Below are 144179 nucleotides of genomic sequence, written 5' to 3'. Positions count from 1 at the left end.
CCTGTATTTAGCATATGGCAGGAACAATTCAGTCGTGAATACCCTAGCGCAGTGCAACGACAATGTTGGTACTTTGATCAGTCGTGTGCTGTATGGTTCAAGTGGCTCTGAGTACTATGGGACTTAACTTCTGAGGTCATCAGTCCCCTAGAACTTAGAACTACATAAAACTTACTAATCTAAGGACATCACACACATCCGTGTCCGATGCAGGATTTGAACCTGCGACCGCTGCGGTAGCGCGGTTCCAGACTGAAGCGTCCAGAGCTGCTCGGCCACTCCGGTCGGCATGTGCTGTAAGTCTTGCAAAGTAGAAATGTGGATACCAAGAGACATTATTCGCCTAAACAATTCTCTTAGAATATTACAGACCGTTTGTGGTTCATCTGGAAACTGGGTTGTAAACAACGCGAGATCTGAGAGGCCAGTCAATGAAACAGGAGACAGTACATGTCAGCTAATGGTTTCTTCTCTCGCTGGACGTCCACATGTCCGTAGTTGCTGAGTATTCACCTTCTGTTACATGATCAATTACCTCAGGCATAATTGTATGTCGTAGGCTTTTAACACTTTCTGCCATTTACGACCACACAGTTGTGGGGTGAGATATAATGGCCTTTGCGGTGTCAACTAAAGTCTGATCAAGATCCCTAAGACCTTTCTCATAGTTCCATATGACCTTACGTCTCGTGCACACGTAGCAACGCAATTATCGACAGTTTTCTCCTGAGCTGGTTTAGGAACTCGTTTCTAGTTTACATAAGACCTTTGTTTATTAGATACGCATGGATGGCGAGAAATGTACGACGTGCCACTTGACCTTTCAGCATGAGAGTAAATTTCACAATACGGCGAACAGCAAAGAAAATGAACGCTTTTCCTAACGCCATCCACAATAGACTTTAACAATGTCCAAAGTGTACTTTTAAAATTTGCTCCAGGCTGTGTGGTTCTCTACTCACCAGTGTTTAGTTTTTCTTTTACTTCCCTTTTTCTTCACATGTGTTCCTTGTTCTGCAAACCACGTTTAGTTTACCGCTCTCATATTGTGTGCTTCCTAAAAAATGAAGAGATCCCATCAATCCAATAAACACTTCTCTACTCACCGCTCGTAGCCCGAAGCTTGCAACTGCGGTCAGTGCTACCAACAGTTCGTAGGTAGCACACCAGTGCCTGCTCACCGCACTGGTGCATTGACGTCACGTTGTTGTCATGCCTCGTGTAAGGAGGAGAAATGCGTACCATCACGTTTCCGACTTCGATAAAGGTAGAATTGTAGCCTATTGCGATTGCGGTTTATCGTATCGCGACATTGCTGCTCGCGTTGGTCGAGATCCAATGACTGTAAGCAGAGTATGGAATCAGTGGGCTCAGGAGGGTAATACGCAACGCCGTGCTTGATTCCAACGACCTCGTATCCCTAGCACTCGAGATGACAGGCATCTTATCTACTTCGCTGTAACCGATCGAGCAGCCACGTCTCGATCCCCGAATCAACAGATGGGGACGTTTGCAAGACAACAACCATCTGCACGAACAGTTCGAAGACGTTTGCAGCAGCATGGACTATCAGCTCGGAGACCATGGCTGCAGTTTCCCTTGACGTTGCATTACAGACAGTAGCGCCTGCCATGGTGTACTCAACGACGAACCTGAGTGCACGAATGGCAAAACATCATTTTTTCGGACGAATCCATGTTCTGTTTACAGCATCGTGATGGTCGCATCTGTGTTTGGCGACATCGCTGTGAACGCACATTGGAGGTGTGTATTCGTCATCGGTATACTGGTGTATCACCCGGCGTGATGGTATGGGATGCCATTGGTTACACATCTCGGTCACCACATATTCGCACTTCGAACAATGGACTTTACATTTCAGAAGTGTTAAGACCCGTGGCTCTACCCTTCTTTCCTTCTCTGCAAAACCTTCCATTCCAGCAGGATAATGCACGACCGCATGTTGCAGGACCTGTACGGGCCGTTCTGGATACAGAAAATGTTCGACTGCTGCCCTGGCCAGCACATCATGCAGATCTCTCACCAACTGAAAGCGTCTGGTCAGTGGTGGCCGAGCAACAAGTGGCTCATCATAATACGCTAGTCACTACTCTTGATTAGCTGTGGTATAGTGTTGAAGCTGCATAGGCAGCTGTACCTGTACACGCTATCCAAGCTCTGCTTGACTCAAAACCCAGGCGTATCAAGGCCGTAATTACGGCCAGAGGTGGTTGTTCCGGGTACTGATTTCTCAGGATCTATAAACCCAAATTTCCTGAATATGTAATCACATGTCAGGTCTAGTATAATATGTTTGTGCAATGAAACACGTTTATCATCTGCATTTCTTCTTGGTGCAGCAATTTTAATGGCCAGTAGTGTATCTTGTTAGCTCTTAAGAACCATGAATATATTTAAGTGAAATTAAATTAACAACTTCCAGATGTATAAACTTAACAAACAAAACATATCTCTTTGTATAATGTCTTTATCAGCTTTGAGTTCAGAAATTCGTGAATGAAATGCAAAACTGCTGACGTGGAACCCCTCCGCCATTGGTGTGATCCAAATACAGATTAGCAATTTATCAGATGTTTTATGGTGCCTCAACGAAAATGCAGTCTTTCAGAAACGAAGTCCGATAGTCCATAAACTGTACACCATAATGCAACTGACCGATCGCGTTATGCACTTGCCTTATGAAATATACATTGGAGGAAAATCTGTAACTTTGCGTTTCTCTCGAACACAAACCTGGAGTAATAGGTAATCACAACAGGAATCAACAAGCACTGCGCGGTTAATTTCGATAGACATTACTGAGCTGAATCCCTGCTGCTAAGTGGTAGGTGATCAGAACTATTTTCTTTACATTCTATATCATCCTTACACCTTCACAAGCAGGCAGGGTAACAGTTACAGATCAAAGCTTCCACTCGCTCATACACCTACCAGAGAGGTTGTTGCTGTTGTTGGATGGGGGCCACTTATAATGTGGTCACTCCATATGTGTTTGCAGATTAACATCATACCAGAGACATTTCTGTTTACAACAACAAAACATACTACAACCGCTACTTCAGTTCGCTGCATCGGCGAATAGTGTGAGCTAGTTAGCTTTTCTCATACGCGAATTAGCAGCACCGTTAATTTAGAGTAATATAGAAACGTCTATTGCCATGTCAACAGCCGAGGATGCTGAATCACACGAGCTCTACCTTACTCATGAGTTCTCCCAGGAAAGAACTTGGAAAGTTATGGAACAGAAACCTACCCTTCCCTCCCATCTCGTTCCCCAATGTTGTTGCTGTGGTCTTCAGTCTGATGACTGGTTTGATGCAGCTGCCCAAACTAGTCTATTCTGTGCAAGCCTCTTCAGCGCTGCACAGCTAACGCAATGTGCATCAGTATGAACTTGCTAACTGTATTCAAGACTTCGTCACCCTCTACAATTTTAACACCCCCCCCCCTCCCCAACACCCACGTATACACACATCTCTCCATTACAAAACTGACAAGTCCTTGATGCCTTAGGATTTGCCAATGAGACGAAGTTGTGCCATAAAATTCTTGTTTTTCTCAGTTCGAATCAGTATCTTCTTATCAGTTATTCGATCTGCAGTGCCACCGCTATTTTTCGGCGCTACTGATTAAAATTGTTACATTGCCATGGCTGTTGCAAAACATCTTTAGAGTAGGCCAGCTCAGCGCCGACCAAACACCATTACGTCAGATGCAGCAAGGCCACTGGCAGATTCCCACATTGTGCTCCAGGAAAATGGCTGGCACCGCCATAACGACGACACAGCAGAAAGGCGTTGGTAGGCCTGTAACTGCACATCCAATCAGCAGACGTCTTATCGTCTACATGGCTGCAAGCTGTGATTTGCAAAGCAAGAACGCTCTGTCCCAACATAAATTACCATTCTTTTCAGTCAAAGTTGTCTCAACCTGGTACCTACTATTTAAGAGGAGAGGTGTTGCAGCTCCACTAGGCGTTATGAGGCTAGAAGCTGCCACCATGGGATTTGGCATCCACTAACTATGGGCCCCTGTTGCTGGTATTAAGAACTGTGCTGTGAGTTTAACATCTTACAGCCTGTGGGCCAACTACCAGGTGCATCCAGCCTTCGTCCATTGAAAACAGTCGTATGAGGCCATGAAAACCTGTTGCGTCAGTTCTTTAACACTCGCTGTCTTCAGCACACGCTATGGAGGACGTTGCACCACAGAAAGTTCTAGTTTGTTCTTCAGTAAAATGTATGACTAATAGTAAAATTTTTATGAGCAGCCATGGATCATCATCCCGACAACAATCCACCACCCCAACTCAAACCTCCACGTGTAGAGGTCATCCATACTGGACCTCCACATTTTGATGTCAGAAGTTTGTGTTGTGACTAAATTTCAGTGACAGGTGAACCTTACCAGCAACTCTCCCTGGAGACGATGACTGTCGACTACCTCAGGGTTGCAGTTTCGTCGACACACAACAGCGTCGAGTCAGTGCACCAATAAGCAGCTTTTCTGTTCTGTTTCCATGTGTGACATGTGTCAGGTAAACTCAAACTGTGTTCTGAGGATGTGTAAATATGTACGTTATTTTTGCCTATCATAAATGAGTGTGGCTCATTGACTGGAAGTGTATAAGGTGTTAACTATGCGTAGATTCTTACAGGAGGAAGATTAGTTTTGCCGAGAAGTCGTCGTTTTAGGTAGTTTTCGCCGTTTTTAATGGGCAATCTATTTCATTTTGAGCAATAAATATGGCTCACTGTGTTTAACGGCGTAAAGTAGTAGTCATAACCTGCCCCTAAAATGGGAAGTTAAGTTACAGTAAGTGTTACGATAGAATTAGATTAAGTGTCCTTGTAGTCATACTGTTTTGTTGTCCTCGTTATTTGTTTGCATAATTGCCGGGGGATACCCTGGCGGAGAGGTTGCGAATTTTTGCAGCCTTGACCAGATAAGCAGGGAAGTGCATGTGCCGATGATTTTTGTGTCTTGCAGAGTGCAACTGCCGACAGTAATTTTGCTGTAGATACTTAGGGGGTGACACAGAATTCTATCAATAAGACTGCTGTGCAATCCCAGGGCTAGACTCATCAAGCATCATGCCGAGACTGACTTTCGATGACGTGCCGTGAAACTCATGGGGATAATGTTCAAGCTGGCAGAAGCTGTCACCAGTGAAATATTGTCGCTAGGTTCGTATGTCATGATAGGACAAATCCGGGCATAATCACTAAGCCTTAATTAGCATGATATAGTGCCACAAGGCACTGGGATTTTGCTTTAGGTGAACGAAGATTTTGCTGACTTATACGATTCTGGACTTCGCCTCCGGGTAGAGAATAGTCGTTTAGTACGCAGCGTTAAGTGATTGAGAGCACTTCTCCTGTCTATACTCACGTTGAGACGGTATCTGAATTCCATCCTTGTGGCTGGGAGTTCGCATTTCTTGTCTGTAGAATACAGAGAGGAGAAGCTAGTATTAGATTATTCTAGTCAGAGGACCGCCTTCTGCCGTCCTAGTGTTTAATGAGTTTTTATTTTGTGGCTGGAGTTCTTCCATCGTCGCAGACGTGTACGAGATCCATAAATCCGACGCACGGGACGCAGTACATTCGGTGATATTGGTAATTTCTTCAGCTTATTTGGGCTATAAAGCTGAACAGCTGAGATCACGTAAGTTTCATTTCCGCTAAGGTTGCACACCACGGTAGATCATCTTTTAAAGTAGTGTCTTCTGGTGTTTGGGACGTAGATGATATCAGTCACCTCGTGTTATTTACATTAGATCACGTAGCCACAAAATCGGCCCATCTGTGCAGTGGATCAATAATATTAGTCAGGAAATTCATTTGTATCTCTTTATGTCCATTGCACATCGACATATAAACATTTGTAATATTTAAAGGGGTTTTAATCTCCAATAAATCTATAAGCAGAATCAACATTGTAATTTATATGTTAAAGAGCAAGAAGGAGGAAATAATATCACCATTAATAGATCCTAAGATCTGCTTCAGGGGGGAGTCAGACAGGGCCAAATCTTTATATATGCGTTCAGTATTTTCCACTGCGCACATTCATTTTTACACCCGCCTGACGGAGTATGTTGGAAACGATACAAATACCTTCCAGAAATACTTCCTAACACTTAAATTTATATTCGAATTAGGAAATCCCTCTTACTCAGTAATACTTTTCTTGCTATAGTCGCCGGCCGGAGTGGCTGTGCGGTTCTAGGCGCTGCAGTCTGCAGCCGAGCGACCACTACAGTCGAAGGTTCGAATCCTGCCTCGGGCATAGATGTGTGTGATGTCCTTAGGTTAGTTAGGTGTAATTAGTTCTAAGTTCTAGGTGACTGATGACCTCAGAAGTTAAGTCGCATAGTACTCACAGCCATTTGAACTATTTTTGCTATTTAGTCATCATTTTGTATCCTCTCTACTTCGGCCATCATCAGTTAATCCGCTGGTACTGCTAGGTTCAATTCGAATAGGTTACATTACCTTTCATTTAGTTCCATTGAGGGTTATCTTTTAATCCCTTTCCATTCAACTGTTTTTCCAAGTTCTTTGCAGTCTCTGACAGAATTACAGTATCACTGGTAAACTTGAAAATGTTTATTGCATCTCCCTCATATTTAATTCTGTCTACAAATTTATCCTTGTATGTTTTACTGCCTGTTCTATGTAGATGTTGAATGATATGTAGGGTACCGGAATGTCACACTCCCATCTTCAATTTGCACAACTGGAAATCCAGGAGATGGCGTAGCAGAATTTTTGTGCTTCAAACATGATTTGTTCTTTGATGGGGTAGGGCTATGAAATACATGTCCAGCCTCATTACTCCTCTCTTCTTTTTACCTGGGGATTGCAAAATTTACCTTTCAGTGCATATACGGCAAAAATTCAAACTTTTATTTAGGATAACTTGGGTTCCGAAGGATTCACATGTTACCAATTGTGGAGGAACATGTAGGATTGAGCGTCTCTCCTATTTCCGAACATTAATTGCTGTTTTTGTAACTTCTTGATGTGCAGAGTACGTCTGAACCCACTAGCGAGAACAAAGAGAAAAGACTGTTCGAGATGCAGTAGTAGGAAATGTCGTTAGAGTGTATCGTGGAATTGGAGATGTATGAAGAAAGAAAACTATTGTATCCTTATCACGACTTGACGCCTTCAGATATCATTTTTAAATGACGAATGGTGGCCAGTGGAAAGTTGATACCTCACAGCATCTCTGGACATATTGCTTTTCATCTAAGTATAATTTTAGGCGTTCATGTGAAAGTTCAAATTCAGAAGCTTCTCTGTCCTGGGGTGCCTGACTCAAATCCTTTAACATTGTCATTGTCCATGTCAAAAGAAGGTGCAGTGCACGTGATTTCCCCAGTTTTAGTTCCTTGGACGCCGCTTTGAAGAGCTACAAAAATCCTTATGATTTAAAATTTATAAAATAAACTATTGTGTATAAGAGTTACAGTAATAGAATAGCACACATACCGTGAAATGTTCATACATCAGCGTGATACCAGTTGCTTCATTTCGGGGTATTTCTCCCTTCTCAGAGAGCTTTTCGCACAAAAACGTTCTAACACTGTCAGCTACTTATTCCAGCGACTATCATAAGACTGGCTCATTTATCTAAGAGGAGCATTAAGAAACCACATTTCTTTACGTAAGTGATGCGTTATTTCGCACCAAAAGACCATGAACTTATGGACAATTGACGCATATATACTCCGCATTAAAATTATTTCTTAGCCCTGTATTTAGCATAAGGCAGGAACAACTCAGTGGCGAATATATCGCGCAGTGCAACGTAAGTGTTGGTACCTGGATCAGTCGTGTGCTGCATGTCTTTCAAAGTAGAGTGGTGGATACCAAGAGACATAAATCGTCTAAACAATTCTCTTAGACTGTTATCGCCCGTTTTCGGTTGATCTGGAAACAGAGTTGTAAAAAACTGCGAAGTCTGAGAGTCCAGTCAATGAAACAGGAGACAGTTGATGTCAGATATTTGTTGCTTCTCGCACTGGATGTCCACATGTCTGTAGTTACTGAGTATTCACCACTGTTATATGAGCAATTACCTACGGCATAATTATATGTCGTAGGCTTTTAGCACTTTCTGCCGTGTACCGCGAGACATTTGTGGGGTGAGATATAATGGCCTTTGCAGTGTCAACTAACGTCTGAACAAGATCCATAACACCTTCATCTCATATAGTTCTGTACGACCTTACGTCTCGTGCACACATAGCTACACTTTTATCGACAGTTATCTCCTGAGCAAGTTTAGGAAGTCGTTTTTCGTCCACATAAGACCCTTGTTTGCCAGACACCCATGGATGGGGAGAAATGTGCCAAGTGTCACTTGACCCTTCAGCAGGAGAGTAAATTTGACCGCACAGCGAACAGCAAACAAAACGAACGTTTTTCTTAACGCCATACACAATACGCTATCACATGGTCCAAACTGAACTTTTAAGATTCGCATCAGGATGTGTAGTTCTCTACTCATCAGTCATTAGTTTTTCTTTTACTTCCCTCTTTATTGACATGCGATCCTGCTTCTGCAATCCACTTTAGTTTCCTCGCTCATTTTGTGCATTACGACAAAAATGAGGAAATCCCACCACCCGACTAAACGCTGCTCTACTCACCGCTCGGAGCCCATAGCTCGCAACTGCGGTCAGTACTACCAAGAGCCCGTAGGCCACAGCACGCCAGTGCTTGCGCAAGGCACCGTTGCAGTGACGTCACGGGTTCGGTCAGTGTGGAGCAGTGAGGCCGCAGCCCGTGGGCTGCATCTCCAAGCGCAGCTCTGCTGAGGCCGTGGCATACAGGTTCTTTTGCAACAGCACTGCTCGGCCCTTGGCGTGACGTCAGGGACTCGCTGGGCTCGAGACTGCTGCAGTACAGTGCGGCCTCAGTAGGCGGGCCAGGCCTCTGTGCACGACTCTACACAGTGCGTCTCGTCGGTCCTCGATGCAGCTGAACCGGCAGCGCTAGACAAGGCTCACACAGATGTCATTATGTCATGGCTACGCTCCTGCATGGGCCACCCCTCGATGCCCACCTCTGCTGCAAGCTGCACAACCAGAGCTTGCTCTCAGCCGGTTGCCACCGACCGATTGACATCATACATGCCAACTGCGACCTCACTCCAGAAGTGGCTGCATCAATTCCCATGGGCACACACGTCACTGAACTGCCTTACCCTCCTATCCTCAGAACAATGATACCTCTCAAATTTTAAGTTATTGTATCTTTTATAAATATCCCCTGTGCGACCACTTTTGTAAGTGTCGTAATCAAATGTGTCATAGGCAAATATAAGACAACAAGAAAATTTTTCTTTCTTTATTTTTATGAAATGTGTGTGTACCAGAGGGTCCACAAATGTTAATAAGTACTTGTAATACTTCCTATGATAATAAAGAACAGAGAAGCCTTCACATATTTTCTGTGATCAGCTAGGAGATGTCTTCCTGTTTTTTATTGTCCATTGTTCTTCAGCTTTCGCTATGTAAGCATCTGTCTTGTTAGCTCTTAAGAACCATGAAAATATTTTTATATCTATTTAAATTAATACCTTTCAGATGTAGTAATTTAATAAACAATACATATCTCTTTGTATTAATGTTTTTATCAGCTTTGTGTACAGCTAATCGTGAAGGAAATGCAAAATTGCTAATGTGGACCCTGTCTGCCGTTGGTGTGATCCAAATACTGATTAGCATTTATCAGTTATTTTATGGTGCACCAATGAACCTGCAGTCTTTCAGAAACGAAGTCCGATAGTCAATTAACTACACAGCATAATGCGATTGACCGATAACGTTATGCACTTGCCTTATGAAAATTACGTTGGAGCCACATCTGAAACGTTACATTTCTCTCGAACACCAACCTGGAGTAATAAGAAATCACAAAAGGAATCAACAAGCACTGCTCGGTTAATTTCAAATGACATTAGTGAGCTGACTACCTGCTGGTAAGTGGTAGGTGATCACGACTATTTTCTGCAGATTCTCTTTCTTCCTTCCACCTTCACAAGCAGGCAAGGTAACAGTTACAGTTCAGAACTTCCACTCGCTCATCCACCTCCCAGAGGGGTTGCTGCTATTGTTGCTTATACAGTTGTCGCACCACGTGTGGTTACAATTTAACGTCATACCAGAAACATTTCTGTTTACAGCAACAAAATAATACAAGAACCGCTACCTCAGTTCGTTGAATCGGCCAATAGCGTTAGATAAATAGCTTTTCTCATACAAGAATGAGCAGCGCCGTTAATTTAGAGCAATACAGTAACGTCTTTTGCCATGTCAACAGCCGAGGGTGCTGAATCACACGAGATCCACTTTACTCATGAGTTCTCCCAATAAAGAACTTGCAAAATTGTGGACGAGAAGCCTAGTTCCCCCTCTCGCCCCCTTCCTCAGTGTTGTTGTTGGGGTTTTCAGTCTAAAGACTGGTTTCAAGTTAGTCTATTCTGTGCAAGCCTCTTCAGCGTTTCACAACTAGTGCAATGTGCATCAGTTTGAACCTGCTACCTGTGTTCAAGACTTTGTCTCCCACTACAATTTTAATGCCCCCCTCCCCAACACCCACATATACACACTTCTCTTCATAACCAAATTGACAATTCCTTGGTGCTTCAGGATGTGTCCTGTGAAACGAAGTGGTGTCTTAAGTTTCTTGTTTTCCCCAGTTGACTCAGTATCTTCTTACCAGTTATTCGATCTGCAGCGCCACCACTAATTTTCGGCGCTACTCAGTAAAATGGTGATTATGGTATCGATAGCTACGTGCCACGGCGTACGTGGAAGTTCTTAAGTTGGCACTACGAAAGACACCGACGCCAGCTCCCTCTAGCTAGTGCTGTGGAGGTCTACGAGCTCCGCGACAGATTCTGCCCATTTTGAACAAGAGTAGACGGCCAGGACACCTCGCTTGCTATTGAGACTATGTACGACATACGACGGGTCTAAGGCTTCCCACCTCAGTGCAAAGTTATGTATTCAGTTAATATTGTGATATAGTCAAACCATTTCTAAGGGCAGTGCCGAGAGATTTTCACCTTTTTCTGCTCCTACTCACTTCCTTCATTCGACCAAACTTTCAGTTTACAGGAGCAGACCCACCCACCGCCTTACAGGTGGGATACAAAACCTGGCGACATACTGCGATTAAACTTTTATTTCCGTTTTCTCTAGTTTCCTTCTTTCTTCGGTACTGCTTCAGCTTTTTTGTGATGTCCCCGTGTGGCTGAGTGACTGTCTTTAAGTGTTTTCCACCATTCGCGGTAAGACTTTCATTTGCGTAAGCCATGGCTTCGCACTGGAACAGGCTTCGCTGTCCGATCTTGTACGTTTTTAGGCTCAGCAAATGACGCAGCTGCTTGCTGCCATAAATGGACTGGTCACGCTACAAACTGCAGCTACTTCGGCGCCTCCGACGCCACCGCCTGTACCGACGCCGTGGCCAACGGCGCCGCTATTTCATGCCTTCAATACCTGACGTTGAACGCTGCCGGAATACATCCCACAGCTCGAGGCACACTGCGCAGCTTACAACATACCAGGTACAGAGCAGCTTGCTTTTTTCATTGTCATCGCGGGTGCTGTGTTGTACCATGTGCTCGTGAAATTGTTTCCCACCAATCGCCCAGAAACTAAAACTTGCGACGAAGTAATTGATGCTTTGAATTCCCACTTTCGTGAGTGTGTAAATGTAGTAGCTGCACCCTACGACTTCTTTCGCCTCCGGCGTTGCTCTACTCAGTCGAATAAAGCTTGGTTAACGGACCTTCAGGGACTAACTTCTGATTGTGACTTTAATTACTCCTGTGGACGCTCATATGTGGATATAATGATTAGAGGCGCTATTGCGCAGAATGTGGCGGATCACCACATCCCCCAACAAATCCTCAGATTTAAAAACCCGTCTTTGCAGGAAGTGGACTTGCTAGACAGACAAGATACATTAGACATCGCTACTTCCGCGTTCGACGTGACCCAGGGTGTGTGTACTGTTAGCGCGGCACAACATGTGCCCTCCCGCCCGCCAGCACGGGCAGCAACGCCGCGTCGGTCGCGCGCAAGTAAACAAATTTCACACCAGGTACCGAATAAGAAACTGAAATCATGCCCGAACTGCTTTCGTGCCAACCCACGGGACGGTTGCCCATCCCGCGAAGCACTGTGTTATTTTTGTAATAAGAAAGGACATGCAAGTTGTGTGTAATAAGAGAAACTCTAATTTACCAATTGTCTCCCGTTCGCGTGGCTCACGTAGGCGTCACCGCAACGGCAACCGCCATGAACATGATACACATCACCCTGTGGACGTTAATGCCATTTATTCAAAGCCTTCTGCTTCACGTACTTCGACAGCTCGTCGTGAGAATCAAGTTTTGCCAGACACTTCCTCTCGCATTCAGCGCGATGCGAGGAAACTTTTTGTGACTTTGCTCATTTGTGTTCGTTCTGTTCGCATGCAGCTGGACACTGGTGCGTCAGTTTCTTTACTGAACAAATCGACGTATGACTTGCTTTATTCACTCCCGCTTCATCGTTCACATTCCAGCTGACTGCAGTTATTGGGCAGGAAATCTCAGTGCTTGGCGAGTGTAGCTTGTTAGCCACTCATGGTGCCACGAGCCGTACAGTGTCTTTCCATGTGCTTTGCTGTAATGATACTACGAATATTTTTGGCATGGACGCATTTGAATTTTCTGGCATCACAATTCCGGACAATGTACTTTGCATTAACGCTATTGACCATGCAGACAGTGTTGCCACATTATGCGATGATTTTGCTGAGCTCTTTTCTGATGGCCTTGGTTGTGCCACAGACATTGCAGCACATGTTGTAGTTGAAGACAGTGCCATGCCCATTTTCCGGCGTGAACGGCCGGTACTGCACGCACTGCGTCACGCCGTAGGTTCTGAACTTAAGCATTTGCAAGACATTGGTGTCATTGAACCTGTTTTTGCTTCGCCATGGGCTTCGCCTATAGTGTGTGTGAAGAAACCAAACGGTCGTCTCCGTATTTGTGCTGACTTTAAGTCTACAGTGAATCCCCAGACAGTGGTAACTACATATCCCTTACTGCGTCCTGAAGACATTTTTGATAAGCTTGATGTGGGAAAATTCGTTTCCACGATTGACTTGCGGGACACATACTTTCATATTCCGCTCGACGAACAGTCGTAGCCCTATTTTGTGATCAACACCCACAGTGGATTGTTCAAGTTTCGCCGCCTTCCTTTCGGTTGTGCTTCGGCTCCTGCTATTTTTCAGTCTTATTTGCAGCAGTAGTGGGCCACTGTCCCTGGTTGCTCAAATTATCTGCACGATATAGTGGTATAAGGTCGCACACCTGACGAACATTTGCATAATTTGCGTGCCTTATTTATTGTACTTTTGCAGGCAGGACTAAAGCGTAACAAAGGCAAGTGCATATTTTTTCAAACTGAGATTCAGTATTTAGGACATATGATTAATGAACAGGGTATCCACCCGTCGCCGTCACATCTCAGTGCAATTAGAGACTTGCCAGCACAAAGGAACTTGAAAGAACTTCAGTCTGTGTTGGGCAAAATTTCATATTATATTCGGTTTATACCAAATGCAGCGGTGATTGCAGCACCTTTGCATCGCCTTCGGCGTAAGAATGTTCTTTTGTTTGCTCTTCGGAATGTGAAGCTACTTTCCACAAACTCAAATCTGCTTTCTTGAGTGATCGCTGTTTGATTCCTTTCGATCCCTCCAAACCAGTTGTTTTGGCTGTCGATGCATCTTTTCACAGCATCGTAGCAGTTCTCTTACACCGCATTAAATCTGTCGATCGCCCGATAGCTTTTGCGTCTAAGTTGCTCAATTCTGCCCAGCAAAACAATTCTCAAATCGAGAAAGAAGCTTTAGTTATTGTATATGGTGTGACAAAGTTTCATGATTTTTTGTACGGTCCCAAGTTCTATTTGGTCACCGACCATAAGCCTTTGACGTCGTTGTTCCACCTGTCAAAGCCAGTTCCGGCCCGTACTGCACAAAAGTTGCAACGTTGGTCTTTATTTTTCTCTAACTACAATTATGAAATTTTGTTTCGGCCCACAGCCGAGCATGGCAATGCTGATGCTTTGTCTCGTCTGCCTATCGGTTGTGACAAAATGTTTGATTCTTCAGAATTGTCATGCATGTTTATTGATTCACAAGATAAGGAATTAGCTGACGGTTTTGCAGTGGATTTTCGTCGCATTGCTTCATCGACAGCCGCCGATGTTTCTTTGCAGACTCTTTTGCAGTATATTCGTACTCAATGGCCTCCATCTGCTACGCAGATTCGTGATCCACTTGTTCGACGTTACTTTGGATAACGTCACAATTTGTCTGTGCACCACAGTGTTATCCTGTTATGAACTGACGATGATCAGTCTTGTGTGGTTGTACCTCGTTCGTAGTAGTCGGAAATTCTCCGGTGCTGCACGCTGGTCATTGGGGTATTGTGTGGATGAAGCAATTAGTGCGTCGTCACTGCACTTGGATCGGCATTGATAAACTTATTGAGAATTTTCTTGCTAACTGTCGCTCTTGCGTGGAGCATCAATCTGCTCGCCGCCAGCGCTTCTTTGCGTGGCCGACTCCTACTGCGCCTAGGCAGCGCGTTCATATTGATTTTGCGGGTCCTTTCTGGGACACCCGCTGGTTGGTAGTCATTGATGCATACAGCAACTTTGCTTTGGTTGTACCTATGTCTTCTACTACATCTGCCAGTACTATTCGGGCTTTGACGTCTGTTTCCTGCATTGAGGGCTTTCATGAAGTTATTATCTCCGACAGTGGCCCCCAGTTCGTGTCCTCAGAGTTTGAAGCGTTCTGTGCTGCTAATGGCATTCGCCATTTGACCTCAGCCCCATTCCACTCCCAGTCAAACGGCGAGGCTGAACGCTTTGTGCGTGCGTTTAAGTCACTGATGAGCAAGTTGCACGCCACAGACTCTCACGAGCACACGCTCTGGACTTTCCTTGCTTCATATTGCCCGCAGCCGCTTGGCACCTGTTCCCCAGTGGAAATGCTACATGTCCGCGCCCATCGGTCGCACCTGCAGCTATGCACCTGCCGACGCGCGCTCCCGCTGCTTCGCCTCGTTGTGGGTTGGCGCCGCATGATTTAGTTTTATATGGAATTTCCTTGGCAAGTAGCGCTGAGAGCAGGGACGCATTCTTCGCCAGCTTAGCGGCGGCTTGTTTGTCATTTCTGGTCCCTTCAGCACTGACAAGCGACACCGGAACCAGATCCGTTTTTGCAGTGCTCGGTTTTCAGCTGTTAGTTATTTTCCGGTAGAATTGGAGGCTACCAGGATTCCGCCGCCTCAGTCCACGACTAAACCGACGGCGCCCACGCTGCTCGCGCCCACGCCACGGGCGCGCCTGCCTTCGCCGCCGCCGCCGCGTTCCTCTGCGGTGCCGGAACCGATGGACGCTGAGGCTGCCGTCACGCCGTCACCGCCGTCGCCCATAGAAGTCATGGCTCTGCCTCCTCATCCGAGCATACGCAGTGGCGGTGCGCGGCCTGGGCAGGTTTTCCACGGTGCGATTTCCTCTCCCCCTCGCGAGCAATTCCGGGTCGCGGGTGGACAGCACACCCCGGCAGTTCCGCTGTCCGCTGCACCCCCATGGGTCCCTCCACCCATCATCGGAAGCCATACACAGCGACGGTGTGTAGTTTCAGGGGGGAGGGATGTGGTATCGATAGCTACGATGCCACGGCGTAGGTGAAAATTCTTAAGTTGGTACTACAGCAGACACAGACGACAGCGCCCTCTCGCTGGTGTTGTGGAGGTCTATGAGCTCCGTGAGAGATTCTGCTAATTTTGATCAAGAGCAGACAGCCGGAAGACTTTGCTTGTTATTTAGACTATGTACTACTTATGATGGGTCTAAGGCTTCGCATCTCAGTGGAATGTTATGTATTAAGTTAATACTGTGATATAGTAAAACCATTTCTAATAGCAGTACCGAGAGATTTTTCACCTTTTCCTGCTCCTACTCAATTCCTTCATTCGGCCAACCTTTCACTTTACAGGAGCAGACCCACATGCTGCCTTCCCGGCGGCACAAAAGTCATATTGCCATGGCTGTTGCAAAATACTTTGTTAGTGGGGCAGCTCAGAGCCGACCGAACACCATTACGTCAGATGCAGCAATGCCACTGGCAGATTCCCACATTGTGCTCCAGGAAAGGTGCTGGCACTGCCATAACGAAGACACAGCAGAAAGGAGTTTGTAGGCCACTTACTTCTTATGGTCTACATGACTGCGAGCTGTGATATGCAAAGTAAGAACGCTCTCTCCCAACATAAATTGCAGTAATTTTCAGTCAAAGGTGTTTCAGTCTGGTAGCTACACGAGGAGAGATGTATGCCGATCCTCGAGGCGACATGATGCTACAAGCAGCCACCATGGGTTTGGTATTCGCTAACTGTGGGCCCCTGCTTCTGGTTTTAAGATCAATGCTGTGGCTTAGCATCTTCCAGCCAGTGGACCACCTTCGGGCCAACTACCAGATGCAAACAGCCTTGCGCCATAGAAGGCAGTCGCTTGTGATCATGGCCATGTGTTGCATCAGTTCCTTAACACTCGCTGTCTTCAGCACACGTTATGGAGGATGTTGCACCACAGAATGTTCTAGTTTGTTCTTCAGCAAAAAGTATGACTAGTGGTGAAGTTTTTACGAGCAGCCACCTATCATCATCCCGACAACAGTCCCATCCTCAACTCAGACCTCCACATGTACATCTACATCTACATGGATACTCTGAAAATCACATTTAAGTGCCTGGCGGAGGGTTGATCGAACAACCTTCACAATTCCCTATTATTCCAATTTCGTATAGCGCACGGAAGGAATGGACACCTATATTTTTCCGTACGAGCTATGATTTCCCTTATTTTATGGAGGTGATCTTTCCTCCCTATGTAGGTCGGTGTGAACAATATATTTTCGCATTCGGAGGAGAAATTTGGTGATTGGAACTTTGTGAGAAAATTCCATCGCAACGAAAAACGCCTTTCTTTTAATAATTTCCAGCCCAAATCCTGTATCATTTCTGTGACACTCTCTCCCATATTTCGTGATAAGACAAAACTTGCGGCCTATATTTGAACTCTTTCGTTGTACTCCGTCACTCCTATCTGGTAAGGATCCAACACTGCTCAGCAGTATTCAGAAAGAGGACGGACAAGCATAGTATCCTCTTGTAGCGTGGTCCTCCTTACTACGTTTGTTACATTCTCTAAGTGTCGTGCCAATAAAACGCAGCCTTTCTTTAGCCTTCTCCACAACATTTTCTATGTGCACTTTCCAATTTAAGTTGTTCGTAATTGTTAATACCTAGGTATTTATTTGAATATACGCCTTGTAGATTAGACTGATTTATCGAGCAATCCAAGTTTAAAGAGTTCCTTTTAGCACTCATGTGGATGCCCTAACACTTTTCGTTATTTAGCGTCAACTGCACTTTTCGCACAGTTCAGATATTTTTTCTAAATCGTTTTGGATTTTGTTTTGATCCTCTGATTACTTTATTAGTCGATAAACGACAGCGTCATCTGCAAACAACCGAAGACGGCTGCTCAGATTGTCACCCAAATCGTTTATATAGATAAGTAACAGCGAAGGGCTTATAACAGCAAAGGGCCTGTAACACCACCTTGCGGAACGACTGAAATCACTTCTGAATTACTCGATGACTTTCCATTAATTACTACGAACTGTGATCTCTCTGACAGGAAATCGCAAATCCAGTCACATAACTCAGACGATATTCCATAAGCACGCAATTTCACTACGAGCAGCTTGTGTGGTACAGTGTCAAAAGCCTTCCGGAAATCCAGGAATACGGAATCGATCTGAAATCCCGTGTCTATAGCACTCAGCACTTCGTGTGAATAAAGAGCTAGTTGTGTTACACAGGAACGATGTTTTCTAACCCATGTTGACTGTGTGTCAATAGACCCTTTTCTTCGAGGTAATTCATAATGTTCGAACACAATATATGTTCTAAAATCTTGCTGCATATCGACGTTAGCGATATGGGCCTGTAATTTAGTGGATTACTCCTACTAACTTTCTTGAATATTGGTGTGACCTGTGCAACTTTCCAGTCTTTGGGTACGGATCTTTCGTCAAGCGAACAGTTGTATATGATTGTTAAGTATGGAGCTAATGCATCAGCATACTCGGAAAGGAACCTAATTGGTATACAGTCTGGACCAGAAGACTTGCTGTTATTAAGTGATTTGAGTTGCTTCACTACTTCGAGGATATTTACCTCTACGTTACCCATGTTGGCAGCTGTTCTCGATTCGAATTCTGGAATATTTACTTAGTCTTCTTTTGTGAAGGCATTTCGGAAGGCTGTGTTTAGTAACTCTGCTTCGGCAGCACTGTCTTCGATAGTATCTGCAATGTTATCGCGCAGATAAGGCATTGAATGGTTCTTGCCGTTGACGTACTTCACATACGACCAGAATCTTTTGGATTTTCTGGCAGGTTTCGAGACAAAGTTTCGTTGTGGAAACTGTTGTAGGCATCTCACATTGAACTCCGCGCTAAATTACGAGCTCCTGTAAAGGATCGCCAGTCTTGGGGATTTCGCGTCTATTTAAACTTGGCATGTTTGTTTCGTTGTTCCTGCAACAGTGTTCTAACCTGTTTTGTGTACCAAGGAGGATCAGCTCTGTTGTTTGTTTGTTTGTTTATTTGGTATAAATCTCTCAATTGCTGCCGATCCTATTTTTTTGAAAAGCCACGTTTGGTGCACACCTATATTATTAATTTGGAGTGAGTGTAGACTGTCTCTCAGGAAGGCGTCAAGTGAATTTTTATCTGCTTTTTTAAATAGGTATATTTTTCGCTCAATTTTCGAGGATTTGGAGATTACAATATTCACTCTCACTACGACAACCCAGTGTTCACTAATCTCTATACCGGTTTCTGTGGTCGTTATTAACTCAGGATTATTTGTTGCTAAGAGGTAAACTGTGTTTTCACAACCGTTTACTATTCGTCTGTGCTCATGAAATGCTCGAAATAATATTCAAAGAATGCGTTTGGCAAAATTTCGGATGATATTTTATGCGTACTTCCGGAATTAAACATGTACTTTCGCCAACATATCGAGGGTAAATTAAAGTCACCACCAACTATTATCGTAAGAGTCGGGTACGTGTTTGAAATCAAACTCAAGTTTACTTTGAACATTTCAGCAACTGTATCACCAGAACTGGGAGGGCTGTAAAAGGATCCCATTATTATTTTATTCCGGTTGCCAACAATGACCTCTGCCCATATTAACTCACAGGAAGTATCTACTTCAATTACGCGACAAAATGAACTACTTCTGACAGTAACAACCACGCCACCGCCAACTTTTCGGAACACCATTAGTTTAAAAAATGGCTCTGAGCACTATGGGGCTTAACATCAGAAGACATCAGTCCCCTGGAACTTAAAGCTGCTCAAACCTAACCAACCTAAAGAAATCACACACATCTATGCCCGAGGCAGGATTCGAACCTGCGACAATAGCAGTCTCGCAGTTCCGGACTGAAATGCCTAAAACCGCTGGGCCACCGGGTCCGGCACACCGTTGGGTTCTTCGCAAAAATTTCGGCTGAGCTTATATCCGATTTTAGCCAGCTTTCATTGCCTATAACGGTTTGAGCATCAGTGCTTTTTATTAGTGGTTGGAGCTCTGGTTCGTTCCCAACACAGCTACGACATTTTACAACTGTTATACCAATGATTCCTGCATCTACGTTCTTCCTGTGTTCAGCTTACACCGTTTGTCACTGAAGTGCTTCTTGTGTTTTCACGAGACCCTCTAACCTAAACAACCGTCTAATCCACGCCACACACCCCTTCCACCCGTGTAGCCGCCTCCTTCGTATAGTGGACACCTGGCCTATTCAGTGTAGCCCGAAACCCAACCACCCGTTGGCGCAAGTCGAGGAATCTACAGCCTACAGGCCCGCAGAACCGTTTGAGCCTCTGATTCAGACCAACCACTCGCCTCTGTACCAGAGGTCCGCAATCGGTCCTGTCGACTATGCTGCAAATGGTGAGCTCTGCTATCATCTTGCAAGCAAGACTCCACCCGGTATGCACACGGAGTGCACATTGGATTCCTTACCCTTCTTGTCAGCCAAGTCACTAAGGGGCCCCATAACACGCCTAACGTTGGAGCTCCCAACTACCAATAATCCCACCCTCTGCGATTGCCCGGATCTTGCAGGCTGAGTGGTTTCCTCTGAAACAGGACAGCCGACAACATCCGGCTCAGCGACTGTGTCAGCCACAGACAGCACCGGGAACCCGTTTGTCAGACAAACCGGGGAGGCCTTACGTGCGGCCGCCTGGGAAGTCTTCTGCCGCCTGCTTCGCCCTGGGGCGACCTCTACATTTTGATGTCAGAAGTGTGTGTCACCACCAAATTTCAGTGACAGAGGAACGTTACCAGCCACCCTCCCTGGAGACGATGACTCTCGGCTACCTGAGAGTTGCAGTTCCGTCGACAGACAGCATCAGTATGCAGTGGGTGATAGCACTGACTGTTCTCCTTTTTCCCCTGCGAGTGTCACGTCGAGTCAGTCCACATTTTACCAGCTTTTCAGTTCTGTTTTCATGTGTGACATGTGGCATGTAAACTCAGACTGGGTTCTGAAGATGTGTATATATGAACGCTATTTTTCTCTGTCATCAATGGATGTGGCTCATTGTCTGGAATGGTATGAGGTGTTAACCATGTGAAGCTTCTTAGGAGTGGAAGATGAGTTTTGTTTAGAAGTCGGAGTTTTGTGGTAGTTTACGCCGTTTTGATTGGGGAATGTATTTGATTTCGAGCAATAGATGTGGCTTGCTACGTTTAAGAACGTAAAGTAGTAGTCACGAGTAGCCGCTCAAGCGGAGAAGTTAAGTTACGGTAAGTGTTAGGATAGAATTAGATTAAGTGTTGTAAGGTGGCATGATTTTGAGCCACATTACAACTACCACTCCGGAAAGAAGACCCTTTAATAGTATAAACATCGAGACAGGAAACCATTAACGATACTGACATCGGCTAGGGATCTTAATTTGCAGCAGAATATCTGCACTTTGGGCGATAGTGAAGCTGACAGAGAACGGGAAAATCACAAGCGAGGCAGGCAATGCTGAGAGCTGTAGACAACATCGAAAGTAAGCTCCTGGAAACCCCAGGCGGGTGGATCGCGGCTTAGAGGGAGCCACGTGGGCGAGCACAAGGAGAAGACACAGGGGCTCGCTCACAAAACGCGTGGCGGCGTGTAGGTGGTTTTCCGAACGGCCGTAGCAGAAGCATGATTGCAAATCTGAGATTGGTCGGCGCTCGGAAACGAATGCCTTCCAGCAACATGAATGGCCACACACATTAAAGAGGGGAAGAAAAGAGAACAGGAGCTACGAAAAAGCGTTGCGACTGTGAAACACCTGTTCCTGGGGCGTCGAGGAGAGAGGTTGGTCATGGCGAGGTGTGCGACCACGTTATATGGACAGAGTACTTGTAGCGAGAGCCTGAGGATCGTTTGGTGTTCCACGGCAGCCGTGGAGGTGCCTACGGAAGCTTTTGGTGAGGTAGAATTTATGTTATCTCGCTGAGGCGAGAACCTTTGCAGCGATAAGCGTTGGATCACTGTAGTGGTCATGCATTCGCAACGGCGGTTCGGGAAGTAAAGTAAATTGCAGATCACGTGTCTTTTTCGTTCTATGCTGAGGCTTCACGTTGCTAGTCGTGAGTGTAGTTCTAAATGTAAATGCTAGTGCCATAGCTGATGTCAGTATTCCGCGTTGAATTAACAACAGCGAATATATCAAAGGACAGACGATTACCTACTGTGAATCTACATCTACATCTATACTCCGCGAGCCACCTTACGGTGTGTGGCGGAGGATACTTATTGTACCACTATCTGATCCCCCCTTCCCTGTTCCATTCACGAATTGTGCGTGGAAAGAACGACTGCTTGTAAGTCTCCGTATTTGCTCTAATTTCTCGGATCTTTTCGTTGTGATCATTACGCGAGATATATGTGGGCGGTAGTAATATGTTGCCCATCTCTTCCCGGAATGTGCTCTCTCGTAATTTCGATAATAAACCTCTCCGTATTGCGTAACGCCTTTCTTGAAGTGTCCGCCACTGGAGCTTGTTCAGCATCTCCGTAACGCTCTCGCGCTGACTAAGGTAGAACTAAAATGTTGCTCATACTGTGTAATCTTGTATAGGGTAAATTGCAGAAGAGTAAAGAACGTAACACTACTGAGTGTATCATTTCATAGCTAGTACTTTCCTTTGTCATTTTATTATCTCCTTATTTTGTATTTCATGTTTGCAACCACCTGGTGGAGGCAGTGTTAGTAGGTCAGCACATCTGAATATTTTAGGATATATTGAGGATATGGTTAGAAACCAACCATATTAGCATACGACTACTTGATGTCACATGTAGAGCAAAGGAGAAGCTTACCCTTCTGGACAGCGTATAAGTGTCAGGGCGACTGATTAGCGTTATAAAATCCGCTGTGCAAATTTATTCACTTATACGTTCGGCTCGCAGGCTTACCCATCAGCAGAAAAGAGCAAAACAGACGCGGTAGCAAAATGGTTCAAATGGCTCTGAGCGATATGGGACTTAACATCGGAGGTCATCAGCACCCTAGAACGCAGAACTACTTAAACCTAACTAACCTCAGGACAGCACACACTCCGATGCCCGGGGCAGGATTCGAACCTGCGACCGTAGCGGTCGCGCGGATGCAGACTGAAGCGCCTAGAACCGCTCGGCCACTCTCGCCGGCAGAAGCGGTAGCATAGTGTCCTTGTCGTCGTACTGTTTTGTTCTCCTCGTTTGTTGTTTGCTTAATTAGTGAGGTATACCCTGGCGGAGAGGTTGCGAATTCCTGCAGCCTGGAACAGATGTGGAGGGAAGTGTATGTGCCGATGATTTTTGTGTCTTGCAGAGTGCAAGTGCCGACAGTAATTTTGTTGTAGATATTTAGGAGGTTGCACAGAAAGCTATCAATAAGGTTGATTGTATTGCAGATGTTTTGCGTACTGAAATGGTACAGACGCACTTAGTATTTCCGCAGGACGCAGATTCTGCACCATCTGTGACGGCACTGCCTCCTCAGAACGTGGGAGGGGAAAAAAGAGGAAATGTGTTTGTAAGGTTTATGATCATTCCGACAAGGCTTGTGCCAGTGGGTCAGGAGATTGAGAATAGAAACAGCACTTGCCGTGTAATGCGTGATGCAGGCGAAGGCTGCTGTGCAATCCCTGGGCTAGACTATCTTATCAAGTAGCATGCCGAATCTGACTTTCGATGACGAGCCGTGGAACTCAGGGTGATAAATTTCAAGCTGGGTGGAGCTGTCACCAGTGAAATACACTCGCAAGGTTCGTTTGTCATGAACGACAAAGGCGGGCAAAATCAATAAGGCTTAATTTGCATGATATAGTGCCACAAGGCACTGGGAAGTTGCTTTAGGTGACAGAAGGTGTTTCTAACTTATACTATTCTGGAATTCGCCTCCGGGTAGGGAGTCATCATTGAGTACGCAGCGTTCTGTGATTGAGAGCACTTCTTGTGTTCATACTCACGTTGAGACGTTATCCGATTTCCGTCCTTGTGGAATTCGTGTTTCTTGTCTGTAAAATACAGAGAGGAGAAGATAGTATTAGATTACACTAGTCAAAGTACCGCCTTCTGCCGTCCTAGAGTTGGAACGAGTTTTGTATTTTGTGGTTGGAGTTCTTACATCGTCGCAGACGTGTACGTGAATCATCACTCCGACGCACGGGACGCAGTACATTCGGTGATATTGGTAATTGCTTCGGCTTATTACGGCTATAAAGCTGAACTGCTGTGATCACGTGAGTTTTATTTCCACTGAGGTTGCACACCACTGTAGACCATCTTTGAAAGTAGTGTCTTCTAGTGTTTGGGACATAGATGATATCAATCATCTCGCGTTATTTACACTCCTGGAAATTGAAATAAGAACACCGTGAATTCATTGTCTCAGGAAGGGGAAACTTTATTGACACATTCCTGGGGTCAGATACATCACATGATCACACTGACAGAACCACAGGCACATAGACACAGGCAACAGAGCATGCACAATGTCGGCACTAGTACAGTGTATATCCACCTTTTGCAGCAATGCAGGCTGCTATTCTCCCATGGAGACGATCGTAGAGATGCTGGATGTAGTCCTGTGGAACGGCTTGCCATGCCATTTCCACCTGGCGCCTCAGTTGGACCAGCGTTCGTGCTGGACGTGCAGACCGCGTGAGACGACGCTTCATCCAGTCCCAAACATGCTCAATGGGGGACAGATCCGGAGATCTTGCTGGCCAGGGTAGTTGATTTACACCTTCTAGAGCACGTTGGGTGGCACGGGATACATGCGGACGTGCATTGTCCTGTTGGAACAGCAAGTTCCCTTGCCGGTCTAGGAATGGTAGAACGATGGGTTCGATGACGGTTTGGATGTACCGTGCACTATTCAGTGTCCCCTCGATGATCACCAGTGGTATACGGCCAGTGTAGGAGATCGCTCCCCACACCATGATGCCGGGTGTTGGCCCTGTGTGCCTCGGTCGTATGCAGTCCTGATTGTGGCGCTCACCTGCACGGCGCCAAACACACATACGACCATCATTGGCACCAAGGCAGAAGCGACTCTCATCGCTGAAGACGACACGTCTCCATTCGTCCCTCCATTCACGCCTGTCGCGACACCACTGGAGGCGGGCTGCACGATGTTGGGGCGTGAGCGGAAGACGGCCTAACGGTGTGCGGGACCGTAGCCCAGCTTCATGGAGACGGTTGCGAATGGTCCTCGCCGATACCCCAGGAGCAACAATGTCCCTAATTTGCTGGGAAGTGGCGGTGCGGTCCCCTACGGCACTGCGTAGGATCCTACGGTCTTGGCGTGCTTCCGTGCGTCGCTGCGGTCTGGTCCCAGGTCGACGGGCACGTGCACCTTCCGCCGACCACTGGCGACAACATCGATGTACTGTGGAGACCTCACGCCCCACGTGTTGAGCAATTCGGCGGTACGTCCACCAGGCCTCCCGCATGCCCACTATACGCCCTCGCTCAAAGTCCGTCAACTGCACATACGGTTCACGTCCACGCTGTCGCGGCCTGCTACCAGTGTTAAAGACTGCGATGGAGCTCCGTATGCCACGGCAAACTGGCTGACACTGACGGCGGCGGTGCACAAATGCTGCGCAGCTAGCGCCATTCGACGGCCAACACCGCGGTTCCTGGTGTGTCCGCTGTGCCGTGCGTGTGATCATTGCTTGTACAGCCCTCTCGCAGTGTCCGGAGCAAGTATGGTGGGTCTGACACACCGGTGTCAATGTGTTCTTTTTTCCATATCCAGGAGTGTATATTAGATCGCGTAGTCATAAATAGGGGCAGATTTGGGGCAGTTGATCAATGATATTAGTCAGGAAATTGAATTGTATCATTTTATGTCCATTGCACATATACATATAAACATTTGTAATAAATAAAGGGGTTTTAATCTACAATAAATGTATAAGCAGAAACATTAATGTTTAGTAGTTACTAGTTCCCTTAAACATTCATTTGTTTTTATGTTGTAATTTATATGTTAAAGAGTAAGAAGGAAGAAATAATAGCACCGTTACGAGATCCGAAGATCTTCTTCAGAGGGTAGTCAGAGAGGGCCGAATCTTTATATTTGCGTTCAGTATTTTCCATTGCAGACATTCATATATACACCCGCCTGGAGCTGCATCTTGGAAACCATACAAATACCTTCAATAAATACTTACTAACACTTAAATTTATATTCAATGTTAGCAAAACTCTCTTTTTCATTAATACTTGTCTTGCTGTAGTCAGTCTTCATTTTATATCCTCTCTACTTCAGCCATCATTAATAATTTTGCTGCCCAATAGTCCTTTTAGTGTCTCATTTCGTAACCTGATTCCCTTAAAACTACCTGATTTAACCCTCGCAATACAAAGGTAGAGTACTACCGTTTCAGAATACTGTAATCTAGTCATGTGCATATTATTTTAAAATTTTGAAAAAAATATACTTGTAATTTTCAGTGATTTCTTCTACCAGATTCCGTAGCTGTTTTAATTTTTGAGTAAAACTTAACGCAAAAATTAAACTCTTGTCAGTGGATGTGAGTTTTCAGAGCAGGTGTCATATTCATATTCGAAGTTTAGGACCCTTGTTACTTATAAATATATCTATGAGAAGTATGTTGCGCGTAAAAGACAACGAAAATTAACGAAATCCGTATATCTTTGTATTGGTCATATATTACGCCACCCTATTGTAGTACACGTTATAGAAAATCCGTTGGTACTGCTAGGTTTAATTCGAATACGTTCCATTGCCAATCATTTAGTTCCATTGAGGGATATCTTATAATCTGTTTTCAGGACACTATCAATTCCGTTCAACTGTTATTCCAAGTTCTTCGCTGTCTCTGACAGAATTGCAGTGTCACTGGTAAACTTCAAAATGTTTATTGCTTCTCCCTGATATTTAATTCTGTTTACAAATTTATCCTTGTGTGCTTTACTGCTTGTCCAGTGTAGATGTTGAATGAGATCGACTGGAGGCTACCCGAATGTGTCACTCCCATCTTCAAATTGCACAATTAGAAATCCAGCAGATGGAGTAGCAGAATTTATGTGCTTCAACAAGATTTGGTCATTGATGTGGTGGGGTTGTGAAATACATGTAGCGCCTCATTACTCCTCTCTTCTTTTTACTTGAGGACAGCAGCATTCATATTTCAGTGCATATACGGCAAAAATTCAGGCTGTGATATAGGACAATATGGATTCCCAAGGATTCACATGATACCAGTTGTGGAGCAACATGTAGGAATCGGCGTCTCTCCTAATTCAGAACATAAAATGTTATTTTTCTAGCTCCCGCAAGGGAAAATTACATTGTGATAAGTATTTCTAGATCGAAATGTAAGCCAGTTCCGTTCGAACCCACTAGCGAGAACAAAGAGAAAGGACGGTTGGAGATGCAGTAAATAGAAATGATGTTAGGGTGTATTGTGAGATTGGAGAAGCATGAACTCTTGTATCATATTTATGACTTTACGCCTCTTACCTTCAGATATCATTTTTAAATAACGAATGGTGGCCAAAAGAAAGTTGCCACTTCACAGTATCTCTGGACAAATAGCTTTCAATCTAAGTACAATTTGAGACGTTAATGTAACAGTCCGATTCCAGAAGTTTCTCTGTCCTGGGGCGCCTGATTCAAATGCTTTAACATTGTCATCGTCCAAGTCAATAGAAGGTGCAGTGCAGGTCATTTCCCAAGTTGTAATTCCTTGAACGCCACTTTGAAGAGCTACAAAAACCCTTACGTTTTAAAATCTATAAAGTAAACTATTGTGTATAAGAATTACAGTAATAGAAAAGCATACATACCGTGAAATGTTCATACATCAGCGTGATATCAGTTCCTTCATTTTGGGCTATTTCTCCCTTCTCAAAGAGCTTTTCGCACAAAGACATTCTAACATTGTCACCTGCTTATTCCAGCGAGTATCGTTAGACGGGCTCAGTTATCTATCAAGAGCATTAAGAAGACCGGGTTTCTTTACGTAAGTGACGCGTTCTTTCGCCACAGTCAAAAGACCATGAGCTTATGGGCAATTGACGCATATATACTCCGCATTAAATTTATTTCGTATCCCTGTGTTTAGCATATGGCAGGAACAATTCAATCCTGAATAATCATGCAGTGCAACGACAATGACAAACTTGATCAGCCGTGGGCTGCATGTCTTTCATAGTAGAGTGTTGGATACCAGGAGACATAAGTCGCCTAAACAATTTATTTTATTTATTTAATTTTATTTATTTATTTATTGTTCCGTGGGACCAAATTAAGGAGAAGTCTCCATGGTCATGGAACGAGTCAATACATGAAATTATAACACGATATTAGAAACAGATAAAATGAAATATAAAAAAAAACATATTCAGGTGACAAGTCGTAAGTTTAAATAAAGAAAATCAACAATGTAGAATTGGAATTTGCTTAATTTTTTAGCTCTTCCAGGAGCTCCTCGACAGAATAGGAGTGAGCCATGAGGAAACTCTTCAGTTTACACTTAAAAGAGTTTGGGCTGCTGCTAAGATTTTTGAGTTCTTGTGGTAGCTTATTGAAAATGGATGCAGCAGAATACTGCACTCCTTTCTGCACAAGAGTCAAGGATGTGCATTGCACATGCAGATTGGATTTCTGCCTAGTATTAACTGAGTGAAAGCTGCTAACTCTTGGGAATGGGCTAATATTGCTAACAACAAACGACATTAAAGAAAATATATACTGTGAGGGCAATGTCAGAATTCCCAGACTATTGAATGGGGGTCGACAAGAGGTTCTCGAACTTACACCACATCTAGCTCGAGAAGCCCGTTTTCGAGTCAAAAATACCCTTTTTGAATCTGAAGAATTACCCCAAAAAATAATACCATACGACATAAGCGTATAAAAATATGCGAAGTAGACTACTTTTCATGTTGAACTGTCACTTATTTCAGATACTGTTCTAATGGTAAATAAAGCAGCATTTAGTTTCTGAACATTATCCTGGACATGGGCTTTCCACAACAGCTTACTATCTATCCGAACGCCTAGGAACTTGAACTGTTCCGTCTCGCTTATAATATGCCCATTTTGTCTGATCAAAATATCGGTTCTTGTTGAATTGTGAGTTAGAAACTGCAAAAACCGAGTCTTACTATGATTTAACATCAAATTATTTTCCACAAGCCACGAACTTATTTCACGAACTACATTATTTGATACTGTTTCAATATTACGCACAAGATCCTTCACTATCAAGCTGATGTCATCAGCAAACAGAAATATTTTTGAATCACCTGCAATACTAGAAGGCATATCATTTATATAAATAAGAAACAGCAGTGGCCCCAGCACCGATCCTTGGGGAACGCCCCACTTAACAGTGCCCCATTGGGACTGAACATCACTGCCACTCTCAATATTGCGGAGAATTACCTTCTGCTTTCTGTTCTTAAGGTAAGAGGCGAACCAATTGGAAGCTACTCCCCTTACTCCATAATGGTCCAATTTCTTCAGTAATATTTTGTGGTCAACACAGTCAAAAGCCTTCGTTAAATCAAAGAAAACACCTAGCGTTCGCAACCTTTTATTTAATCCGTCCAAAACCTCACAGAGAAAAGAGAATATAGCATTTTCAGTTGTTAAACCATTTCTAAAACCAAACTGTACATTTGACAGCAAATTATGTGAATTTAAATGCTCCAGTAACCTTGTATATACAACCTTCTCGATAACTTTAGCAAACACCGATGGCATAAAAATAGGTCTAAAATTGTCAACATTATCAATGTCTCCCTTTTTATAAAGTGGCTTCACTACCGAGTACTTTAATTGGTCAGGAAACCGACCACTCCTAAAGGAAAAGTTACAGATATGGCTAAGTATTGGGCTAACGTACAAAGAAAAATACTTCAGTATTCTGCTAGATACCCCGTCATATCCATGAGAGTTCTTAGTCTCTAGTGATTTAATTATTAAGTCAATCTCCCTCTTGTCAGTATCATGGAGGAGCATTTCAGGTAACAGTCACGGAACACATTTTTCTAAGTGCGCTATATGATTCCCTGTTGGGACTAGGTTTCTATTTAGTTCACCTGCTATATTCAGAAAGTGATTTTTAAATACTGTACATAATGTGACTTATCAGTAACATGGACATTCCCACTACGCACTGATTCTATGTCCTCGACCTGTCTCTGCAGACCAGCCACTTCCTTTATGACTGACCATATGGTTTTAATTTTATCCTGAGACTTAGCTATTCTATCTGCATACCACATACTTTTTGCCTTCCTAATAACATTTTTAAGCACCTTACAATACTGTTTGAAATGGGCTACTGCATTTAGATTTTGACTGTTTCTAACGTTTTAATATAATTGCCATTTTGTTCTACAAGAAATTATTATCCCTCTAGTCAGCCACCCAGGCTGCCTGTTTGTGCTAGTACCCTGTTTTGAACGTTCTAACGGAAAGTAACTTTCAAAGAGCACGAGAAAAGTCTTGAGAAAAGCATTATATTCATCAACTATTGTATCATCGCTGTAAACATCTTGACACTCTTGTTCCTTGATAAGGTTTACAAAGGTCTCTACAGCAACTGGATCGGCTTTCCTAAACAGATGATGACTATATTTAACATGTATTGGAGCACAAAAATCTTTTAGAGTTAAAATGTGTGCTTCATGATCTGAAAGGCCATTCACCTTTTTGCTAACAGAATGCCCTTCTAGTAATGAGGAATGAACAAAAATGTTGTTTATGGTTGTTCGACTTTTCCCTTGCGCTCTCGTTGGAAAGAATACGGTTTGCATAAGATTATATGAATTAAGGAGGTCTACCAGCATCCTCTTCATTGCACAATCACTTATACAATTAATACTGAAGTCCAATTCTCTTAGAATGTTACCGCCCATTTTTGCTTCATCTAGAAACTGAGTTGTAAATAAAATGCGAGATCTGAGAGTCAAGTCAATGAATCAGGAGACAGTACATGTCAGATAATTGCTTTTTGTCGAGCTGAATGTCCAGATGTCTGTAGTTGCTGAGTATTCACCTTCTGTTATATGAGCAATTACCTCAGGCATAAATATATGTCGTAGGCTTTAAGCACTTTCTGCCATGTACCGCGTCCCAGTTGTGGGGTGAGACATAATGGCCTTTGCATTGTCGATTAACGTCTGACTAAGATCCATAAGACCTTCACATCTCATAGCTACATATGACCCTACGTCTCGTGCACACTTAGGCACGCATTTATCGAGTTGTCTCGTCAGCTGGTTGAGAAAGTCGTTTCTCGTCCACATTAGACCCTTATTTATTAGACATGCATGGATGGCGAGAAATGTACGAAGTGCCACTTGACCCTTCAGTATGAGACTTAATTTGACAGTACAGCGAACAGCAAAGAAAATGAACACTCTTCCTAATGCTATCCACAATACACTACAACAAGGTCCAAAGTGTACTTTTAAAATTTGCTCCATGCTGTGTGGTTCTCTACTCACCACTGATTAGTTTTTCTTTTGCTTCCCTTTTCCTTGACATGTGCTCCTTCGTCTGCAAACCACGTTTAGCTTTCCGCTCTCATTTTGCGTGTTCGGAAAGAAACGAAGAAATCCCATCACTCCACTAAACACTGCTCTACTCACCGCTCGTAGCCCGTAGCTCGCAACTGCAGTCAGTGCTACCAACAGCCCATAGGCAGCAGCACACCAGTGCTTGCGCAAGGCACTGGTGCAGTGACGTAATGGGCTCGCTGGGTGTGGAGCAGTGAGGCCGCGGCTCGTGGCCTGCGTCCCCATGCGCAACTCTGCTAAGACCATGGCATACAGGTTCTTTCGCAACAGCACTGCTTGGCCCTTGGGATGACGTCAGGGACTCGCTCGGCCCGAGACTGCTGCAGTCCAGTGCGGCCGCAGCTCGCGGGCAGAGCCTCTTCGCACGACTCTCCCAGTGGACATCGATGCGCCTGACCCGCCTGAACCGGCAGCGCTAGGCAAGGCACGCACGGCTGTCATGGCCACGGAACTGGACGGGCCGCGCTTCGATGATCACCTCTGCTGCAAACTGCAGAACCAGACCTCACACTCAGCCGGTTGTCACCGACCGATTGACATCATACAAGCCAACTGCGAAGTTAGTCCAGCAGTGGCTGCATCAATTACCACGGGCAGACACGTCCCTGAACTGACTTAAACCATTATCCTCAGAACACTGATACCTCTCAAATTTAAGTTAGTGTATGTTGTTCAAATATCTCACGTGCTAATCTAAATAATTTGTCAAACTTTTTATGTAAAACATGTCAAATAGTGTATTGTTTTTCTTGTATACACCAATCTTGTAATTTTGTTGTACCCGACTTAAATGAGTACTCATGTATCAGCCAGTATCGTAGTCAAATGTACCGTAGACAAACGTCAGACACCAAGAAGTTTTGCTTTCTTTATATTTATAATATATGTGTTTACCAGAGAGTCCACAAGTGTTAAAAAGTACATGTAATACTTTCTGTGGTGATAAAGTACAGAGAAGCCTTCACATTTTTTAAGTTTCCAACCGTTTTCTCATACACAAACAGCAGTTGACCAGCGTTGCCTGGTGAAACGTGGTTGTGATGTCTCGTGTAAGGAGGAGAAATGCGTACCATCACGTTTCCGACTTCGATAAAGGTAGGATTGTAGCCTATTGCGATTGCGGTTAATCGTATCGCGACACTGCTGCTCGCGTTGGTCGAGAACCCATGATTGTTAGCAGAATATGGAATCGGTGAGTTCATGAGGGTAATACGGAACGCCGTGCTGGATCCCAACGGCCTCGTATCACTAGCAGTCGAGAGGAGAGACATCTTATCCACTTGGCTGTAACAGATCGTGAAGCCACGTCTCGATCCCTGAGTCAACAGATGGGGACGTCTGCAAGACAACAACCATCTTGACGAACAGTTGGACGACGTTTGCAACAGCATGGACCATCAGCTCGGAGATAATGGCTGCAGTTACCCTTGACGCTGGATCACAGACAGGAGCGCCTGCGGTGGTGTACTCAACGACGAACCTGGGTGCACGAATGGGAAAACGTCATTTTTTCGGATGAATCCAGGTTCTGTTTACAGCGTCATGATGGTCGCATCTGTGTTTGGCGACATAGTGGTGAACGCACATTGGAAGCGTGTATTCGTCATCTCCATACTGGCGTATCACCCGGCGTGATGGTATGGGGTGCCATTGGTTACACGTCTCGATCACCTCTTGTTCGCACTTCGAACAGTGGACTTTACATTTCAGATGCGTTACGACCCGTGGCTCTACCCTTCAATCGATCCCTGCGAAACCCTACATTTCAGCAGGATAATGCACGACTGCTTGTTGCCGGACCTGTACGGGCCGTTCTAGATACAGAAAAATTTCGATTTGCTGCCCTGGCCAGCACATCATACAGATCTCTCATCAACTGAATGGTCAATGGTGGCTGAGCAACTGGCTCGTCACAATACGCTAGTCACTACTCTTGATTAACTGTGGTATCGTGTTGAAGCTGCATGGGCAGCTGTACCTGCACACGCCGTTCAAGCTCTGTTTCACTCAATGGCGAGGCGTATCAAGGCCGTAATTACGGCCAGAAGTGGTCGTTCTGGGTACTGATTTCTCAGGATCTATATACCCAAATTGCCTGAAAATGTAATCACATGTCAGTTCTAGTATAATATATTTGTCAAATGAAACACGTTTATCACCCGCATTTCTTCTTCGTGCAACTCTTAAGAACCATGAATATATTTAAGTTTATATTATTAACTTCCCGATGTATTAACTTAACCCACTAAACATATCTCATTGTATAATGTCTTTATCAGCTTTTTCAGCTATTCGTGAAAGAAATGCAAAACTGCTGACGAGGAGCCGGTCCACCATTGGTGTGATCCAAATAATGAATAGCAATTTATCAGATCTTTTATGGTGTACCAAAGAACCTACAGTCTTTCAGAAACGAAGTCCGATACTCAATTAAGTATATAGCATAATTCGATGAACGATCACGTTATGCACTTGACTTATGAAAATTACATTAAGCCACATCAGTAACTTTGCGTTTCTCTCTTACACCAACCTGGAGTAATAGGAAATCACAACAGGAATCAACAAGCACTGCTCGGTTAATTTCGATTGAGATTACTGAGCTGACTACCTGGTGGTAAGTGGTAGGTGATCATGACTATTTTCTTTACATTATCTATCATCCTTCCACCTACGCAAGCAGGTAACGTAACAGTTTCAGCTCAGAACTTCCAGTCGCTCATCCACCTACCAGAGGGGTTGTTGCTGTTGGTGGATTGGGACCACTTATACTGTGGTCACTCCATGTGTGGTTGCAGATTAACGTCATACCAGAGACATTACTGTTTACAACAACAAAATATACAAGAACCGCTAATTCAGTTCGCAGCACCGCCGAATAGTGTGAGCTAAATAGCCTTCCTCATACGGGAATGAGCAGCACCGTTAATTTAAAGTAATAGAGAAACGTCTTTTGCCATGTCTCAGCCGAGGGTGCTGAATCACACGAGATCTGCCTTGCTCATGAGTTCTCCCACGAAACAACTTGCAAATTATGGACCAGAAACCTACCTTTCCCTCCCATCTTTCCCATGTTGTTGGGGTCATCAGTCTGAAGTCTGGTTTGATGCAGCTGCCCAAACTAGTCTATTCTGTGCAAGCATCTTCAACGCTGCACAGCTAACGCAATGTACATCAGTTGGAACCTGCTAACTGTATTCAGGACTTTGTCTCCCTCTACCATTGTAACACCCGCCCCCCCCCCCCCCCACCACTCGCTCTCCAACACCCCATTGTAACACCCGCCCAGCCCCCTCCACCCGCTCTCCAACACCCACATATACACGTATGTCCCCATTACCAAACTGACAAGCCCGTGATGCCTTAGGATATACTCTATGAAACGAAGTTGTGCCAAAAAATTTCTTGTTTTCCTCAGTTTGATTCAGTATCTTCTTATCAGTTATTCGATCTGCAGCGGCACCACTGTTTTTCGGTGCTACTGAGTAAAATTGTGGCATTGCCATGGCTGTTGCAAAAGATCAGCGCTGACCAAACACCATCACGTCAGATGCAGCAATGCCACTGGCAGATTCCCACATTGTGCCCCAGGAATATGGCTGGCACCGCCATAAGGACGACACAGCAGAAAGGCGTTGGTAGGCCAGTAACGACACATGCAATCAGCAGACGTCTTATCCTCTACATGATTGCAATCTGTGATTTGCAAAGCAACTGCGCCCTGTCCCAACATAAATTACCATTATTTTCAGTCAAAGGTGTCTCAGTCTGGTAGGTACTATTTAAGAGGAGAGGTATTGCCGCTCTACGAGGTGACATGAGGCTAGAAGCAGCCACCATGTTACTTGGCATCCACAAACCGTGAGCCCCTGCTGCTGGTTTTAAGATCAGTGCTGTGAGCTTAGCATCTTCCAGCCTGTGGGCCAACTACCATCTGCAACCAGCCTTCGGCCATAGAAGGCAGTCGTTTGAGGCCATGCCAACCTGTTGAGTCCGTCCTTAAAACTCACTGTCTTCAGCACACACTATGGAGGACGTTGCACCACAAAATGTTCTAGTTTGTTCTTCACTAAAATGTATGACTTATAGTGAAGTTTTTATGAGCAGCCACCGAACATCATCCCGACAACAATCCACCACCTCAACTCAGAACTGTACTTGTAGAGGTCGTCCATCCTGCACCTCCACATTTCGATGTCAGAAGTGTGTGTCACGTCTAAATTTCAATGACAGAGGAACCTTACCAGCCACTCTCCCTGGTGACGATTACTCTTAAGTACCTCAGGGTTGCAGTTTCGTCGACACACAGCATCAGAGTGCAGTGGGTGAGTGGACTGACTGTTCTATTTTTTCCCCTGCGACTATCACATCGAGTCATTGCACCTCTTAGCTGCTTTTCAGTTCTGTTTTCATGTGTGACATGTGGCGAGTAAATTGAGACTGTGTTCTGACGATGTGTAAATATGAAAGTTGTTTCTGACTATCATCCATGATTGTGGCTCATTGTCTTTAAGTGTATAAGGTGTTAACCATGCGTAACTTCTTAGGGGGGAAGATGAGTTTTGTCGAGAAGTCGGAGTTTGGCGGTAGATTTCGCCGTTTTTAATATGCAATGTATTTCATTTTAAGCAATAAATGTGGCTCACTACGTGTAATCACGCAAAGTAGTAGTCATGAGTAGCTGCTCAATGGAAGAAGTTATGTTACAGTAAGTGTTAGGGTAGAATTAGATTAAGTGTCCTTGTCGTCATACTGTTTTGTTGTCCTTGTTCTTTGTTCGCATAATTAGTAAGGTATACCCATGCGCAGAGGTTGCGAATTTCGGCAGCCTGAACCAGATGAGGAGATAAGTGCATGTGCCGATGATCTTTGTGTCTTGCAGAGTGCGACTGCAGACAGTAATTTTGTTGCAGATACTTAAGAGGTGACACAGAAAGCTATGAATATCGCTGATTGTATAGCAGATGTTTTGCGTACTGAAATGGTACTGACGCCTTTAGTATTTAAGAAGGCCGCAGATTTGGCACCATCAGTGACGGCACTGCGTCCTCAGAACGTGAGAGGAGAAGAAAGAGGAAATGTGTTTGTAAGGTTTATGATCGGGCCGACCAGGCTTCTGCCAGTGGATCAGGAGATTGACGAAAGTGACAACACTTGCAGTGTAATGCGTGATGCAGGCTAAGGCTGTTGTGCAGTCCCAAGGCTAGGTTATCCCATCAAGCATCACGCCGAAACTGACATTCGATGACGCGCGGTGGAACTCACGGGGATAATGTTCTAGCTGGGGGAAGCTGTCACCAGTGAAATACTGTCGCAAGGGTCGTTTATCATGATATGACAAATACGGGCAAAATCATTAAGCCTTAATTTGCATGATATAGTGCCACAAGACACTAGGAAGTTGCTTTAGGTAACCGAAGGTGTTGCTAACTTATACTATTCTGGACTTCGCCTCCGGGTGGGGAATTGTCGTTAAGTACGCAGCGTTCAGTGATTGAGAGCACTTCTCCTGTCTGTACTCACGCTGAGTTTTTTTATTTAGTGGCTAGAGTTCTTCCATCGTCGCAGCCGTGTACGAGGAACATCACTCCGATGCATGGGACGCAGTACATTCTCTGATATTGCTAATTCCTTCGGCTTATTGGGCTATAAAGCTGAACAGCTGTGATAGTGTAAGTTTCACTTCCACTGAGGTCTCGCACCACTGTAGATCGTCTTTGAAAGTAGTGTCTTCTAGTGTTTGGGACGTAGATGATATCAGTCATCTCGTGTTATTTATATTAGATCACGTGGCCATAAAAAGTGGCACATTTGGGCAGTTTGTTAATAATGTTAGTCAGGATATTCATTTGTATCTCTTTATGTCCATTGCACATCGACATATAAACGTTTTTAATATATAAAGGGGTTTTAATCAACAATAAATGTATAAGCAAAAACAAAATCAATATTTAGTAGTTACTAATTCCCTAAATTTATTTCTATGTTGCAATTTATATGTTAAAGAGAATGACGGAGGAAATAATATCAGCATTAAGAAATCCTAAGATCTGATTCAGGGGGTAGTCAGACAGAGCCGAATCTTTATATTTGCGTTCAGTATTTTCCATTGCTCACATTCGTTTTAACACCAGCCAGGATCAGCCATCTTGGAAACCATACAAATACCTTCCAGTAACAGTTCCTAACACTGAAATTTATATTCGATGTTAGTAAATCCCTCTTTTTCATTAATAATTTTTTTGCTATGGTCAGTCTTCATTATATATCCTCTCTTCTTCGGTCATCATCAGTTATTTTGCTGCCCAATAATCATTTTACTGTCTTATTTCGTAATCTGATTCCCTAAACAATACCTGATGTAACCCTCGCCGTACCAAGGGACAGGGAAGGGTTTCTTTATGCCTACCTTCTCAGAATACTGTAATCTACCCATTTACATTATATTTTAAAATTTTAAAAAGAATATATTTGTGATTTTTAATGATTTATTCTACCAGATTACGTAGTTGTTTTTCATTTTTCACTAAGACTTAACGAAAAATTTAGGTCTTGTCAGTGGATATGAATTTTCAGAACAGGTGTCATATTCATATTTCCAGGTTTAGGACTCTTCTTAAATACAAATATATCTTTAAAAATTATGTTGTGCGTAAAAGACAACGAAATTTAACGAAATCCGTATTTCTCTGTGTTGGTCATATATTACGCCCGCTTCTATAGTACACGTTATGGAAAATCCGTTGGTACTGCTAGGTTTAATTCAAATAGGTTACATTACCTTTCATTCAGTTCCATTGAGGGTTATGTTATAATCCCTTTAAAGGGCACAATCTGTTCCATTCAACTGTTATTCCAAGTGCTTTGCTGTCTCTGAAAGAATTGCAGTGTCACCAGTGAACTTCATAATGTTTATTGCTTCTTCCTGATATTTAATTCTGTTTACAAATTTATCCTTGTGTGCTTTACTGCTGGTTCGGTGTAGATGTTGAATGACATCGAGTGTAGGCTACCTGTATGTCTCACTCCCATCTTCAAGTTGCACAGCTAGAAATCCAGCAGATGGAGTGCAGAATTTATTTGCTTCAACAAGTTTTGGTCTTTGATGGGATGAGGCTGTAAAATACATGTAGAGCCTCATTACTCCTCTGTTCTTTTTAACTGACGACAGCAAAATCCATATTTCAGTGCATATACGGCAAAAATTCAAACTTTCACTTAGGACAACAAGGATTCCTAACTCCCCAACTCCCCACTTGTGGAGGAACATGTAGGAATGAACATTAAATGTGTTTTGTAAGTTCCAGAGGTGTAAGGTACATTGAGATAACTATTTCTACATCGAAAGGTAAGCCAGTTCGTTCTAACCCACAAGCGAGAACAAATACAAAAGACGGTTAGAGGTGCAGTAATGGGGAAATGTCGTTAGATTGTATTGTGGGATTGGAGAAGTATGAACAAGGGAAACTCTTGTATCATTTTTATGACTTTACGCCTCTTATCTTCAGATATTATTTTTAAATGACGAATGGTGGCCAAGGGAAAGTTGCTACCTCACAGTATCTCTGGACAAATAGCTTTTCATCTGAGTATAATCTGAGGCGTAAATCTAAAACTCCGATATCAGAAACTTCTCTGCCCGGAGGCGCCTGACTCAAATTCTTTAACATTGTCATTGTCCAAGTCAACAGAAGGTGCAGTGCTGGTGATTTCTTTAGTTCTAATTGGTTGGACGCCGCTTTCTAGAGCTACAAATACCTTTATTTTTTAAAAGCTATAAAACAAACGGTTGCGTATAAGAATTACAGTAATGGAATAGCAAACGTACCGTGAAAAGGTTTTTCAACAACGTGATATTAGTTCCTGCATTTCGAGCTATTTCTCCCTTCTCAGAGAGCTTCTCGCACAAAGACATTCTAACACTGTCAGCTGCTTATTCCAGCGACTATCGTTAGACTGGCTCATATACCTAACAAGAGCAGTAAGAAGACCCCTTTTCTTTACGTAGGGAAAGCATTCTTTCGCCGCAATCAAAAGACAATGAACTTAAGATCAATTGACGCATATATACTCCGCTTTAAAATTATTTCGTAACCCTGTATTTGAAATATGGCACGAACAATTCAATCGTGAATATATCGCGCGTTCCTACGACAATGTTGGTACCTTGATCAGTCGTGTGCTGCATATCTTTGAAAGTAATGTGGTGCATACTAATTGACATAAATCGTCTAAATAATTCTCTTAGAATGTTACCGCCCGTTTTTGGTTCATCCGGAAATTGAGTTGCAAACAAAATGCGAGATCTGAGAGACTAGTCAATGAAACAGGAGACAGTACATGTCAGATAATTGTTGCTTCTCGCAGTGGATGTCCTTATGACTGTAGTTGCTGAGTATTCACCTTCTGTTATATGAGCAATTACCTCAGTCATAATTATATGTCGTAGGCATTTAGCACTTTTTGCCATGTACCTCGACACAGTTTTGGGGTGTGATATAATGGCCTTTGCGGTATCAACTAACGTCTGAACAAGATCCCTAAGACCTTCATCTCTCATAGTTTCATTCGTGCACACATAGCCACGCATTTATCGACAGTTATCAGTTATCTCCTGGGCAGGTTTAGGAAGTAGTTTCTGCTCCATTTAAGACCCTTGTTTATTATACACGCATGGATGGCGAGATATGTGCGAAGTGCCACTTGGGCCTTCAGCATGAGAGTAAATTCCATCTAACACTGAACAACAAACAAAATGAACGCTTTTCCTAACGCCATCCACAATAGGCCTTAACACGATCCCAACTGAACTTTTAAGATTCGCTTTACGCTGTGTGGTTCTCTGCTCACCACTTATTAGTCTTTCTTTTCCATCCCATTTTCTTGATATGTGCTTCTTCTTCTGCAAACCACCCTCATTTTTGCATTACGAAAAAAATGAAGAAATCACACCACTCCACTAGACACTGCTTTACCCTCCACTCGTAGCCCGTAGCTGACCACTGCGGTCAGTGCTACCAACAGCCCGTAGGCGGCAGCACAGCAGTGCATTGGCAAGGCACTTGTGCAGTGACGTCACGGTCTCGCTCAGTGCGGGACAGTGAGGCCGCGGCCCGTGGGCTGCATCACCACGCGCAACTCTTCTGAGCCCGTTGTGTACAAGTGCTTTCGCAACAGTACTGCTCGGCCCTTGGGGTGACGTCAGGAACTCGCCCAGCCGATACTGCTGTAGTCGAGTGTGGTCGCACGACTCTGCACTGTGCGGACCGTCGGTCCTCGATGCGGCTGCCCCGGCTGAACCGGCAGCGCGAGGCAAGGTTCGCACGGCTGTCATCGCTACGGTCCTGGACGGGCTGTGCCTCGATGCCCACTTCTGATACAAAGTGCACAACCAGAGCTCACACTCGGCCTGTTGTCACCAACCGACTGACATCATAAAACCATCTGCGACGTCACTCCAGCAGTGGCATCATTAATTCCCACGGGCAGACACGTCACTGAACTGGCTTAAACACTTATCCCCAGAACATTGAAACCTTTCAAATTTTTAGTTAGTGTATCTTGTACAAATATCTCCCATGCCAATAAAAATGATTTGTCAAACTGTTTATTTAAAACATGTCAAATAGCGTATTATTTTTTCTTGTAAACATCATTCTTGTAAATTTGTTGTACACAACTTTAATGACTACTCATGTAACAGCCAGTATCATAGTCAAATGATCCGTAGGCACATGTAAGACACCAAGAAAATTTTTCTTTCTTTATATTTATGAAATATGTGAGTACCAGTGAGATCAAAAATGGTAATAAGTCCATGTAATACTTTCCATGAAGATAAAGAACAGAGAAGCCTTCACATTTTTTCTGTGATTAGCTAGGAGATGCCTTTCTGTTTCGTATCGTCCCTTCTTCTTCAGATTTCGCTTTTTAAGCATCTACCTTGTTAGCTCATAAGAACCATGAATATATTTAAATGTATTTAAATTAATACCTTTCATATGTATTGATTTAATAAACTAAACATATCTCTTTGTATTAATGTCTTTATCAGCTTTGTGTCGGCTATTCACGAAACAAGTGCAAAACTGCTGACATGGAGCCTGTCAGCCATTGGTGTGATCCAAATATTCAATAGCAATTTGCCAGATCTTTTATGGTGCACCAACGAAACTGCAGTCTTTCAGAAACGAAGTCAGATACTCAATTAACGATACAGCATAATTCGATTGACCGATCGCGTTATACACTTGCCTTAGGAAAATTACATTGGAGCAACATCAGTAACTTTGTGTTTCTCTCGAACACCAACATGGAGTAATAGGAAATCACAACAGGAATCAACAAGCACTGCTCGGTTAATTTCAGTTGAGATTACTGAGCTGACTACTTGATGGTGAGTGGTAGGTGAAGACGACTATTTTCTTTACATTCTCTATCTTCCTTGCACCTTCGCAACCAGGCAAGGTAACAGTTACAACTAACAACTTCCACTCTCTCATCGACCCACCAGAGAGATTATTGCTATTGTTGGATAGGGACAACTTACACTGTGGTCACTCTATGTGTGGTTGCAGTTTAACGTAATACCAGAGACACTTCTGTTTACAGCAACAAAATAATAACAGAACCGCTACATCAGTTTGTTGCATCAGCCAGTAGTGTGAGATAAATAGCTTTTCTCATACGAGAATGGGCAGCGCCGTTAATTTAGAACAATTTAGAAACGTGAGCACGCTGAATCGCACGAGATCTGCCTTTCTCAGGAGTTCTCCCAGTAATGAACTTGCAAAACTGTGAACCAGAAGCCTACCTCTCCCTCCCGCCCCTTCCCCAATTTTGTTGTTGTGGTCTTCAGTCAGAAGATTGGTTTGATGCAGCTGCCCAAGATAGTCTATTCACTGCAAATCTCTTCAGGCTGCACAGTTAATGCAATGTACATCAGCTTGAACCTGCTAACTATATTCAAGACTTTGTCTCCCTCTACAACTTTAACACCCTCCCCCACACTGACATATACACACTTCTCTCCATTACTCCATTACCAAACTGAAAATTCCTTGATGCGTCAGGACATGACCTTTGAAACTAAGTTGTGCCATAAATTTATTGTTTTTCCCAGTTCGACTCAGTAACTTCTTATCAGTTATTCGATGTGCAGTGCCACCACTATTTTTCGGCGCTACTGAGTAAAATTGAGATGTTGCCATGGCTGTTGTAAAAGACCTTGGGAATGAGCCAGCTCAGAGCCGACCAAACACCATTATGTTAGCTGCAGAAATGCCACAGGCAGATTCCCACATTGTGCTTCAGGAAACGGGCTGGCAACGCCATAACGACGACACAGCAGAAAGGCGTTGGTAGGCCAGTTGCTACACATCCAATCAACAGACGTCTTATGGTCTACATGTTTACAAGCTGTGATTTGCGAAGCAAGAATGCTCTCTCCGATCATAAATTGCCACTATTTTCAGTCAAAGGTGTCTCAGTCTGGTACCTACTATCGTCGAGGAGAGGTGTATGCCAGTCCTCGAAGCGACATGATGCTTCAAGTAAGCACCACGATAATTGGCCTCCACTACCTGTGGGCCCCTGCTTCTGGTTTTAAGATCAGTGCTATGGACTACGCATCTTCCAGCCAGTGCACCAACTACCATGTGCATTGTAAGGTTTATGATCGGGCCGACAAGGCTTGTGCCAGTGGATCAGGAGACTGACAAATGTGACAACACTTGCAGTGTAATGCGTGATGCAGGCGATGGCTGCTGCGCAGTCCAAGACTAGACTTTCTGATCATGATCATGACGAAACTGAGTTTCGATAACGAGCGCTGGAACTCAGGGGGATAACTTTCAAGCTGGTGGAAGGTGTCACCATTGAAATACTGTTGTAAGGTTCGTTTATCATGATATAGTGCCACAATGCATTGGGAAGTTGGATTGGGTGACCGAAGGTGTTGCTAACCTATACGATTCTGGACTTCCCCTTCGGGTAGGGAATCGTCGTTGAGTACGCAATGTTCCCTGATTGTGAGCACTTCTCCTGTCAATACTCACGTTGAGACTTTATCTGAATTCCGTCCTTGTTGCTGGGAGATCACATTTCTTGTCTGTAGCATACAGAGAGGAGAAGATAGTGTTATATTATAGTAGTCAGAGGACCGCCTTCTGCCGTCCATGTGTTTAATGAGTTTTTTTTATTTTGTGGCTGGAGTTCATCAATCGTCGCAGACGTGTACGAGAACCATCACAACGACGCACCGGATGCAGTACATTCGGTGGTATTACCAATAGCTTCGGCTATTAGGGCTATAAAGCTAAACAGCTGTGATCACGTACGTTTCAATTCCACTGAGGTTGCACACCTCTGTAGATCACCTTTGTAACTAGTGTCTTCTAAAGTTTGGGATGTATACGATATCAGTCACCTCGTGTTATTTATATTAGATCGCGTAGCCAGAAAAAGGGGCACATTTGGCCAGTTGATCAATAATATTACTCAGGAAATTCATTTGTATCTCTTTATGTCCATGGCACATCGACATATAAATATTTGTAATGTATAAAATAGTTTGTATCTACAATAAATGTATATGGAGAAACATCATTTATTATTTAGTAGTTACTAGTTCCCTTAGTCATTCATTTATTTTTATGTTGTAATTTATATGTCGAAGAGCAAAAAGGAGGAAATAATATTACCGATAACAGATGCTAAGATCTGCTTCAAGTGTTAGACAGACAGGGCCAAATCTTCACTTTCGTGTTCAGTATTTTCCATTGCGTACATTCATTTGCGAACCCGCCTGGAGTAGCATCTTAGAAACCATACAAATACCTTCAAGAAATACTTCCTAACACTTAAATTTATATTCTATGTTAGCAAAACTATCTTTTTCATTAATACTTTTCTTGCTATAGTCAGTCTTCATTTTATATCCTCTCTACTTCGGCCATCATCAGTTATTTTGCTGCCCAATAGTCCTTTTAGTGTCTCATTTCGAAATCAGATTCCCTTAACACCACCTGATTTAACCCTCGCAATACCAAGGAAGAGGGAAGGGGTACTTTATGACTACCTTTTCAGAATACTGTAATCTAGTCATATACATTATATCTTAAATTTTAAAAAAAATATATTTGTGATTTTTAATGGTTTCTTCTTCCAGATTCCGTACTTGTTTTAAATATTTCAGTAAAACTTGACGCAAAATTTAGGTCTTGTCAGTGGTATAGCACTTTCAAAACAGGTATTATATTCATATTTTCATGTTTAGGACCCTTCTTACACATAAATATATCTTTAAAAGGTATGTTGTGCGTAAAAGACAACGAAAATTAACGAAATTCGTATATCTTTGTCTTGGTCTTATATTACGCTTCCCTCTCAGTACACGTTATGGAAAATCCATTGGTACGGCTAGGTTCATTTGGAATACGTTCCAAGATTTCAAACTTTCATTTAGAGCAACATGGATTCCCAAAAATTCACGTGTTACTAGTTGTGTAGGAAAATGTAGGACTGAGCGTCTCTCCTATTTCAGAACATTAACTGTTAGTATTGTAACTTCCAGAAGATCAGAGTACATTGAGATAACTATTTCTAGATCGAAAGGTAAGCCAGTTCCTCTCGAGCCCACTAGCGAGAACAAAGAGAAAAGACGGTTGGGGATACAGTAATGGGTAATGTCTTTAGAGTGTATTGTGAGATTGGTGAAGAATGAGGAAGGAAAACTATTGTCTTCTTTTCATGACTATACGCCTCTTATCTTCAGATGTCATTTTTAAATGACGAATGGTGGCCAGAGGAAAGTTGCTACCTCAAAGTATCTCAGGACAAATAGCTTTTCAACTAAGTACAATTTGAGTCCGATTTCAGAAGCTTCTCTGTCGTGGGACGCTGACTCAAATGCTTTAAGATTGTCATTGTCCGTGACAACAGAAGGTGCAGTGCAGGTGTTTTCTCCAGTTCTAATTCTTTGGACGCCGTTTTGAAGAGCTACAAAAACCCTTGTATTTTTAAAGCTATAAAATAAACGATTGCGTATAAGATTACAGTAATCGAATAGTATACATAACGTAAAAAGTTCTTTCATCAGCGTATTATGTGTTCCTTCATTTTGGGCTATTTCTCCCTTCTCAGAGAGGTTCTCGCACGAAGACATTCTAACATTGTCAGCTGCTTATTCCAGCGACTATCCGGTATGTATCAAGAGCATTAATAAGATTACTTTTCTTTACGTAAGTGACGCCTTCTTTCGCCACAGTCAAAAGACCGTAAGGTTATGGACAATTGACGCATATATACTCCGCATTAAATTAACTTCATAGCCCTGTATTTAGCAGGAACAATTCAATCGTGAATACACCGCGCAGTGCCACGACAATGTTGGTACCTTGATCAGTTGTGTGCTGTATGGTTCAAATGACTCTGAGCACAATGGGACTTAACTTCTGAGGTCATCAGCCCTTAGAACTTAGAACTACTTAAACCTAACTAACCTAAGGACATCACACACACCCATGCCCGAGGCAGGATTCGAACCTTCCAGAAGCTCATAGAACCGCTCGGCCAATCTGGCCGGCGTTTCCTGTATGACTTTCAAAGTAGAGTCGTCGATACATTAATCGTCTAAATAATTCTCTTAGGATATTACAGACCGTTAATGGTTCATCTGGAAACTGGGCTGTAAACAAAATGTTAGATCTAAGAGTCCAGTCAATAAAACAGGTGACAGGACGCGTCAACTAATGATTTCTTGTCGTGCTAGACGTCCACAAGTCCATAGTTGCTGAGTATTCACCTTCTGTTATATGAGCAATTACATTAGGCATAATTATGCGTCATAGGCTTTTAACACGTCCTGCCATGTACCGCGACACAGCTGTCGGGTGAGATATAATGGCCTTTGCAGTGTTGATTAACGTCTGAATAAGATGCATAAGACCTTCACATCTTATAGCTCTGTATGATCTTACGTCTCGTGCACATATAGCCACATATATATCGACAGTTATGTCCTGTGTAGGTTTAGGAAGTCGTTTCTGGTCAACACCAGACCCTTTTTTATTAGACTTGCATAGATGGCGAGAAATGTGCGAAGTGCCGCTAGACCCTTCTGCATAACAGCAAATTTCACCGCACAGCGAACAGCAAACAAAACGCCATCAACAATAGGGTTTTCCGCGCTGGATTAGCCAAACGATCTATGGCGCTGCAGTCCTGGACTGTGCGGCTGGTCCTGGTGGAGGTTCGAGTCCTCCCTCGGGCATGGGTGTGTGTGCGTTTGTCCTTAGGATAATTTAGGATAAGTAGTGTGTAAGCTTAGGGACTGATGACCTTAGCAGTTAAGTCCCATAAGATTTCACACACATTTGAAATTTTTTTTTAACAATAGGGTTTAACATTCTCCAAACTGAACATTTAAGATTCGCTTCAGGATGTGTGGTTCCTCACTCAACACTGATTAGTATTTCTTTCACTTCCCATTTTAACTGACATGCGCTCCTTCTTCTGCTGACCACATTAGTTTCCTCGCTCATTTTGTGTGTTACGACAAAAATGAAGAAATCCCACCACCCCACTAAACACTGCTCTACTCACCGCTCGTAGTCCGTAGCTTGCAACTGTGGTCAGTACTATCAACAGCCCGTAGGCCGCAGCACGCCAGTGTTTGCGCACGCACTGGTGCAGTGCCGTCACGGGCTCGCTCAGTGTGGAGCATTGAGGCCGCGGCCCGTGGGCTGCGTCTCCATGCGCAGCTCTGCTGAGCCCGTGGCATACAGGTTCTTTCGCAACTGCACTGCTCGGCCCTTGAGGTGACCTCAGGGACTCGCTCGGCCCGAGAATGCTGGAGTCCAGTGCGGCCGCAGCTCGCGGGCCGGGCCTCTGCGCACGACCCTGCACCGTGCAGCCCGTCGGATCACGATGCAGCTGCCCCAGCTGAACCTGCACTGCGAGGCAAGGCTCGCACCTCTGTCATGGCTACGTTCCTGGACGGGCCGCGCCTCGATGCCCATTTCTGCTACAAAGTGCACAACCAGAGCTAACACTCATCCGGTCGTCACCAACCGTTTGACATCACATAAGCTAACTGCGACGTCAGTCCAGCAGTGGCTACATCAATTCGCACGGGCAGTCATGTACCTGAACTGACTTAACCTCTCAAATTTTAATTTAATCAATCTTGTACACTTATCTCCCGTGCCAATGAAAATGATTTCTCAAACTGTTTATTTAAAACATGTCAAACTGTGCATTGTTTTTTCTTGTATACACCAATCTTGTAATTTCATTGTACTAACGACATGAATGACTACTCATGTAACAACCAGTATCGTTGTCAAATGTATCGTAGGAAAATGTAAGACGCCAAGAAAATTTTTCTTTCTTTATGTTTATGAAATATGTGTGTACCAGAAAGTACACAAATGTTAAGAAGTACATGTAATACTTTCTACGATAATGAGGAACAGAGAAGCCTTCACATTTTTTCTGTTATCAGCTAGGAGCTGGCTTCCTGTTTCGTATCGTCTTTTGTTCTTCAGCTTTCGGTATGTATGCATATATGTTGTTAGCTCTTGTTTTTGTTGTTGTGGTCTTCAGTCCAGAGACTGGTTTGATGCAGCTCTCCATGCTACTCTATCCTGTGCAAGCTTCTTCATCTCCCAGTACCTACTGCAACCTACATCCTTCTGAATCATTTTCGTGTATTCATCTCTTGCTCTCCGTCTACGATTTTTACCTCCACACTGCCCTCGAATACTTATTTGGTGATCCCTTGATGCCTGCGAATATGCCCTACTAGATGATCCCTTCTTGCAGTCAAGTTGTGCCACAAATGTTTCTTCTCTCTAATTCTGTTCAATACCTCTTCATTAGTTATGTGATGTACCCATCTAATCTTCAGCATTCTTCTGTAGCACCACATTTGGAAAGCTTCTATTCTCATATTGTCCAAATTATTTATCGTGCACTTTCACTTCCTTACATGGCTACACTCCATACAAATACTTTCAGAAACGACTTTCTGACACTTAAATCGATACTCGATGTTAACAAATTTCTCTTCTTCAGAAACGCTTTCCTTGCCATTGCCAGTCTACATTTGATATCCTCTCTACTTCGACCATCATCAGTTATTTTTCTCCCCAAATAGCAAAACTCCTTTACTACTTTAAGTGCCTCATTTCCTAATCTAATTCCCTCAGCCTCACCCGACTTAATTAGACTACATTCCATTATCCTCGTTTTGCTTCTGTTGATGTTCATCTTATGTCCTCCTTTCAAGACACTTTCCATTCCGTTCAGCTGCTCTTTCAGGTCCTTTGCTGTCTCTGACAGAATTAAAATGGCATTGGCGAACCTTAAATTTTTTATTTCTTCTCCATAGACTTTAATTCCCACTCTGTATTTTTCGTTTGTTTCCTTTACTGCTTGCTCAATATACAGATTGAATAACATCTGGGATAGGCTACAACCCTGTCTCACTCCCTTCCCAACCACTGCTTCCCTTTCATGCCCATAGACTCTTATAACTGCCATCTGGTTTCTGTACAAACTGTAAATAGCCTTTTGCTCCCTGCGTTTTATCCCTGCCACATTAAGAATTTGAAAGAGAGTATTCCAGTCAACATTATCGAAAGCTTTCTCTAAGTCTACAAATGCTAGAAACGTAGGTTAGCCTTTCCTAAATCTATTTTATAAGATAAGTCGTAGGGTCAGAGTTGTCTCACGTGTTCCAACATTTCTATGGAATCCAAACTGCCCTTCCCCGAGGTCGCCTCTACCAGTTTTTCCATTCGTCTGTAAAGAATTCGTGTTAGTTTTTTGCAGCTGTGTCTTATTAAACTAATAGTTGGGTAATTTTCACATTTTTCAACACCTGCTTTCTTTGGGATTGGAATTATTATATTCTTCTTGAAGTCTGAGGGTATTTCGCCTGTCTCATACATCGTGCTCACTAGATGGTAGAGTTTTCTTAGCCCTGGCCCTCCCAAGGCTGTTATTAGTCCTAATGTGATGTTGTCTACTCCTGGGGCCTTGTTTCGACATAGGTCTTTCAGTGCTCTGTCTAATTCTTCACGCAGTGTCATATCTCGTATTTCATCTTCATCTACATTCTCTTCCATTTCTATAATATTGTCCTCAAGATCGTCGCCCTTGTATAGACCCTCTATATCAGGCTCATCCACGAATTGCGCCCGGCGGGAGCAGAGGGTGCAAGACAGTGTAGTTCAGCGCCCCGTACACGACCGTGTGTCGCTAGTGTCAGCATAAGGAGAGAGAGAGAGAGAGAGATAGCTGCGGAGCGAGTGAGATCGCTTAGCACTGCTCTGCGTTGGACTTTCATGCGGTCTGATTCAACGTAAACAAAACATTCTATTTTAGAATTAGTTTTTACAAGTAAATATTTTTTTATACTTCGTGCTACATCTGTTTGTATCACTTTTCATAGTTTAGAAATCGGATCCTTAGTTTGGTGTTTTGTACATAATAATTTTAACTGACCAAGTTTGAAAACTAATTAAAAATTGATTTAAGGTTATAAAACTCTTTAATTCTTACAGTCAACATTGTTAAAGACGACAATTAACATTTTACACGTTTTTCTTTTTCGAGGAAACGATTTTGTCTAGGTTTGGTACAATATTCCGTGAGACTGCTTACCTCAAAGACTTTGTCAAATTTTTATCGCCAAGTAATGAACGGTTCTTAGTTTTAGCAAGCTTTAAAAGAGAGAAAAAGCACTCACAAATATACGTAGAACCAAACATTGAGAGAAATTTGGCCGCGTGCTTGTGCAAAAGAGGATATTTCTCTAGTGGAAGACATCTGTAGAAGTCATCCAAAGTTTTACACGTAACAAAGTGGCTCATCAGGCCGATATCGCACTGCAGGTCAATCAGCTCTAGTTGAAGCACTTGTGAGACGTTATCTGCCAGAAGGGAAAACGGGCGAACAAATATATATGTAAGGCCGGTTGAACCTCAATTATCTCCAAAAATTAGTTTTCAAACTGTTCTTGTAATTCGCAAATGATTTGAAATTAATCTCAAAAATCCACATCTTCTTTAACACTGTCTAGTGCAGAAAAGTGTCCACAGTTCTTCTCGCACAACTGTTTTCCCCACAAAATAACTTTTTTTTTTTTTTTAATGCTTGAATCGTCTGCACTAAATCAGCAACAGAGCATTTTCGCCTTGGAGTGAAATGTTCAAAGTATTTAAATGACCATTAAGGTCACTCAAAAAAGCCAAATTCGCCACCCACTTAGAATCACAAAGTAATTCTTCTGGCGTCCTTTCATTTGAAAAAGATATTTATTTAACCCCTCAAGGAGAAAAACCGATGAAGCACCTTTCCTCTGCTCAGCCATCTTACTTCGGTGTGGTAGGGGATGTCCGGGTATTCCGCTTCGATATCAGCCAGAAATACTTTAAATTGGAGATGTGTGAGTCCATGCGATCGAAGATAACTAACCGTTCGAAGAACTGTGTCCATAACATTTTTTATGTTGACAACCTCCGCACAAAGTGCCTCCTGGTATATCAGACAATGGACTGCCGCGAATAAGGGACAGCCGACTTCAGCCATTTTTGACCTGACGTAACCCAGGAATCCAGTGCGTATCCCTCGTAGCGCTGAGGCTCAATACGTTGTTACACTGGTCAGGCGTTCCCGTTTTAAACCCATTGACACTAACACGTTTTCCACGGCTAGAAAAATATACAAACCTGTGGTCGTGTCTTATAATGGTATAAGGTCGAGTGGCGCGGTCGAGCGGTCCGCACGGCCAGCTAAGCGACACGACTCGGCCACTGTGGCAACATACGAATTCTCCCGGGGCGATGGCCGCGGGCGATCGCGGGCGCTAGCGCCCCAGGGGCACAGTTTGGATGAGATTCCTTCCACCTTTCTGCTTTCCCTTCTTTGCTTATTACTGGATTTCCATCTGACCTCTTGATATTCATGCAAGTCGTTCTCTTTTCTCCAAAGACCTCTTCAATTTTCCTGTAGGCGGTATCTATCTTACCCCTAGTGATATGCTCCTCTACATCCTTAGATTTGTCCTCTAACCATCCCTGCTTAGCCATTTTGTGCTTCCTGTCGATCTCATTTTTGACACGTTTGTATTCTTTTTTGCCTGCTTCATTGTATGCATTTTTGTAATTTCTCCATTCAAATAAATAATATACGAGGTGCGTTTGAAAAGTCTGTGCAAAAAAAAAAAAAAAAAAAAAGAAAAAACCGCTTACATGTTTGGGGTAATTTCTTTTATTTTTCAGCATAGTCTCCTTTGAAATTTATACTCTTTGTCCAATGCTGTTCTAATTTGTTGAACCCTTCCGAATAATAGGAATTGTCTAAGTCTGCAAAATAGCTAATAGTTGCTGAAATCACATCCTCGTTTGAATAAAATCTTTGTCCCACCAACAATTTCTTCAAATAGGGGAACAAATAGTAGTTCGAAGGAGCCAAGTCTGGAGAATAGGGGAGGGGTGGATGTGAAATGAGTTGGATTCCTATTTCCATAAATTTTGCGACCACAAATGCTGATGTGTGTGATGGTGCATTGTCATGATCGAAAAGGACGGTCCAATAAAGATGAATAATATTCACCTGTAATAGTTTTACCCTTTTCCAGATAGTCGATGGGGATTATTCCTTGCGAATCCCAAAAGACAGCCGCCATAACCGTTCCGGCCAAAGGAATGGCCTTCGCCTTTTTTGATGCAGATTCTCCCTTGGTAATCCACTGTTTAGAATGTTCTTTGCTCTCAGGAGTATAGTAATGTATCCATGTTTCATCCACAGTGACGAAACGACGTTTAATGTACTCTTAAAGTCCTGCGGATTCTGCCTGAACAGCAGCAAACCATCCTTGCAACGCTTCACACGATTCCGTTTTTGTTCAAGCGTGAGCAAACGCGGAACGAATCTTGCGGATAGCTTTCTCATGTCCTAATGTTCATGCAAAATATTATGTACCCGTTAATTCGAGATGCCCACAGCACTAGCAATCTCACACACTTCAACTCTTCTGTCATCCATCACCATATTATCGATTTTATCAATGATTTCTGGAGTGGTAACCTCAACAGGGCGTCCAGAAAGTTCAGCAACACTTGTGCCCATATGGTCACTCCTAAAATTTAAAATCGCTTATAAACTGTTCTAATCGAAGGCGCAGAACAACATGACTGAAACTTCGTGTGCGTTCTTTCCAAAGATGCTACTAACTAAACATTACTTCGATCGGCGCCGGCGGTGGCATCTCTCGTACTTTGCACGGTCTTTTCATATACCTCTCGTATTTGAGTATATTTAAATTAATACCTTTCAGATATATTAATTTAGCAAAATAAACATATATCTTTGTGTTAATGTCTCTATCAGGTTTGTGTACAGCTATTCGTGAAAGAAATGCAAAACTGCCTACGTGCAGCCCGTCCGCCATTGGTGTGATCCAAATACTGATTAGCAATTTATCAGATCTTTTATGGTGCACCAAAGAACCTACAGTCTTTCAGAAACGAAGTCCGGAACTCAATTAACTATATAGCATAATTCGATGACCGATCACGTTAAGCACTTGACTTATGAAAATTACCTTAAGCCACATCTGCAACTTTGCGTTTCTCTCTTACACCAACTTGGAGTAATAGGAAATCGCAAACAGGAATCAACAAGCACTGGTCGGTTAATTTTAGTTGACATTACTGAGCTGACTATCTGCTTGTAACTGGTAGGTGATCACGACTATTTTCTTTACCTTCTCTATCTTCCTTCCATCTTCCCAAGCAGGCGAGGTAACACTTACAGCTCACAGCTTCCACTCGCCCATCCACCTTCGAGAGAGTATGTTGCTATTGCTGGCTGGGGAGCAATTATACTGTGGTCACTCCATGTATGGTTGCAGTTTAATGTCATACCAGAGACACTTATGTTTAAAACAACAAAATAATAACAGAACCGCTGGATCAGTTGGTTGCATCGGCCAACAGTATGAGATAAATAGCTTTTCTCATACGAGAAGGAGCAACGCCGTTAATTTAGACCAATATAGAGACATCTTTTGCCATGTCTACATCCGAGAGCGCTGAATCACAGGAGATCTACCTTAGTCATGAGTTCTCCTGGTAAATAACTTGGAAATTTGTGGACCAAGAGCCAACCTCTCCCTCCGGCTACCCCGCCCCCCCCCCCCCCCCGGCCCTAATGCTGTTGTTGTCGTCTTGAATCTGAAGACTGGTTTGATGCAGCTGCCCAAGCTAGTCTATTCTGTGCAAACCCCTTCAGCGCCGCACAGCTAATGCAATGTGCATCAGTTTGAACCTGCTCACTGTATTCAAGACTTTGTCTCCCTCTACATTTTTAACACCCCCCCCCCCCCCTGCGAATAACACCCACATATACACACTTTTCTCCATTACCAAACTGAGAAGTCCTTGACGTCATAGGATATGCCCTATGAAAAGAACTTGTGCCATATATTTGTTTTCCCCAGTTCGACTTAGTATCTTCTTATCAGTTACACAATCTGCAGCGCCACCACTATTTTTCGGCGCTGCTGGGTAAAATTGTGATGTTGCCATAGCTGTTGCAAAAGATCTTGGGAGTGAGGCAGCTCAGAGCCGACCAAACATCATTACGTCAGATGCAGCAATGCCACTGGCAGATTCCCACATTATGCTCCAGGAAAGGGGCTGGCACCACCATTACGACGACACAGCACGAAGACGTTGTCAGGCCGTTTACTACACATCCAATCAACAGACTTCATATAGTCCACATGGTTGCAAGCTGTGATTTGCGAAGCAAGATCGCTCTGTCCCAACATAAATTGCCATTATTTTCAGTCAAAGGTGTCTCGGTCTGGTAGCTACTATTTACGAAAAGAAGTGTATGCCACTCCTCGAGGCGACATAATACTTCAAGCAATTACCACGAGATTTGCCCTCCACAACCTGTGGGCCCCTGCTGCTGGTTTTAAGATCACTGCTGAGGGCTTAGCATCTTCCAGTCTGTGGGCCAACTACCAGGTGCAACCAGCCTTCCGCCATAGAGTGCAGTCGTTTGAGACCATGGCCACCTGTTGCCTCAGTTACTATACACTCGCTGTCTTCAGCACACGCTATGGAGGATGTTGCACCATAGAATGTTCTAGTTTGTTCTTCAATAAAATGTATAACCAATAGTGAAGTTTTTATGAACAGCCATCGATCATCATCTCGACAATAATCCACCACCTCAACTCAGATCTCTGTGTGTTTAGGTCATCCATCCTGAATCTCTACATTTCAAAGTCAAAAGAGTGTGTCACCACTAAATTACAGTGACAGAGGAAAATTGCCAGCCACCCTACCTGGAGACGATGACTCTCGACTTCCTCAGGGTTGCAGTTTCGTCGACACACAGCATCAATATGCAGTGAGGAGTGCACTCCCCTGCGAGTATCACGTCGAGTCAGTGCACCAATAAGCAGCCTTTCAGTTCTGTTTCCATGTGTGACATGTGTCAAGTAAACTGTCTGTGCCGGCCGGAGTGGCCGAGCTGTTCTAGGTGCTTCAGTCTGGTACCGCGCGACAGCAACGGCCGCAGGTTCGAATCCCGCTTCGGGCATGGATGTGTGTGATGTCCTTAGGTTAGTTTGGTTTAAGTAGTTCTAAGTTCTAGGGGACTGATGACCTAAGATGTTAAGTCCCATAGTGCTCAGAGCCAGCCAAACTCAGTCTGTAATCTGAGGATGTGTAAACATGAACTTTATTTATGTCTATGATGAATGGGTGTGGCTCATCATCTGGAAGTGTATAAGATGTTAACCATGCGTAGCTTCTTAGGAGGGAAGATGAGTTTTGTCGAGAAGCTGGAGTTTTGTGGTTGTTTTCGCCGCTTTTAATGGGCAGTGTGTACCATTTTGAGCAATAAATGTGGCTCACTGCGTTTAAGCGCGTAGAGTAGTAGTCATGAGTAGCCGCTCAAATGGAGAAGTTAAGTTACAGTAACTGTTGGGATCGAATTAGATCAAGTGTCCTTGTCGCCGTACTGTTTTGTTCTCCTCGTTTTTTGTTTGCATAATTAGTGAGGTATACCCTGGCTGAGAGGTTGCGAATTTCTACAGCCTGGACCAGATGTGGAGGGAAGTGCATGTGCCGATAATTTTGGTGTCTTGCAGAGTGCCACTGCCGACCGTAATTTTGTTGTAGACACTTAGGAAGTGACACAGAAAGCTATCAATAAGGTTGATTGAATTGCAGATGTTTTGGGTACTGAAACGGTACAGACGCCTTTCGTATTTCCGAAGGCCGCAGATTCGGCACCATCTGTGACGGCACTGCCTCCTCAGAACGTGGGATGAAGAAACGGGAAATGTGTTTGTAAGGTTTATGATCGAGCCGACAGGGCTTGTGCCAGTGGATCAGGAGATTGACAAAATTGACAACACTTGCAGTGTAATGCGTGATGCAGGCTAAGGCTGCTGTGCAATCCCAGGGTTAGACTTTCTCATCAAGCATCACGCCTAAACTGACGTTCGATGAAGCGCTGTGGAACTCAGGGTGATAATTTTCAAGCTGGGGGAAGCTGTCACCAGTGAACTACATTCACAATGTTCGTTTGTGAAGAGGGACAAAAGCAGGCAAAATCACTAAGGCTTAATTGGCATGATATAATGCTACACGGCACTGGGAAATTGCTTTAGATGACCGAAAGTGTTCCTAACTTATACGATTCTGGACTTCGCCTCCGGGGAGCGAGCCATCGTTGAGTACGCAGTGTTCAGTGATTGAGAGCGCTTCTCCCGTCTATACTCACGTTGTGAAGTAATCTGCATTCCGTCCTTGTAGCTGGGAGTTGTCGTTTCTTGTTTGTAGAATAAATAGAGGAGATGATAGTATTCGATTATACTAGTCAGAGGACCGCCCCCTGCCGTCATAGTGTTTAATTAGTTTTTTATTTTGTGGCTGGAGTTCTTCCATCGGCGCAGAAGTGTACGAGAACCATCACTTCGACATACGGGACGCAGTAAATTTGGTGATATTGCTAATTGCTTCGGCTTATTAGGGCTACACAGCTGAAAAGCTGTGATAACGTAAGCTTCAATTCCACTGAGGTTGCAGACCACTGTAGATCATCTTTGAAACCAGTGTCTTCTAGTGTTCTAGTGTATGGGACGTACATGATATCAGTCACCTCTTGTTATTAATATTATATCACGTTGCCATAAAAAGGAGCAGATGTGGGCAGTTGATCAGTAATATTAGACAGGAAATTCATTTGTATCTCTTTATGTCCATTGCACATGGACATATAAGCATTTGTAATGTATAAAGAAATTTCAATCTACAATAAATGTATAAGCAGAAACAACATTAATATTTGCACCCGTCTAGAGTAGCATATAGGAAACCATACAAATTCCTTCGAGAAATACTTCAAAACATTTAAATATACATTCTATGTTAGCAAATCCGTCTTTTTGTTAATACTTTTCATGCTATAGTCAGTCTTCATTTGATATCCTTTCTACTTTGGCCATCATCATTTATTCTGCTACCCAATAGTCCTTTTAGTGTCTCATTTCGTAACCTGATTCCCTTAACACTACCTGATTTAACCCCCGCAATACCAAGGGAAAGGGAAGGGGTACTTTATGCCTATCTTTTCAGAATACTGTAATCTAGTCATGTTCATTATATTTTAAAATTTTGAAATACATATATTTGTGATTTTTAATGGTTTCTTCTTCCACATGCCGTAATTGTTTTAAATATTCCTGTAAAACTTAACGCAAAAATTTAGGTGTTCTCAGTGGTATAGAATATTCAGAACAGGTGTTACATTAATATTTTCAGGTTTAGCACCCTTCTTACACATAAATATATCTTTAAAAGGTATGTTGTGCGTAAAAGACAACGAAAATTAACGAAATCCGTATATCTTTGTGTTGGTCATATATTACGCCCCCCTTTTGTAGTACACGTTATGGGAAACTCGTTGGTACTGCTACGTTTATTTCGAATACGTTCCAAAATTTCAAACTTTCATTTAGCACAACATGGATTCCCAAGGATTCACGTGTTACTAGTTGTGGAGGAAAATGTAGGACTGAGCGACTCTCCTATTTCCGAACTTCTTATGGTCCACATGGTTGCAAGCTGTGATCTGCTAAGCGATAATGCTCTGTCCCAACATAAATTACCATTATTTTCCGTCAAAGGTGAAATTTGCCCCTGCTTCTGGTTTTAAGATCAGTGCTGTGGCCTAGCATCTTCCATCCAGTGGGCCACCTTCAGACCAACTACCAGGTGCAAAGAGCCCTCTGCCATAGAAGGCAGTCGCTTGAGACCATGGCCACCTGTTGCATCAGTTCCTTAACACTCACTGTCTTCAGCACACGTTATGGAGGATGTTGCACCAAAGAATTTTCTGGTTTGTTCTTCAGTAAAATGTATGACTAATAGTGAAGTTTTTATGAGCAGCTATGTTCCATCACCCCGATAACATTCCACCACCTCAACTCAGACCTCCACATGTTCATCTACATCTACATGGATACTCTGCAAATCACATTTAAGTGCCTGGCAGAGGGTTCATCGAACCACCTTCACAATTCTATATTATTCCAATGTCGTATAGCGTGCGGAAAGAATGGACTCCTATATCTTTCCGTACTAGCTCTGATTTCCTTTATTTTATCGTGGTGATCGTTCCTCCCTATGTAGGTCGGTGTCTACAAAATATTTTCGCATTCAGAGGAGAAAGTCGGTGATTGGAATTTGGTGTGAAGTTTCCATCGCAACGAAAAACGCCTTTCTTTTAATGATTTCCAGCCCAAATCCTGTATCATTTCTGTGATACTTTCTCCCATATTTCGTAATAATACAAAACGTGCTGCCTTTCCTTGAACTTTTTCGATGCACTCCGTCAGTCCTATCTGGTAAGGATCCCACACTGCGCAGCAGTATTCTAAAAGAGGAAAGACAAGCCTAGTATCCTCTTGTAGCGTAGTGTCCTCCTTAGTAGGTTTGTTACATTTTCTAAGTGTCCTGCCAATAAAACGCAGCCTTTCTTTAGCCTTCCTCACAACTGTTTCTATGTGCTCTTTCCTATTTAAGTTGTTCCTAATTGTAATACCTAGGTATTTAGGTGAATTTGCGGCTTTTAAATTAGACTGATTTATCGTGTAACCGAAGTTTATCCAGTACATTTTAGCACTCATGTGGATGACCTCCCACTTTTTGCTATTTAGGGTCAACTGCCACTATTCGCACCAGTCAGATATTTTTTCTTAATCGTTTGGATTTTGTTTTGATCTTCTGATGACTTTATTAGTCGATAATCGACAGTGTCAGCTGCAAATAACCGAAGACGGCTGCTCAAATTGTCTTCCAAATCGTTTATATAGATAAGGAACAGCAAAGGGCCTATAACACTACCTTGGGGAACGCCTCAAATCACTTCTGTATTACTCGATCACTCTCCGTCAGTTACTACGAACTGTGACCTCTCTGACAAGAAATCGCATATCCAGTCACATAACTGAGGCAATATTCAATAGGCACGCCATTTCCCTACGAGCAGCTTGTGTGGACATGATGCTACAAGCAGCCACCACGAGATTTGGCCTCCACCAACTGTGCGCCCCTGCTTCTGGTTTTAAGATCAGCTCTGTGGCTTAGCGTCTTCCAGCCAGTGGACCACCTTCAGGCCAACTACCAGGTGCAAAGAGCCCTCTGCCATAGAAGGCAGTCGCTTGAGACCATGGCCACCTGTTGCGAAAGTTCGTTAACACTCCTGTCTTCAGCACACGTTATGGAGGATGTTGCACCACAGAATGTTCGAGTTTGTTGTTCAGTAAAATGTATGACTAATAGTGAAGTATTTATGAGCAGCCATCTATTATCATCCTGAAAACAGTCCACCACCTCAACTCAGACCTCCACACGTACATCTACATCTACATGGATACTCTGCAAATCACATTTAAGTGCCTGGCAGAGGGTTCATCGAATCACCTTCACAATTCTCTATTATTCCAATCTCGTATAGCGCGTGGAAAGAATGAACACCTATATCTTTCCGTACGAGCTCTGATTTCCCTTATATTATCGTGGTGTCTTTTTCCCTATGTTGGTTGGTGTCAAGAAAATGTTTTCCCATTCGGAGGAGAGAGTTGGTAGTTGAAATTTCGTGAGAACATTGCATCACAACGAAAAACGCCTTTCTTTTAATGATTTCCAGCCCAAACCCTGTATCATTTCTGTGACACTCTCTCCCATATTTCTTGATAATTCAAAACGTGCTGCTTTCTTTGAACTTTTTCAATGTACTCCGTCAGTCCTATCTGGTAAGGATCCCACACTGTGCAGCGGTATTCTAAAAGAGGACATACAAGCGTAGTATCCTCTCGTAGCGTAGTGTCCTCCTTAGTAGCTTTGTTACATTTTTTAAGTGTCCTGCCAATAAAACGCAGCCTTTCCTTAGCCTTCCCCACAACATTTTCTGTGTGCTCTTTCCGATTAAAGTTGTTCGTAATTGTAATACCTAGGTATTTATTTCAATATACGGCTTTTAGATTAGACTGATTTATCGTGTAACCGAAGTTTAAAGAGTTCCTTTTAGCACTCATGTGAATGACCTCACACTTTTCGTTGTTTAGGGTCAACTGCCACAATTCGCACCATTTAGATATTTTTTCTAAATCGTTTTGGATTTTGTTTTGATGTTCTGATGGCTTTATTTGTCGATAAACTACAGTGTCATCTGCAAACAACCGAAGACAGCTGCTCAGATTGTCTCCCAAATCGTTTATATAGATAAGGAACAGCAAAGGGCCTCTAACACTACCTTGGGGAACGCCTCAAATCACTTCTGTATTACTCGATGACCCTCCGTCAGTTACCACGAACTGCGACCTCTCTGACAGGGAATCGCAAATCCAGTCACATACCTGAGGCGATATTCCACAAGCACGAAACTTCCTTACGAGCAGCTTGTGTGGTACGGTGTCAAAAGCTTTCCGGATATCCAGGAATACGGAATCGATCTGAAATCCCTTGTCAATAGCATTCATAGTTCGTGTGAATAAAGAGATAGTTGCGATTCACAGGAACGATGTTTTCAAAACCCGTGTTGACTGTGTGGCAATAGACCGTTTCCTTCGAGGTAACTCACAACTTTCGAACACTATATATTTTCTAAAATCCTACCGCATATCGACGTTAGCGATATGGGCCTGTAATTTAGTGCATTACTCCTACTAACTTTCTTGAATATTAGTGTGACCTGTGCAACTTTCCAGTCATTGGGTACGGATATTTCATGGAGCGAACGGTTGTATATGATTGTTACGTATGGAGCTAAGGCATCAGCATACTCGGAAAGGAATCTAATTGGGATACAGTCTGGACCAAAAGACTTGTTTTTATTAAGTGATTTGAATTGCTGCACTACTTCCAGGATATTTACTTCTACGTTACTCATGTTGGCAGCTGTTCTCCTTTCGAATTCTGGGATATTTACTTCGTCTTCTTTTGTGAAGGCATTTCGGAAGGCTGTGTTTAGTAACTCTGCTTTGGCAGCACTGTCTTCGATAGTAACTCCATTGTTATCGCGCAGAGAAGGCATTGATTGTTTCTTACCGCTAACGTACTTCACATACGACCAGAATCTATTTGAATTTTCTGCCAGGTTTCGAGACAAAGTTTCGTTATGGAAACTGTTATAGGCGTCTCGCATTGAACTCCGCGCTAAATATGGAGCTCCTGTAAAGGATCGCCAATCTTGGGGATTTTGCGTCGTTTAAATTTGGTACTTTTGTTTCGTTGTTTCTGCAACAGTGTTCTAGTCCGTTCTGTGTACCAAGGAGGGTCCACTGCGTTGTTTGTTTGTAAATTTGGTGTAAATCTCTGAATTGCTGCCGATACTATTTCTTTGAATGTAAGCCACGTCTGGTCTACACTTTATATTATTAATTTGGAATGAGTGGAGGTAGTCTCTCAGGTAGGCGTCAAGTGAATTTTTATTTGCGTTTTTGAATAGGTATATTTTTCGCTCGTTTTTCGAGAATTTGGCGATTACAATATTCACTCTCACTACGACAACCCTGTGTTCACTAATCCCTATGTCGGTTTTGCTGATCGTTATTAACTCAGGATTATTTGTTGCTAAGAGGTAAACTGTGTTTTCACAACCGTTTACTATTCGTGTGGGGTCATGATCTAACAGCTCGAAATATTTTTCAGAGAATGCGTTTGACAAAATTTCGGCTGATATTTTATGCGTACTTCCGGAATTAAACATGTATTTTCGCCAACGTATCGAGGGTAAATTAAAGTCACCACCAACTATTATCGTATGAGTCAGGTACGTGTTTGAAATCAAACTCAAGTTTTCTTTGAACATTTCAGTAACTGTATCACCTGAACTGGGAGGGCAGTTAAATGGTCCCATTATTATTTTATTCCGTTTGCCAGCAGTGACCTCTGCCCATACTAACTCACAGGAAGTATCTACTTCAATTTCGCGACAAGTTAAACTACTTCTGACAGCAACAAACACGCCACCGGCAACGGTGTTCAGCCTATCTTCTCGGAACACCGTTAGTTTAAAAAATGGCCCTGAGCACTATGGGACTTAACATCAGAGGTCATTAGTCCCCTAGAACCTAGAACTACTTAAACCTAACCAACGTAAGGATATTACACACATCCATGCCCGAGGCAGGGTTCGACCCTGCGCCCGTAGCAGTCTCGTAGCTCGGGACTGAAATACCTAAAACCGTCGGCCACCGGGGCCGGCACACCGTTAGGTTCTTCACAAAAATTTCGGCTCAGCTTATATCCTATTTCAGCCAGCTTTCAGTGCCTATAAAGATTTGAGCATCAGTGCTTTCTATTAGCGCTTGGAGCTCTGGTAGATTCCCAACACAGCTACAACAATTTACGACTGTTATACCAATGGTTCCTGTATCTACGTTCTTCCTGTGTTCAGCTTACACCCTTTGTGACTGCAGCCCTTCTTGTGTTTTCCCGAGACCCTCTAACCTAAACAACCGTCCAATCCATGCCATACATCCCTTCCACCCGTGTAGCCGCCTCCTGCGTATAGTGGACACCGGACCTATTCAGTGGAACCAGAATCCCAACCACCCGTTGGCACAAGTTGAGGAATCTGCATCCTACACGCTCGCAGAACCGTCTGAGCCTCTGATTCAGACCCACCACTCGGCTCTGTACCAGGGGTCCGCAATCGGTCCTGTCGACTATGCTGCAAATGGTCAGCTCTGCTTTCATCTTGCAAGCAAGACTGGCAGCCTTTACCACTTCTGTTAGCCGCTCGAAACCAGAGAGAATCCCTTCTGATCGAAAGTGACACATATCACTGGTACCGACATGAACAACCACCTGCTGTTAGCTGCACCCTGTGCTGTTCATGGCATCGGGGAGTATCCTTTCCACATCTGGAATGACTCCACCCGGTATGCACACGGAATGCACATTGGTTTTCTTACCCTTCTTGTCAGCAAGGCCCTAAGGGGCCCCATAATGCGCCCAACGTTGGAGCTCCCAACTACCAATAATCCCACCCTCTGCGATTCTCCAGATCTAGCAGGCTGAGTGGTTTCCTCTGAAACAGGACAGGCGACAGCATCTGGCTCAGCGACAGCGTCAGCCCCAGACAGTGCCTGGAACCTGTTTGTCAGACAAACCGGCGAGGCCTTGTGTGCTCACGCTTGGGAAGTCATTTGCCACCAGCTTCGCCCTGGGACGACCTCTACATTTTGATGCCAGAAGTGTGTGTCACCACTAAATTTCAGTGACAGAGGAACCTTACCAGCCACCCTCCCTGGAGACGATGTCTCTCGGCTACATGAGAGTTGCAGTTTCGTCGACAAAAATGGTTCAAATGGCTCTGAGCACTATGGGACTCAACTTCTGAGGTCATTAGTCCACTAGAACTTAGAACTACTTAAACCTAACTAACCTAAGAACATCATACACATTCATGCCCGAGGCAGGATTCGAACCTGCGACCGTAGCGGTCTCGCGGTTCCAGACTGCAGCGCCTAGCACTCCACGGCCACTTCGGCCTGCTTTCGTCGACAGACAGCATCAGTATGCAGTGGGTGATTGCACTGACTGTTCTTTCTTTTCCCCTGTGAGTGTCACGTCGAGTCAGTCCACCTTTTACCAGCGATTCAGTTCTGTTTTCATGTGTGACATGTGGCAAGTAAACGCAGACTGGGTTCTGAAGATGTGTAAATATGAACGTAATTTTTCTCTGTCATCAATGGGAGTGGCTCATTGTCTGGAATGGTATAAGGTGTTAAACATGTGAAGCTTCTTGGGAGGAGAAGATGAGTTTTGTTAAGAAATCGGAGCTATGTGGTAGTTTACGCAGTTTTCGCCGTTCTGAATGGGGAAAGTATTTCATTTCGAGTAATAAATGTGGCTCACTAGTTTAAGAACGTAAAGTAGTAGACATGAGTAGCCGCTCAAGCGGAGAAGTTAAGTTACAGTAAGTGTTAGGATAGGATTAGATTAAGTGTTGTAAGGTGGCATGATTTTGAGCCATATTACAACTACCACTCCGGAAAGAAGGCCCTTTAATAGAATAAACATCGAGACAGGAAACCATTAACGATACTGACATCGGCTAGGGATCTTAATTTGTAGCAGAATATCTGCACGTTGGGTGATAGTGAAGGGGACTAGACGGGAGGCTGGCAGGAGAACGGAAAAGACACAAGCGAGGCAGGCAGGCCTGAGAGCTGTAGACAGCATCGAACGTAAGCTCCTGGAAACCCCTGGCGGGTGGACCGTGGCTTAGCGGGAGCCACGTGTCCGAGGACAAGGAGAAGACACAGGGGCTCGCTCACAAAATGCGTGGCGGCGTGTAGGTGGTTTTCCGAACGGCCGGAGCGGAAGCTTCTGGAGCAGTCTGGAAACTTCTAGAAGCTTCGGTCGATTGCAAAACTGAGATTGGACGGCGCTCGGAAACGAACGCCTTCCAGTAACATGATTGGCCACATACTTTAAAGGGGGGAAGGAAAAAGAACAGGAGCTACGAAAAAGCGTTGCGCCTGTGAAACACTTGTTCCTGGGGCGTCGAGGAGAGAGGTTGGTTCTGGCAATGTGTGCGACCTCGTTACTGGGACAGAGCACATGTAGCGAGAGCCTGAGGATTGTTTGGTGTTCCACGGCAGCCGTGGAGGTGCCTACGGAAGCTTTTGGGAGGCAGGATTTATGTTATCTCGCTGAGGCCTGAACCTCTGCAGCGATAAGCATTGATCACTGTAGTGGTCTTGCATTCGCAACGGCGGTTAGGGAAGTAAATGAAATTGCTGAGCTGGCCGGTGTGGCCGAGCGGTTCTTGGCGCTTTAGGCTGGATCCGAGCGACCGCTACGGTCGCAGGTTTGAATCCTGCCTCGGACATGGATGCGTGTGCTGTTCTTAGGTTGGTTAGGTTTAAGTAGTTCTAAGTTCTAGGGGACTGATGGCTTCAGATGTTAAGTCACATAGTGCCCTGAGCCATTTGAACCCTAAATTGCTGATCACGTGTCATTTTCGTTCTATCCTGAGGCTTCACGTTGCTAGTCGCGAGTGTAGTTCTAAATGTATTTGCAATTGCCATAGCTGATGTCAGTATTCCACGTTGAATTAACAACCGCGAATATATCACAGGACAGACGATTACCAAATGTGAATAGGCAGAACTAAAATGTTACTCGTACTGTGTAATCTTGTATAGGGTAAATTGCAGAAGAGTAAATAATTTAACACTACTAAGTGTATCATTTCACACTTTCGTTTGTCATGTTATTGTCTCCTTATTTGTGTATCTCATGTTTGCAACCAGCTGGTGGAGGCAGTGTTAGTAGGTCAGCACATCTGAACATTCTAGGATATATTGAGGATATGGTTAGAAACCAACCAGATTTTCATACGACTAGTTGATGTCACATGTATAGCAAAGGATAAGCTTACCCTTCTGGAGAGCGTATAAGTGTCAAGGCGACTAATTAACGTTATAAAATTTTTCACTTATACGTTCGCAGGCTTACTCATCAGCAGAAAAGAGCAAACCAGAAGCGGCAGCCAAATGGTTCAAATGGCTCCGAGCACTATGGGACTTAATATCAGAGGTCATCAGTCCCCTAGAACTGAGAACTACTTAAACCTAACTAACCTAAAGACAGCACACACATCCATGCCCGAGGCAGGATTCGAACCAGCGACTGTAGTGGTCGCTCGGTTCCAGACTGAAGTGCCTAGATCCGCTCGGCCACTCCGGCCGGCAGAAGCGGTAGCATACAGTTTCCTTGTTGTCGTAGCGTTTTGATCTCCTCGTTTGTTGTTTGCGTAATTGGTGAGGCATACCCTGGCGGAAAGGTTGCGAATTTCTGCAGCCTGGACCAGATGTGAAGGGAAGTGCATGTGCCGATGATTTTTGTGTCTTGCAGAGTGCAACTGCCGACAGTAATTTTCTTGTAGATACTTAGGAGGTTCCACAGAAAGCTATCAAAAAGGCTGATTGAATTGCAGATGTTTTGGGTACTGAAATGGTACAGACGAATTTAGTATTTCTGAAGGACGGAGATTCTGCACCATCTGTGATGGCACTGCCTCCTCAGAACGTTCGTAAGGTTAATGATCGGGCCGACAAGGCTTGTGCCAGTGGATCAGGAGACTGACAAAACTGACAACACTTGCAGTGTAATGCGTGATGCAGGCGAAGGCTGCTGTGCAATCACAGGGCTAGACTTCCTCCTCAAGCATCATACCGAAACTGACTTTCGATGACGAGCGATGGATCTCAGGGGGATAATGTTCAAGCTGGGTGAAGCTGTCACCAGTGAAATACACTCGCAAGCTTCGTTTGTCATGAAGGACAAATGCGGGCAAAATCTATAAGGCCTAATTTGTATGATATAGTGACACAAGGCACTGGGAACCTGCTTTAGGTGACGGAAGGTGTTGCTAACTTATACGATTCTGGATTTCGCCTCCGGTCATCGTTGAGTACGCAGCGTTCAGTGATTGAGAGCCCTTCTTCTGTTCATAGCCACGTTGAGCCTACTAAATTCTGTCCTTGTGATTGGGAGTTCGCAGTTCTTGTCTGTAGAAAACAGAGAGGAGAAGCTAGTATTAGATTATACTAGTTAGAGAACCGCCATCTGCCGTCCTAGTGTTTGAATGAGTTTTTTATTTTGTGGCTGGAGTTCTTCCATCGTCGCAGACATGTACGAGAACCATCACTCCGACGCACCGGATGAAGTACATTCGGTGTTATTACCAAAAGCTTCGGCTTTTAGGGCTATAAAGCTAAACAGCTGTGATCAAGTATGTTTCATTTCCACTGAGGTTGCCCACCACTGTAGATCATCTTTGAAAATACTGTCTTCTAGTCTTTGGGACGTAGATGATATCAGACATCTGGCGTTATTTATATTAGATCGGGTAGCCATAAAAAGGTGCCGATTTGGGCAGTTGATCAATAATATTAGTCAGGAAATTCATTTCTATCTCTTTATGTCCGTTTCAAATCGACATATAAACATTTGTAATGTATAAAAAAGTTTTAATCTACAGTAAATGTATAAGCAGAAAAAACGTTAATATTTAATAGTTAATAGTTCCCTTAACCATTCATTTATTTTTAAGTTGTAATTTATATGTTAAGGAGCAAGAAGGAGGAAATAATATCACCGTTGAGAGATCCTAAGGTCTGCTTCAGCGGGTAGGCAGACAGGGTCAAATCTTTAATTTCACGTTCTGTATTTTCCATTGCGGACATTCGTTTTCGCACCCGCCTGGAGCAGCAGCTTGGAAACCATACAAATAACTTCAAGAAATACCTCCTAACACTGAAATTTATATTCGATATTAGCAAATACCTCTTTTTCATTAATACTCTTGTTGCTATAGTCAGTCTTCATTTCATATCCTCCCTACATCGGCCATCGGCATTTATTTTTCTGCCCAGTAGTTCTTTTAGTGTCTCATTTCGTAATCAGATTCCCTTAACACTACCTGATTTAACCCTCGCAATACCAAGGAAGAGGGAAAGGGTATTTTATGCCTACCTTTTCACAATACTGTAATATAGTCATGTGCATATTATTTTAAAATTTTGAAAAATATATAGTTGTGAATGTTAACGATTTCTTCTACCAGATTCAGTAGTTGTTCTAAATTTTTAAGTAAAACTTAACGCAAAAATTTAGGTCTTGTCAGTGGATGTGAATTTTCATAACAGGTGTCATATTCATATTTTCAGTTTTAGGGCCATTATTACACATAAATACATCTTAAAAAAGTATGTTGTGCGTAAAAGACAACGAAAATTAACGAAATCCGTATATCATTGTGTTGGTCATATATTACGCCTCCCTTTTGTAGTACATGTTATAGAAAGTCGGATGGTACTGCTAGGTTTCATTCGAATACGTTCCATTACCTTTCATTTCGTTCCATTGAGGGTTATCCCATAATCCCTTTCCAGGGCACTGTCTATTCCATTCAAGTGTTACTCCATGTTCTTTACTGTCTCTGACAGAATTGTAGTGTCACCGGTAAACTTCAAAATCTTTATTACGTCTCCCTAATATTTAATTCTGTTTAAAAATTTATCCTTGTATGCTTTACTGCTTGTTAGGTGTAGATGTTGAAAGACATCGAGCGTAGGGTACGCAAATGTCTCACTCCCATCTTCCCATTGCACAACTAGAAATCCAGCAGATGGAGTAGCAGAAGTTATGTGCTTCATCAAGATTTGTTCTTTGATGTGGTGGGGCTGTGAAGCACATGTCCAGCTCCTATGCTCCTCACTTCTTTTTACCGGAGGACTGCATAATTCATATTTTAGTGCATATACGGCAAAAATTAAAGGTTCATTTAGGACAACATGGATTCCCAAGGATCCACATGTTACCAGTCGTGGAGGAACATGTAGGGATGAGCGTGTCGTCTATTTCAGAACATTAAATGTTATTTTTGTAACTTACAGAAGAGCAGAGTACAACGAGATAGCTATTTCTAGATCAAAAGGTAAGCCAGTTCCGTTCGAACCCACTAGCGAGAACAAATATACAGACGGTTGGAGATGCAGTAATGGGAAATGTCGTTAGAGTGTATTGCAGAATTGGAGAAGTATGAAGAAGGAAAACTATTGTATCCATTTCATGACTTTACGCCTCTTACCTTCAGAAATCATTATTAAATGACCAATGGTGGCCAGAGGAAAGTTGCTACCTCACATTATCTCTGGACAAATAGCATTTCATCTAATTAAAATTCGAGGCGTTTATGTAAAAGTTCGATTACAGAAACTAATCTGTTCTGGGGCGCCTGACTCAAATGCTTTAACATTGTCATCGTCCATGTCAACAGAAGGTGCAGTGTAGGTGATGTCTCCGGTTATAATTCCTTGGACGCCACTTTGAACAGCTACGAAACCCCTTATGTTTTAAAAGCTACAAAATAAACGATTGCGTATAAGAATTACAGTAATAGAATAGCAAACATACCGTGCAAAGATCTTTCATCAGCGTGATATCAGTTCCTTCATTTCGGGCTATTTCTCCCTTCTCAGAGAGCGTCTCGCACATAGACATTCTAACATTATCAGTTGCTTATTCCAGCGACTATCGTTAAACTGGCTCATTTATCTAACAAGATCATTAAGAAGACCACTTTTCTTTACGTAAGTGACGCGTGCTTTCGCCGCAATCGAAAGACCATAAAGCTATGGACAATTGACGCAGTTATACTCTGCATTAAAATTATTTCGTACCCCTGTATTTGACAAATGGCAGGAACAATTCAATCGTTAATATATCGCGCAGTGCAACGACAATCTTGGTACCTTTATCAGTCATGTGCTGCATGTCTTTCAAGGTACTGTGGTGGATACCAGGAGACATAAATCGTCCAAACAATTCTCTTAGAATGTTACCGCCCGTTTTTGGTTCATCTGAAAACTGAGTTGTAAACAAAATGCGAGATCTGAGAGTGCAGTTAATAAAACAGGTGACAGTACATGTCAGATAATTATTTCTTCTCGCGCTGGATGTCCACATTTCTATAGTTGCTGAGTATTCACCTTCTGTTATATCAGCAATTACCTCAGGCATAATTATATGTCCTAGGCTTTCAGCACTTTTTGCCATGTACCTCAACACAGTTGTGGGGTGAGATATAATGGCCTTTGCAGTGTCAACTAACGTCTGAACGAGATCCCTAACACCTTCATCTCTCATAGTTCCATACGACCTTACATCTCGTGCACACATAGCCATGCATTATCGACAGTTATCTCTTGGGCAGGTTTAGGAAGTCGTTTCTCCTCCACATAAGACCCTTGTTTATTATACACAAATGGATTGGGAGAAATGTACGAAGTTCCATTTAGCCCTTCAGCATGAGGGTAAATTCCATCGAACTGCGAATAGCAAACAAAATGAACGCTTTTCCTAACGCCATCCACAATAGGCTTTAAATCGGTCCAAACTGAACTTTTAAGATTGGCTTCAGGCTGTGTGGTTCTCTGCTCACCACTTGTTAGTTTACCTTTTACATCCCTTTTGCTTGATGTACTCCTTCTTCTGGAAACCATATTAGTTTCCTCGCTCATTTTGTGCGTTACGACAAAAATGAAAAAATCCCACCACTCCTCTAAACACTGCTCTACTCAGCGCTCGTTGTCCGTAGATTGCAAATGTGGTCAGTACTACCAACAGCCCGTAGGCCGCAGCACGCCAGTGCTTGATCACGTCGCTGGTGCAGTGACCTCATGGGCTCGTTCATTGTGGAGCAGTGAGGCCGCGGCGCGTGGGCTGTGTCTCCATGCACAAGTCTGCTGAGCCCATGGCATACAGGTGCTTTCGCAACAGCACTGCTCGCCCTTGGGGTGTCGTTAGAGACTCGCTCGGCCGAGACTGCTGCAGTCCAGTGCGTCTCGCAAACCAGGCCTCTGTGCACGACTCTACATCGTGTGGCTCGTCGGACTTCGATACGGCTCCCCCGGTTGAACCGCCAGCGCGAGGCAAGGCACGCACGGATGACATGGCTGCGCTCCTGGACGGGACGCGCCTCGATGCCCACCTCTGGTGCAACTTGCACAACCAGAGCTCGCTCTCAGTCTGTTGTCAACGACCGACTGACACCATACAAGCCAACTGCGATGTCACTCCAGCAATGGCTGCATCAATTCCCACTGGCAGACCCGTCCCTTTACTGACTTACCCTCTTATCCACAGAACAATGATACCTCTCAATTTTATAGTTACTTTATTTTGTACAAATATCTCCGGTGCCAATGAAAATGATTTGTCAAACTGTTTATTTAAATCATGTCAAATTGTGTATTGTTTTTTTTGTGAGCACTAATGTTTTTAGTTTTGTTGTACTTACGATTTGAATGACTACTTTTGTAACGGCCAGTGTCGTAATCTATTGAATCGTAGGCAAGTGTAAGACAACAAGAAAATTTTTCTTTCTTTATGTTTATGAAATGTGTGTGTAGTAGAGAGTCCACAAATGTTAATCAGTACATGTAATACTTTCAATAACAATAAAGAACAGAGTAGCCTTCACATTTTTTCTGCAATCATCTCAGAGATGCCTTCCTGTTTCGTATCGTCCTTTCTTCTTCAGCTTTTGCTATTTAAGCATCTATCTTGTTAGCTCGTAAGATCCATGGATATATTTAAGTCTATTTAAATTAATACCTTTCAGATGTATTAATTTAAAAACTAACCATATCTCTTTGTATTAATGTCTTTATCAGCTTTGTGTACAGCTATTCGTGAAAGAAATACAAAACTGCTGACGTGGAGTCAGTCTGCCATTGGTGTGATCCAAATACTGATTAACGATTTATCAGATCTTTTATGGTGCACCTACGAACCTGCAGTTTTTCAGAAACGATGTCCGATACTCAATTAACTATACAGCATAATGCGAGGGACCAATCGCGTTATGCAATTGCCTTATGAAAGTTAAATTGGAGCAAAATCTGTAACTTTCCGTTTCTCTCGAACACCAACCTGGAGTAATAGGAAATCACAACAGGAATAAAAAAGCACTGCTCGGTTAATTTCAATTGACATTGCTGAGCTGACTACCTGCTGGTAAGTGGTAGGTGATCACGACTATTTTCTTTACATTCTCTATCTTCCTTTCACTTTCGCAAGCAGGCAAGTTAAGTTACAGCTCACAACTTCCACTCGCTTATCCACCTTCCAGAGAGGTTGCTGCTATTGTTGCTTATACAGTGGTCACTCCACGTGTGGTTACAGTTTAACGTCATACCAGAGACATTTCTGTTTACTACAAAAAAAGAATACAAGAACTGCTACCTCAGTTCGTTACATTGGCCAATAGTGTGAGATAAATGGCTTTTCACATAGGAGAATGAGCAGCGCCGTTAATTTAGAGCAATGTAGAAACGTCTTTTGTCATGTCAACAGCCGAGGGTGCTGAATCACGCGAGACCAACCTTTCTCATGAGTTTTTGCAGTAAAGAACTTGAAAATTGTGGACCAGAAGTCTACTTCTCCCTCCCGTCCCCTTCCCCAGTGTTGTTATTGTGGTGTTCAGTCTGAAGACTGATGCCGCTGCCCAAGCTAGTCTATTCTGTAAAAGCCTCTTGAGCGCTGCACAGCTAATGCAATGTGCATCAGTTTGAACCTGCTACCTGTATTCGAGTCTTTGTCTCCCTCTACAATTTTAACACCCCCCTCCCTCTCCAACATCCACATATTCACATCTCTCTCACATTTGCCTCTGTTCGACTCAATATCTTCTTATCAGTCATTCGATCTGCATCGCCACCACTAATTTTCTGCGCTACTGATTAAAATTGTGATTGTGGTATCAATAGCTACGATGCCACGGAGTAGGTGGAAGTTCCTAAGTGGGCACTACGACAGACACCGATGACAGCACCCTCTAGCCGGTGCTGTGGAGGTTTACTAGCTCCACAACAGATTCTGCCTATTTTGATCAAGAACAGATGGCTAGGAAGCTTTGCTTGCTATTGAGATATGTACATCTTATGATGGGTCTAAGGCTTCCCACCTCTGTGCAAAGTTATGTATTGTAGTGTCGCGGAATAGTAAAGAGTTGGAAACGTGGAATATGGTCAAAGTTTCTTTGCCTATGCCAAGAGCCAGAGGCAGTAAGTTAACCAAGGAGTAAGAAGATTGCACATATATCGGAATGTGTTGTCACTCAGGGGCAGTGGCCAGTTACACACAACAGGCGAGAGAGAATTGCTTAGCATGCGGGTTTGTGTTAGACGGAGATTTTTGTAGAGTGCAAGACAGAGGTATAGTGTCTGGTGTACTGTATTTCACAACTTTGCGTAAGTCTGCCGTAACAACACATAACGCCAGCCAGAGTGGCAGAGCGGTTCTAGGCGCTACAATCTGGAACAGCGTGACCGCTACGGTCACAGGTTCGAATCCTGCCTCTGGCATGGATGTGAGTGGTGCCCTTAGGTTAGTTAGGTTTAAGTAGTTCTAAGTTCTAGGGGACTGATGACCACAGCAGTTAAGTCCCATAGTGCTCAGAGCCATTTGAGCCACAACACGTAACTCCGTCGCAAGAACACCTAAGGGGCGAGTACGACAGATGAACCAGCAGTATAAGTGGAACGAAAGCAGTCATTACAAACGAGCATGATGTGAGGACGTCGCTCGTGCTTCCTTTAAATTCGCGAGCTTTGATAGCAACAAGGCACTCGCAGTTAGACTTGCAGTTAGATGTTACTGGGTCATTGCTTAGTGCTCAGCTCAGTGATCGACATGTTAATCTTTATTAAGGAGATGTTGCAGTAAGGGCGGCCCATCCAGCAGCAGACGTGAGGGGACAGTACCAGCTCTGGTCCTCTCTGCTGCCACTGTCAATCATTTACCCAGGATTAGCAGACATCGCGGTAGACTTGCTCGCCGCCAATGCTGACCACATCAGTGAGCCATCGTCGAAATCGTGCGGTGTCTAGGCCCTGTGCATCAGCTGTCACAACTGCGTGAGCCGACGATGCTGGGGGATTGGAGCCGGTTCTGCCCGTCCACAGCAGACGAGCCACCAGGTGGAGCAGGGAAGCAGACGGGGTGGGAGAGAGTACACTCTGCACTACGAGGACGCCTCTCGTGCCGACAGCGCCAGGACTCCAACCCGGAGCCCCCTACGTGCAGCATGTTGCTGTCCACAGCCGAGTCGGTCAGCCAGCTGGGCGCCACCAGACACGCGCGGCCGAAGTACGAAGTAGGGACATTCCTTCGCAACGTCGCAGCATGCGGCGCTGTGCTAGCAAGACTGTGCGGCCCGGAGCTGGTGACATTGCTACGAGACAGCGAAGACTCGGGAAGGTCGTTGATATCACCAAGCCACATTGTACACGGCAGGAATAAAGGTGTTATAAATTAATAATGTTTCTTTGGCGTTTCTGACGCGTCCACAGTCATTTCCTAGTATCCTGACAACTGGAGGGGTCACCGCTCGACCATCCACTCCAACGTAGGCGACCGGGACCACTGGGGCACCTACAGATTTGGTGTCAGGAGTGGTGTCGGAAGTTCTTGCGTCCACTGCCTACAGATTTGGTGTCAAAAGTCCTTGCACCCACCGCCTACAGATTTGGTGTAAGTGCACAAGGCGATTTTTGTTAATAACTATGGATGCACGTTCTTTGTTGGCAGTACACTTTGTGAGACCTGCGGAAACAGCAGATTTATCTGAGTTTAAGGGCCACAGTTGGGAAACGTACTTGGTACCAGTCAGATGTACTGTGTGTAATTTAACGGGGCATGTGGAGCCATGCACGAAGTTTGTACCAGTAGAATGTTCAATTTGTAAACGGTTTGGTCACACAGCGCACAACTGTAGACAGTGTTGCTGGGCAATAACAAGGCGGAAGGATTAATTTTGTTTAGTTGTGCATTGTGAGTCTTGTTTGTCTTCTTGTGTGTAGTGCTCAACTGTGACAAAGGAGGTGAGTAGCTGGTGTTGTTATTGTTCTGAGGAGTAAATTCAGTATAGAGTAAGTTGTTGGTAATTTGCACAAATCTAGCCGGAATCAAGATCCGTTAGTACGGATGGGAGTATAGCTGCTGTGACGGAGCAAGTCTCAAAATTCTTAGAAGAGAATGCGCAGCATAAGTTACGTCATGTAGAATTAATGACGCAAATGGAGACCTTGCGTTCGGCGCAAGAGTCGCAAACGGGTTCAAGTGAGTGCAAGTCAGTAGCTATGTCCAACCTTGCAATATATCCGTCAGTAGCTAACCGGATCACGCCTTTCTCGGTTAAAACAACAGAGGATGTCACAGCGTTCATTAATGATGTTTCGGCAACAGCTGCAATGAACAATTGGTCGGACGTAACTACGTTACGTATATCACATTTGCGACTTGCATGGGAAGCCAAGACGTTCGTGATGTACCATGAGACGCAGACGCTTAGTAAGGCGAGCGCGTTTGAAGAATTGGCAGATGGGTTACGACAAAGATATCGTAAGCAGAATAGTGCAAGATTTTTTAGGGAGACGATAGGTAATTTGACACAGAAGGTCAATGAGACAGTGGAGTCTTTTTCAGATAGGATACGGAAAATTAATTCGCAGACCTATGAATTATCGGGTAATCCTGATGCGGATCATGTATTACTATGAGAGGCAGAAAACAGAAACCTCGATGTATTCCTCGGGGGAATTCCTGCAGGATTTTCTTGTAGGTTTAGCATGGAGAATCCTGGGGATTTTGCTGCAGCACTGCGTATTGCAACGCATCTGCAGGAGAGAGACATTGCAACAAGGGTTCGCAATGATAAACGCATCTTTGCGTCGGAGAGGAATTGTTACCGTTGTGGGAGGAAAGGTCACATGAGGGCTCAATGCAGACAGCCGCAGTGCTATGTTTGTAAACGCTACTGTCACAAGGCGAATGAGTGTCGTAGTAAGCAGAATGGTAACGGAATAAACAGGAAAAAGCGTTAAACGGGAACGGGAATGTTTCGTCCGTCGGAAGACATTCCCGGTAAGCAGAAGTACGGTGAAAACTAGTACAAAAAGTGGCTCTGAGCACTATGGGACTCAACTGCTGAGGTCATTAGTCCCCTAGGACTTATAACTAGTTAAAATTAACTAACCTAAGGACAACACAAACATCCATGCCCGAGGCAGGATTAGAACCTGCGACCGTAGCGGTCTTGCGGTTCCAGACAGCAGCGCCTTTAACCGCACGGCCTCTTCGGCCGGCCCGAAAACTAGTACAGAGACGGATTGTTGCTTGGTGGTTGTTGTAAGGAATAACAGATGTAAGTTTTTGATTGACACAGGGGCACATGTATCTGTTGCTAGTCTAGACCTCGTGGGTAGTAGAAGACTAGATACTCCTAGGTATAGATTACGTGGAGTAGGGAATAATGAGTTGCAATCATTGGGTACAACACAGCTCGTCTTTAAGATTGGAACTGTAGAGTTCGGAGAGCAAATGGAAGTGTTGCCAACTGTGGGACAAGGGTATTCTGTGATTCTCGGACTGGACTTCCTCGATAAACACTATGCCTAATTTAATCTTTCACAGCGTACAGTTGAACGTAGTGGAAACTTGTTTTCAATGGATACAACAGCTGTAAATGTTTCTACGTCGCGAGGTGCATCCGTTGCTAAGATATCACCAATTGAACCGCGTACAAGGGCATTAAAGATGATTACGCATGTCAAAGTGCCTTCGGGAACAGGGAAGTTAGTTTGGTTGTCAGTAGGTACCGATGTACCACAGGAGAGACTATGTGTGGTGGAGCCACTGCAGAGCAATGAAGCATTGGATAAAATGCATTGTTTTATTAGGAGGAGCGTTGCGCACGTAACGGATATAAACGAGGAACTGATGATTCCGGTCAGTGTAGATAATTTTGGGGCAGATGAAGTGGATCTCCCAAAGGGTTTAGTGGTAGCAAGTTTGGAAATACTCGACGATGAGGATATAGGTGAATCCCAAGGTGATTACAACGTCAAGCAAACCGTCAAGGCATCTGCACTACGTGATAAGATTCGTCATTTGGAGAATGAAGATCGGAAAGCTATGGAAGCTTTGTTATTAGAGTATTTAGATTTGTTTAATTCAGAAGGTCCATTACCAGCAACTCCTATTACACAGCACCATACACCGACTGGCGATAGTCCGCCGGTCTATAGAATACCATACAGGATAGCGAAACACCTACAACCACTAGTGGAAGAATTTATTAATCAACAGCTAAGGGACGGTATTATAGAGAACAGTGAAAGCCCGTGGTCTGCCAACATAGTGGTAGTTCCTAAAAAGTCATTGGACGGTACTAAGAAGTATAGGTTTTGTTGTGACTATCGTTTTTTGAACGCACGAACTGTAACAGATGCGTATCCAATACCGAACATCACGGAAACATTGGACAACCTAGGTCGGTGTAAATATTTTTCGACGCTAGATCTAAAGAGTGGGTACCCTCAGATAGAAGTAAGTCCCGAGGATTGACCGAAGACGACCTTTACAACAAGCCTTGGTTACTTTCAGTGTCACATAATGCCATTTGGGTTGAAAAACGCTCCTGCTACTTTCCAGCGTCTGTTAGATGGTGTGCTTCGGGGACTGAAACCGAAGATTGTTATGGTATTCCTCGATGATATTGTTACTTTTTCGCGTAATATAGAAGAGCATGTGAAACGACTGAACGAAGTATTTAGTAGGCTAAGAGAGGCAAATCTTACGCTTAATGTAAAGAAATGTCAGTTTTTCCCAGACGCAAGTGACTTATCTTGGGCATATTATCAGTCAGGATGGGGTAAGAACGGATCCTCGTCTAACGTCGGCTGTGCGTGGTTTCCCAGTACCACAGACCATTAGACAAGTTCAGCAATATGTCGGTTTATGTAATTACTACAGACGATATGTAAAGGGGTTCGCGGAAATTGCACATCCATTAACGAGATTGTTAAAGAAAGGTGTTAAGTTTAAATGGAGAGCACAGTGTCAGGAGGCATTCGAGAAACTCAGATACTAATGGCAGACCCAGTGCTGATACTTCCTGATTTCGAACAAGAGTTCATACTATCTTGTGATGCCAGTAATATTCCTGTAGGTTTTATTCTTTGTCAGAGGGTTAATGGACAGGATCATCTAGTGACTTATGCTTCCAGGCAACTGAATAAGGCAGAGAAGAATTATTCAACTACAGAGAAAGAAATGTTAGCAGTGATTTACGTTATCTCGTATTTTCGCTGTTATTTATATGGGCGTAAGTTCAAGACGATTACAGATCACGCAGCATTGAAGTGGTAGTTGGGGTTGAAGGATTCTTCAAGTCGTTTAACTATATGGGCACTGAAACCAAGTAAATTTGACTACGAGTTAATTCACAAACCAGGGGTAAAACATACGAATGCAGATGCACTTAGTAGAAAAACAGCAGCTGTACAAGTTGTGGGCAAAAGTGAGAAGGAGTGGATAAAGGCGCAAGCCACTGCCAGAGAGTGTCAATTGTTCGAACGCAACCGCAGTTTGGAATGCAGGATGGGTTGCTTTGCAGGAAGACAAAGTGCGGACTACGCGTCGTAGTACCGGAGTCGCTGAGGAAAGAAGTGTTGAAACAAGGGTACGACCTTGTATTGTCGGGTCATGGTGGTAAAAGAACGACTGATAGACGGGTAGCTGAAAGGTTTTGGTGGAAGACACGTCGCAATGATGTAGAGCAGTATGTGCAAAATTGTATACCGTGTGCGCAGAGAGCAGATTTAAGTCATCAGAAAATTCAGTCACAGAGACTACCTGAAGCGGATCGTCCGTTCGCATTCATTGGATTAGACGTAATCGGAGCATTTAACAAGACCCAAGCGGGTAATCGATACGTATTAACAATATTAGATCATTTTTACCGATACCTGGTAATGGTAGCTATTCCAGATCAGAAGGCAAGCACTGTTGCGGAAGCCTTAGTATATAACTGGTTGCTGAAGTATAGTGTGCCTGATACTGTAATTACAGATCAGGGTAGTACTTTATGTCGGAGCTGTTGAAGCAGTTATGCCGTTTATTGAAAGTTAAGAAATTTCTGTCAAGCCCATTTCATCCTCAGTCTAATGGACAAACAGAATGGGTTCATAAGACGTTAGTTAAGATGATTAGTCATTTTGTAAATTCAGAACACACGGATTGGGACGTGTATTTAAATCTGTTGACAGGCGCATACAACGTGAAAGTCCATACAGGAACGGGGCTCTCTCCATATGAGGTAATTTATAGTCGGAAAATGCCATCACCATTTGATGTGCTCAAACCTCAGGTAGGTTCACAGGATGAGTCAGTGAAGAATTTCGCCAAGAAATGGAGAAAGATTTGGCAAAGAGTACGGCGTGCTAATACTAAAGCTTTGGAGAGAGAGTATTGGACAAAGAACAGGTAAACTGCCACAATACAGAATTGGTCAATGGGTATTGTTGGCTAATCCTTACGTTCCGAAGGGTAAAACGAAGAATTTTTTCAGGAAATATTCTGGACCGTGTCAGGTAAATGAAATAGTGTCTCCCATGAACGTAAATTTGCAGTTACCAACCAAGTCGTCAGTAGTTCATGTGAGTAGTGTGGTGTCACCGCCAGACACCACACTTGCTAGGTGGTAGCTTAAATCGGCCGCGGTCCATTTAGTACATGTCGGACCCGCGTGTCGCCACTGTGTGATCGTAGACCTAGCGCCACCACAAGGCAGGTCTCGAGATACGATATAGCACTCGCCCCAGTTGTACGACGACTTTGCTAGCGACAATACGGACGAAGCCTTCCTCTCATTTGCTGAGAGACAGTTAGAATAGCCTACTGCTAAGTCCATGGCTACGACCTAGCAAGGCGCCATTAGCCTTACCTAGTTTGAGAGTTATCATATAAATGTCTCCAGAAGAACTTTGTATACCAACAAAGAATAAAGTTAAGTATATTCCAAAGCTACGTATTTTCTTTATAGCAGTCATAACGTATCTTGTTCCAGACTTGACGCCAGTCGGCGTGTGTGTACGCGTGCCTTTCGGCTCCCTTCCCAGTGTGGCGTAGGAAGCTTGTTATGCCACAATAGATTGGCGACGAGGATGGGATCGTGTTCTTTCTACTTGCTTTGCTCTGATTTATTTGTGTCATGGCTTCGCCACAATCGCCAGATATACTGTCCGAATTTTATCGCTTGCAGAATCAGCAGACGCAGGTGTTATTGGATGCCCTTGGACAGCTCGTCCAGGGTCAACGTGCACTGCAACACGATGCGGCAGCCGCCACTTCACCGCTACCGCAGCCACAACATGCAGTTGCACCGCCGTTTCGCAGTTTTAATGCGGCGCACGAATCTTGGACTGAATGGTCCCGACAGTTCGGATTCCATCTAGCCGCCTGCAGAATTCAAGGTAGTGAGCGGCAGCCGTTTTTGCTTTCTTGTGTCGGTGTGTCCACCTACCGTGTGATAGTGAAATTGTTTCCCCGACGCGACGTAGCAACTCTGCCCTAGGAAGAAATTTTGTCTGCTTTAGATGCCTATTTCAAAGAAACAGTTAATGTAGTTGCAAAGAGGTATACTTTCTTTCATACAAAACGTCCGACCGGTCAAACTAATAGGGAGTGGGTAGTAACATTGCAAGGACTTACTAGGGACTGTGCCTTTGACTGTGACTGTGGCCTTTCTTATTCAGATACAATGGTACGTGATGCAATTGCACAGAACGTTTCTGATGTTCGCATACGGGAGCAAATTTTGAAACTAGTTAATCCCTCCCTTCAACAAGTGATAGACATATTGGATAGACAAGACACACTTGACTGTGCTCGGGAATCTTTTGAAACTTCGCCAGCAGTGGGAAGCATTAACCGGCCCGCCGGACGAGCTGCGCGGCCCGGTCACCTGCCCTCGCGCACTTCGACGCAGCTGCCGCCGCGCTCTAAACCAGGTGTGCCCCGCCAGCCCACAAATGCAGTGAAATCATGCCTGCGGTGTGCTACTAGACATTCGTGTGAACATTGCCCATCACGCCACGCTATTTGCTTTTTCTGCAATAGGAAAGGACATGTTCAAAGTGTTTGCCAGAAAAAGCTCAGATCAGACAATCACAATCATTCCAGGGCCTTTGCTTTGCGCCGGAATCGAACCAAGGACACTCAGGCTCGTGGACCTTCGCCCATGGACATTCATGTCGTTACTTCCACCCCATCCAGTGCCACTTTCTCTAACAGTGACTGTGTTCGTCCCACAAAAATTGTGCGTCGACGTCGCCGGAAATCACGTCAATTAGCAAGTGCTTCTGTACCAGTGTCTGTTCAAATTGCCCAAAACAGTCGCTCTTGTCGTCAGCAGGACAATAAACTTTTTGTAGATTTGGACTTTAATGGCAAGGTCATACCATTCCAGCTCGATACCGGAGCTGCAGTTTCATTCCTCAATCACGACACGTACAAACAACTGGGCAAACCGCCGTTGCGTGCTGCAAATGTTAAGCTAACCACATATTCAGGACAGAAAATTCCTGTATTAGGACAGTGCAGCCTTCTTGTAACATACAAGGGACAAACAAAACTTGTGTCATTTTACGTTCTTCGTTCTTCTACTGCAGTGAACTTGTTTGGTTTATATTTATTTCAGTTGTTTAACATGTCTATTGTAAATCAGGTCCTATCAGTGAATCATACTGTGCCTACAGACAGTGTTTCTAGTGTTTGTGAAGAATTTGCAGACATTTTTGCACCGGGCTTAGGTTGCGTTAAAAACTATGAAGCACATTTGGAACTGAAAGTAAACGCGCAACCGAAATTTATCAGAGCGAGCAATGTTCCTCACGCATTGCGTGATGAGGTCGCAAGAACATTACACGATTTAGACTCACAAGGTGTGCGTGGATGTGCGCATTGCCTCTTCCATTTCAGCTCCACTTCATCGCTTACGCCGTACAGGTGTTCCGTTTCTCTGGACGACGGAATGCGAACGTGCCTTTCGCCAGTTGAAATCGGCGTCGCTTTTTCATACTTGCCTTACGCCATTCGATCCCCAGAAACCCCTTTTGTTGATGGTCGATGCATCGGATTTCGGGATCGGTGCTGTGCTTGCGCACAAAGTTGCCTCGCATGATCGCCCTATTGCCTTTGCGTCCAAATTGCTCTCGTCTGCGCAAAGAAATTACTCACAGATAGAGAAAGAAGCTTTGTCTCTCGTGTTTGGTGTTACTAAGTACCATGATTTCTTGTATGGTCGTCACTTTACCATCATCACAGACCACAAACCTTTGACGTCGCTTTTTCATCCGAACAAGCCTGTACCTCCACGTACAGCGCAGAAATTCATTCGCTGGTCTATTTTCCTCTCGCAGTACCGCTACGATATCTTGTATCGGTCCACTGCTCAGCACGGAAACGCCGATGCATTGTCCCGTTTGCCTGTTGCTGAGGATAAAGCATTCGATTCTTCCGAACTTGCTTGCATGTTCATTGATTCGGAAACTGATGAAGTGATCGAATCGTTTCCGATTGATTTTCGTCGTGTAGCTACAGCCACCGCTGCTGACCCTGTCCTTGCTGCCGTCTTGCGTTTTGTTGCTACGCAATGGCCTTTGTCAAAGTCTCGGATCGAGGATCCGTTGATTCGCCGATTTTTTGCTCACAAGGAGAGAGTTTTTGTTCGATGTGGTGTTTTATTGTTGCGTTCTGATAATGGTCAGTCCCGAGTCGTGGTCCCACGTTCGTTACAGTCCTCTGTCTTACGGCTTCTTCACCAAGGACATTGGGTATAGTGCGAACGAAACAACTTGCTCATCAGCACTGTACTTGGTTCAGAATCGATTCTGCGATTACGAATATGTGTTCCTCTTGCATGGCGTGTGCCGAACAACAATCCGCACCGCCGCGGAAAGTCTTTGCATGGCCAAAAGCCACTTCCCCTTGGCAACGCTGGCACATCGATTTTGCTGGTCCATTCTGGAATGCTCGATGGTTGGTTCTGGTAGATGCCTTCAGTAATTTTCCTTTTGTTGACCGGATGTCTTCCACGACGTCATCTGCCACCATCCAAGCGTTGTCTGCTGTCTTTTGCATTGAAGGTCTTCCGCAGACTATTGTTTCCGACAATGGCCCACAATTCATGTCCGCCGAATTTCAGTCATTCTGCCAGGCCAATGGTATTCAACATCTGACATCCGCGCCGTTTTCGCCTCAGTCAAACGGTGCCGCTGAACGATTGGTCCGGACTTTCAAGTCACAGATGTTGAAGTTGAAAGAGTCGCATTCTTGGGAGGACGCGTTGTTGTTCTTTTTGTCATCGTATCGCTCTCAGCCCCGAGATGGTCGCTCGCCGGCTGAGTTGCTCCACGGTCGTCCTCATCGAACCTTGATGTCTTTGCTGCATCCGCCCCATCAGGTTCCTGTGCAGCGGCAGACTCCTGCTTTTGCTCTGGGCGACGTTGTATTTTATCGCAACTATTGAGGTTCACGGCGTTGGCTCGCAGGGCGCATTCTTCACTGCCTCGGCCGCACGATGTATTTGGTTTTGGGGGCCTCTGGTGAGGTGCGTCGGCATCTCGATCAGCTGCGCCTCTGTCGTCGCACGGGTTCTGCCGCTCCCCGTCTGCTTTCAGCGACGGTGCCGTCCAGTCATCGCCATGGGGACCCATCTACTGGCTCGCCTAATCCCCAGGTGTTACCGACGATGCCTTCCATTTTGCCCCATGGCGACGCGCCGCCGCAGCCGCCGCCGCCGCCACCTGTTCTCCAGCCGGCGCCGACCGCAGTGGACGCTTCGCTGCAGCCGCCAAGCGCCTCCCTGGGTCACGCGCCGCCGATCGCTTCCCGTGACCCGCCGTCCTCCGCCATGGAACTCTTGCCCGCTCCGGACCACATGACGTCATCGCGCCTCGGGTACCCCGACGCAATGGAGGTAGACCCTTCGGCCCCTCCTGTCTCTTTACGGGCGCATACACCGCATGTTGACGTGCACCCTGGACTAGGTTTTCAGGCGTTTCCTAGCTCCCCTCGGACCGAATGGCCGGGTGCGGGTGGCACAGCCTCGCCTGTTGTTAGGCTCCCCACCTCATCGCATACGTCAACATGGGGTCCTCCCCACGGCGGGCGGAAGCCTTATCACACGACCGTTCGCCGATTTGCGGGGGAGGAATGTGGTGTCACCGCCAGACACCACACTTGCTAGGTGGTAGCTTAATCGGCCGCGGTCCATTTAGTACATGTCGGACCCGTGTGTCGCCACTGTGTGATCGCAGACCTAGCGCCACCACAAGGCAGGTCTCGAGATACGATATAGCTCTCGCCCCAGTTGTACGACGACTTTGCTAGCGACAATACGGAAGAAGCCTTCCTCTCATTTGCCGAGAGATAGTTAGAATAGCCTTCTGCTAAGTCCATGGCTACGACCTAGCAAGACGCCATTAGCCTTACCTAGTTTGAGAGTTATCGTATAAATGTCTCCAGAAGAACTTTGTATACCAACAAAGAATAAAGTTAAGTATAATCCAAAGGTACGTATTTTCTTTATAGCAGTCATAACGTATCTTGTTCCAGACTTGACGCCAGTCGGCGTGTGTGTACGCGTGCCTTTCGGCTCCCTTCCCAGTGTGGCGTAGCAAGCTTGTTACGCCACAACAAGTAGGATTAAGCCGTTTAAGGGCGCAGTGGATGCGTTACCGCAGATTCCTCCAGCAGTAACAAAGGGTGTGAGGGTACCGAAGCTAAAAGAACAGCAGAGGAACGTTCCTTACACACTTAGGTCTAGTGATAAGTAGATTAAGTGTCCTCCAGGAGGAAAATGTCGTATATATTGTTATTAGGTAATAGGGTATGTGTTGTTTTTACTTGTCATTTGTGTGTTTTAGACGTGGTAAGGAAGGGAGCGATTGGTTCAAATGGTTCAAATGGCTCTGAGCACTATGGGACTTAACATCTGTGGTCATCAGTCCCCTAGAAGTTAGAACTACTTAAACCTAACTAACCTAAGGACATCACACACATCCATGCCCGAGGCAGGATTCGAACCTGCGACTGTAGCAGTTGCGCGGTTCCGGACTGCGCGCCTAGAACCGCTAGACCACCGCGGCCGGCGGGAGCGATTGACATGGCATCCTTTTCCTTCAGGTGCCGTGCCAGGAGGTGGCCCGGGAAACTTTTCGTCAGTCTGGTACTGCGACACTGTTGCAGAGGAGATGTGGTGCTGGTGCAACCACTGGACAAGGGAATTTTGTTTGCAAGACAATTAGATGTGGTATTGTCAAGCCGCAGGTGGACAATTGTGTTCACGTATAATATATGGGGAGTGAGAAATGATGTATGGACACTACAGGATAAGTTTACGGCACTACAGGTGGCCACGGAGAAGGAGGGGTTGTTTCAAGCCATACGGAACGAGTATCAGGAATTGAAGCTCTTATACGAAAAGCTGAGAAGGCAGCTGCAACAAGTAACAGAAGTGGTCCTGCAAACGCTCGTTCGCAGGAAACGAGCGTGGTTGGATGCAGGGGGAAAATTGCTGAAAACAGTGTTTGGAACCACGGACAAGGAAGATGTAAGGAGCTTAAATAGTATGGTGGGGAGGTGCAGGAGTTGGCGGAGGAGACAAAATCGAAAGTGGATTGGCACACGACACGTATAGGTAACAAGCAGCAGGGGATATTGAATGTCACTAGAACAGTGCGGGAGTTGACGTCAGACCTGGAACGGTATGCAGCAAATACCAGTAAAGTGTTGAATGGGGATATAGAGGCTATACAGGCGAGATTGATCCGAATAGACGGGAAAATACAAGTAGCACCTTTATTGAGGGCATTGGCAGACAGGGTGGATGATGCACGTGTCGAATTGGAAGCGTTATATGAAACTATGTATCACGCAGTGCATGGGCAATTGAGTGCCACTTTGTTAGGTCCAGATCACATGCTGAAGGCGTTGCTGAAAGTGCAGAAAGAATTCTCGGAAGGAGTGCGACATGTCGTGCCTCCGGCGAAGCGGAATTTACCGTTACTCTATCGCATGTCTAAACTGAGAGTAATTACAGATCAGACGAGTATACACGTAGAAGTGCAAATATCAGTGATGGGTATCAATTCGCAGTACCAGTGTTATACAGTACACCCGTATCCAATTAGATGGGGTGCATTTGGGAAGTGGGTGCAAGTGCAAACTCGGGAAGTATTGTTAGTGTCAAGACGGAGGAGTGCTCATGTGGTAATGTCTACGGAAGATTTGACAGACTGTTTCAGGGGAAGTGTTTTTATTTGTCCAGCAAAGGAAGTGGCAACCCACAATCATTCGTGTGAGATGCAGTTGTTCTTGGGGAATATGGGAACCTTAGAATGCGAAAAGAAGATGATACTTCCGAGACCGAAATTTCAGAAAGTTGGGGAACATTGGATTTACTCTGTGTTGTGTCTAGACAAGACAGCCTAGACACAATGAGAGGAAGCCGAAAGGCACGCGCTAAGTTAAAGCAGGAGGGCGTGAGGTCTGAAGCAGGATACATAATGAATGCTATAAAGAAAAGTACGTAGCTTCTGGAATACTTAACTTTAATCCATCCTTTTGGTACATCTGGAGATTGTGGCGATACAAGTGCGACTCTTTAGATACATGCAATGTTACTAACGGCGCCTTGCTAGGTCATAGCCATTGACTTAGCTGAAGGCTATTCTAACTATTGGCTCGGCTAATGAGCAATGCTTCGTCCATGTAGTCGCTAGCAAAGTCGTCTGTACAACTGGGGCGAATGCTAGTCCGTATCTCGAGACCTGCCTTGTGGTGGCGCTCGGTCTGCGATCACACAGTGGCGACACGTGGGTCCGACATGTACTAATGGACCGCGGCCGATTTAAAACTACCACCTAGCAACTGTGGTGTCTGGCGGTGACACCACACTCTGTGTTCGAACTAGAGACCGTAGTTGCCACTTGTTACAGAAATGATAGATTTATAGATATATCAATGCTTGAATTGCAGGGTAGTGGGTTTTTGATTAATGGCACTGGATGTAAAATAGTGGGGAAGCATTTTCACCTACCAGCTACTTTCATGGGTACAACAATGATTAACGTGACACAGCCTATCTTGAAATATCCAGAGGAACCGCCACACATATTGCCTCGCTAGAATCTAACGTTTATTAAGAGTCCTTGGATCCTACATTACTACAATCTTTAGATAGCCTGATTATCTCAGAAAAAGAGCAGATCTCAGTTAATCAACTACTGCAGCACGTGCAGCAATATCGGGAGAAACGTAAGCAAAACACAATCATATTTGGTGTCTCAATGACGCGTATAATATTAGTTCTAGCGCTTATTTGTGCAACTTACTTTTGTATACGGAAAAAGATGTCTCGTTCTGAAATAACAACCGTATATCAAATACCGATGGGATGGATTGGGAATAGTGGAACGTAATATAAACAGATAAGCAATGATAAGATTGGAATCAGTATTAAGTGTAGATAGATTATTAACGGGTAAGAAAAGTTTGACAGTGTTGAAGGAGTAGTTGTAAGATACCTGTAGTGTATAAGGAAGTATGGCGTGCACAACCAGTAAGTCCACAATTATAAAATTTGGGACGAATTTTCTTAAAAGAGGGGGATGTGTTGTGTCATGGAATAGTAAAGAGTTGGAAACGTGGAATATTGTCAAAGTTTCGTTGCCTATGCCGAGAGCCAGAGGCAGTAAGTTAGCCAAGAAGTAAGAGGATTGCACATATATCGGAATGTGTCGTCACTCAGGGGCAGTGGCCGGTTACACACAAGAGGCGAGAGAGAATGCGGGTTTGTGTAAGACGGAGACTTTTGTAGAGTGCCAGGCAGAGGTATAGCGTCAGCTGTACTGTATTTCACAACTTCGTGTAAGTCTGCCGTAACAACTTGTAACTCTGTCGCAAGAAAAACTAAGGGGCGAGTACGACAGATGAATCAGCAGTATAGGTGGAAAAAATGTGTTCATTACAAACGAGCGTGACGTCAGGACGTCGCTTGTGCTTCCTTTAAATACGCCAGCTTATATAACAACAAGGCACTCGCAGTTGCTTCCCACGCCCGGGTTCCCGGGTTCGATTCCCGGCGGGGCCAGGAATTTTCTCTGCCTCGTGATGGCTGGGTGTTGTGTGCTGTCCTTAGGTTAGTTAGTTTTAAGTAGTTCTAAGTTCTAGGGGACTGATGACCATAGATGTTAAGTCCCATAGTGCTCAGAGCCATTTGAACAATTTTTGAGCCACTCGCAGTTAGACTTGCAGTTAGATGTGTACTGGGTCGCTGCGTAGCGCTCAGCTCGGTGATCGACATGTATTAAGGAGATGTTGCAGTAAGGGTGGCCCAACCAGCAGCAGACGTGAGGGGACAGTACCGGCTCTGGTCCTCTCTGCTGCCGCTGTCAATCATCAACCCATGATTAGCACACATCACGGCAGACTGGCTCGCAGCCAATCCTGACCACGTCAGTGAGCCGTCGTCGAGATCGTGCGGGGAGTAGACCCTGTGCATCCACCTTCACAACCGGGTGAGCGATGACGCTGGGGGACTGCAGCCCGTTCCGCCTGTCCACCGTGGACGAGCCACCAGGAGGAGCAGGGAGGAAGACGGGGTGGGATAGAGTACACTCTCCACTACGAGAACGCCTCTCGTGCGAACAGTGCCGGGACTCCAACCCAGAGCCTCCTATGCGCAGCAGCTTGATGTCCGCAGCCGAGCTGGCCGGCCAGCCGGGTGCCACCAGCCACGCGTGGCCAAAGTACGAAATAAGGACATTCCTTCGCAACATCACAGCACGCGGCGCTGCGCTAGCATGACTGTGCGGCCCAAGCTGGTGTCATTGCTATGAATCGGTGAGGACTCGGGAAGGTCGTTGATATCACCAAGCCACATTGTACTTGGCAGGAATAAAGGTATTATGAACTAATAATGTTTCTTTGGCGTTTCTGACGCGTCCACAGTCATTTCCCAGCATCCTGACTGTGGTGTCACCGCCAGACACCACACTTTCTAGGTGGTAGCCTTTAAATCGGCCGCGGTCCGTTAGTATACGTCGGACCCGCGTGTCGCCACTATCAATGATTGCAGACTAAGCGCCGCCACACGGCAGGTCTAAAGAGACTTCCTAGCACTCGCCCCAGTTGTACAACCGACTTTGCTAGCGATGGTTCACTGACAAAACACACACTCATTTGCCGAGACGATAGCTTAGCATAGCCTTCAGCTACGTCATTTGCTACGACCTAGCAAGGCGCCATTGTCATTTACTATTGGTATTGTGAATCATGTACTGTCCAGACCGACGTTCCCCATTAATGGATTAAACTTAAGTATTCCACCAGCTACGTCCTTTTTTCTAAATTCTAATTTCTTTTTACTGTTCCTGACCTCACGCCAGCCTGCGTGAGCTAAAACGCGTGCCTTTCGGCCTCCTCTAGTATCCCGGTGATGGCTCTCCTGCCAACCAAAACACTGACAGCAGGAGGGGTCACCGCTCGGCCATCCAGTGCACCATAGGGGACTTGGACCACCGGGGCGCCTACAGCATTCAGTTAATATTGTGATATAGTAAAACCATTTCGAAGAGCAGTACCGAGAGATTTTCACCTTTTCCTGCTCCTACTCACTTCCTTCATTCGGCCAACCTTTCACTTCACAGGAGCAGACCCACCTGCCGCCTTCAGGGCGGGATACAAAACTTGGCGACGAACTGCGATTATAATTTTTTTTTTCCTCTCCTCTCATTTCGTTTTTTCCTCGGTACTGCTTTAGCCTTTTTGTGATATCCCCGTCTGGCAGAGTGACTGTATATAAGTGTTCCCACCATTCGCTATAAGAATGTCATTTGTGTAAAACACGGTTTCGCCACAGTAACAGGCTTCACTATCCCATCTTGTACGTTTTCAGGCTCAGCAAATGATGCAGCTGCCAGCTGCCATAAATGGACTGGTCACACCACAAACTGCAGCTACTTCGGTGCCTCTGACGCCACCGCCAGTACCGACGCCATCACCGACGGCGCCGCTTTTTCGTGCCTTCAACCCTGACGTTGAAAGTGGGCCAGAATACATCACACAACTCGAAGCACACTTCGCAGCTTACAACAAACCAGGTACAGAGCGGCTTACTTTTTTCAATGTCAACGCGGGCTTTGTATTGTACTGTGTGCTCGTGAAATTGTTTCCCACCACCCCTCACTTTCGTGATAGCGTAAATGTGGTAGCTGCACGCTAGAAATTCTTTCGCCTCCAGCGTGGCTCTACTCTGTCGAATAAAGCTTGGATAGCGGGCCTTCAGAGACTAACTTCTCATTGTGTCTTCCATGCCTCATGTGGACGCTCATATCCGGATGAAATTATTAGAGGCGCTATTGCGCAGAATGTATCGAATCACATTGCAGGAAGCAGACTTCTAGACAGACAAGATACATTAGTCATGGCTACTTCCACGTTCCCCCGGTGTGTGTACTGTTAGCGCGGCACAACACGTGCCCTCCCACTCGCCAGCACGGTCAGCCACGCCGCGCCACTCGCGCGTAAGTATACAAATTTCAAACCAGGCACCCACTAAGAAACAGCAATCATGTCCGAACTGCTTTCGTGCCCACCCACGGGACAGTTGCCAATCCCGCCAAGCACTGTGTTACTTTTGTAATAAGAAAGGACATGTGCAAGCTGTGTGTAGTAAGAGAAACTCTTTTTCACCAACTGTCTCCCGTTCGCGTGACTCACGTGTATACAAGGAAAAGGGTGAGGGTGACATATATGTTGATTTGCCAAAGTCTTTATTAGCATTTTCAGCAACATGACATGTTCGGTATGCTATGATATCACGATCAACAAAGCTTTCCAGTCCGGATACATTGGGTACGCCTGTTCCACCACGTACAACAGCGACTGTTAGCCATCCATTTCCATGGGTAAACGAATCATTGATGTCGATGCTGAAGTTAAGTCTGCATCCACAAAAGACTGCAGGTCCGTCCAGTAGAGCGTGTGCAGCGACAGATTTGATCGTATTCTTTTTCTTGTCGGCGGCAGATGTGGTCATTTCAACGTCTTCACTTGTTTTATATATAGTCTGTCTTGCACGACGACGGCGACTGTATCTTCTGTATGGCATCTTGGCAGCGTTCAATGCAGTTGCCTGTGCAGCAGCAGCAGCGCGAATGATCCGCTCCGCGGTCAGCGCTCGCTTTTATGGCCGCGCAGTGGCGCGGCGAGAGATAAGGGACTTAGAAAATTTCACAGTGCCAGCAGAGCGTTATCCCGGACGCGGGCACTAACCGTACTAGGTGCCCGCGTCCGCTGTTTGTCAGTCTTAGGCGACTGGTGCGCTGCCAAGATGGACTTCAACCGCCTTATCGGCGGGGTCAAAGGTCAAGCGCTCAGAGAGATGACGTAACATGCTGTTGCATACTCTATGGCCAACAGATCCTAGATGTACGCTTACAGGTTCTCAGCTACGCTACAGAATTCAGGGCTACGCTACAATTCAATTTATTTGTGAAAATACAATGTACAATCTGCTACAAATTTAACATATTCACAAGTACCTTTACCTTTAATCCATATAAAAACAGTTTCTTTAACAGATATCTTACGTCTATTACGTGTATACAAGGAAAAGGGTGAGGGTGACATATATGTTGATTTGCCAAAGTCTTTATTAGCATTTTCAGCATCATGATATGTTGAACTTTGACCCCGCCGATAAGGCGGTTGAAGTCCATCTTGGCAGCGCGCCAGCCGCCTAAGACTGACAAACAGCGGACGCGAGCACCTACTACGGCTAGTGCCCGCGTCCGGGATAACGCTCTGCTGGCGCTGTGCAATTTTCTAAGTCCCTTATCTCTCGCCGCGCCACTGCGCGGCCATAAAAGCGAGAGCTGACCGCGGAGCGGATCATTCGCGCTGCTGCTGCTGCACAGGCAACTGCATTGAACGCTGCCAAGATGCCATACAGAAGATACAGTCGCCGTCGTCGTGCAAGACAGACTATATATAAAACAATTGAAGACGTTGAAATGACCACATCTGCCGCCGACAAGAAAAAGAATACGATCAAATCTGTCGCTGCACACGCTCTACTGGACGGACCTGCAGTCTTTTGTGGATGCAGACTTAACTTCAGCATCGACATCAATGATTCGTTTACCCACGGAAATGGATGGCTAACAGTCGCTGCTGTACGTGGTGGAACAGGTGTACCCAATGTATCCGGACTGGAAAGCTTTGTTGATCGTGATATCATAGCATACCGAACGTATGATGTTGCTGAAAATGCTAATAAAGACTTTGGCAAATCAACATATATGTCACCCTCACCCTTTTCCTTGTATACACGTAATAGACGTAAGATATCTGGTAATGAAACTGTTTTTATATGGATTAAAGGTAAAGGTACTTGTGAATATGTTAAACAGTGTACAATCTGCTACAAATTTAACATATTCACAAGTACCTTTACCTTTAATCCATATTAAAAAAGTTTCATTAACAGATATCTTACATATCATGTTGCTGAAAATGCTAATAAAGACTTTGGCAAATCAACATATATGTCACCCTCACCCTTTTCCTTGTATACACGTAATAGACGTAAGATATCTGTTAATGAAACTGTTTTTATATGGATTAAAGGTAAAGGTACTTGTGAATATGTTACATTTGTAGCAGATTGTACATTGTATTTTCACAAATAAATTGAATTGTAGCGTAGCCCTGAATTCTGTAGCGTAGCTGAGAACCTGTAAGCGTACATCTAGGATCTGTTGGCCATAGTGTATGCAACAGCATGTTACGTCATCTCTCTGAGCGCTTGACCTTTGACCCCGCCAATAAGGCGGTTGAAGTCCATCTTGGCAGCGCGCCAGCCGCCTAAGACGGACAAACAGCTACCGCGGGCACCTAGTACGGCTAGTGCCCGCGTCCGGGATAACGCTCTGCTGGCACTGTGAATTTATTAGCATTTTCAGCAACATGATATGTTCGGTATGCTATGATATCACGATCAACAAAGCTTTCCAGTCCGGATACATTGGGTACGCCTGTTCCACCACGTACAACAGCGACTGTTAGCCATCCATTTCCGTGGGTAAACGAATCATTGATGTCGATGCTGAAGTTAAGTCTGCATCCACAAAAGCCTGCAGGTCCGTCCAGTAGAGCGTGTGCAGCGACAGATTTGATCGTATTCTTTTTCTTGTCGGCGGCAGATGTGGTCATTTCAACGTCTTCAATTGTTTTATATATAGTCTGTCTTGCACGACGACGGCGACTGTATCTTCTGTATGGCATCTTGGCAGCGTTCAATGCAGTTGCCTGTGCAGCAGCAGCAGCGCGAATGATCCGCTCCGCGGTCAGCGCTCGCTTTTATGGCCGCGCAGTGGCGCAGCGAGAGATATGGGACTTAGAAAATTACACAGTGCATGCAGAGCGTTATCCCGGATGCGGGCACTAGCCGTACTAGGTGCCCGCGTCCGCTGTTTGTCAGTCTTAGGCGGCTGGCGCGCTGCCAAGATGGACTTCAACCGCCTTATCGGCGGGGTCAAAGGTCAAGCGCTCAGAGAGATGACGTAACATGCTGTTGCATACTCTATGGCCAACAGATCCTAGATGTACGCTTACAGGTTCTCAGCTACGCTACAGAATTCAGGGCTACGCTACAATTCAATTTATTTGTGAAAATACAATGTACAATCTGCTAAAATTTAACATATTCACAAGTACCTTTACCTTTAATCCATATAAAAACAGTTTCATATAAAGGATTAAAGGTAAAGGTACTTGTGAATATGTTAAATTTGTAGCAGATTGTACATTGTATTTTCACAAATAAATTGAATTGTAGCGTAGCCATACAGAAGATACAGTCGCCTTCGTCGTGCAAGACAGACTGTATATAAAACAATTGAAGACGTTAAAATGACCACATCTGCCGCCGACAAGAAAAAGAATACCATCAAATCTGTCGCTGCACACGCTCTACTGGACGGACCTGCAGTTTTTTGTGGATGCAGACTTAACTTCAGCATCGACATCAATGATTCGTTTACCCACGGAAATGGATGGCTAACAGTCGCTGCTGTACGTGGTGGAACAGGTGTACCCAATGTATCCGGACTGGAAAGCTTTGTTGATCGTGATATCATAGCATACCGAACGTATGATGTTGCTGAAAATGCTAATAAAGACTTTGGCAAATCAACATATATGTCACCCTCACCCTTTTCCTTGTATACACGTAATAGACGTAAGATATCTGGTAATGAAACTGTTTTTATATGGATTAAAGGTAAAGGTACTTGTGAATATGTTAAATTTGTAGCAGATTGTACATTGTATTTTCACAAATAAATTGAATTGTAGCGCAGCCCAGAATTCTGTAGCGTAGCTGAGAACCTGTAAGCGTACATCTAGGATCTGTTGGCCATAGAGTATGCCACAGCATGTTACGTCATCTCTTTGAGCGCTTGACCTTTGACCCCGCCGATAAGGCGGTTGAAGTCCATCTTGGCAGCGCGCCAGCCGCCTAAGACTGACAAACAGCGGACGCGGGCGCCTACTACGGCTAGTGCCCGCGTCCGGGATAACGCTCTGCTGGCACTGTGAAATGTTCTAAGTCCCTGATCTCTCGCCGCGCCACTGCGCGGCCATAAAAGCGAGCGCTGACCGTGGAGCGGATCATTCGCGCTGCTGCTGCTGCACAGGCAACTGCATTGAACGCTGCCAAGATGCCATACAGAAGATACAGTCGCCGTCGTCGTGCAAGACAGACTATATATAAAACAATTGAAGACGTTGAAATGACCACATCTGCCGCCGACAAGAAAAAGAATACGATCAAATCTGTCGCTGTACACGCTCTACTGGACGGACCTGCAGTCTTTTGTGGATGCAGACTTAACTTCAGCATCGACATCAATGATTCGTTTACCCACGGAAATGGATGGCTAACAGTCGCTGTTGTACGTGGTGGAACAGGCGTACCCAATGTATCCGGACTGGAAAGCTTTGTTGATCGTGATATCATAGCATACCGAACATATTATGTTGCTGAAAATGCTAATAAAGACTTTGGCAAACATACAGAATTAAGGGCTACGCTACAATTCAATTTATTTGTGAAAATACAATGTACAATCTGCTACAAATTTAACATATTCACAAGTACCTTTACCTTTAATCCATATAAAAACAGTTTCATTAACAGATATCTTACGTCTATTACGTGTATACAAGGAAAAGGGTGAGGGTAACATATATGTTGATTTGCGCAGTCGCACTTGTACGTGGTGGAACAGGCGTACCCAATGTATCCAGACTGGAAAGCTTTGTTGATCGTGATATCATAGCATACCATACGCCTGTTCCACCACGTACAACAGCGACTGTTAGCCATCCATTTCCGTGGGTAAACGAAATATTGATGTCGATGCTGAAGTTAAGTCTGCATCCACAAAAGACTGCAGGTCCGTCCAGTAGAGCGTGTGCAGCGACAGATTTGACCGTATTCTTTTTCTTGTCGGCGGCAGATGTGGTCATTTCAACGTCTTCCATTATTTGTGAAAATACAATGTACAATCTGCTACAAATTTAACATATTCACAAGTACCTTTACCTTTAAACCATATAAAATCAGTTTCATTAAATGATATGTTCGGTATGCTATGATATCACGATCAACAAAGCTTTCCAGTCCGGATACATTGGGTACGCCTGTTCCACCACGTACAACAGCGACTGTTAGCCATCCATTTCCGTGGGCTAACGAATCATTGATGTCGATGCTGAAGTTAAGTCTGCATACACAAAAGACTGCAGGTCCGTCCGGTAGAGCGTGTGCAGCGACAGATTTGATCGTATTCTTTTTCTTGTCGGCGGCAGATGTGGTCATTTCAACGTCTTCAATTGTTTTATATATAGTCTGTCTTGCACGACGACGGCGACTGTATCTTCTGTATGGCATCTTGGCAGCGTTCAATGCAGTTGCGTGTGCAGCAGCAGCAGCGCGAATGATCCGCTCCGCGGTCAGCGCTCGATTTTATGGCCGCGCAGATGCCATACAGAAGATACAGTCGCCGTCGTCGTGCAAGACAGACTATATATGAAATAATTGAAGACGTTGAAATGACCACATCTGCCGCCGACAAGAAAAAGAATACGATCAAATCTCTCGCTGCACACGCTCTACTGGACGGACCTGCAGTCTTTTGTGGATGCAGATGAAATTTTCTAAGTCCCTTATCTCTCGCCGCGCCACTGCGCGGCCATAAAAGCGAGCGCTGACCGCAGAGCGGATCATTCGCGCGGCTGCTGCTGCACAGGCAACTGCATTGAACGCTGCCAAGATGCCATACAGCAGATACAGTCGCCATCGTCGTGCAAGACAGACTATATATAAAACAATTGAAGACGTTGAAATGACCACATCTGCCGCCGACAAGAAAAAGAATACGATCAAATCTGTCGCTGCACACGCTCTACTGGACGGACCTGCAGTCTTTTGTGGATGCAGACTTAACTTCAGCATCGACATCAATGATTCGTTTACCCACGGAAATGGATGGCTAACAGTCGCTGTTGTACGTGGTGGAACAGGCGTACCCAATGTATCCGGACTGGAAAGCTTTGTTGATCGTGATATCATAGCATACCGAACATATCATGTTGCTGAAAATGCTAATAAAGACTTTGGCAAATCAACATATATGTCACCCTCACCCTTTTCCTTGTATACATGTAATAGACGTAAGATATCTGTTAATGAAACTGTTTTTATATGGATTAAAGGTAAAGGTACTTGTGAATATGTTAAATTTGTAGGAGATTGTACATTGTATTTTCACAAATAAATTGAATTGTAGCGTAGCCCTGAATTCTGTAGCGTAGCTGAGAACCTGTAAGCGTACATCTAGGATCTGTTGGCCATAGAGTATGCAACAGCATGTTACGTCATCTCTCTGAGCGCTTGACCTTTGACCCCGCCGATAAGGCGGTTGAAGTCCATCTTGGCAGCGCGCCAGCCGCCTAAGACTGACAAACAGCGGACGCGGGCACCTAGTACGGCTAGTGCCCGCGTCTGGGATACCGCTCTGCTACAAATTTAACATATTCACAAGTACCTTTACCTTTAATCCATATAAAAACAGTTTCATTAACAGATATCTTACGTCTATTACGTGTATACAAGGAAAAGGGTGAGGGTGACATATATGTTGATTTGCCAAAGTCTTTATTAGGATTTTCAGCGACATGATATGTTCGGTATGCTATGATATCACGATCAACAAAGCTTTCCAGTCCGGATACACTGGGTACGCCTGTTCCACCACGTACAACAGCGACTGTTAGCCATCCATTTCCGTGGGTAAACGAATCATTGATGTCGATGCTGAAGTTAAGTCTGCATCCACAAAAGACTGCAGGTCCGTCCAGTAGAGCGTGTGCACCGACAGATTTGATCGTATTCTTTTTCTTTTCGGCGGCAGATGTGGTCATTTCAACGTCTTCAATTGTTTTATATATAGTCTGTCTTGCACGACGACGACCTTTGACCCCGCCGATAAGGCGGTTGAAGTCCATCTCGGCAGCGCGCCAGCCGCCTAAGACTGACAAACAGCGGACGCGGGCACCTAGTACGGCTAGTGCCCGCGTCCGGGATAACGCTCTGCTGGCAGTGTGAAATTTTCTAAGTCCCTTATCTCTCGCCGCGGCACTGCGCGGCCATAAAAGCGAGCGCTGACCGCGGAGCGGATCATTCGCGCTGCTGCTGCTGCACAGGCAACTGCATTGAACGCTGCCAAGATGCCATACAGAAGATACAGTCGCCGTCGTCGTGCAAGACAGACTGTATATAAAGCAATTGAAGACGTTGAAATGACCACATCTGCCGCCGACAAGAAAAAGAATACGATCAAATCTGTCGCTGCACACGCTCTACTGGACGGACCTGCAGTCTTTTGTGGATGCAGACTTAACTTCAGCATCGACATCAATGATTCGTTTACCCACGGAAATGGATGGCTAACAGTAGCTGTTGTACGTGGTGGAACTGGCGTACCCAATGTATCCGGACTGGAAAGCTTTGTTGATCGTGATATCATAGCATACCGAACATATCATGTTGCCGACAAGAAAAAGAATACGATCAAATCTGTCGCTGCACACGCTCTACTGGACGGACCTGCAGTCTTTTGTGGATGCAGACTTAACTTCAGCATCGACATCAATGATTCGTTTACCCACGGAAATGGATGGCTAACAGTCGCTGTTGTACGTGGTGGAACAGGCGTACCCAATGTATCCGGACTGGAAAGCTTTGTTGATTGTGATATCATAGCATACCGAACATATCATGTTGCTGAAAATGCTAATAAAGACTTTGGCAAATCAACGTATATGTTACCCTCACCCTTTTCCTTGTATACACGTAATAGACGTAAGATATCTCTTAACGAAACTGTTTTTATATGGATTAAAGGTAAAGGTACTTGTGAATATGTTAAATTTGTAGCAGATTGTACATTGTATTTTCACAAATAAATTGAATTGTAGCGTAGCCCTGAATTCTGTAGCGTAGCTGAGAACCTGTAAGCGTACATCTAGGATCTGTTGGCCATAGAGTATGCAACAGCATGTTACGTCATCTCTCTGAGCGCTTGACCTTTGACCCCGCCGATAAGGCGGTTGAAGTCCATCTTGGCAGCGCGCCAGCCGCCTAAGACTGACAAACAGCGGACCGCCTTAATTATGATTCACATCAGCCTATGGATGTTAATGCCATTTATTCAAAGCCTTCTGCTTCACATGCTTCGACAGATCGTCGTGTGAATCTAGTTTTGCAAGACACTTCCTCTTGCATTCAGCGCGATGCGAGGAAACTTTTTGTTGCTGCTCATTAGTGTTCGTTCTGTTCGCATTCAGCTGGACACTGGTGCGTCAGTTTCTCTACTGAACAAATCGACGTATGAGTTACATTACTCACTCCCGCTTCATCGTTCATATTCCATGGTGGCTGCACTTACTGGACAGGAAATCTCAGTGCTTGGCGTGTGTAGTTTACTAGTCACATATGGTGCCACGACTCGTACAGTGTCTTTCCGTGTGCTCTGCTCTAGTGATGCTACGAACATTTTTGGCATGCACGCATTTGAACTTTTAGGCCTCGCTATTCAGGAAAATGTACTTTGCATCAACGCTATTGACCAAGCAGACAATGTTGCCGCACTATACGATGATTTTGCTGAACTCTTTTCTGATGGTCTAGGTTTTGCCACAGATTTTTCAGCCCATGTTGCAGTTAAAGGCAATGAAATGCCTATTTTCCGGCGTGGACGCCCGGTACTGCACGCGCTGCGCGACGCCGTAGCTTCTGAACTTAAGCATTTGCAAGACATTGGTGTCATTGAACCTGTTTCTGCTTCGCCATGGGCTACGCCTATAGTGTGTCTGAAGAAACCAAACGGGCGTGTCCGTATTTGTGCTGTCTTTAAGTCTACAGTAAACCTCCAGACAGTGGTAGCTACGTTTCCCTTACTGCGTGCTGAAGACATTTTTGATAAGCTTGATGCGGGAAAATTCTTTTCCACGATTGACTTGCGGGACACAAACTTTCATATTCCGCTCGACGAACAGCCGCAGCGCTATTTTGTGATCAACACCCACAGTGGATTGTTCAAGTTTCGCCGCCTTCCGTTCGGTTGTCCTTCAGCTCCAGCTATTTTTCGGTCTTATTTGCAGCAGTTGTGGACCACTGTCCCTGGTTGCTCAAATTATCTGGACGATATAGTGGCATGAGGTCGCATCCCTGACGAACATTTGCAGAATTTGTGTGCCTTATTTATTGTACTTTTTCAGGCAGGACTAAAGTGTAACAGGGGTAAGTGCAGTTGTTTTCAAACTCAGATTCAGTATTTAGAACAAATGATTAACGAACAGGGTATCCACCCCTCGCCCTCACATCTCAGTGCAATTAGAGACTTGCCAGCACCCAGGAACTTGAAAGAACTTCAGTCTGTGCTGGGCAAAATTTCATATTATATTCGGTTTATACCAAATGCAGTGGAGATTGCAGCGCCTTTGCATCGCCTTCGGCGTGGGAACGTTCCTTTTGTTTGGTCTTCGGAATGTGACGCTGTATTCCACAAGCTCAAATCTGCTTTGTTGAGTGACCGCTATTTGATTCCTTTCGATCCCTCCAAACCAGTTGTTTTGGCTGTCGTTTTATCTTGTCACAGCATCAGAGCAGCTCTCACACACCGCATTAAATTTGTCGAACGCCCGATAGCTTTTGCGTCTAAGTTGCTCAATTGTGCCAAGCAAAACTATTCTCAAACCGAGAAAGAAGCTTTAGCTATTGTCTATGGTGTGAGAAAGTTTCATGATTTTTTGTACGGTCCCAAGTTCTATTTGGTCACCGACCATAAGCCTTTGACGTTGTTGCTCCACCCGTCAAAGCCAGTTCTGGCCCGTACTGCACAAAAGTTGCTACGTAGGTCTTTGTTTTTCTCTAACTACAATTACGAAATTTTGTTTCAGCCCACAGCCCAGCATGGCAATGCTGATGCTTTGTCTCGTCTGCCTATCGGTCCTGACGAAGTGTTTGATTCTTCCGAATTGTCATGCATGTTTATTGATTCACAAGATAAGGAATTAGCCGATGGTTTTGCAGTGGACTTCCGTCGCATTGCTTCCGCGCCAGCCACCTATGCTTCTTTGCTGATTATTTTGCAGTACATTCACACTCAATGGCCTCCATCTGCTATGCAGGTTCTTGATCCACTTTGTAAGTAGGCCGTTTAGGTTTTCTTATTGGTAACGCTACGTAGCGGTCTGTATGAAAAATCACTGGCTGTGGTGCGTGCAGTCTGTGGCTAGTTTGCATTGAAATGTCAAAAAGTCTTTAACGACGTAAAAACACAAATTTGTGATCATTTCCAACCTATTTTTTCACGTCATGAAATTGCGTTACAGAACCACGAAGCAGCCATAAAGGAACTGCAAACTATAGTTCATGACATTCAGTCTTGCAAATTTCAAAACTCCGCCATCTCTCTCCCCTCATCCACCACTGCTGGCGGCTCACCTCCAACCGCTCAACGCTACGCGCTGTTCACATCCATCTGCCCAACACTACAATGGCAGACAACAATGCAAACTAGCCACAGACCGCACACAGCACAGCCAGTGATTTTTCGTACAGAGCGCTACGTGGCGTTACCAATAAGAAAACCTAAACAGCTTACTTGCAACTTGTTCGACGTTACTTTGCGCAAAGTCACAAATTGTCTATACACCACGGCGTTATCTTGTTACGAACTCACAATGATCAGTCTTGTGTGGTTGTACCTCATTCGTTGCAGTCGGAAATTCTCCACTTGTTGCACGCTGGTCATTGAGGTATAGTGCGGATGAAGCAATTAGCGCGTCGTCACTGCACTTGGGTTGGGATTGATAAACATATTGAGAATTTGCTTGCTAACTGTCGCTCTTGTGTGGAGCATCAATCTGCTCACCGCCAGCGCTTCTTTGAGTGGCCGACTCCTACTGCGCCTAGGCAGCGCGTTCATATTGGTTTTGCGGTGTCATTTCTGGGACACCGGCTGGTTGATAGTTATTGATGTGTACAGCAACTTTCCTTTTGTTGTACCTGTATCGGCTACTACATCTGCCAGTAGTATTCGGGCTTTAACGTCTATTTTCTGCACTGAGGGCTTTCCTGAAGTTATTGTCTCCGTCAATGGCCCCCAATTCGTATCGTCAGAGTTTGAAGCGTCCTGGGCTGCTAATGGCATTCGCCATCTGACCTCAGTACTGTTCCACCCCCAGTCAAATGGCAAGGCTGATCGCTTAGTGCGTATGTTTAATCCGCAGATAAGCAAGTTGCGCGCCACACACTGTCACAAGCGCACGCTCTGGACTTTCCTTGCTTCATATTGCTCGCAGCCGCTCGGCACCCGTTCCGCAGCGGAATTGCTACACGGCCACGCCCATCAGCGCTCCTGCAGCTATTGCACCCGCTGCCGCACGCTCCCGCTGCTTCTCCTCGTTGTGGCTTGGCGTCGCATGGTTTAGTGTTCTATCGCATTTTCTCTGGCAGGCAGCGCTGGGAGCAGGGACGCATCCTTGGAAAGTTTGGCGGCGCCTTATTTGTCATTTCTGGTCCCTACAGCACTGACAAGCGACACCGCAATCAGATCCGTTTGTGCCGTCCTCGGTTTTCTGGTATTGGTTGTTTTCTGGCAGAATTGGAGGCTTCACGGATTCCGCCGCCTCAGCCCACTACTCCACCGACGGCGCCTCCGCTGCTCGTGGCCCCGCCGCGTTCGCACCTGCCGTCGTCGCCGTCGCCGCTGTCGGTCCAGTCACCTGCACCGGACGGACGCCTCTCGCCATCGCCACGTCAACACCCCAGGCCGTCTCTGTCGCCACCGCCGCCGCCGCCGCCGCCGCCGCAGCCGCGTACCTCCACGCTGTCGGAACCGATGGACGCTTAGGCTGCTGTCACGCCGCCGCCGCCGTGGCCCATTGAGGTCGTTGCTCTGCCTCCTCCTCCAAGCATACCATGTGGTGATGCGCGGTCTAGGCAGGTTTTCCACGGAGCGTTTTCCTCGCCCCCTCGCGAGCAATTCGGGGTCACGGGTGGACAGCACGCCCCGGCAGTTCCGCTGTCTGCTGCGCCCCCCTGTTTCCCTCCACCCGTCGTCGGAAGACCTACTCAACGACGGTGTGTCATTTCAAGAGGGAGGGATGTAGTGTCGATAGCTACGATACCATGGTGTAGGTGAAACTTCTTAAGTTGGTATTACACCAGACACCGACGAAAGCGCCCTCTAGCTAGTGCTGTAGAGGTCTACGAGCTCCGTGACAGATTCTGCCCATTTTGATCAAGAGCAGACGGCCAGAAGACTTTGATTGCTATTGAGACTATGTACAACTTATGATGGGTCTAAGGCACCACATCACAGTGAAAAGTTATTTATTAAGTTAATATTGTGATATACAAAAACCATTTGTAAGAACAGTACCGAGAGATTTTCATCTTTCCCTGCTCCTACTCACTTCCTTCATCTGGCCAACATATCACTTTACAGGAGCATACCCACGTGCTGCCTTCCAGGTGGGACACAAAAGTGATATTGGCATAGCTATTGCAAAACACTTTGTGAGTGAGCCAGCTCGGAACCGCTCAAACACCATTACGTCAGATGCAGCAATGCCACTGGCAGATTGTGCTCCAGGAAAGGGGCTGGCACTGCCATAACGAAGACAAAAATGGTTCAAATGGCACTGATCACTATAGGACTAAACTTCTGAGGTCATCAGTCGCCTAGAACTTAGAACTACTTAAACCTAACTAACCTAAGGACATCACACACATCCATGCCCGAGACATGATTCCAACCTGTGACCGTAGCGGTCGCGCGGTTCTAGACTGAAGCGCCTAGAACCGCTCGGCCTTTCTGGCCAGCCATAACGAAGACACAGCAGAAAGGCGTTTGTAGGCCAGTTACTACACATCCAATCATCAGACTTCTTATGGTCTACATGGCTCCGAGCTGTGATTTGCAGAGCAAGAACGCTCTGTCCCAACATAAACCACAATTATATTCAGTCAAAGGTGTCTCAGTCTGGTAGCTACTATTTATGAGGAGAGGTGTAAACCGCTCCTCGAGGCGACATGATGGTACAAGCAGCCACCACGAGATTTGGCCTCCACCAACTGTGGGCCCCTGCTTCTGGTTTTAAGATCAGTGCTGTGGCTTAGCGTCTTCCAGCCAGTGGACCACCTTCAAGCCAACTACCAGGTGCAAAGAGCCCTCTGCCATAGAAGGCAATCGCTTGAGACCATGGCCACCTGTTGCGCCAGTTCCTTAACACTCCTGTCTTCAGCACACGTTATGGAGGATTTTGCACCACAGAACGTTCGAGTTTGTTCTTCAGTAAAATGTATGACTAATAATGAAGTATTTATGAGCAGCCATCTATTATCATCCTGACAACAGTCCATCATCTCAACTCAGACCTCCACACGTACATCTACATCTACATGGATACTCTGCAAATCACATTTAAGTGCCTGGCAGAGGGTTCATCGAATCACCTACACAGTTCTCTATTATTCCAATCTCGTATAGCGCATGGAAAGAATGAACACCTATATCTTTCCGTACGAGCTCTGATTCCCCTTATATTATCGTGGTGTCTTTTTTTCCCTATGTTGGTTGGTGTCAAGAAAATGTTTTCCCATTCGGAGCAGAGAGTTGGTCATTGAAATTTCGTGAGAAGATTGCATCACAACGAAAAACGCCTTTCTTTTAATGATTTCCAGCCCAAGCCCTGTATCATTTCTGTGACACTCTCTCCCATATTTCTTGATAATTCAAAACGTGCTGCTATCTTTGAACTTTTTCAATGTACTCCGTCAGTCCTATCTGGTAAGGATCCCACACTGTGCAGCGGTATTCTAAAAGAGGACATACAAGCGTAGTATCCTCTCGTAGCGTAGTGTCCTCCTTAGTAGCTTTGTTACATTTTTTAAGTGTCCTGCCAATAAAACGCAGCCTTTCCTTAGCCTTCCCCACAACATTTTCTGTGTGCTCTTTCCGATTAAAGTTGTTCGTAATTGTAATACCTAGGTATTTATTTCAATATACGGCTTTTAGATTAGACTGATTTATCGTGTAACCGAAGTTTAAAGAGTTCCTTTTAGCACTCATGTGAATGACCTCACACTTTTCGTTGTTTAGGGTCAACTGCCACAATTCGCACCATTCAGATATTTTTTCTAAATCGTTTTGGATTTTGTTTTGATGTTCTGATGGCTTTATTTGTCGATAAACTACAGTGTCATCTGCAAACAAACGAGGACGGCTGCTCAAATTGTCTCCCAAATCGTTTATATAGATAAGGAACAGCAAAGGGCCTATAAAACTACATTGGGGAACGCCTCAAATCACTTCTGTATTACTCGATTACTCTCCGTCAGTTACTACGAACTGCGACCTCTCTGACAGGAAATCGCAAATCCAGTCACATAACTGAGGCGATATTCCACAAGCACGCAATTTCCTTACGAGCAGCTTATGTGGTACGGTGTATAAAGCTTTCCGGATATCCAGGAATACGGAATCGATCTGAAATCCCTTGTCAATATCACTCAGCACTTCGTGTGAATAAAGAGCTAGTTGTGTTTCACAGGAACGATGTTTCCAAAACCAGTGTTGACTGTGTGTCAATAGACCGTTTCCTTCGAGGTAATTCACAATTTTCTAACACAATATATATTCTAAAATCATGCTACATATCGACGTTAACGATATGGGCCTGTAATTTAGTGCATTACTCCTACTACCTTTCTTGAATATTGGTTGCTTTTATTAAGTGATTTGAGTTGCTTCACTACTTAGAGGATATTTACTTCTACGTTACTCATGATGGCAGCTGTTCTCGATTCGAAATTTGGGATATGTACTTCGTCTTCTTTTGTGAAGGCATTTCAGAAGGCTGTGTTTAGTAACTCTGCTTTGGCAGCACTGTCTTCGATAGTAACTCCATTCTTATCGCGCAGAGAAGGCATTGATCGTTTCTTGCCGCTAACTTACTTCACACACGACCAGAATCTTTTTGCATTTTCTGCCAGGTTTCGAGACAAAGTTTCGTTGTCGAAACTGTTATAGGCTTCCCGCACTGAACTCCGCGCTTAATTTCGAGCTCCTGTGAAGGATCGCCAATCGTGGGGATTTTGCTTCTGTTTAAATTTGGCATGTTTGTTTGATTGTTCGTGCAACAGTGTTCTAACCCGTCTTGTATACCAAGGAGGATCAGCTCCGTTGTTTGTTTGTATATTTGGTATAAATCTCTCAATTGCTGACGATACTATTTCTTTGAATTTAAGCCACATCTGGCCTACACTTCTATTATTAATTTAGAATGCGTGGAGATTGTCTCTCAGGTATGCGTCAAGTGAATTTCAATCTGCTTTTTTGAATAGGTATATTTTTCGGTCTTTTTCCACGATTTGGGGATTACAATATTCAGTCTAACTACGATCACCCTGTGTTCAGTAATCCTTATATCGGTATTGATGCTCGTTATTAACTCAATATTATTTGTTGCTAAGAGGTAAAGTGTGTTTTCACAACCGTTTACTATTCGCGTGGGCTCATGAACTAACTGTTCCAAATAATTTTCGAGAATGCGTTTAGCAAAATTTCGGATGATATTTTATGCGTACTTCCGGAATCAAACATGTATTTTCGCCAACATATCGAGGGTAAATTAGTCACCACCAACTATTACCGTATTACTATTTAATACGTACGTGTTTGAAATCAAACTCAAGTTTTCTTTGAACCTTTCAGCAACTGTGTCATCTGAACTGGGAGGCCAGTAAAAGGATCCCATTACTATTTTATTCCGGTTGCCAACAATGACCTCTGCCCAGACTAACTCACAGGAAGTATCTACTTCAATTTCGCGACAAGTTAAACTACTTCTGAGAATCTTTTCGGAACACCGTTAGGTTCAAAAACGGCTCTGAGATCTATGGGACTTAACATCAGAGGTTATCAGTCCCCTAGAACTTAGAACTACATAAACCTAACTAACCTTAGGACATCACACACACACATGCCCGAGGCAGAATTTGAACCTGCGACAGTAGTGGTCTCACAGTTCCAGACTGAAATGCCTAGATCGACTCGGCCACCGCGGGCAGCACACCGTTAGGTCCTTCGCAAAAATTTCGGCTCAGCTTATATACGAGTTTAGCCAGATTATAGTGCCTATAACGATTTGAGAATCAGAGCTTTCTATTAGCGCTTGAAGCTGTGGTACTTTCCCAACAGAGCTACGACAATTTACAACTGTTATACCAATGGTTCCTGTATCTATGTTCTTCCTATGTTCAGCTCTGTACCAGAGGTCCGCAATCGGTCCTGTCGACTATACTGCAATTGGTGAGCTCTGCTTTCATCTTGCAAGCAAGACTGGCAGCCTTTACCACTTCTGTTAGCTGCTAGAAACCAGAGAGAATCTCTTCTGATCGCAAGTGACACGCATCATTGGTACCGACGTGAGCAACCACCTGCATTTGGCTCCAGCCTGTGCTCTTCGTGGCATCCGGGACGACCTTTTCCACATCTGGAATGACTCCACCCGGTATGCACACGGAATGCACATTGGTTTTCTTACCCTCCTTGTCAGCAAGGCCTTAAGGGGCCCCTTAACGCACCTAACGTTGGAGTTTCCAACTACCTATAATCCCACTTACTGCGATTTCCCGGATCTTGCTGGCTGAGTGGTATCCTCTGAAACAGGATAGGCGACAGCATCCGGCTCAGCAACAGCGTCAGCCACAGACAGCACCTGGAACCTGTTAGCCAGACAAACCGGGGAGGCCTTACGTGCGGCCTCTTTGGAAGTCTTCTGCCGCCTGCTTCGGCCTGGGGCGACCTCTACATTTTGATGTTAGAAGTGAGTGTCATCACTAAATTTCAGTGACAGAGGAACATTACCAGCCACCCTACCTGGAGACGATGACTCTCGACTACCTCAGGGTTGCAGTTTCGTCGACACACAGCATCAGTATGCAGTGGGCCGGCCGAGTGACCGAGCGGCTCTAGGCGCTTCCGTCTGGAGCCGCGCGACCGCTATGGTCGCAGTTTCGAATCCTGCCTCGGGCGTGGATGTGTGTGATGTCCGTAGGTTGGTTAGGTTTAAGTAGTTCTAAGTTGTAGGGGACTGATGACCTCAGAAGCTAAGCGCCATAGTACTCAGAGCCTTTTGAAGCCAAGTATGCAGTGGGTAAGTGCACTAACTGTACTATTTTACCGCCTGCGAGTATCGTGTCGAGTCAGTGCACCTCTTAGCAGCTTTTCAGGTCTGTTTTCATGTGTGACATGTGTCAAGTTAACCCAGACTGTGTTCTGAGGTTGTGTAAATATGAACGTTATTTTTCCCTATCATCAATGTGTGTGGCTCATTGTCTGGAATGATGTAAGATGTTAACCGTGTGTTGCCTCTTAGGAGGGGAAGATGAGTTTTGAATGGGGAATGTATTTCATTTCGTTAATAAATGTGGCTCACTACGCTTAAGCAAGTAACGTAGTGGTCATGTGTAAATGCTCAAGCGGAGAAGTTACAGTAAGTGTTAGAATGGAATTAGAATAAGTGTCCTTGTGGTCGTACTGTTTTGATCTCCTTGTTTGTTGTTTGCGTAATTAGTAGGGTATACCCTGGCGTAGAGGTTGCGAATTTCTGCAGCCTGGACCAGTTGTGCAGGGAAGTGCATGTGCCGATGACCTTTGTGTCTTGCAGAGTGCGTGCGGTTCTAAGCGCTTCAGTTTGGAACCGCGTGTCCGCTACGGTCGCAGGTTCGAATTCTGCCTCGGTCATGGATGTGTGTGATGTCCTTAGGTTAGTTAGGTTTAAGTAGTTCTAAGTTCTAGTGGACTGATGACCTCAGAAGTTAAGTCCCATAGTACTCAGAGCCATTTGAACCATTTTTTTCTTGCAGAGTGCAACTGCCAACAGTAATTGTAGATACTTCGGAGGTTGCACAGAAAGCTATCACTAAGGCTGATTGTAACGCAGATGTTGCGGGTATTGAAATGGTACAGACGCATTTAGTATTTCCGAAGGCAGCAGATTCGGCGACATCTGTGACGGCCCTGCCTCCTCAGAACGTGGGAGGAGAAGAAAGAGGAAATGTGTTTGTAAGCTTAATGATCGGACCGACAAGGCTTGTGCCAGTGGAACATTAGATTGACGAAAGTGACAACACTTGCAGTGTAATGCGTGATGCAGTCGAAGGCTGCTGAGGAATCCAAGGGCTAGACTTTCTCATAATGCATCATGCCGAAACTGACTTTCGATGACACGCGGTGGAACTCAGGGGTATAATGTTCAAACTGGGGGAAGCTGTCACCAGTGATATACCGTCGCAGCGTTCGTTTATCATGATAGGACAAATGCGGTCGAAATCACTAATGCTTAATTTGCATGATATATTGCACAAGGCACTGGAAAGTTGGTTTAGGTAACCGAAGGTGTTGCTAACTTATACGACTCTGGACTTCGTCTCCGGATAGGAAATCGTCGTTGAGTCCGCAGTGTTCAGTGATTGAGAGCACTTCTCCTGTCAATGCTCACGTTGAGACGTTATCTGAATTCCGTCCTTGTGGCTGGGAGTTTGCGTTTCTTGTCTGTAGAATACAGAGAGAGGAAGATAGTATTAGATTATACTAGTCAGAGGTCCACATTCTGTCGTTCTAGAGTTTTATTCAGTTTTTTATTTTGTGGCTAGAGTTCTTCCATCGTCGCAGACGTATAGGAGAACCTTCACTCCGACGTACGGGACGCTGTTTATTCGGTGATATTGCTAATTGCTTCGGCTTATTACGGCTATAAAGCTGAACAGCTGTTATCACATAAGTTTCATTTCTACTGAGGCACACAACTGTCGATCATCTTTGAAAGTTGTGTCTTCTCGTGTTTGGGACGTAGATGATATCAGTCATCTCGCGTTATTTATTTTAGATCGCGTAGCCATAAAAAGGGGCAGATTTGGGCAGTTGATCAATAATATTAGTCAGAAATACTTCATTTGTATATCTTTATATCCATTGCACGTCGGCACAAAAACATTTGTAATATATAAAGGGGTTTTATTCTACAATAATTTTGTAAGCAGAAAAAACATTAATAATTAGTAGTTACCAGTTCCCTTAATCATTCATTTATTTTTATGTTGTAATTTATATGTTAAAGAGAAAGAAGCAGAAAATAATATCACCGTTAACACATCCTAAGATCTGCTTCAGGTGGTAGTCAGACAGGGCCAAATCTTTACTTTCGCGATCAGTATTTTCCATTGTGCACATTCGGTTTTACACCCGCCTGGAGCAGCATCTCGGAAACCATACAAATACCTTCCAGTAATACTTCGTAACACTTAAATTTATATTCGATATTACGAAATCCCTCTTTCTCATTAACACTTTTCTTGCTATAGTCATTCTTCATTTTATATCCTGTTGGGCGTAAAAGACAACGAAAATAAACGAAATAAGTATATTTTTGTGTTGGTCATATATTACGCCCCTCTTTGTAGTACACGTTATTTAAAACCCGTTGGTACTGCTAGGTTTAATTCGAATACGTTCCATTGCCTTTCATTTAGTTCCATTGGGGGTTATCTTAAAATTCCATTCCAGGGCACTATCTATTCCATTCAACTGTTATTCCAAGTTCTTTGCTGTCTTTGACAGAATTGCAGTGGCACCGGTAAACTTCAAAATGTCTATAGCTTCTCCCTAATAATTAATTCTGTTTACAAACTTATCCTTGTATACTTTACTGCTTGTTCGGTGTAGATGTTGAATTACATCGAGTGTAGGCTATCTGAATGTCTCACTCCCATCTTCCCATTGCACAACTACAAATCCACCGGATGTAGTGGCAGAATGTATGTGCTTCAAAAAGATTTTTTTTATGGGGTGGGGCTCTGAAATACATGTCCTGTCTGTTATTTTTACCGCAGGACAGAAATATTGATAGTTCAGCACATTTACGGTAAAAATTCAAACTTTAATTTAGGACAACTTGGATTTCCAAGAATTTACAAGTTACCAGTTGTGGAGGAACATGTGGGAAAAAGCATCTCTCCTACTTCAGACAATTAAATGTAATTTTTTTAACTTCCAGAACAGCAGAATACATTGAGATAACTATTTCTAGATCGAAAGGTTAGCCACCTCCATTCGAACCCACTAGCGAGAACAAAGAGAAAAGACGGTTGGAGACGCAGTAAAGAGAAATGTCTTTAGAGTGTATTCTGGGATTGGAGAAGTATGAGGAAGCAAAACTGTTGTATCCTATTCATGACTTTACGCCTCTTATCTTCAGATATCATTTTTAAATGACGAATGGTCGCCAGAGGAAAGTTGCTACCTCACAGCATCTCTGAGCAAATAGCTTTACATCTAAGAACAATTTGAGGCGTTAATGTAAAAGTCCGATTTCAGAAACTTCTCTCTCCTGGGGGCCTGACTCAAATGCTTTAACATTGTCATTGTCCATGTCAACAGAAGGTGCAGTGTATGTGATTTCCCTAGTTTTAATTCCTTGGACGCCGCTTTGAAGAGCTACAAAAACCCTTATGTTTTAAGAGCTATAAAAGAAACGATTGCGTATAAGAATTACAGTAATCGAATAGCATACATACCGTGAAAAGTTCATTCATCAGCGTGATATCAGTACCTTCATTTCGAGCTATTTCTCTCTTCTCAGACAGCTTCTTCCACAAAGACATTCTAACATTGTCAGCTGCTTGTTCCAGGGAGTATCGTTAGAGTTGCTCAGTGATCTATCAAGAGCAGGAAGGTTGAAGGAAGATAGAGAGTGTAAAGAAAATAGTGATCACCTACCACTTACCAGCAGGTAGTCAGCTCAGTATTGTCAATTGAAATTAGATGAGCAGTGCTTGTTGATTGCTGTTGTGATTTCCTGTTACTCCAGGTTTGTGTTCGAGAGAATCGCAAAGTTAGAGATGTGGCACCAATGTTATTTTCATAAGGCAAGTGCATAACGCGGTTGGTCTATCGAATTATGCTGCATAGTCAGACTTCGTTTCATAAAGACTGTACGTTCTTTGGTGCACCATAAAAGATCTGATAAATTACTAATCAGTATTTGGATCACACCAATGGCGGACGGGCTCCACGTCAGCAGTTTTAAATTGGTTCAAATGGCTCTGAGCACTATGGGACTTAACATCTGAGATCATCAGTCGCCTAGAACTCAGAACTACTTAAACCTAACAAACCTAAGGACATCACACACATCCAGGCCCGAGGCAGGATTTGAACTTGCGACCGTAGCAATCGCGCGGTCCGGGACTGAAGCGCCTAGAACCGCTCGGCCACCGCGGCCGGCCTTAGCAGTTTTGCTTTTCTTTCACGAATAGGTATATACATAGCTGTTAAAGACATTAATACAAAGAGGTATGTTTAGTTTGTTAAATTAATACATCTGAAACGTATTAATTTAAATATACTAAAATAGCAGGGGCGTTTGAAAAGTCTGTGCAAAGTCCGAGAGATGCCACCACTGGCACCTATCGAGGTCACGTTTAGTTTGTAGCGTCTTTGGAAAGATCGCACACCACGTTTCAGTCATATTGGTCTATTTCTTTGTGTTTGGCACTCGTGTCAGTCAAGGAAGTCGAGTGACTGTCAAAAAATGGACGAAAAAGAATTTAGTGTGGTGATTAAACATTAATTTATGATAGGCAAAACGCCTCAGGAGACTAATGAGAAGCTTGATAAACATTATATTGCTTCTGTGCCTTCGCTTAGAACAGTTTATAAGTGATTTCACAATTTTAGGAGTGGCCATATGGGCACAAGTGACACTGAACGTTCTGGATGCCCTGTGGAGTTTACGACTCCAGAAGTTATTGATAAAATCCATGATATATTGATGTATGACAGAAGACTTAAGGTGCGTGAGATTGCTAGTGCCATGGGCGTCTCGAATGTACGGGTATAAAATATTTTGCATGGACATTTGCACAGGACAAATCTATCTGCAAGATGCGTTCCGCGATTGCTAACGCTTGACCAAAAACGGAATCGTGTGTAGTGTTGCAAGGATGGTTTGCAGCTGTTCAGAAGGATCCGCAGGACTTTGAGCGTCGTTTCGTTACTGTGGATGAAACATGGATACGTTACTATACTCCTGAGACCAAACAACTATGTAAACAATGGGTTACCAAGGGAGAATCTGCACGAAAAAAGGCGAAGACCATTCCTTCGGCCTGAAAGGTTATGACAACTGTTTTTCGGGATTCGCAAGGGATAATCCGCATCGACTATTAGGAAAAGGGGAAACTATTAAGGGGCATATTATTCATTTTTATAGGACCGTCCTTTCCCATCATGACAATGCACCAGGACAAACCTAAGGAGTTCTGGTGGAAAAATTAATGGGAATATGACTCCAGCTCGTTTCACATACCACACTATTCTCCAGACATGGCTCCCTTGGACTACTATTTGTTCCCCAATTGGAAGAAATGTCTGGCGAGACAAAGATTTTATTCAAACAAGGAGGTGATTGCAGCAACGATTAGCTATATTGCAGACTTAGACAATTCCTATTATTCGGAAGGGATCAACAAATTAGAACAGCTCTGGACGAAGTGCATAAGTCTAGAAGGAGACTATGTTGAAAAATAAAAGGTTTGCCCCAAAGATGTAAGCAGTTTTTATTTTTTCACGAACTTTTCAAACGCTTCTCGTATATTCATGGTACTTAAGAGCTAACAAGATGGATGCATACACAGCGAAAGCTGAAGAACATAGGACGATACAAAACAGAAAGGCATCTCCTAGCCGATCGCAGATACAGTATGAAGGCTTCTCTGTTCTTCATTGTCGTAGATAGTATTACATGTACTTATTAACATTTGTGGACTTTCTGGGACACAAATATTTCATAAATATAAAGAAAGAAAATTTGTCTTGGTATCTTACATTTTCCTGCGATATATTTGACTACGATACTGGCTGTTACATGAGTAGTTATTCATGTAGTGTACAACAAGGTTAAGTCAGTTCAGGGATGTGTCTGTCTGTGGGAATTGATAAAGCCACTGCTGGAGTGACGTCGTAGTTGGCTTGTATGATGTCAATCGGACGGTGAAAACCGGCAGAGAATGAGCTCTGTTTGTGCACTTTGCAGCAGATACGGGCATCAAAGCGCGTCCCGTCCAAGAGTGTAGCCATCACAGCCGTGCGAGCCTTGCCTGGCGCAGCCCGTACAGCTGGGGCAGTCGCATGGAGGTCCAACGGGCCGCACGGTGCAGAATCGAGCGGCCGCACTGGGCTACAGCAGTCTCTCGCCGAGCGAGTCCCTGGCGTCACCCCAAGGGCCGAGCAGTGCTGTTCCAAAACAATTTGTATGCCACGGGCTAAGCAGAGTCGTGTATGGAGACGCAGCCCACGGGCCGCGACCTCACTGCTCCGCACTGAGCGAGGCTGTGACGTCACTGCATCAGTGACGTGCGCAAGCGCTGGCGTGCTGCGGCCTAAGTGCTGTTGGTAGCGCTGACGGCAGCTATGAGCTAGGGCTGTGAGCTGTGGATAGAGCAGAGTTTAGTTCAAATGTTCAAATGTGTGTGAAATCTTATGGGGCTTAACTACTAAGGTCATCAGTCCAAACACCATTTCGTCCGATGCAGATTCCCACATTGTGCTCCAGGAAAGTGGGTGACACCGCCGTAACGACGACACAGCAGAAAGGCGTTATTAGCCAGTTACTACACGTCCAATCAACAGACTTCTTTTGGTCTACATGGCTGCAAGCTGTGATTTGCGAAGCAAGAGCGCTCTGTCTAAACATGAATTACCATTACTTTCAGTCACAGGTGTCTCAGTCTGGTAGCTACTATTTACGAGAAGACATGTATTCCACTCCTCGAGGCGACGTGATGCTCAAGCAACCACCACGAGATTGGGCCTCTACTACCTGTGGGCCGCTGCTGCTGGTTTTAAGATTAGTAGTGTGGGCCTAGCATCTTCCAGCCAGTGGGGCAACTACCAGGTGCAACCAGCTTTCCGCTATAGAGGGCAGTCGTTTGAGACCACGGCCACCTGTTGCGTCAGTTCCTTAACACTCACTGTCTTCAGCACACACTATGGAGGACGTTGCACCACAAAATGTTCTAGTTTGTTCATCAGTAAAATGTATGACCATCAGTGAAGTTTTTATGAACAGCCACAGATCATCACCCCGACAACAATCCACCACCTCAACTCAGACCTCCACATGTAGAGGTCACACATCCTGACCTCTACATTTTGATGTCAGAAGTATGTGTCACCTGTAAATTTCAGTGAAAGAGGAACCTTACCAGCCAACCTACGTGGAGACGATGACTCCTCATAGTTGCAGTTTCATCAACACACAGCATCAGTGTGCAGCGGGTAACTGCACTCATTGTTTTATTTTATTATTTTTTTTCCTGCGAGTATCACGTCACGTCATTGCACCTTTTAGCAACTTTTCAGGTCTGTTTTCATGTGTAACACGTGTCAAGTTAACTCAGACTGTGTTTCGAGGATGTGTAAATATGAGCGTTATTTTTGCCTATCATCAATGAATGGGACTCATAGTCTTGAAGTGTATAATGTGTAAACCATGCATAGCTTCTTAGGAGGGGAAGGTGATTTTTGTCGAGAAGTTGGAGTTTTGTTGTAGTTTTCGTCGTTTTTAATGGGCAATGTATTTCATTTTGAGCAATAAACGTGGCTCACTACGTTTAAGCACATGATGTAGTAGTCATGAGTAGCCGCTCAAGTGGAGAAGTTATGTAGCTGTAAGTGTTAGGATAGAATTAGATTAAGTGTCTTTGTAGTCATACTGCTTTGTTCTCCTCGTTTGCTGTTTGCATGATTGGTGGCGGGATCCCCTGGCGGAGAAGTTGCGAATTTCTGCAGCCTGGACCAGATGTGCAGGGAAGTGCATGTGCCGATGATTTAGGTGTCTTGCAGAGTGCAACTGCAGACAGTAATTTTGTTGTAGATACTTAGAAGGTGACAAAGAAAGCTATCAATAAGGCTGATAGTATTGAAGATGTTTTCGGTACTGAAATGTGGGTGTAGAAATGAATGTGCGCAATGGAAAATACTGAAAGCTAATATGAAGATTTCTCCCTGTCTGGCTACCCTGTGAAGCTGATCTTAGGATCTCTTAACGGTGATATTATTTCCTCCTTCTTGCTCTTCAACATATAAATTACAACATAAAAATAAATGGATGATTAAGGGAACTAGTAACTACTAAATTATAAATGTAGTTTCTGCTTATACATTTATAGTAGATTATAACACCTTTATTTATTACAAATATTTATATGTCGATGTGCAATCGACATTAAGAGATACAAACTCCAGCCACAAAATAAAAACTCATTAAACACTAGGACGGCAGAAGGCGGTCCTTTGACTAGTATAATCTAATACTACCTTCTTCTTTCTGTATTCTACAGACAAGAAATGCGAACTCCCACCAACAAGGACGGAATTCAGATAACGACTCAGCATTAGTACAGACAGGAGAAGTGCTCTCAATCACTGAACGCTGCGTACTCAACGACGATTTCCTATCCGGAGACGAAGTCCAGAGACGTATAAGTTAGCAACACCCTCGGTCACCTAAAGCAACTTTCCAGTGCCTTGTGTGTGCACTATATCATGCAAATTAAGCATTAGTGATTTTGCCCGCATTTGTCCTATCATGATAAACGAACCCTGCGACAGTATATCACTGGTGACAGCTTCGCCCAGCTTCAACATTATCCTCCTGGGTTCCACCGCTCGTCATCGAAAGTCAGTTTCGGCATGGTGCTTGATGAAAAAGTCTAGCCCTGGGATTGCACTGCAGCCTTCGCCTGCATCACGCATTACACTGCAAGTGTTTTCACTTTTGTAAATCTCCTGATCTCCTGGCACAAGCCTTGTCGGCCCGATCATAAACCTTACAAACACATTTCTTCCTACATTCTGAGGAGGCAGTGCAGTCAATTATGGCGCCCAATCTGCGGACTTCGTAGATACTAATTGCGTCTGTACCATTTCAGTACCCAAAACATCTGCAATACGATCAGCCTTACTGATAGCTTTCTGTGTCACCTCCTAAGTATCTACAACAATATTACCGTCGGCAGTTGCACTCTGCAAGACACAAAGATCATCGGCACATGCACCTTTCTCTACATCTGGTCCAGGCTTCAGAAATTCGCAACCTCTCCGCCAGGGTATACCTCACAAATTATGCTAACAACAGACGAGGAGAACAAAACAGTACGACTATAACACTACCGTCTGCTACTGCTATACCATAACCTTAAAGTAGGAGGCAGGTCGTGAAATATAACTATCTAGTTAAAACAATTATGGTATAAAGCAACAGAGCAGTGTTACCCTCTGAGAGGAATTTTGTTGTGTTGACCAAGTTGTACCTAACGGGGGTGGGTTATCGGAAATGAAAGTCAGAATTACGTAAATATTTGAACAGTAGCAAACAAAATTTTTGTTTATCTGCACTGTTTAACGGATAGAGAAAACTTTTGCCAGCCTAATTAGGCAAGCGAATGATTAACAGTCTTGTTCAAGAAAATAGTTATTGGTAACTTTAACGGATAAACACAACCTATACTTTGTCACACGTGAGTGCAATGAACTCTGACCCATACATATGTTTACGGTAAGAATGAAGCTAACAGCTAGAGCAGCAAAAACTATTTGCAAAAATATAACAGGTACCAAAACACACTATTACTTTCAGGGCTTGTTCAAACTGAATAGTCTTTATAACATTACTATTGACATTCACTGCAGCATCATATATTGGACATAGGTTAAGTCTCTCTCAGTTAAATACTTTACTATTTAAAATTAAAGTTAATTGGAATCCACTAACAGGTTGCTTCTCCACTATCTTTTGAATAAAGAAATTATGGTTTTGATAAATAGTGGTCTTCCTGTTACTTGTTACCTAGCATTAGCGCAATAGACAAACTGTGGATCCTGTTATACTATTAATATGCACTTCCAATACACAAGAGAGACTAACACTTAGCAATCATGAACAAATAATTTTCTACTATTGCAGTTTTCCACTTTTACTACAGTGAAACACAATGTTGACAAATTTGCAAGAAACTGACTCACCTTTTAAAATTTGCTACATGTAGCACTATGATCATTAACTAAGCAAAACTTTATAAGCCTCAATTTTGAGAACTTTTATTTATAAAAGAAACAGCAAATTGTCTTTATTGAAACAGTCTTCTACTTTCAAGTAAACGATTAAATAGGTGACTTTGAAACTTCACAAAACTACATTTACTGCCTACCACAATTTCACTAAATCCACAATAAATCTGAATATTCCCTTCTCATCAAAGATCAAACAACATTATGTAATTAACTGTCTAACTTTGAGGCTTTCATTTTTTCCACAAAATAGGACACTCGGTAGTCATAGTTCAAATGGGGAGGAAACTGAGAGGTGTTGTGATAGGGAAAAAGTCAAGGTAGGTACATAAATTCAGTTATAAGTTACCTTATATTTGAGCACACTAAATCACCCAATAAGCTGATCCTTCACTGTACATTATTATAGCATTCCGTTACAGTGATTGCGCAATGTGGTGTGGATTTACAGGCAGAATTGCTGGACTCTGTCCCTTCTTGGTGGCGATGATGGATACCAATTCCAGAATCGTTCCACCTATTTATCCATCCATCCAAGGCATTGGTAAGCGGCATGAAAAGCCTCTCTCGGAACCAGCACAATATACAAATCTTACACAGGCAGTGAGCAGTTTGGTACCTCGCCCCCGACTGACTCTTGGCCCCACCTTTTCTACCTAGGCAAACCACATTTTGCGCGCGCTACACAGTTCCGTTCCCGAGGGGAACCACAAGACGTTTTACATACAAAATGACTAAGAACCCTAAGTGAGGATCAGCAGTTTACATAACAGTAACCAAACATATTAATTAAAACAGGACATTCGCACATATAGGTAGTTCTAAACAATATTATTTAAACAAATTCCAATTATATACAGTAAGTTTTATTCCCTCCAAATGAAACAAAGAATTTAAATGACAGATACACTACATTGCACAGAATCAAACCATGACATCAAAGTTTTTACAAAGAAAGGAGTATACAATTTTGTGTTATCTATTCAATGAAACACATTTACAGATACTCAATGTTATAACATTAAACCAAAGCAAAAGGCAAAATAAATCCATACAGCTTTAGAACTATGGTGTTACACGACGACAAGGACACTTAATCTAATTCTATTCTAACACTTACTGTAACTTCTCCACCTGAGCGGCTAGTCATGCTTAAACGTAGTGAGCCACACTTCTTGCTCAAAATGAAATACACTGCCCATTAAAAACGACGAAAACTACCACAAAACTCCGACTTATCGACAAAACTCATCTTCCCCTCTTAAGAAGTTCCGCATGGTTAACACCTTATACACTTCCAGACAAGGAGCCACACTCATTAATAATAGGATAAAATAACGCTCATATTTACACATACTCAGAACACAGTCTGAGTTTACTTGACAGATGAAACAAATTAAGACAGAACTGAAAATCTGCTGAAAGGTGCACTGACTCTGCGTGATACTCGCAGGGGAAAAAATAGAACAGACAGTGCACTCACCTACAGCACACTGATGCTGTGTGTCGACGTAACTGCAACCCTGAGGTAGTTGAGAGTTATCGTCTCCAGGAAGGGTGGCTGGTAAGGTTCTCCTGTCACTGAAATTTAGACGTGACACACACTTCTGACACCAAAATGTGGAGGTCCAGGATGGAAGGCCTCTACATGTGGAGGTCTGAGTTGAGGTGGTGGGTTGTTGTCGGGATGCTGATCGATGGCTGCTTATAAAAACTTCACTGTTAGTCATACATTTTACTGAAGAACAAACCAGAACATTCTGTGGTGCAGCGTCCTCCATAGTGTGTGCTGAAGACAGCGGGTGTTAAGGAACTGATGCAAAAGGTGACCATGATCTCAAACGACTTCCTTCTGTGGCTGAAGGCTGATTGCACCTCGTAGTTGGCCCACAGTCTGGAAGATGCTAAACTCACAGCACTGATCTTAAAACCAGCAGCAGGGGCCCACAGTTAGTGGAGGCCAAATCCCGTTGTGGCTGCTTGTAGCCTCATGTCGCCTTCTGGAGCGGCATACTCCTCTCCTCTTAAATAGTAGCTACAAGACTGAGACACCTTTGACTGAAAATAATGGTAATTTATGTTGGGACAGAGCGTTCTTGCTTTGCAAATCATAGCTTGTAACCATGTAGACCATAAATAGTCTGTTTATTGGATGTGTAGTTACTGGCTTACCAACGCCTTTCTGCTGCGCCGTCGTTATGGCCTTTCATTTAGCACATTGTGGGAATCTGCCAGTGGCATTGCTGCATCTGACGTAATGGTGTTTGGTCGGCTCTGAGCTGGCCCACTCCCAAGATGTTTTGCAACAGCGATGGCTACATCACAATTTTACTCAGTAGCGCCGAAAAGTAGTGGTGGCACTGCAGATCGAATAACAGATAAGAAGATACTGAGTCGAACCGTGGAAGACAAGAAATTTGTGGCACAAATTCGTTTAATAGGGCATATACTGAGGCATCAAGGACTTTTCAGTTTGGTATATCATTTAATTGATGACAGCAGAAAATACAGAAACGCATTACATGAAGCAGGCAAAAAAGAATACATACGTCTAAAGAATGAGATCGACTGGTAGTGCAAAATGACTAAGCAGAGATGGCTAGAGGGCAGTGGTTGGGAAGGAGTGAGACAGGGCTTTAGCCTATCCCCGATGTTATTCAATCTGTATATGGAGAAGAAATAAAATCTTTGAGGTTCGCCGATGACATTGTAATTCTGTCAGAGACAGCAAAGTACCTGGAACAGCAGCTGAACGGAATGGACAGTTACTTGAAAGGAAGATATAAGATGAACATCAACAGAAGCAAAACGAGGATAATGGAATGCAGTCCAATTAAATCGGGTGATTTTGCGGGAATTAGATTAGGAAATGACAGACTTAAAGTAGTAAAGGAGTTTTGCTCTTCGGGGAGCAAAATAACTGACGATGGTCGAAGTAGAGAGGATATAAAACGCAGACTGGCTGTGGCAAGGAAAGCCTTTATGAAGAAGAGAAATTTGTTAACATCGAGTATAGATTTAAGTGTCAGGAAGTCGTTTCTGAAAGTACTTGTATGGAGTGTAGTCATGAATGGAAGTGAAACGTGGACGATAAATAGTTTAGACAAGAAGAGAATAGAAGCTTTCGAAATGTGGTGCTACAGAATAATGCTGAAGATTAGATGGGTAGATCACGTAACTAACGAGGAGGTACTGAATAGAATCAAAGAGGAGAGAAAATTTGTGGCACAACTTGACTAGAAGAAGGGATCGGTTGGTAGGGCATATTCTGAGGCATCAAGGGATCGCCAATTTAGTTTTGGAGGGCAGCGTGGAGGATAAATATCGTAGAGGGAGACCAAGAGATGAATACACCAAACAGATTCAGAAGGATGTAGGTTGCAATAGGTGCTGGGAGATGAGGAAGCTTGCACAGGATGGAGTAGCATGAAGAGCTGCAGCAAACCAGTTTCTGGACTGAAGAGCAAAACAACGACAACAAGAGCTAACAAAATAGTCCATACATAGCGAAAGCTGAAGAACAAAGGACAATACGAAACAGGAAGGCATCTCCTAGCTGATCGCAGAAAAAATGTGAAGGCTTCTCTGTTCTTCATTACTGTGGAAAGTATTACATGTACTTATTAACATTTTTGAACTTTCTGGTACGCACATATTTCATAAACATAAAGAAAGATAGATTTTCTTGTTGTCTTACATTTTCCTACGACACATTTGACTACAATACTGGCTGTTACATGAGTAGTCATTCAAATAGTCTGTACAACAAAATTACAAGTTTGGTGTATACAAGAAAAAAACAGTACACAATTTGACATGTTTTAAATAAACTGTTTGCAAATCATTTACATTGGCATGGGAGAAATTTCTAAAAGACACACTAACTTAATGTTTGAGACGTATCAATGTTCTGAGGATAAGAGGTTAAGTCATGTCAGTGACGTGTCTGCCCGTGGGAATTGATGCAGCCACTGGTGGAGTGACTTCGCAGTTAGCTTGTATGATGTCAATCGGTCGGTGACGACTGGCTAAGTGCGAGATCTGGTTGTGCACTTCGCAGCAGAGGTGGGCATTGACACGATGCCTGTCCAGGACCGTAGCCATGTGAGCCGTGCAAGACTTGCCTTGCACTGCCGGTTCAACCGGGGCAGCCGCATCGAGGTCCGACACGCCGCACGGTGCAGAGAAATGCGCCAGCACTGGACTACAGCAGTCTCGGACCGAGCGAGTCCCTAACGTCACACCAAGGGCCGAGCAGTGCTGTTGCGAAAGCACCTGTATGCCAGCGGCTCATCGGAGTTCCGCATAAGGACTTATATTATCTACGTCCCAAACACTAGAAGACACTACTTTCAAAGATGATATACAGTGGTGTGCAACCTCAGTGGAAGTGAAACTTACGTGATCACAGCTGCTCAGCTGTATAGCCTTACCATGCCGAAACAATCTCTATCAACGAATGTGATAGTCGGCGTCGGCGTAATGGCTCACGTACATGTCTGTGACGATGGAAGAACACTGGGAGTTGGCGTTTCTTGTCTGTAGAACACAGAGAGGAGAACATATTATTAGATTATACTAGTCAGAGGACAGCCCTCTGCCGTCCTAGCGTTTCAATGAGTTTTTTATTTTGTGGCTGGAGTTCCTCCATCGTTGCAGACGTGAACGCGAACCATCAATCCGACGCACCGGACCCAGTACATTCGGTGATATTGATTGCTTCGGCATATTTGGGCTATAAAGCTGAACACCTGTGATCACGTAAGTGTCACTTCCACTGAGGTTGCACACCACTGTAGATCACCTTTGTTAATAGTGTCTTCTAGTGTCATCTTAGATGATGTCAGTCATCTCGCGTTATTTGTATTAGATCGAGTATCCATAAAAAGGGGCAGATTTGGTCAGTTGATCATCGCGGTGTAGCTTGCTCGCCAGGTTTCGAGAGGGTGCGTTTCTGGATGAGGTATCGAATATATTGCTTCCCCCTACTTATACCTCCCGAGGAGATCACGAATGTAAAATTAGAGAGATTAGAGCGCGCACAGAGGCTTTCAGACAGTCGTTCTTCCCGCGAACCATACGCGAATGGAACAGGAAAGGGAGGTAATGACAGTGGCACGTAAAGTGCCCTCCGCCACACACCGTTGGGTGGCTTGCGGAGTATAAATGTAGATGTAGATGTAGAATATTAGTCAGGAAATTCATTTGTATCTCTTTATGGCCATTGAAAATCGACATATAAACATTTGTAATAAGTAAAGATGTTTTAATCTACAGTAAATGTATAAGGAGAAACATTAATATTTAGTAGTTACTAGTTCCCTTACGCATTCATTTATTTTTATGTTGTAATTTATATGTTAAAGAGCAAGAAGGAGGAAATAATATCACCGTTAAGAGATCCTATGATCTGCTTCAGGGGGTAGTCAGACAGGGCCAAATCTTCATTTACGAGTTCAGTATTTTCCAGTCCACATATTCTTTTTTACACCTGCCTGGAGCAGCATCTTGGAAACCATGCAAATACCTTCCAGAAATACTTCCTAACACTTAAATTCATATTCGATGTTAGAAAATCCCTCTTTTTCATTAATACTTTTCTTGCTATAATCAGTCTTCATTTTGTATCCTCTCTACTTCGGCCATCATCAGTTATTTTGCTGCCCAATAGTCCTTTTAGGGTCTCATTTTGTAATCAGATTTCCTTAACACTACCTGCTTTAACCCTCGCAATACCAAGGAAGAGGGAAGGGGTACTTTAAGCCTACCTTTCCAGAATACAGTAATCTAGTCAGGTACATTATATTTTAAAATTCTGAATAAATATATTTGTGCTTTTTAATGAATTCTTCTACCAGATTCCGTAATTGTTTAAAACTTTTCAGTAAAACTTAACGAAAAATTTAGGTCTTGTCAGTGAATTTTCAGAACACCTGTCATATATTTTCAGGTTTACGACACTTCTTACGCATAAATATATCTTTAAAATAGAGGGTTATCTTATAATCCCTTTTCAGGGCTCTATCTATTCCATTCAACTGTTACTCCAAGTTCTTTGCTGCCACTGACAGAACTGTAGTGTCACCGGTTAACTTTAAAATGTTTATTGCTTCTCCCTGATATTTAGTTTTGTTTACAAGTTTGTCCTTGCTTGCTTTACTGCTTGTGAAGTGCAGATGTTGAATAACTTCCCTCGGGCATGGATGTGTGTGCTGTCCTCTTAGGTTAGTTAGGTTTAAGTAGTTGTAAGTTCTAGGGGACTGATGACCTCAGAAGTTAAGTCCCATAGTGCTCAGAGCCATTTGAACCATTTTTGAATAACTTCGAGTGTAGGCTACCAGAATGTCTCACACCCATCATTCCATTGCACAACTAGAAATCCAGGAGATGGAGTAGCACAATTTATGTGGTTCAGCACGATTTGTTCTTTGATGCGGTGGGGCTATGAATTCCATGTCCAGTCTCATTACTCCTCTCTTCTTTTTACCGGTCGACAGCAAAATTCATATTTCAGTGTATATACGGCCAAAATTCAAACTCTGATTTAGGACAACATGAATTCCCAAGGATTGACATGTTACCAGTAATGGAGAAACATTTAGGAATGAGCGTCTTTTCAATCTCAGAACATTAAATGTTATTTATGACACTCCAAGAAGAGCAGAGTACATTGAGACAACTATTTCTAGATCGAAAGGTAAGCCACTTCCGTTCGAACCCACTAGCGAGAAAAAACAGAAAAGACGGTAGGAGCTGCAGTAAAGAGAAATGTCGTTAGAGTGTATTGTGGGATAGCAGAAGTATGAGGAAAAGAAACTACTGTATCCTTTTCATGACTTTACGCCTCTCATCTTCAGATATCATTTTTAAATGACTAATGGTGGCCAGACGGAAAGTTGCTACCTCACAGTATCTCTGGATTAATAGCTTTTCATATAAGGCGTTTATTTAAAAGTCCAATTTCAGAAGTTTCTCTGTACTGGGGCGCCTGACTCAAATGCTTTAACATTGTCATCGTCCATGTCAAGAGAAGGTGCAGTGTAGGTGATTTTTCCAGTTCTAATTGCTTGGACGCCGTTTTGAAGTGCTACAAAACCTATTATGTTTTAAAAGCTATAAAATAAACGATTGTGTATAAGAATTACAGCAGTAGAATAGCACACATACCGTAAAAAGTTCTTTCGTCAGTGTGATATCAGTTCCTTTAGTTCGGGCTGTTTCTCCCTTCTCAGAGAGCCTTTCGCTACAAGACATTGTAACATTGCCAGCTGCTTATTCCAGCGACTATCTTAAGACTGGCTCAGTGATCGATCAGGAGCATCAGGAAGACCAACTTTCTTTAAGTAAATGATGTGTTCTTTCGCCGCAATCAAAAGACCATGAACGTATAGACAATTAACGCATATATACTCCGTATCGAAATTATTTCATAGCCCTATATTTAGCATATGGCAGGAACAATTCAGTCGTGAATAATCGCGCAGTGCAACGACAATGTTGCTACCTTGATGAGTCGTGTGCTGTATGGTTCAAATGGCTCTGAGGACTATGGGACTTAATTTGTGAGGTCATTAGTCCCCTAGAACTTAAAACTACTTAAACCTAACTAACCTAAGGACATCACACACATCCATGTCTGAGGCAGGATTCGAACCTGCGACCATAACGGTAACGCGGTTCCAGACTGAAGCATCCAGAACCGCTCGGCCAAAACGTACGGCATGTGCTGTATGTCTTTCAAAGTAGAATCATCTATACCAAGAGACATTAATCGTCTAAACAATTCTCTTAGAATATTGCTGATCGTTTGTGGTTCATTTGGAAACTGGGTTGTAAACAAAATGCGAGATCTGAGAGTCCAGTCAATGAAACAGGAGACAGTACATGGCAGCTAACGGTTTCTTCTCGCGCTGGACGTGCCCATATCTGTAATTGCTGAGTATTCACCTTCTGTTACATGAGCAATTACCTCAGACATAATTATATGTCGTAGGCTTTTAACACTTCCTGCCATGTACTGCAACACAGTTGTGGGGTGAGATATAAGGGCCTTTGCGGTGTCAGCTAAAGTCTGAAATAGATCCAAAAGACCTTCACCTCTTATAGTTCCGTAAGACCTTACGTCTCGTGCACACATAGCAACGCAGTTATCGGCAGTTATCTCCTGGGCTGGTTTAGGAAGTCGTTTCTCGTCCACATGAGACCTTTGTTTATTAGATACGCATGGATATCGAGAAACGTAAGAAGTGCCACTTGACCCTTCAGCATGAGAGTAAATTTCACAGCACAGCGAACAGCAAAGAAAAAGAAAGCTTTTCCTAACGCCATCCACAATAGACTTTAACAAGGCCAAAACTGAACTCCAGGCTGTGTGGTTCTCTACTCACCACTGACTAGTTTTTCTTTTACTTCTCTTTTTCTTGATATGTGCTCCTTCTTCTGCAAACCACGTTTAGTTTCCCGCTCTCATTTTGTGTGTTACGAAAAAAGTGAAGGAATCTCATCACTCCACTAAACACTTCTCCACTCACCGCTCGTAGCCCGTAGCTCGCAACTGCGGTCAGTGCTACCAACAGTTCCTATGTGCAGCACACCAGTGCTTGCGCACGGCACTGGTGCAGTGACATCACGGACTCGCTCAGTGCGGAGTAGTGAGATCTCAACGCCAACTATGCTGAGGCCGTGGCATACAGGTGCTTTCGCAACAGCACTGCTCGGCTTGTGGGATGACGTCAGGGTCTCGCTCAGCCAGTTACTGCTGTAGTCCAGTGCGGCCGCAGCTCGCGGGCCGATCCTCTTTGCACGACTCTGCCGGCGGACCTCAATGCGGCTGCCCTGCCCGAACCGGCAGCGCGAGGCAAGGGTCGCACGGCTGTCATGGCCACAGTCTTGGACGGGCCGCGCTTCGATGATCACCTCTGCTGCAAACTGCACAACCAGAGCTCACACTCAGCTGGTTGTCACCGACCGATTGACATCATAAGAGCCAACTGCGAAGTCACTCCAGCAGTGGCTGCATCAGTTACCATGGGCAGACATGTCCCTGAACTGAATTAACGTCATATCCTCAGAACATTGATACCTTTCAAGTTTTAAGTTGGTGTATCTTGTACAAATATCTCACGTGCCAATGTAATTGATTTGTCAAACTGTTTATTTAAAACATGTGAAATTGTCTATTGTTTTTCCTTGTATGTACCAATCTTGTGGTTTTGTTGTACTTACGATTTGTATGACTACTTTTGTAACGGCCAGTGTCGTAGTCAAATATATCGTAGACAAACGAAAGACACCAAGAAAATTTTTCTTTCTTTATGTTTATGAAATATGTGTTTACCAAAAGGATGCACAAGTGTTAAATAGTACATGTAATACTTTCTATGAGGATAAAGAAAAGAGAAGCGTTCACATTTTTTCTGCGATCAGCTAGGGGAAGCCTTCATGTTTCGTATCGTCCTTTGTTCTTCCGCTTTCGCTGTGTAAGCATTTACATTACAGGCCATAAGAATTATTACACTACAAAGATGACGTGCTACAGATTTAAACGACAGGAAGAAGGTGCTGTGAAATGCAAATGATTACCTTTTCAGGGCATTCACGCAAGGTCCGCCGGTGGCGACACCATAACATTCAGACAAGAGGAAAGTTTCCAACCGATTTCTCATACACAAACAGCAGTTGACCGGCGTTGCCTGGTGGAACGTTGTTGAGATGCTTCGTGTAAGGAGGAGAAATGCGTACCATTACGTATCCGACTTTGATAAAGGTTGGATTGTAGCCTATTGAAATTGCGGTTTATCGTATTGCGACATTGCTGCTCGCGTTGGTCGAGATACAATGACTGTAGGCAGAATATGGTATCGGTGGTTTCGGGACGGTAATACGGAAGGCCGTGTTGGGTCCCAACGGCCTCGTATCACTGGCAGTCGAGATGACAGGCATCTTATCCACTTGGCTGTAACGGATCGTGCAGCCATGTCTCGATCCCTGAGTCAGCAGATGGGGACGTTTTCAAGACAACAACCATCTGCACGAACAGTTCGACGACGTTTGCAGCAGCATGGACCATCAGCTCGGAGACCATGGCTGCAGTTACACTTGACGCTGAATCACAGACAGTAGCTCCTGCAATGGTGTACTCAACGACGAACCTGGGTACACAAATGGCAAAACGTCATTTTTTCGGATGAATCCAGGTTCTGTTTACATCATCAAGATGGTCGCATCTGTGGTTGGCGACATAGCGGTGAACGCACATTGGAGGCGTGTATTCGTCATCGCCATACTGGCGTAACACTGGGCGTGATGGTATGGGGTACCATTGGTTACACGTCTCGGTCAACTCTTGTTCGCAGAGTGGACGTTCAATTTAAGATGCGTTACGACCCATGGCTCTACCCACCATTCGATCCTTGCGAACGCTTACATTTCAGCATGATAATGCACGACTGCATGTTGCAGGACCTGTATGGGCCGTTCTGGATACAGAAAATGTTCGACTGCTGCCCTGGCCAGCAAATAATACAGATCTCTCACCAATTGAAAACGTCTGGTCAATGGTGGCCGAGCAACTGGCTCGTCACAATACGCTAGTCACTACTCTTGATTAACTGTGGTATCGTGTTGAAGCTGCAAGGCCAGTTGTACCTGTATACGTCAACCAAGCTCAGTTTGACACAATGCCAAGGCGTATCAAGGCCGTCATTACGGCTAGAGGTGGTTGTTCTGGGTACTGATTTCTGAAGATCCATATACACAAATTGCCTGAAAATGTAATCACATGTCAGTTCTAGTATAATATATTTGTCCAATGAAACACGTTTAGCATCTGCATTTCTTCTTGGTGCAGCAATTTTAATGGCCAGTAGTGTATCTTGTTAGCTCTTAAGAACCATGAATATATTTAAGTGCATTTAAATTAATAACTTTCAGATGTATTAACTTAACAAACTAAACTCTTTGTATAATGTCTTTATCAGCTCTGTGTTCAGCTTTCGTGAAAGATATGCAAAACTGCTGACTTGGAGTCCGTCCGCCATTGGTGTGATCCAAATACTGATTAGCAAATTTATCAGATGTTTTATAGTGCCCCAACGAAACTGCAGTCTTTCAGAAACGAAGGCCGATACTCAATTAACAATACAGCATGGTGCGATTGACCGATCGCGTTATGCACTTGCCTAATGAAATTAACATTGGAGGCACACCTGTAACATTGTGTTTCTCTCGAACACCAACCAGGAGTAATAGGAAATCACAACACGAATCAAGAAGCACTGCTCGGTTAATTTGTATAGACATTACTGAGCTGTCTACCTGCTTGTAAGTGGTAGGTGATCATGACTATTTTCTTTACATTCTCTATCATCCTTCCACCTTCGCAAGCAGCCAAGGTAACGGTTACAGCTCAGAACTTCCACTCGCTCATACACCTACCAGAGAGGTGGTTGCTGTTGTTGGATGGGGACCACTTATACTGTAGTCACACCATGGTAGTTACTAGTTTCCTTAATCATTCATTTATTTTTATGTTGTAATTTATATGTTAAAGAGCAAGAAGGAGGAAATAATATCTCCGTTAAGACATCCTAAGATATGCATCTGGGGGTAGTCAGACAGGACCAAATATTCATTTTTGCGTTCAGTATTTTCCATTGCGTACATTCATCTTTACACTCGCCTGGAGCAGCATCTTGGAAACCATACAAATACCTTCCAGAAATGCTTCCTAACACTTAAATTTATATTCGATGTTTGCAAATCCCTCTTTTTCATTAATACTTTTCTTGCTATAGTCAGCCTATATTTTGTATCCTCTTTACTTCGGCCATCATCAGTTATTTCGCTGTCCAATGGCGCTTTTAGTGTCTCATTTCGTAATCAGATTCCCTTAACACTACCTGATTTTACCGTCGCAATACCATGGGATAGGGAAGGGGTACTTTATCCCTACCTTTTCAGAATACTGCAATCTAGTTATGTATATTATATTTTAAAATTTTGAAATAAATATATTTCTGATTTTTGATTACTTCTACAAGATCCCTTAATTGTTTTAAATTTTTCAGTAAAACTTAACGCCAAAATTTTTGGTCTTGTCAGTTTATGTGAATTTTTAGAACATGTGTCATATTCATATTGTTAGGTTTACGACGCTTCTTACACATAAATATGTCATTAAAATGTATTCTGTGCGTAAAAGGCAACGAAAATTTACGAAATCCGTATATATTTGTGTTGGTCATATATTACAACCCCCTTTTGTAGTGCACGTGATGGAAAATCCGTTGGTACTGCTAGGTTCAATTCGAATAGGTTACATTACCTTTCATTTAGTTGCATTGATTGTTATCTTATAATCCCTTTCCAGGGCACTATCTATGCCATTCAACTGTTATTCTAAGGTCTTTGCTGTCTCTGACAGAATTGCAGTGTCACCAGAAAACTACAAAATGTTTATTGCATCTCCCTGATATTTAATTCTGTTTACAAATTCATCCTTGCATGATTTACTGCTTGTACGATGCAGACGTTGAATGACATCGAGTGTAGGCTACCAGAATGTGTCACTCCCATCTTCAAATTGCACAACTAGAAATCCAGCAGATGGAGTAGCAGTATTTATGTGCTTCCACAAGATTTGTTCTTTGGTGTGGTGGGGCTGTGAAATACATGTCCAGCCTCATTACTCCTCTCTTCTTTGTACCTGAGGGCAGCAAAATTCATATTTCAGTGCATATACGGCAAAAATTCAAACTTTCATTTATGACAACATGGATTCCCAAGGATTCACATTTTACCAGGTGTGGAGGAACATGTAGGACTGAGCGTCTCTCCTATTTCCGAACATTAATTGTTGTTTTTTTAACTTCCAAAAGAGTAGAGTACATTGAGTTAGCTATTTTTAGATCGAAAGGTATGCCAGTTCCGTTCGAACCCACTAGCGAGAACAAATGGGAACATGGTTGGAGTTGCAGTAATGTGAATTGTCGTTAGAGTGTATTGTGGGAATGGAGAAATATGAAGAAGGAAAGCTATTGTATCCATTTCATGACTTTACGCCTCTTATCTTCAGATATGGTTTGTAAATGACGAATGGCGGCCAGAGGAAAGTTGCTAACTCACAGTATCTCTGGAAAAATAGCTTTTCATCTAAGTATAATTTGAGGCATATATGTAAAAGTCCGATTTCAGAAACTTCTCTGTCCTTGGGGGGACTGACTCAAATGCTTTAACATTGTCATCGTCCATGTCAACAGAAGGTGTAGTGCAGGTGATTTCTGCAATTCGAATTTCTTGGACGCCACTTTGAAGAGCTACGAAAACCCTTTTATTTTAAAAGCTATAAAATAATCGATTGCGTATAAGAATTCCAGTAATAGAATAGTAAACATATCGTTAAATGTTCTTTCATCAGCGTGATATCAGTTCCTTCATTTCGGGCTATTTCTCACTTCTCAGAGAGCTTCTCGCACAAAGACATTCTAACATTGTCAGCTGCTTATTCCAGAGAGTATCGTTAGACTGGCTCAGTGATATATCAAGATCATCAAGAAGACCACTTTTCTTTACGGAAATAACGCGTTCTTTCGCCGCAATCAAATGACCATGAACTTATGGACAATTGACGCATATATACTCAGCATTAAAATAAATTTGCAGCCCTGTATTTAGCATTCGACAGGAACAAGTCAATCGTGAATATATCCCGCAGTACAACTACAATGTTGGTATCTGCATCAGTGGGGTATACCAAGAGAAACAAATCATCTAAACAATTATCTTAGAATGTTACCGCCCGTTTTTGGTTCATATGGAAACTGAGTTGTAAACAAAAGGTGAAATCTGAGAGTCGAGTCAATGAAACAGGGACAGTACATGTCAGATAATTGTTTCTTCTCGCACTGGATGTCTACATATCTGTAGTTGCTGACCATTCACCTTCTGTTATATGAGCGATTACCTCAGGCCTAATTATATGTTGTAGGGTTTTAGCTCTTTGTGCCATGTTCCACGACAGAGTTGTGGGTTGAGAGATAATGGCCTTTGCAGTGTCAATTAACATCTGAACAGGATCCATAAGACCTTCACCTTTTATAGTTCCGTTCGACCTCACGTCTCGTGCATACATAGTCACGCATTTATCGACAGTTATCTCCTGGGGAGGTTTAGGAAGTCGTTTCTCGTCCCCATAAGACTCTTGTTTATTAGACGCGCATGGATGGCGAGAAATGTGTACAGTGCCACTTGACCCTTCAGCATGAGAGTAAATTTCACAGCACAGGAACAGCAAACAAAATGAACGTTTTTCCTAACGCCATCCAGTTCTCCACTCATCACCGATTAATTTTTATTTTACTACCCTTTTTCTTGAAATGTGCTCCTTCCTCTGCAGACCACGTTTATTTTCCGAGCTCATTTTGGGCGTTACGACAAAAATGAAGAATTCCCACCACTCCACTGTACACTGCTCTACTCACCGCTCGTAGCCCGTAGCTCTCAACAGTGGTCAGTACTACCAACTGCACGTAGTGCGCAGCACGCCATTGCTTGCGCATGGCACTGGCGCAGTAACGTCAGGGTCTCGCTCAGTGCGGAGCTGTGAGAGCGCGGCCCGTGGGCTGCGTCTAAATGCGCAACTCTGCTGAGGATGTGGCACACGGGTTCTTTCGCAACAGCACTGTTCGGCCCTTGGGGTGACGTCAGGGACACGGTCGGCAAGAGACTGCTGCAGTCCAGTGCGGCCGCAGCACGTGGGCCAGGCCTCCATGCACGACTCTGCACTGTGCTACTTGTCGGACCTCGATGCGGTTGTCCCAGCTGAACCGGCAGCGTGAGGCAAGGCTCACACGGCTGACATGGGTGCGCTCCTGGACGGACCGCGCCTTGATGCCCACCTCTGCTACAAAGTGCACAACCAGAGCTCGCGCTCAGCCGGTCGTCACCGACCGATTGACATCATACAAACCAACTGCGACGTCACTTCAGCAGGGGCTGTATCAATTCCCTCGGGCAGACACGTCCCTGAACTGACTTAACCTCTTATCCTCAGAACAACAATTCCTCTAAAATTTTAAGTTACTCTAATTTGTACAAATATCTTCTGTGCCAATGAAAATGATTTGTCAAACTGTTTGCTTAAAACATGTCAAATTGTGTATTGTTTTTTCTTGTATACTCCAATCTTGTAGTTTTGTTGTACAGACGACTTAAATGACTAAGTATGTAACAGCCAGTATCGTAGTCAAATATATCGTAGGAAATTGTAAGACAAGAAGAAAAATTTTCTTTATTTATGTTTATGAAATATGTGTGTACCAGAAAGTCCACAAATGTTAATAAGTACATGTAATACTTTCAACAACAATGAAGAACAGAGATGCCGTCACGTTTTTTCTGTGATCAGCTACGAGATGACCCCCTATTACGTATCATCCTTTGTTCTTCAGTTTTCGCTATGTATGCATCTATCTTGTTAGCACTTAAGAACTATGAATATACGACGGGCGTTTGAAAAGTCCATTCAAAAATAGAAACTGCTTACATGTTTGGGGTAAATATTTTTATTTTTCAGCATAGTCTCCTTTTAGAATTATACACTTCGTCCAATGCTGTTCTAATTTGTTGATCTCTTCAGAATAATAGGAATTGTCTAAGCCTGCAAAATAGCTAATAATTGCTGAAATCACATCATCGTTTGAATAAAATCTTTGTCCCGCCAGCCATTTCTTCAAATTGGGAAACAAATAGTACTTCGAGCGAGCCAAGTCTGGAGAATAGTTGAGGGTGGGAGGGATGTGAAACGAGTTGGAATCAAATGTCCATTAACTTTGCGACCACAATTGCTGAGGTGAATGCTCCTGCATTGTCGTGATGGAAAAGGACGGTCCAATAACGATGAATAATATTCACCTGTAATAGTTTTACCCTTTCCCAGTTAGTCGATGAGGATTGTCCCTTGCGAATCCCAAAAGACAGTCACCATAACCTTTCCGGCCAAAGGAATTGTCTTCGCCTGTTTTCGTGCAGATTCTCCCTTGGTAGCCCATTGTTTAGAATGTTGTTCGGACTGAGGAGTATAGTAATGTATCCATGTTTCATCTATAGTGACGAAACGACGCTTAAAGTGCTGCGGATACTTCTGAACAGCTGCAAACCATCCTTGTAACACTTCACACGATTCCATTTTTGGTCAAGCGTGAGCAATCGCGGAACACATCTTGTGGATAGCTTTCTCATGTCCAAATCTTCACGCAAAATATTATGTACCCGTTCATTCGAGATGCCCACAGAACTAGCAGTCTCATGCACCTCAACTCTTCTGTCATCCATTACCATATTATGGACTTTATCAATGATTTTTAGAGTGGTAACCTCCTCAGGGCGTCCAGAACGTTCAGCATCACTTGTGCCCATATGGCTACTCCTAAAATTTTTAAATCACTTATAAACTATTTTAATCGAAGGCGCAGAGTCACCGTAAACTTTATTAAGCTTCTGTTTAGTATCCTGACGTGTTTTGCCTATCATAAAGTAATGTTTAATCACCACACGAAATTCTTTTTCGTCCATTTTTTGACAATCACTCTACTTCCTTGATTTACACGAATGCCAAACACAAACAAATAGACCAAATTGACTGAAACTTGGTGTGCGTCCTTTCCAAAGATGCTACTAACTAAACACGACCTCTAAAGGCGCCGGTGGTGGCATCTGTCAGACTTTGCATGGAATTTTCAAATGCCTCTCGTATTTGAGTATATTTAACTTAATATCTTTCAGTTGTATTAATTTAACAAACTAAACATATTTCTTTGTATTAATTTCTTTATCAGCTTTGTATACAGCTATTCGTGAAAGAAATGCAAAACTGCTTACGTGCTGCCCGTCCGCCATTGGTGTGACCCAAATTCTGATTAGCAATTTATCAGATCTTTTATGGTGCACCAAAGAACGTACAGTCTTTCAGAAACGAAATCTGATACTCAATTAACTCCAAAGCGTAATTCGATTGACCGATCGCGTTATGAACTTCACTTATGAAAATTACATTGAAGCCGAATCTGTATCTATGCGTTTCTCTCGAACACCACGCTGGAGAAATAGGAAATCATAACAGGAATCAGCAAGCACTGATCGGTTATTTTCAATTGACATTACTGAGCTGACTACCTGCTGGTAAGTGATAGGTGATCACGATAATTTTCTTTACGTTCTCTATCTTCCGTCTACCTTCGCAAGCAGGCGAGGTAACAGTTACAGCTCACAACTTCCACTCGCTCATCTACCTTCGAGAGCGGTTGTTGCTATTTATGGATAGGGAACATCAGTGTGAGATAAATTGCTTTCCTCGTACAAGAATGAGCGGCGCCGTTAATTTCAAGCGATATAGAAACGTCTTTTGCTGTGTCAACAGCCGAGGGCGCTGAATCACAAGAGATCTACCTTACTCATGAGTTCTCCCAGTAAAGAATTTGCAAAATTGTGGACCAGAAGTCTACCTCTCCCTCCCGCCCCCTTCCCCAATGTTGTTGTTGTGGTCTTCAGTCTGAAAACTGGTTTGATGCAGCTGCCCAAGCTAGTCGATTCTGTGCAAGCCTCTTCAGCGCTACACAGCTAATGCAATGTTCATCAGTTTGAACCTGCTCACTGTATTCAAGACTCTGTCTCCTTCTACAATTTTAACACCCGCCCAATCCCTCCCCAACACCCACATATACACACTTATCTCCATTACCAAACTGACAAGTCCTTGGTCCCTTAGGATATGCCCTAGGAAACAAAGTTGTGTCATAAATTTCTTGTTTTCCCCAGTTCGACTCAACAATATCTTCTTATCAGTTATTTTATCTGCAGTGCCACCACAACTTTTCGGCGCTACTGAGTAAAATTGTGAAGTTGCCATCGCTGTTGTAAAAGATCTTGGGAGTGGGCCAGCTCAGAGGCGACCAAACCCCATTACGTCGATGCAGCAATGCCACAGGCAGATTCCCACACTGTGCTCCAGGAAAGGGGCTGGCACCGCCATAACGACGACGCAGCACGAAGGCGTTGGTAGGCCAGTTACTACACATCCAATTAACAGACTTCTTATGGTTTACATGGTTACAAGCTGTGATTTTCAAAGCAAGAAAGCTCTGTCGCAACATAAATTACCGTTATTTTCAGTCAAAGCTGTCACAGTCTGATAGCTACTGGAGGAGAGGTGTATGCTGCTCGACGAGGCGACATGAGACTACAAGCAGCCACCATGGTATTTGGCCTCCACTAAATGTGAGCCACTGCTGCTGGTTTAAAGATCAGTGATGTCAGCTTAGCATGTTGCTGCCTGTGGGCCAACTATCAGGTGCAAGCAGCCTTCAGCCATAGAAGGCAGTCGTTTGAGACCATGTCCATCTGTTGCATCAGTTCCTTAACACTCGCTGTCTTCAGCACACACTGTGGAGGTCGTTGCACCACAGAACGTTCTAGTTTGTTCTTCAGTAAAATGTATGACTAACAGTGAAGGTTTAATGGGCAGCCATGGATCATCATCCCAACAACAATCCACCTCAACTCAGACCTCCACGTGTAGAGGTCATCCATGCTGGACCTCCACATTTTGATGTCAGAAATGTATGTCACCTCTAAGTGTCAGTGACAGGGGAACCTTAAAAGCCACCCTGCCTGGAGACGATGGCTCTCGACTACCTCATGGTTGCATTTTCGTCGACACACAGCATCAGTGTGCAGTGGGTGAGTGCACTGCCTGTTTCTTTTTTCACCTGCGAGTATCACGTCGATTCAGTGCACCTTTTAGCAGCTTTTCAGTTCTGTTTTCATGTGTGACATGTGTCAAGTAAACTCAGACAGCGATCTGAGGATGTGCAAATATGAGTAGTAGAGCTACGTTCATTCCACCCCACTTTCTTCTGTTGCCAAATTTATTAAAATTGGCGGTGATGACGTCATCCAAGATGGCGGCGTGTAGACTGGCCAACAGTGCATGAAGTAATTCAGGATGGCCGATTTTGGCGGGAAAATAGGCGAATTGTGCAATGTCCAATAACCTAACCTCCAGAAGAAATGGTGGGAATTTTGAATTTTGACGGAAAAATGGCCTATTGGGCAACGTCCACTAACCTAACTGTCCAGAAGAAATTGGCGTCAAATCCAAATTACAACATGACAATGCATGCAAAACCTTACTTTTCTTTATTATTATTCCAGATCATTTATTAACATTGATTATCATTTATTATAATTCATTATCAATCATTATCATTTATTATCATTTATTATAATTTATTATTACTTGCCTACATCCACGAAAAAATTCACGCCAAATGCAAATTCCAAAACGATATTGGCTGCAAAACAATATTTGTCTGTATTATTATTCATTATCGTTCATCATTTATTACAATTTATTATTATTTATTATCATTTATTATATTTGATGTTGTAGGCCTACCTCCACTACCATAGAAAATCGCGCCATGTTCAAATTCACACTCCATAATCTCTTGACATCCGTACTTCTATTTATTATTATTATCATTTACTATTATTTATTAGCATTTAAAATGATTTATTATAATTTATTCAAGATGGTTTATATTTGCAGCAAGAAAGTGTATTCCCTCACATAAAAAAAAATCTCTCACAAATTCAATTTCAAACACGATAATCTGTCACACCTACGTAAAAAAAGAGACCAATTGAGCTATGTGCACTAACCTAAGTTCACCTCAACCGACGAAGTTTGAATTTTTCGCCCTCACTTATTGTTTCACTCTGAAGCTATGAAAATCGCGGCAAATAGTAATAAAGTGCTCTTTTACTAACGTAAGTCACCTCCTTTGAATTCGTGGGAAAAGAACTGAAGTCTTTATTTCAAACAGTACCGTCGTTACTTGTTCTCCAACAGAGTTAGCACACATCTTATAGATCGCAGTCCAGTCGCTACAAGGCCTCCAGTCCAACTGAATTTGTTCATGCTGTCGCCACCGACCCGATCCAGACCGCGCGCCACCGGCAAGCGAGCGATTGCCTCACGTGACGGCCGTCAGATACGTCCGCGTCTGCTACCCGTCCAGCGGCCGTTCGCGTCACAGCCCATTGGCGCCGACTCGCGTCGCAGGCCTGCGCTGGTCCAGCGATGTAAACATGTTTTCGTGGACAGTGGAGTTCGCACCCACCGACCAGTAGGCGCCAAATCTATTCGCTGGACAGGTTGGAACCTGCAGACTTCATAACGATAGGTCAGTTGATCCAGCATCTGGTTGAGAAAGAACGCCCTGCCACACGTTTGGCGTCAAAGTTCGCTCGAGAGTGGATCCCGCAATGACGTCACAAAAGGTTGTCCAGCACATGTGCTCGCCACGACGTCCCTCGCTAAGTTAACTGATCACCCAACTCTCATATTCAATCCACATTCTGCGTTTATCTAATTCAAGATCGTCACGGAAACACACGTCCTTACACATGAGCCATCGCTCGCGCCTAAATTAGTACCTCCGCAAGTGAATGTAACAAAGTTCGCATGACTACTAAATTAAATTGATCAATTAAATAACCTCTCTGATGCAGAAAAGTGCCACGTCCACCTAGAAATGGAATCAATTTTCGCCATTGCCACGCCCACCTGGGCTTGAAGTGAAAACACAAGAAAATTGTGGCAAACGTAGCCCCTAACCTAAGTCATCTGTGATGACTCAAAATCGTCTGCTTTGCCTCTCTCACACACCACGAGCGCGAGTCCGCCCACGTCGCAACCTGGACAACCTGGACTTTTATACTCGCGTCGGACATACTCTTCTGTAAATATTCAAGCTGAACTATGTCCCGAATACTATTGTTCAATCCACACGGTCTAGGACACGGCCACAGCACACCACCAGTACCTAAGCGGAGAACACCGCTCACCCCACCTGTAGTTAACCGCTGAGAGACGGAGATATGCTGCAATCACATCCCTCGCGCTCTCGTAGCTACGTGCTTCAGCAGTTCCATCTAACAAAACCTCCAAGTAGAAGAAATAAGAACCAACTCGAACTCTCTCATATTCTATATCGTCCCACAAATAATTAACGTACATTTTCTTTAGACATCGAGTACATCTATCACTCTCATACAAAAAACACTCGCCCTAATGTACCTGGTGTCAAGTTGCACAGTCGGCAGACACGCAAACAGCTCCTAACTTCAGTGGACAATATCAGACTGCTCCTAAAAAATGCAGTACACTTAACTGTAAATACCATCAGTACTCGTAATCTGTCCAAATAACACATAGCAAAATTAACTCTACAGATGCGTTCAATCAACCTGTCCCACACCAAGTCACACGTCCGACAGCTCTCAATTTGCTCAAAGGTCTCTGTTCGACCCCTCAAACATGACTTGATGACAGCCGCATTCACACCTAACACCTGAGAAATTCCTATCACCTACACGGCGAACATGAGTATCCAAGCCAGAAAAAAAAAGAGCCCAGTCAACATCTCCGAAATTGTATAGTGCCCCCAGAAATAGTTAACGCTCACTTTCGTGTTTTCTCAGCTTATTTGTAAGTTCAAAATCTTACCCTGACAGAACTTGCTCACGAAAATAATACTGAATGCGTTCCTAACCTCCTACCTTTCCAGCTCTTAACATACACAAATGTTCTCAATCCTCCTATATCCCAGCACTACCGATTAATCATTCTTATTTCTTATCGAATTTACTGACCTAATTTCCTAAGCACCCGTTATCGAAGTACCATCGAGATTTTCTTTCTGAGGCTTTCTGTGCTTACTTTTACAGAGATCGCTAAATTACCTCCACAGCCCCTCAATCTACACACACACACACACACACGCACACACACACACACACACACACACACACACACACACACACACACACACGGTCATCCTCTCGTCATCCCATAACATAAGCAATAGTAACTTTACACTCCTTTATATACAAACCCTACACAATGTAAGCCACAGTAACTTTACAATAACGACTACATGCCCCAATGGTCTCCTATCCCAAGGAATCACTGTGAACCTGCTCTTTCTTTCTACACACATGACACTCAGCGGTAATCAGCCCTTCTACATCAATGGACGGAAGTCCCTCTCAGAACTGTTCCGCAAATTCGGCGATCGCTTCCCCTCAACACAAATGCGTTACTTTCTCTTCTTATTCCTTGCCTGCTAGCTTTCTTGCTACAAACATCTCCAGACTCATAGACTACAAGAATACACTAAAATTTTTCTAAGTACAGCTTCCTGTAAACCACTGAGTAACTAGAAACAAAGAGACCAAAAATTGATATTTGCACTCTCAAATACCGAAGTCGTTGATGTCATTATACCTACAGTTAATTCTTACGATCGCGGTCTCAATTGATTGGCATTCCACAATGAGCTAAGTATCGGAAATACACTCTCTTGACCGCTATTACTCTGGAAATATCTCTACCATCTTTACGACTTCCTCTCTACTCATCACATAACATCAACAATATTAACTTTACAATGCAATATATACAAACGCTACACAATATAAACCACAGTAACTGTACAATACAGTATATACACATTTGACACAAAACAGTGCACTTATCCAGTATATCTCTACAGCATGCGAAAAAAATACCCTATTCCAACAGCCTCTATACACCGCAATGCTCCCCAATCCTAGGAAAGTACCGTCAACCTGCTCTTACTCTCTACAGACCTGACCTCTGAGCTAATCTTCCCTCTTACATGAGTGGACCTATGTCACCCTCAGAACTCTTTTTACAAATTCGGTATCGTCCCCCCTCACCACAAACGCCTTACTGTCTCTCCCTCCCTATCTGTTTGCCTCAGACTCATAGACTGCAAGAACACATGTACTTTCTCCATAATATTACACCATTTTAGCTGTACTTCTCAATATCATGCACTAGGCTACACCCTACAGAACAATGGTTCATCATAATTCCCAAGATATAGACTTCAAATTAATTCTCTATAAACGCCAAACGTTATCTATGTGCAACATGCTGTAAACCACTGTCTAACTAGAAACAGACATATGCAAAATGGTATTTCCACTCTCGAATATCGCTCTCAGTCATGTAACATATTCGAGATCTTGGCTATAATTTACACATCAACTAACGTCTGTTCCAAGTCTAGAGAACAGACAAACGTGTATCCAACACACCACAATCGATCTTCACTCAACTAAATAAAGGAAGCAAATGTGCAGAAGTAGTCAACCGAACAATCTTCATCCCATCGAACACTCCGACCCAAATCAATCACCTTCTCAAATTCTGACTTGATCACCAAAGCCGCCCAACATATACTATTACTTCGCTATTCGGTCGTCTAGAGGACATCAAAGTTAGCTCTTACAGATCGATACACTCCAACAGGTCTCTGCATTCGTACAGCTGCTCCAGTTATTTATTATTATTTATTATCATTTCTGATCATTTAATATTATTTATTGTAATTTTTTATTTATGTCATGCTTGTGTGTTCGCTACGAGGTCCGGAGTCCAACTGGGTTTTTACACATCGCCACCAGCAGCGGGCCTCATTCAAGATGTCCGATTTTGGTAGGGAGTTTGAATTTTGGCAGAAGATCATACAATTCGTTTCCCTAACAAAAATGGCTCCAAGTTCAACTGGTTTATATTCTATCACAACCATCAGAGCACTCTGTCATCACGTCAGTTGATTATGCAATTACCATTATTCAAGACGGCTGCACCCAGTGCGATACGTGTCACCTTTAACGAACCTGCATGCTACAGTCTAATTCCAACTTGGCTTTAGTCACACACTACACATGGTTCATCTGATCCCATTTCCAGATCTTTGGGTATATGATATCTGCAATTTAAGTCGGAGAAAGACACATCCATTACCTTCTTCAGCCTGTCTAGAAACAGAACGACCTCAGTTAGTGCAACAGGACCTTGTCTTGACCATTCGCCGGAAATGCGAGCGCCGCCGGTGGCATGTCAAAGCCACATATCTGTCCATCTAAACAGTCGTCTGCTCAGCCCCAGGACGAGCGTGCCGAAGTGGGCTCTCTCTATACCTGCTCTCCAGCTATTGTCTAATGACATACACTGCACAAATGGATTCCTGAATAGCGCAAATCTCTATTCTCCCCTGCATCTCCAACTCGACATGTAAACATTGTCTCCCCCAGCCAGCGAACCCGACTTCATTCATGCCGCGCTGACAATTTCCCCTCACAAATCTTAAATACTCAAATATATAAAAGCTTATTCACTCCTATCAAAACTCACTTAATAATAAAAAAGCATTCTCCCTTTCTAAGCATAGATGAGTATGCATTTAGAACAAATAGACAAACATAATTCCAAGCAGAAGTCATACATATGATTAAAAAGAAAAAGAAGACCTCAATTTAGATTATCTGACATTTATTTACATGTACTATTGATACAGTCGTAGATGAGTTATGTCATCCACTCGCTCGCTCCTTCAACACACACTTTCACAGAACTTGTTCTACTTATATGCCACCGACCCTGTTGTAATAATAATTTTCTACAAGCATTTACGCCCCCACATACAACCCAGCTCAATAGAACATAATAATTCCTTTTTCCACAGATAGTCATATTCGATGAACAATTAAACGTACTAAATTACGCATACATGTAGTCAAATAAGCAAATACTTTTACCGACATAGACACTCCTCTCAATGGGGATAGGGTAGTTAACATTATATACTTAAGCAAAGACGATTGATAACAATATTCCGATGCGCACCTTGTCGTTTTAATAAAAATAGAATTCATTTACCTATAGCATACAAAATCACCATTATACATCAGGGCACCCTCAGTCGACCAAAGTCGCTCTCAGAACAGTTCAGCTAATTCGAGAGCCGTTTCCCCTTCGCAGAGACCCGTCAGTCTTTCTGATCAGAGCCTGTTCCTGTTTCTACAGACATCTCCAGACTCACATATTAGAAGACCAAAAATATTTTTAATATAATATTATAAAATTCCCCTCATACTCGTCTATATTAAGCACAGTCCTAGTACTTTAGCGTGTCTTAGACCTGTGACTAACTAGAATTCCTGCCTTGCACAGACATTAATACAGACTGATGCACGGCCTCTCACAGGAAACTATAACTTGCACCTTGAAAATGATATTCTTACAGTCGATAGCAAAACATTGAATGATTTTAAATAAAGGACAGCCACAACATAAGGAAACTAGAAGAGCCTGGTGGTGTTGTGACGACTTTCCAAACTACCCCCCAAAAGTGATTGACGGCCTCTACATTTAAACTCATATGTCACAATGACGCAATAGTTGATAACTCTGCTTTCCATTTCTAGTGATTGTTCATTTTGCACACAAGTACGAGATCACAATTTACGGTGCTAGCAACCCAACTAGCGGTCCATCAACCAAAATGTCTCCCCCAACTCAAACAAGCCTTGTCACTCAGTCATTACGTGGTACCCAATGCTCGGATGGGATCTACTGTAATATTATCCATCACAGCTGATATAGCGAAAAATTTTACGGTAAGTCCAACACTGGCCAATCATGTGACAGCATGTTTTTCTAATTTCAGTATCATAGCTAAACCATACCTCCTCTACTTTCACAGTATCATTGCAATCATTGATAGGTGACTGCTCAGTCCCTCCATTCACACTAAATTCTCGAACACATAAAAACGATCAAAGCATACCAGACAACGATATACATATTTCTAAGACCTCGTGCATAGTACTCGATCTATCTCTCTGCAAATGTAGTCACAGAGCAATCTCGCCCTCTTACGTTGAAAGACCAACCTTACTCGCCATTCACCAGCTTACCCCGCAACATCGCTACCCAATTAATCCTCAACCGAGCAGACAAATATAGCTACACTTCACCTCTCTGGACTGAATAGAGATTTCCTAGTCCTAACCCCTCCAAGTGCACCAGATCTCTCGAGATGTAACCAAGTCTTGGAGCTTAGCACACCATATCGATCTATAGTAACGGATCTCAAAATGCCTTAATTTAATAGCATACAGTTAAAAAGAACTAGAACGGAGTGATATTTATACGCTACGTAGTTCAACAAATTTTTGCATAAATGAACCAACCTATCATGTGTAAAGTACTATCGCTGCATACGACTAAAATGCTGGCTATATCACGTGACTAAAGCATCCAGATAGAACACTGGAAAAAAAATTGACCTTCAGCAACTTGTCCTTCTCTAGAATAAATGAGACAACGTTTAAATCGCGCCTTGTTACAGCTCTATCTCAATCGATCATCCCGTACAATGTCTGTTATCATTTAACACAGATGTGGGTAAGTTTAGACGTGAATGATTCTCTGTCTTCTTGAAAAGCATCAAATACAGTATTCAACTCGCGAATATCACTGCTACCGCAGTAGACATACACTATAATACGAACTCAACGAGAAAAAAATCGACTACCTTCCTGATTCCACTCTCTTCAATGTCATCGTTTACCTACTTTCCTCTTGCTGCCGCATACTTGACTCCATGTACAAACTGCCCCCTGCGAACCAGAAGCAAGCACGTCCTCATTTTAACTGCATTTTGGTGTATATTCGGTTAGTTTATACGTATGTGCTAATCAGTTTTCGCATTTCTTTCGATTTTCTGTCAGATCCAATCATGCGACCGCTACACAACATATCGTTCTGTGTTCTAAAATTGCCTGTAAATGTAACCCAGCCGCATCTAGTCACCTCCACATTCGGAGAGCGCTTGCTCTGTTTTCTGTATGTCTGTGTACATGCACGCCTCGCGGAAGGCTCCCAGGACCGGTGATAGACTCGAGTTAACGTTCCAATGTGGATCTGTAGCGAGTTATATCCGGAGCGGTGTTCAGATGTGGATCCACAATATGCAGCACGCGGGGTAGTGTTTTAAGGTGGATCATCCTCGCGCAAGATAGGAAGCTGTATTCGAATGCAGATCCACAGTATACAATACCCGAGTTAGCGTTTGAGTGTGAATCTGCTGCGTACTGTATATCCGGAGCTTTGTCTGGGGGCAG

This window comes from Schistocerca serialis, chromosome 3 (genome assembly GCF_023864345.2).
Source record: "Schistocerca serialis cubense isolate TAMUIC-IGC-003099 chromosome 3, iqSchSeri2.2, whole genome shotgun sequence".
Classification (NCBI taxonomy): domain Eukaryota; kingdom Metazoa; phylum Arthropoda; class Insecta; order Orthoptera; family Acrididae; genus Schistocerca; species Schistocerca serialis.
The sequence above is the reverse complement of the archived record's forward strand: the minus strand, read 5'-3'. Positions refer to the sequence as shown.